The following is a 131,749-nucleotide window of genomic DNA, read 5'->3' on the forward strand; positions in this document are numbered from 1 at the left end:
ACACCCACAACGGTTCCGTTCGGTCCTGTGGGAAAACACAGACAGAACCTCGTGACCATGCCAGCACGGGATCAGGCCCATACCATTGTCCAGAAAGTACATCTTTCCACTTAACGTGCCCAAAGTACGGGGCAGAGGGCGAACAGTGCCTAGTCGCAGCAGAGCGCCCTTGGATGTCCAGATTCAAAAAATTAATAGTGAATAGAGCCAGGGAGAGGCACTCTTTTGGGGTGTGGCCAAAGCCAAAACCCCCTTTTTGTTTTACTAACATCTCTTTTAGAGTCTTATGAGCGCGCTCTACAATACACTGACCTTGTGGATTGTAGGGTAAACCATGGACAAGCTGGACACACATCTGGCTGCAAAAGGAAGAAAATTGTCGTCCAGTATATGCTGGACCATTGTCCGTCTTAATGGTCTGTGGTAATCCCCAGGCTGCCCAGGCTTCCAAGCAATTCATGACAACATTTCCAGCCTTTTCACCAGACAAAGCAGAAGCATGAATAATGCCAGAACAAGTATCTACAGACACATGGACATAGTTAAGTTTGCCAAAGTCAGGAACATGAGTGACATCCATTTGCCATATAGTTAAAGGCCGCAAACCATGAGGATTTATGCCCACAGAAAGGGGATGATGTAAAATGATACAATTAGGACAATCCAATACAATCTGCGGAGCATCAGCACGGGAGATAGCAAAGCGCTTCTGGAGTGCTCGTGCATTAATAGGAATTTTACTATGAAAGTTTCTAGCTTGATCAAAGGAGGAAATAGGGAACACCTAAGAAGGACGAGTAGCAAGATCAGCTTGGGCATTGCCAGCAGAAAGAGCACCCGGTAAACCTGTGTGGGCTCCAATATGCAAGGGGTAAAAACAAGCGGAGCGATTCCAAATCAATGTTTGAAGATGGAGAAAAAGGGAAGACATCACTCCTGATGTGTGCATGGGACCCATTGCTCCCAACACCTCCAAAGCTTGAACCACATAAACAGAATCTGAGACCAAACCAAAAGGAAATGGACATTGTTCAAATACTTTTATGACAATTTGCAGCTCCACCCATTGTGGATTGCCAGGAGCAAACTGATGTTGGATAGGAGGTTGATCATTTACCACATAGGCTCCCATACCAGTTTTAGATCCATCTGTAAAGATATTTGCAGCTCCTGGGATAGGCATAGAAGAAGTGATTTTAGGGAAATTGATAGGATGTTCCTTAACAAATGTAATAAGAGGATGTGAAGGATAGTGATTATCTATCTATCCTGGAAAAGAGCACCGTAATATAGCCCAATTATCCAGGTTAGCACACAAAACTTGAATTTGTTGACACGTATAAGGGACAATCACAGACGTTGGAGAAAAACCAAAAAATTGTATACCTTGCTGCATCCCTAACATAGCTAAGGAAGCAACTGCATCAGGATAGTACTCAAGGGATTTTCCAGGGGATATACATGGATGTATCCACAACAAAGGACCATCTTGCCACAAAACTCCAGTAGGTTGCCGTACAGTGGCGAGCACACATAATTGAAGAGGCTTATCCTCTTGAAGCCTGCAAAGGCTAGCATGTTGTATAGCCTTTTCCACTTTAAGCAACACTGACCTGGCTTCCTCAGTAAGATGTCGAGGGGAAGTAAGATCTGAATCACCTTTAAGAATTTCATACAAGGGTTTTAATTCAACATTGGGAATATGTAAGTAACCCCTAATCCAATTTATGTCACCCAATAATTTCTGAAAATCATTTAACATATGTAAATTATCAATCCTAAGAGTTATCTTTTGGGGTGTAATAGTTTCACAAGAGATACTAGCACCAAGATAATCAATAGAGTCTCCTGTCTGCACTCCACCAGGTGAAATAAGCAAACCCTTCAATTGTAGCAAATGCACCAAAACAGTGTAAGCTGCTCCACCTGAGTAAGAGTGAAAGTAGCATCTACACCATAAGTGCGAACAGATTCTGCCAAGGTTTTAATTATTTTAAAATCTAAAGGCTCATGGTATCTTCCCCATTAGCATCCTGAAAAACCGGGTACCCTAGTCCCATGTCTGTATTAACTGTTCTCCAAACTTGTGTATGAAAAGTTCTCCCGGAGCTTTGGACTCCCCTCACATATAGGGGCGATGCAACAGGCACTGCATCTTCTTCTAAATTCTCAACCTCCTCTTCAGAATTACATTTATCAAAATTAGATTTATCCCCCTTCTCACGGTAGGCTTTCATGCTCTGTGACTCCCTTTTTTCCTTTTTGTTTTTTTCTTACGTAGTTGCTGTAACAATACGTCCAGGTCCTCAGAACTCTCGGAGCCACTTGTTTCCTCAGGTTTTTTTAATTCGGTCAAGCCTGGATAGAGCCTTCTCCTATTTTTATTTTCAGGCTCTTTTGCCTTTTCACTACTCTTACTCTTAATACTCTCTGCCACTTTGCTATATGATCCCTCAGATTTTTCCTCATGTAGTTGTTCAAGAACGGCCTGACCCTCACCCACAGCTTCCTGGCATTTACCGTCTGCTATACATCCTCTAACCAATTTCCAAAGTGGTATAACGCCACCCTCCAAAGTACCTTGCTCATAAGCGAAATCCAGATCTCTCCCTAATTTGTCCCAGCTGGGAATCGTAAGACTCCCTGAAAAAACAAACCAAGGAGCCGCTATATCACCTTCTCTTAAAAACATCTGCAAAGTACTCTGCTCCACCTTAAGTCCTTTTGAACATAGCAGCCCATCCAGGGTCAAAAAAATTGGGCTTGAAGAGGTAACACCCATGACGTTTTCAAAACTATGAAGAAAGTGAAAATACAAAAGCCCCGCTCTTTCTTTGTCTACAGAGGAGCGTCCTGTTCTATTATTTTTTCCCCTGCTCTTTCTTTATTTACAGAGGAGCGTCCTATTCTATTATTTTCCCCCGCTCTCTCTTTATTTACAGAGGAGCCTCCTATTCTATTATTTTTTCCCTGCTCTCCCTTTATCTACAGAGGAGTGTCCCGCTATTTGCTTGCGGATTCCCACTTTACCTGGGAACTTACCAGTGCACCACCCTGACTGCTGAAAGTTCTGGATCCTGGGTTCCAGGAATATTCCTCCCCTTTCTGGCCACCAATTGTCGAGACCAATTGCCGGCAAGGGAAACGCGACACAGGATTCTTCTTTCAGCAGTTTAACTCAGGACCTTTGAATCCTGATGAGAAAACAGGAACAAGAGAGGAAAGAGAGCGAGCGGTCAGTCTGCCCTAGCTTAAGGACCCAGCCTCGCCAATGAACTAGCACTACGTGGAAAAGTCTAATAGGTACAGCGCAGTGGAAGCAGGCCACAGCCCAGCCCACAGTCTTACAAGGAGTTGTTTACTTCTAACAACTCTAACAGCTAAGTCATCAGAAGCAGGAAGCCAGTGCCATTTTCAGGGTGAGGTCGCTGGCTCCCAACATATATGGATATGAAAAGATTTGGTTAACTATGGGAAACAATTCTCTTAGTTCTTTGAAAACAACCCTTTTTCTCATTAGCCTCTTTCAGAGACTACACTTTTCCAAGAGTATGAACCAGTCTGTCTCTCTTAATCTTCCTATCTCCTCTTCCACCCAGTGCTCTCTTCTCAGTTGGCTTAATATACCTAAAATATTTAGCTGCAATCACAGAATTGAGAAACAACGAAAAGCCACTTAACTTGGTGGTTCAGGACTGCAAACAACACCTTTTGTGTTGTTGTGCTCACTTGTGGCATATCGGGGAATGTCTTTGAAAGTGGTTATAACAGAACCTAACCTATATTTTGGTGTGGCTACAAGTGGATAAAGTGCTTGTCAGAAAACATGGGGCCAAACTGCATTATTTTACTTCCTTTAACAGTGAGGAGGGAAAGGACATTCACATTACCACAAAGGACAGCTGGCACGCAGTAGCACTCAAGTGTTAGTTGAATCAGCTGCTCATCTTACTGGCTCATGGCTCAATAAGTCAGCTTAGTTAACAGATCTTTCAAAGTGAACATTCCCAATCACTAACACCAAAGTAAATTTATGTGTATCTTTCTTGCTTTCCAAAGTGCTGTGAAAATGAAATTTTTAAAATTGAACCAAAAAATGAAAATTGGGTTGAGGTTCAGTCACTTAGAAAGGATAATGCAAAATAAGTTTAGATGTAAGATTAAATCATCATAGACCATTTTTAAGTCTTTTGATGACTTTAACCAACAATTATGAGTTTAACCAACAGAATGACCCATCAGCCACCTTCTGACACAAGTAACTTCATCAAAAGTTCACATGAATCCACTTAAAATGAAACCTGAAAACCTAGCAATATACCTTTTTGACAGTATTTTTAAATGTCACTTTGACACAGTTCTTAAAACAGCTAATTGTTGTTGTTCACATATATACAGTTACACAAATTCTTACTTTTCATGTCATCTCTTCTGAAAAAGTTTTCCTGCCATTCAATGTTCTCAAAAAACAGTTGCTACAGTTATTAAAGAGTGTGATTCATTTTGACACCAAATCACATAATGTCTCCTACTTTTACCATCTGACATGTATATTCTTCAAAAGACAAACACCATATTTGAGGCAGTTCCCCTGCTTTTCATTTGTACTTCAACACACCTAACAAACTGCAAGAACACAATTACTGAAAACCCACAATAATTTTGTTTGTCTGGAATCCAACAATGCATCTCTTTCCTTCTTGGCACATGTATCTTGAGTTTGTGACAATACCATCAATAAACTCATTCTTTCCATTCAGATGTTACTGATCACTCCCCTTGGTTCTATCCCAAGCAGGCAATGTCCACATAACTATATAATGTGCTGCCTTAGATCACAACCTGTTCAGCCTTTTACCCAGGAGAGCCCCACTGGCAAAAGTACATCAAGTAATGTGGAATCTACTACTGTCCAAAGATGTAGTTGGCAAAAATGAAATTTCTTTGAAGTCCCATGTTTTATCTTTTGAAGTACATCATTTTGCATTCTATCCCATAATTCATTCATTCAACAATACTAGCTGCTTACTCCATGACAGGCATTACTAGAATACACTGTAATGAATATAGTTTTTATTTTTAACCTAGTAAAATTTAACTTGGCTCAAGTAGAAAAACTAAACAAAGATTTGCCCAAATCTAAGAAAAAAACAGATAATTCAAGACATGCTAATTATTGCTTCATATACCATTAGTCATGCCATTGCTCATCCTGGGAGTCTGTGTGCTCTGTTTTGAAAACCTGAATCTTGATTTAATTCTCAAAATAACACCAAGAGCAAACTGAATACCTACATGAAAGGACGTGGAAATGATATTAGGACTAACCAGGTAATATTTATTTTATCACTAGGTTTTGCCTATAGTCTGAAATGACAAAAGTGGAAAGCCATTTCAATACCTGGAGGAATTATATAAAACTGATCCTTAAAAACAACATGAAGGGGAGAGAGGAATCTTTTTTATTTTTTGGCAGTGCTAGGGATTGAATTCAGAACCTCACACGTACTAGGTAAGCACTCTACCACTGAGCTAAATCCCCAGGCCTGGGAATCATTCTTGACACCTCCAGGTCAAGTCTTCACTGAACTCAGTACTACATGGCTCCTCAATTCTATTTTAGCCTCAGACTGCTTCTTCTACGTGCTTATGCATCTTTTATTTTATTATTTTTCTTTTCCTATTTTTAACTTTAGTTTTAGTTGATATATAAAAACATGAAAGTTTTACATATTAACAGGTTAGCACATTATTTTTGGGGGGAGCGTTGTAACAGTCTTTTTTTCCTTATTATTCATTTCCTAATTTCTAATTAGCATTCTTTTTAATTATTAGTTGTTCAAAACATTACAAAGCTCTTGACATATAATATTTCGTACATTTGATTCAAGTGGATTATGAACTCCCATTTTCACCCCTTACACAGATTGCAGAATCACATAGGTTACACATCCACGTTTTTACATACTGCCATACTAGTGTCTGTTGTATTCTGCTGCCCTTCCTATCCTCTACTATCCTCCCTCCTCACTCCTCCCCTCCCATCTTCTCTCTCTACCCCATCTACTGTAATTCATTTCTCTCTCTTGTTTTTTTCCCTTTCCCCTCACTTCCTCTTATATGTAATTTTGTATAACAATGAGTGTCTCCTTCCATTTCCATGCAATTTCCCTTCTCTCTCCCTTTCCCTCCCACCTCTCATCCCTGTGTTATGGTAATCTTCTTCTCATGCTCTTCCTCCCTGCTCTGTTCTTAGTTGCCCTCCTTATATCAAAGAAGACACTTGGCATTTGTTTTTTAGGGTTTGGCTAGGTTCACTTATCATAATCTGCTCTAATGCCATACATTTCCCTGCAAATGCCATGATTTTGTCATTTTATAGTGCAGAGTAATACTCCATTGTGTATAAATGCCACATTTTTTTTTATCCATTCATCTATTCAAGGGCATCTAGGTTGGTTCCACAGTCTAGCTATTGTGAATTGTGCTGCTATGAACATCAATGTAGCTGTATCCCTATACTATGCTCTTTTAAGGTCTTTGGGGAATAGTCGGAGAAAGGGGAATAGCTGGGTCAAATGGTGGTTCCATTCCCAGCTTTCTGAGGAATCTCCATACTGCTTTCCAAATTGGCCACACCAATTTGCATTCCCACCAGCAATGAACACGTGTACCCTTTTCCCCATATCCTCACCAGCACTTGTTGTTGTGTGACTTCATAATGGCTGCCATTCAAACTGGAGTGAGATGGTATCTTAGAGTGGTTTTAATTTACATTTCTCTGACTGCTAGAGATGGTGAGCATTTTTTCGTGTACTTGTTGATTGATTGTATGTCCTCCTCTGAGAAGTGTCTGTTCAGGTCCTTGGCCCATTGGTTGATTGGGTTATTTGTTTTCTTATTGTTTAATTTTTGAGTTCTTTGTATACTCTGGATATTAGGGCTCTATCTGAAGTGTGAGGAGTAAAAATTTGTTCCCAGGATGTAGGGTCCCTATTTACCTCTCTTATTGGTTCTCTTCCTGAGAGAAAAACTTTTTAGTTTGAGTAAGTCCCATTTGTAGATTCTTGTTATTAACTCTTGTGATATGGGTGTTCTATTAAGGAATTTGGAGCCCAACCCCACAATATGTACATAGGAGCCAACTTTTTCTTCTATCAGATGCAGAGTCTCTGATTTGATATCAAGCTCCTTGATCCATTTTGAGTTAACTTTTGTGCATGGCGAGAGAAAGGGATTCAAATTCCTTTTGTTGCATATGGATTTCCAGTTTTCCCAGCAACATTTGTTGAAGATGCTATCCTTCCTCCATTGCTTGCTTTTAGCACCTTTGTCAAATATAAGATAGATGTAATTTCGTGGATTGGTCTCTGTGTCCTCTATTCTGTACCATTGGTCCACCCTTCTGTTTTGGTACCAGTACCATGCTGTTTTTGTCACCATTGCTTTGTAGTATAGTTTGAAGCCTGGTATCGCTATACCGCCTCTTTCACTCTTCCTGCTTAGAATTGCTTTTGCTATTCTAGGTCTTTTATTTTTCCAGATGAATTTCATGATTGCTTTATCTCTACAAGAAATGCCGTTGGGATTTTGATTGGCATTGCATTAAACCTATAGAGAACTTTTGGTAATATTGCCATTTTGATGATGTTAGTTCTGCCTATCCATGAACAGGGTATATTTTTCCATCTTCTAAGATCTTCTTCAATTTCTCTCTTTAGGGTTCTGTAGTTTTCATTGTATAAATCTTTCACATCTTTTGTTAGGTTTATTCCCAAGTATTTTGTTTTCTTTGAGGATATTGTGAATGGGGTAGTTGTCCTCATTTCCATTTCAGAAGATTTGTTGCTGATATACGGGAATGCCTTTGATTTAGGCATGTTGATTTTATATCCTGCACTATGCTGAATTCATTTATTAGCTCTAGAAGTTTCTTTGTAGACCCTTTGGGGTCTGCTAGGTATAGGATTGGATCAACCACAAATGGTGATAATTTAAGTTCTTATTTTCCTATCTTTATGCCTTTAATTTCTTTCATCTGTCTAATTGCTCTGGCCATTATTTCGAGAACTATGTTGAATAGAAGTGGTGATAGAGGGCATCCCTGTCTTGTTCCAGATTTTAGAGGGAATGCCTTCAATTTTTTTCCATTTAGAATGATGCTAACCTGAGGCTTATCATAGATAGCTTTTACAATGTTGAGATAAGTTCTGGTTATCCCTAGTTTTTCTAATGTTTTGAACATAAAGGGATGCTGTACTTTGTCAAATGCTTTTTTTGTGTCTATCGAGATGATCATATGGTTCTTATCTTTATGTCTATAGATGTGGTGAGTAACATTTATTTATTTCCATAAATTGAACCAGCCTTGCATCCCAGGGATGAGTCCTACTTGATCATGGTGCACAATTATTTTTGATATGTTTTTGTATCCAATTTGCCAAAATTTTATTGAGGATTTTTGCATGTATGTTCATTAGAGATATTGGTCTGTAGTTTTCTTTCTTTGAAGTGTCTTTGTCTGGTTTCGGAATCAGGGTGATGTTGGCCTGATAGAATAAATTTGGAAGAGCTCCCTCTTTTTCTTTTTCCTGAAATAACTTGAAAAGTATTGGTATTAATTCTGCTTTAAAGGTTTTGTAAAACTCTGCTGTATACCCATCCAGTCCTGGGCTTTCCTTGGTTGGTAGTCTTTTGATGGCTTCTTCTATTTTCTCCATTGATATTGGTCTGTTTAAATTGTGTATATCCTCCTGACTCAGTCTGGGCAAATCATATGACTTAAGAAATTTATTGATGTCTTCACTATCTTCTATTTTATTGGAATATAGGTTTTCAAAATAATTTATAATTATCTTCTGTATTTCTGTAGCCTCTGTAGCGATATTGCCTTTTTCATTCCATATGTTAGTAATTTGAGTTCTCTCTCTTCTTCTCTTCGTTAGCATGACTAAGGGTCTGTTGGTCTTATTTATTTTTTCGAAGAACCAACTTTTAGTTTTGTCAATTTTTTCAATAGTTACTTTTGTTTTAATTTCATTGATTTCCACTCTGATTTTAATTATTTCTTGCCTTCTGCAACATTTGCTGTTGTTTTGCTCTTCCTTTTCTAGGGTTTTGAGATGAAGTGTGAGCTCATTTATTTGTTGATTTTTTCTTTTTTGTGGAATGAATTCCAGGCAATGAATTTCCCTCTTAAAACTGCTTTCATTGTGTCCCATAGATTTCGGAATGTTGTGTCTGTATTTTCATTTATCTCTAAGAATTTTTTGTTTTCCTCCTTTATGTCTTCTGTAACCCATTGATCATTCAGTAACATATTGTTCATTTTCCAAGTGATGTAGGATTTTTCCTTCCTTCTTTTATCATTGATTTCCACTTTTATTCCATTGTGATCAGATAAAAAGCATGGTATTATCTCCACACCTTTATATTTACTAAGGGTTGCCCTATGGCATAATATATGGTCTATTTTTGAGAAGGATCCATGTGCTGCTGAGAAAAATTCATCCACTTGATGATGGTTGATATATTCTATATATGTCAGTTAAATCTAGGTTATTGATTATGTTATTGAGTTCTATAGTTTCTTTATTCAACTTTTGTTTGAAGGATCTGTCCAAAAGTGAGAGAGGTGTGTTGAAGTCACCCATAATTATTGTGTTGTGGTCGATTTGATAGCTGGACATGAGGAGAGTTTGTTTTATTAAAGTTGCAGCACCATAATTTGTTTCATAAATATTGATAATTGTTATATGCTGAATGGTTCCTTTTAACAGTATATAATGTCCTTCCTTATCCCTTTTGATTAACTCAGTCTTGAAATCGATTTTATTCGATATGAGGTTGGCCACCCCTGCTTGCTTCTGAGGACCGTGTGCGTAGTATGATTTTTCGCAACCTTTCACCTTCAGCCTGTGTATGTCTTATCCAATCAGATGTGTCTCCTGAAGGCAGCATATTCAGATTACCAACCTATATCACTTTATTGGTGAGTTTAAGTCATTAACTTTTAGGGTTACTATTGATATATGGTTTGTACTTCCAGTCATGTTTGATTATTTATCTTTTTTTTTTTTAATTTGGTTTGTTTCTCCATGATTAGCTCCCACCCCCTCGATTTACTGAGGTACTTCCCACTATTGGTTTTTGTTGTTGTTTTTCATTTCTTCCTCGTGTAGTGTTTTGCTCAAGATGCTTTGTAATGCTGGTTTCTAGCTGCGAATTCTTTTAACTTTTGTTTATCATGAAAGATTTTTATTTCGTTGTCATACTTGAAGCTTAATTTTGCTAGATACAAAATTCTTGGTTGGCATCCATTGTCTTTCAGTGTTTGAAATACGTTGTTTCAGGATCTTCTCGCTTTCAGCATCTGTGATGAAAAATCAGCGGTTAACCTTATTGTTTTACCCCTGAATGTAATCTGCCTCCTTTCTCTTGTAGTTTTTAATATTTTCTCTTTGTTCTGTTTATTGGATATCTTCATAACAATGTGTCTTGGCGTTGGTCTACTGTGATTTTGTATGTTCGGTGTCCAGTATGCTTCTACAATTTGTACATCCGTTTCCTTTTATATAACTGTGAACGGCGGCCATTCGTTCATTTGCTGGGTGTCTGATGTGAAGAGTGGGTCTGGTCTTGCTCTCCCAGGTCCTTGTCTCAATTCTGGGCCCGCTGCCTAAGAAGGCTTGGTTGGTATCACCCCAAAAGGTTCACAGAGTAACCGAAGAGTTGTTTCTCTATTCCCCGGGAGTGTCTGTAGCACTGAGTCATGGCGGTTTGGCGGCGAAACGCAGTCAATCAACCAGAAACTGTGTTTGGGAGCCTGAATTCACCCGCTCCGGGCTTGGTGTGGGTTCTGAGGGGCACAAACTCCTCGCCCCAGGTCAACTTCAGCCCAGCATTGCCAAGTGATTCTGAGCAAACAGCATTCAGTCGGTTTAAGACTCCCTTTGCCCATGCAGCTGAAGAGGTCACAGAATTGATCTCTCAGTGCCCGCCACCATGTTGGATCCCTTAAGCATGTTTTAAACAGCTTTCAGCAGGAGCTTTTAGATAAAACAAAACCTCATGTAACAATTTTTGGATCTATCCCTGCTATTCTGTTCTATTGCTCTGGCATCAAGACATACTACAATTTTCCAATGATAATTTGGCTTTTAATAACAAAAGTCCAAAAGTCAATGTGTGATTGATATAGTTTTGTTTGCAGGTATGTGGCATGGGTCTTTTTTGACTAAAGACAGCTCTTTACAACAGCACAAGTGATTTCCCACTGGATTTGGATCAATCCTCCATGGCTTCAAAGATTGGAAAATTCACATGAATCCTGGCTCTCCCATATGGTACGCCCAAGTCAATCATTTCAAATTAATACAAAGACAGTCTTACACATGTATGGAGATTGATGTGTGTTCCTCTTGCACACAGTGTATAACTCTTATAATTCAGAAAACTTCAGACTGGCTAATTAGAAAGCAGCAGGGAAACACTAAAACATACAGATGTCACAATTGCAAGACATTAGTTCAATCAGGAGTGTGCATCAGAATCACCTGTAGAATTGGTATGCAATTTCACTGTTTAAAAATGTAGACTGGGACTTACAAAAGTCTTACCTGAGAAGTGACCTAAGAATAAACATCCTTAAAAATACCACAAATTCTGACTCCAATACTACTATTATTATAATGAAATCCATTTTTTCTGCATATAATATGGGCTCTGGTTTTATTAAGACATAAATTTATTGTGTCAGAATGATGTAGGATTAATGCTCTATTTGACTCAGCCTTCTAATACAAATGACTACACTTAGAAACCAAAGAAACAACAATCACCAGCAGAGAAATTCTGAGTTATTCTGATTCCTCATGTATGAACCCTCACATGCCAAAGCCTACCCTCAAGTCTTGGTGTTATTGGAAGGATCTCTCTTCAACACAAAATACCTTTAAAAATGTTATCTTCTACTCATCAATTAGAAGACATGAACATTCTATATTTGAAATTTTAAGGTTAGTTTTATTAAGTCAGTGATGAAAGTGATCAGAAGAATAGTCTCCTGCAAATTATTTTTTTTCTTAGAAAAAAAGAAAGGAAAATCAAAACCCTCTCAGCATAGCCACAGATGCTGTGGCAGTCAACCTCTCTGCAGATGGGGACAGTCCGTTAGTCTGCCGAGTCACTCCCTGGGTCAGCAGGATTGTAGTCTGGATCATCTTCATCATCTTCCAGCTCCAAGTCATCCATTTCCTGGAACAAAGACTCATCTACCTCCACATTGTTTCCAGCTGCAAAAAGCAAAACAAAATTCCCTCTCAGCTCTATACTCAAAAATCAAACAAAAAACTCACTGGAGTACCAGACAGAAGCTTCTCAGTGTATATAGGAGGTGTCAATTACGAAATTCCAAACTACTAGTGCAAATCACATCTTTCTATGTCAGTAGAGACTCTTAACACTTTAACAGCAATTTCATTCCTCCAGGTCACAGTTCAAAAATATCTTGTTGTTATTGTTATTGTTAAGGGATTATCATAGAATACATATTTATAATGTGGCATGTTATATACTGAAGATATGTTGCCCTGGATATAGTAAGTTAACTATCAATAAGACTTATACCAGAAATCTCTCATACTTGCTAATTAATTGACAGATGGAACTTGACCTTTTTTCTCCATCAGTTCTCCTTCTAAGCAATAGACTTCTCAAGATTCCATGTGTCTGAGCCCTACAGTAAGCAATAGCCAGGCTCCCCATTAAACATATCACTCTTCACTTTGTCTGAAGTAGATAAATAAAGGATAGCATAGCTCTAGTGAATCTCCACACATTGTAAACTTCCTTCACTCTCAGATTCACTTACTGACATTCACTGCAATGAGAATATAAAGAAAACAAGTGTTGTCTCATGCCTATGAGTAGATCAGAAAGAAAAATATGAAATGCTAAGCCCTAGTCAAAGAATAACTGTCTCTGTAGGGTTTCACAGAGCAAATGAAATCTAAAATATCTTTGTGATATATTTTAATCCACCAAGAAAAAAAGGTCAGGTGAAAGTAATTGTTGGTAGAAATGTATACAAAAGCAAGAATAAGAGTAAGACCTTGAATATGTCGAACTGGAAGGCAAGATTTTCTAGGAAAAATACCAACAGATAAAACATAAGGGTCAGACTGAGGACAGCATAAGTCAACTTTTTTTCAAACTAATGGAAACCAAGAAAGAATTTCAAAAGAGAGGTTTATGATTAAATATAGGTTTTAGAAATGCCATCTCAGAGGCAGCAACAATAACACAGATAAGGACATTAGAAGGAGGAACAGATTTGGGGATACAGTTTCAGAGGCTATTACAAAAGTCCAAGTGAAAATGATAAAACCTTTAAGTAAGAGAAGGAAAGTGATGAGAAGACATTTCAGAGGCAAAATCAATAGGTATGTTTTGGTAACTTACTGGATATGAAGAGGCAGCAAGAGAGGAAATATTAGGAGTTCTATATCTGAGGTTTTTCCAAGCTCCATGAGAGACTATGGAAAATCATTCCCATAGACTTGTGATACTAAAAATTTTGGGGAAACAAGTCATCTGAGACACCTGTTTTCTTGTCACCATAAATTTCTACCTGTTCCTATCTAGAGATTGTTTAAGTTATCATAAAACGTTCAAATAGTACATTGTTGTAGAATTAAACATTCAGTTCAAATAGATTAACTGATCAAATGTTTTTGCTTCAAAATGAATTTTTTCATCAGTCTTGGGAGGAAACATTTACATTGAATTATCACTCTGATCTTTATGGTTTAAAATTAAAGACAAGATTATACACATATGGAATTCTGATATTATCTCATCATCCTCCAAGAACTGGATATCAGATGTGTCAAGATTATGATCTGTTTCAAATAGCTGTTTCCCTAAAAGATATAAGTATGATTAACTCAAGTGGCATAGTATTCATTCACCTTCCCTATGAACATTGAAAAAAATATAAAAATTCAGGAAAACAAGTCTGAAAATCTATCTTCCTACAAATTTCAATAAATTTATGAACTCAATTAGTTGCTAGGATGTATATGAAATATGTTCACATTAAAAAGGAATAAGTGATAAACCTAGTCTATATAGAGTACTAGAAAAGTGAGATTGCTTCTATATAAAATGTAAATATTCCTGTATTTAAAATTCTATTAGTTGTAATATTTGTACCAGAAATCAGACATAAAAATTCCTCATAACCAGGCACAGTGAAACATGCCTGCAATCCCAATTACTTGGGAGACTGAGGCAGAAGGATTGCAATCAAGGCAGGCCTTGTCATCCTAGTGAGACCCCATTTCAAAATAAAAAATGAAAAAGGGCTGGGGACATGGCTCAGTGATAGAAGGTCACTGGAATAAATCCTTAGTACAGGAGAAAAATGAATTATAAATTATACTCTAAAAAATAGCATCATGTTTATATATTTTCTCTTTTTGTCCTAAATGCCTACGAATATTATTGTCTTATAAGAATCTGTTCAAATGATCCTCTTGCTGCACAAGAAAGGATACCAAAATATTAGAGGGTAACAGAAAAAAAAGGTAGGGGAGTATCATACCACTTAATTTATATTTTTCTGCTTTCTCTTCTTCTTTTATGTATTTTTTCTTTTAATTTGCAGAAGTTCTACATCAAACTTTGCCTCCCAACTTAAGAAATTCTCTATTGAAACAGAAGTGCCATGGAATAATTGCTTAGAAAATAAAAATTAGTCCACCAAATCTGAAAAATAAATATTAAAAAATTCTCTTTCTCTCTCTTCTCTCTCTCTAAAAAAATAAAAATAAAAAAATAAAAATAAAAATTACATAACTCACCAGATTGACACGACAGTTTCACAAATAAAGCCTGACAATATCTTCTAGATAAATAAGTATAGCAGCTTAAAAGAGAAACCACTTATAAGAAAAATTAATGCTTGAAATTTTGAAGGATTTAATCTGATTTCTGCCTTCCCTGGCTGCTTTCATTGGTTTTGGCAACTTGCTCTGGAAAAAGCCCATTTTTATCATATTATAAAAAACAAAATAATATACAATGTATTTACTATATTTACCACTGATATTTACCATTAAGAAGAATGTTGTCGGCTTATTTATTCATTTATTTATTTATTTTAACATTTATTCTTTTAGTTATAACTGTAAACAACATCTTTATTTTATTTATTTGAGTTTTTTATTACTTTCCCAAGACAATACAATGATCTTGACGTATCATACATTTGATTCAAATAGGGTATGAATTCTCATTTTTCCACATATACAGATTGCAGGATCACATTGGTTATACATCCATGTGTAGCAGAATGAAATTCAACCCCTATCTTTTACCCTGCACAAAACTCAATTCAAAGCTCATCAAGGACCTAAATATTAGACCAGATGCACTGTGCCTATTAAAAAGGAGGCCTAACTTTCCATCATACTGGCTCAGAAACTGACTTTCTCAAGAAGAAGGACAAGAAATAAAATCAAGAATCAATAAATGGGAGCTAGGACTGTAGCTCACTGGCAGAGAGCTTACCTAGCCTATGAGAGACACTGGGTTCAATCCTCAGCACCACATAAAAAAGAATAAAATAAAGACAAACTCTCCACCTACAAGTAAAATATTTTTAAAAAATCAATAAATGGGATGGTATCAAACGAAAAAGCTTCTTCACAGCAAAGAAACAATCAAGAATGTGAAGAGAGAGCATACAGAATGGGAGAGAATTTTTGCCATGTATGCCTCAGACAGAGCATTAATCTCAAGGATATAGAAAGAATTTGAAAAACTTTACCACTAAAATAATAATAATAATAATAATAACAACCAATTAATAAATGCACAAAAGTGATCTAGTCTGTTGGTGATGCTTTCTATTGAGTTTTTTGATTTATTGTTTCCTTCATTTCAAAAATCTTAATACCAAAGAAACAAATAACCCAATCAATAAATGGGACAAGTACCTGAACAGATACTTCTCAGAGGAGAATATACAATCAGTCAACAAATATATGAAAAAATGCTCAACATCTCTAGCAATTAGAGAAATGCAAATCAATACTACTCTAGGATTTCATCTCACTGCAGTCAGAATGGCAGCTATTAAGACTACAAACAACAATAAGTGTTGGTGAGGATGTGGGGGTAAAGGCACACTCATACATTGTTGGTGAGACTGCAAATTGGTGCTGCCAATATAGAGAGCAGTGCAGAGAATCCTTGGAAAACTGGGAATGGAACCACCATTTGACATAGCTATCTCACTTCCTCGGTTTTAAAGACTTCAAACCAGCATACTACAAGGACACAGCCACATCAATGTTTATAGCAGCACAATTCACAATAGCTAAACCATGGAACCAACCTATATGCCCTTCAGTAGATGATAAAGAAAATGTGCTATATATACAATAGAATTTATTCAGCATTAAAAGAGAATAAAACCATGGCATTTGCAGATAAATGGATGGAGCTGGAGAATATAATACTAAGTGAAGTTAGATAATCCTCAAAAACAAAATGCTGAATGATTTCTCTGATTTAAGAATGCTAATTCATAATATTCTGCAGGGGCGAGGGGGATGGGAGGATTAAATGAACTCTGGAAAGGACAAAACGGAAAGGGGAAGGGAGTGGAACAGATGGGGAATAGGGGCAGGAAAGACAGTGGAATGAGATGCACATTATTACCTTAAGTACATGAATGAAGACACAAAGGATGTGAATCTACATTGTGTACAACCAGAGATATGAAAAATTGTGCTCTATATGTGTAATATGAATTGTAATGCATTCTGTTGTCATATATAAGGAATGAAACTTTTAAAAACTCAGAATAAAACAGGAAAATTTTCCTGTTGGATTTATCAATTAATTCTTAGATTTGACAATTGAAGTATAAGCAACACAAGAAAAATACAGAATAAATTGTGCTTTTTCAAAATTGAAAAAAATCAGTTATTTGTACTATTAAAATATCAGTTATTTTTAATAATATAGTGACTAATAACATTATTACTACTTAAAAAAAGAATACAAACAACAATAAGTGTTGGCAAGGATGTGGTGAAAAAGTCACACTCATACATTGCTGATGGGATTTGTTTAGCCTATATGGAAAGCAATATGGAGAATCCTTGGAAAACTGGGAATGGAACCAGCATTTGACCCAGCTAACCCAGTCCTCAGTCTATACCCAAAAGACTTAAAATCAGCATACTACAGGGACACAGCCACTTTAATGTTTATAGCAGCACAATTCACAATAGCTAAACTATGGAACAAACCTACATGCCCTTCAGTAAATGAATGGATAAAGAAATGTGGTATGTATACACATGGAATATTATTCATTAAAAGGGAAAAAAATCATGGCATTTGCAGGTAAATGGATGGAGTTAGAGAATATAATGCTAAGAGATGTTAGCCAATTCCCAAAAAACAAATGCTGAATGTTTTCTCTGATTTAAGGATGCTGATCCATAATGTGGTTGGGGAGGGGCATGGAAGAATTAGATGAACTCTAGATAGGGTAAAGGGGAGGGAGGGGGAGGGAGAAGGCCTCTAGGTAGGAAAGACAGTGGAATGAGATGGACATCATTACCCTAAGTACATGTATGAAGACATGAATGTGGTGACTCTAATTTATGTACAACCAGATAGAAAAATTGTATTCTAGAAGTGTAATATGAATTGAAATGCATTCTGCTATCATATATAACAAATGGAAATTTAAAAGAAAGAAAAAATGGGCAAAATAACTTACCAGGCACTTCACAGAAGAGATATGAATGGTCAACAAAAATATATATAAAAAAGTTCAACATCTTTAGCCATTAGAGAAATGCAAATCAGAACTATACTGAGACTCCACTGTACTCCAAGCAGAATGGCATTTATCAAGAATACAAGTAACAATAAATGTCAGCAAGGATGTGGGGAAAAGGGTTCACTCATACATTGCTGAGGGAACTGCAAATTGTTGCAGTTGTGGAGAGTGATGACTTGAACCCTAGTCTCTAATTCTCTCGTGTTTCATATGTGCTGGGAGCAGTCTATATAAAAGTGCAAGTTGAGATGCCCCAATTGCTACAAGCAAAGGCATGCTGCTCTAACAGTTAGAACCTTGGATTCAGACACCAACTCCTGGGGTAGACAATTCTGGGCACGACAAGATGACCTCAAATTCTCCCAAATTTTGCTGCATCCTTCAGGTGGCCTACTTTGCTAAAATTTTCTCACAAATAACCTTCTGATGACAAAATCTATATAATGAACATGTTGAATAAGCTCTAGTGTCAGTGAAGCCTCTCCAGGGCTTGGCTATCCACCTGGCCCCAGCTTTGTCCTCTATGTTTGTCTGTTTTCTATTGTTCATCCCCACACCAACTTTCCAGTTTCTGAATTAACTGTCATGCTGGTTGCGATATGCAATCACTCAAGAAGGCAGTGTGGAGATTCCTCAGAAAACTAAAAATAGAAACACCATCTGATCAAGTTCTGTCACTCCTTAGTTTATAACCAAAATATTTAAAATCAGCATACTACAATGATGCAGTCATATCAATTTTTATAGAACTCAATTCACAATAGCTAAGCCATGGAACTAACTAGGTGGCCCTCAACAGATAAAGGCATAAAGAAAATGCGGTATATATACTCAATGGATTATTACTCAGCCATAAAGAATAATGAAATTATGGCATTTGCTGGCAAATGAATGGATCTGGAGACTATCATGCTAAGTGAAATAAGCCACTCCCAAAACTAAAGTCCAAATATTCTCTCTGATATTTGAAAGCTAACCAACAATCAGTGGGCAGCAGGAATAGAACTTTATTGGATCAGTCAAAGATGAATAGGTAAGACAATAGAATGAATCTGACATAACTTTCCTAATGCATCTATGAATATACCTCCAGTGAACCTCCACAATATGTACAACCACAAGAATGGGATCCTAATTAGAACGTTATACTCTATGTATGTATAATATGTCAAATACCCTTTACTGTCATGTATATCTAAAAAGAACAAATGAAAAAATGAAAAAAAAATACAGAAACCAAAACCTCACCCTAATTTGACCTCTGAGTTCAAGCAGGATGAGAGCTCCAGCAGGATCTGGCTAGGTACTTTCCTTAAGGCCTTATAGGACTAAAATCAAGTTGTTTTCCTTTCTGATGGCACTGTGGAAGAAGCAGCTTCCAAGGTCATTCATGTGTTTGAATGCATTCAGTTCCTTGTGGTTATTAGACTGAGGTCTGCCTTTCCTTCACATGTTGTTCCCTCCATCATCAAATCAGCATTACCTTGTTGGATCCATCTTGGTTTTCTGATCTTCTTTTCTGCTTCATGGGCTTGTAAGTTTACACTGGTCTCTGCTGGAAAATAAAAATATTCTCCCAATATTAAGTCCACCTGATTAGTAATCTCCATTCCATGTGCAAGTCTTTTTGCAATGAGATAATGCACACTCGCAAGGAATGGTGCACAGGAGCTTCATAGAGGCAGCATAATATATCTACCACATAATTCATGTTTCACACTTAAAGCTTAACAGCTGCCAAGTGTTCATCATTTTCTAAGAGGTAATAAGATATCTTTTTTATTTATTCTCTTCTGTATTATATAAGGATGACTAGAGAAAGTAGTAGGACAAGAAGTACTCTTTCTAACTAATTTTCCATGGCTTCATTCAGAAACTGCATTACTGGTGCTATGCAGCCTGGAGGGACAGTAGGTGATATGCAGAGTACTAGTCCAAACACAGAGAGAAGAAAGTTACAAAATGAAGAGTCTTCACAGCTTAAGCATGGCATGGCCATCTTTCATCCCACTGAATCTTAAATATGGACCCTGGGTTTCTTCATGATGAAGAATATACAAAAGTAAAGCACTTAAAGAAAAAGTGGATGTAGGTCAAAAGGATGAAGCCAGCACAGGGAACATAGTGGCCATGTGTGCAGATGACCAGTTGCATTCCTCAGTATTCTGAATGCTAGAGCAGTCCTCCATAACCAATGTCACATTCCGCAATCCCACCAGAGCCTGGGCCTCTCATCCACACCTTGTCAGCTCCCACAGGAGGAACCCAGGAGTCTGCAGTTATCAGTTAAGCAAAGAAGCCTGGATAATAATGATGCAGACAACATTACAGACATCTTGTATTGTTTAATTATGAAATACAAATAGTACATAAGACTACAGAGAACACCTTCATGCTTACACTGAAGTCACATACACCCACCAATAAGTTTTAGATACAGAAAGTATCTTTCTCTGATTCCATTCCCCTCATTGTTACACCCAGCCCCTCCCACAGAGAAAAGTAAATTCTCTACTGGTGTTGCTTCACAGATGTGTTTCTTTGACTTGATATGTCAAGTTTCTCTCCAAATTGTTAATTTTTATTCTGACCAATAATAACTGAGATTCCTGTTTCTCCACATCCCCTCGGATTTACCCTGTCTGGCTTATTTTCAAGCATCCTAGTGATTGGGAAGTAGTTACAATTTGTATTTCCATGATTACTACCAAAAACAAAATTGAAGATATCTGTTCATACCCCAATCAGATTTCCTTTTGTGTGCTTATTCATTCATATTTTATTCATTTATTCCATTGGGTTGTTTTGATTTTTCTTACTAAAGTAGTTCTTTATACCTAATTAATCTGACTCTGATATTTTTAAGAAAGATTAAAAGCTATAGCCTTTATTACATTTGGCTTAAATTATTCATTTCTAAATCAGTCCCAAAAAGTCAAAGGTTGAATGTTTTCTCTGATATGCAGAAACGAATCCAAAATAACAAGGGAGGATTAATAAGAAAAATATAGAAGAAAGATCAGTGGAGCAGACAAAGGGAAATAGAGGGAGGAGGGTAGATGGGATAGGGAAAGACAGTGGAATGAATCTGACCTAACTGTCTAAGTACATATATGAATACACCATAGTGAATCTCACCATCTTGTTCATCCATAAGAAATTAATTTTAATAAATTATAAGTGAATAGCAGAAAGTTCAATAGTGTAGAGTGAAGGGAGGAGGAGGTGGAAAGATGAAAGAGTAAGGGAAGTATTGGAAACAGAATTAGAACAGATTATATTCCATGCTCATATAATTGCATTAAAATGAATCACATTGTCATGTATAACTAAAAAAGAATTGATTTTTTTTTAAAAGAAAACAATTAGAGTGCAAAATTGCCGAGTTTCTGTTCTGGAGACTAAAAGGCTCAGTGGTCACTCTAGTTAAACTGGGCTAACTGGGCTGCACGAAATAACCACACAAGAGACACAAATACCTTTTTCTTTGGGGTTGCTGTGAGGGCTCCTCTGACCTTAAGGGTCTGCAGAAAGAGAGCATGTGCTGACCCCTTTTATTGAGGAGAAGCTATTCAAATGAGGCAAGGTATCAGGTTTCAGGAGGCTGAGTCTATCTTCATGATGTCCACTGTTGACTGACACCTGGGTAGGCCACACCCAAGGCCACAGTAAGAGGAGGGGACACACACAAGGCACTTCCATGGAAGATTCTATCCTAAACAGGGCAAGGGGTTAGATTACAAAGGAACAGGTGAGCATAGCTTTACCCATGGGGCTGTAGCAAGACACACCCATTTCTGTGACTGAGCACCTCAGCACCCAGCTGGGGAGTGTAACTCAGTCACCCATAAGGTTGGCCTCCCACATATTCCCCCTTTCTTAATATAAAAAAATAATGTAACTTGGAAATTTTCTTTCAGTCACTTGGCTCTTGGTCCAAGTTCATCAAAATCTGCTATTGAAAACAAAAAGAATTAGTAGAAAACATATTATCTTCATAACAGTCAACACAATAATCTGGATTATTATTACCTTGACAAACACTCATCAGAAGATTTTTAATCTTTTCCCAATTTTATTGGTATGCATTGTGTTGGGTCCTAGTAACAGACATTTTTATTGCCATGGCACTTAGGCCTCTCCATAAACCATAGAGCAAAGGGCTCACTCACATTATTGATTACATTGTCTTCTATAACATCATTACTTAGTTCTCATCCTTCCATCAGCACTTATCTGACCATGAAGGAATTTGGATATAATTTAAGTCAAACATTAAGAAAATCCATACATTGTAAGTTTTAAGACATAGCAACAAAGGCTGAAATTGAATAAGCAAAGAATAATATTTAAAGTAGTTACTTTAGGGATTATGAGACCAGCAGTTTGTCTAGGTCAGGTTAATAGACATACACCTGTTTTAAAGCCTGAATATTAACTTCAGCATATTATAGTTCGGAAATATTAGGTGGCAATAATTAATGAGGCAATAAGTTGTATTCTCATAGACTACAGGATATTTATCATTTTTTCTCTTCACTCTCATATTTAAGGAGTTAATTAGGTCTGTCAGTAATACAAATACCCTTGGAAAGATTTATTTTAATAATCTTTCCAACAATTGTCCATAAATGTAAATGTAGTCTTAGTCACTAAAGTCCAGCATAATTGGCTGGCTTGGGTTTTTTATCTGCTGTCTAGCATAAGTTTCTGTGTGGTCAATTTGTTACTCGGCTATTTGGGTACCTCAGTCACGGGAGCTGGTGATAACTGACTAGTGACAAACCTCAAGTCAATGTCCAGTAGCTGTTGGGAGCCAGCGACCGCACCCTGAATATGGCGCTGGTCTCTGCTTCCACTTCGTTAGCCGTTAGAGTTGTTAGAAGTAAACGACTCCTTGTAAGGCTGTGGGGCTAGGCTCTGGCCTGCTTCCACTGCGCTGTACCTATTAGACTTTTCCACGTGGCGGTAGTTCATTGGCGGGGCTGGGTACTTAAGCTAGGGCAGACCGACCGCTCGCTCTCTTGTTTCTGTTTTCTTATCATGCTTCAAGGGTCCTGAATAAACTGCTGAAAGACGAATCCTGTGTCGTGTTTCCCTTGCTGGCGAGGGGTCGCGACAGTTGGTGGCCCGAACGGGGAAGAATATTCCTCAGACCCAGGATCCAGAACTTTCAGCAGTCAGGGTGGTGCACCTGTAAGTTCCCAGGTAAGTGGGAATCCGCAAGTAAATAGCGGGACACTCCTCTGTAAATAAAGAGAGAGCAGGGAAAATAATAGAACGGGATGCTCCTCTGTAGATAAAGAGAGAGCAGGGCTTTTGTATTTTCACTTTCTTTATAACTTTGAAAACATTATGGGTGCTACCTCTTCAAGCCCAATTTTGTTGGCCCTGGATGGGCTGCTATGTTCAAAAGGACTTATGGTAAAGCAAAGCACTTTGCAGATGTTTTTAAGAGAAGCTGATATAGCGGCTCCTTGGTTTGCTTTTTCAGGGAGTCTTACGATTCCCAGCTGGGACAAATTAGGGAGAGATCTGGATTTCGCTTATGAGCAAGGTACTTTAGAGGATGGCGTTATACCACTTTGGAAATTGTTTAGAGGATGTATAGCAGACGGTAAATGTCAGGAAGCTGTGGCTGAGGGTCAGGCTGTTCTTGAACAACTACATGAGGAAAAATCTGAGGGGTCATATAGCGAAGTGGCAGAGAGTATTAAGAGTAAGAGTAGTGAAAAGGCAAAAGAGCCTGAAAATAAAAATAGGAGAAGGCTCTATCCAGGCTTGACCGAATTAAAAACACCTGAGGACACAAGTGGCTCGGAGAGTTCTGAGGACCTGGACGTATTGTTACAGCAACTACGTAAGATAAAAACAAAAAGGAAAAAAAGGGAGTCACAAAGCATGAAAGCCTACCGTGAGAAGGGGGATAAATCTAATTTTGATAAATGTAATTCTGAAGAGGAGGTTGAGAATTTAGAAGAAGATGCAGTGCCTGTTGCATCACCCCCATATGTGAGGGGAGTCCAAAGCTCCAGGAGAACTTTTCATACCCAAGTTTGGAGAACAGTTAATACAGACATGGGACTAGCGTACCCGGTTTTTCAGGATGCTAATGGGGAAGATACCATGAGCCTTTAGATTTTAAAATAATTAAAACCTTGGCAGAATCTGTTCGCACTTCTGGTATAGATGCTGCTTTCACTCTTACTCAGGTAGAGGGGCTTACCAGATTTTGCATGACCCCCTCAGATTGGGCTAGTCTGGTGCGCACTTGTGTTTCTCCAGGCAAATACTTGGACTGGAGAGCATTTATGATAAAGGGCGCGGTAGAGCAGGCTGCCCAAAATCATGCGGCGGGATGCCCCGCCTGGAATAAAGATATGCTTTTGGGGCAGGGCAGGTTTGCCAATCAACAAACGGGATATCCTCCTGAAGTATATGAACAGATTAATAACATTTGTATCCGTGCATGGAAGTCACTCCCAAATAGAGGAGAAGTGTCTGTCAATCTGACTAAAATTATACAGGGCCCTACAGAACCTTTCTCAGACTTTGTTGCTAGGATATTGGATGCTGCGGGAAAAATCTTTGGTGATCCCGATAGAGCCATGCCTTTAATTAAGCAACTTTTTTTTGAGCAATGTACTAAAGAATGTAAGGCAGCTATTACTCCCTATAAAAATAAAGGCATAGAGGCTTGGATGAAAGTCTGTAGAGAAATAGGTGGGCCTGTAACTAATGCAGGCCTTGCTGCTGCAGTTCTTCAACTCTCTCGTAAGTCCAGCCCTGTTGCCGGAAAGTGTTTTAAGTGCGGTCAAGAAGGACATTTTAAATGAGACTGTCTTAATAAAAGGGGAGCATCTAAACTTGAGTCCAATTCTGTTAGCTGTCCGCCAGGCTTGTGCCCTAGATGTAAAAAGGGAAAACATTGGGCTAATGAGTGTAGGTCTGTCAGAGATATACATGGTCAGCCCTTACAAGATAGAAACATGTCAAAAAACGGTCGGGGGGGCCCCGACCCCAGGGCCCACAAATATATGGGGCAATGGAGAATGGGACAATGGAGAACGAGTCATGGCCGACCCTGTGTCATCCCAAGAATCACGGAGAGCCACTACAGGTGCCGCGGGATTGGACCTTTGTTCCACCTCCAGACTAGGATTAACACCTAAAATGGGAATCCAACTGGTGGAAACTGACTTTAAAGGACCTTTGCCACCTGGCACTGTGGGTTTGTTGATTGGGCGTGCTTCCTCTATTTTACAAGGCCTTCACATTTTCCCTGGGATTATTAATCCGGATATGGTGGGAGCCACCATTGTTCCACTCAGACAAAAGTATCCATTGATAAAGTGTATACATTATATGGATGATATATTGCTGGCAGCCAAAACCAAATGTATGTTGGAGGCAGCTTACACTGATTTAGTACATTTACTACAATCAAAGGGCTTGCTTATTTCACCAGATAAAGTACAGACAGGAGACTCTATTGATTATCTTGGTGCTAGTGTCTCTTGTAAAATTATTACACCCCAAAAAATAACTCTTAGGACTGATAATTTACATATGTTAAATGATTTTCAAAAATTATTGGGTGACATAAATTGGATTAGGGGTTACTTGCATATTCCCAATGATGAATTAAAACCCTTGTATGAAATTCTTAAAGGTGATTCAGATCTTACTTCCCCTCAATCTTACTGAGGAAGCCAGGTCAGTGTTGCTTAAAGTGGAAGAGGCTATACAACATGCTAGCCTTTGCAGGCTTCAAGAGGATAAGCCTCTTCAATTATGTGTGCTCGCCACTGTACGGCAACCTACTGGAGTTTTGTGGCAAGATGGTCCTTTGTTGTGGATACATCCACGTATATCCCCTGGAAAAATCCCTTGAGTATTATCCTGATGCAGTTGCTTCTTTAGCTATGTTAGGGATACAACAAAGTATACAATTTTTTGGTTTTCCTCCAACGTCTGTGATTGTCCCTTATACGTGTCAACAAATTCAAGTTTTGTGTGCTAACCTGGATAATTGGGCTATATTACGGTGCTCTTTTCCAGGATAGATAGATAATCACTATCCTTCACATCCTCTTATTACATTTGTTAAGGAACATCCTATCATTTTCCCTAAAATCACTTCTTCTCTGCCTATCCCAGGAGCTGCAAATATCTTTACAGATGGATCTAAAACTGGTATGGGAGCCTATGTGGTAAATGATCAACCTCCTATCCAACATCAGTTTGCTCCTGGCAATCCACAATGGGTGGAGCTGCAAATTGTCATAAAAGTATTTGAACAATGTCCGTTTCCTTTTGGTTTGGTCTCAGATTCTGTTTATGTGGTTCAAGCTTTGGAGGTGTTGGGAGCAATGGGTCCCATGCACACATTGGGAGTGATGTCTTCCCTTTTTCTCCATCTTCAAACATTGATTTGGAATCGCTCCACTTGTTTTTACCCCTTGCATATTGGAGCCCACACAGGTTTACCGGGTGCTCTTTCTGCTGGCAATGCCCAAGCTGATCTTGCTACTCGTCCTTCTTGGGTGTTCCCTATTTCCTCCTTAGATCAAGCTAGAAACTTTCATAATAAATTTCATATTAATGCAGGAGCACTCCAGAAGTGCTTTACTATCTCCCGTGCTGATGCTCCGCAGATTGTATTGGATTGTCCTAATTGTATCATTTTACATCATCCCCTTTCTGTGGGCGTAAATCCTCATGGTTTGCGGCCTTTAACTATATGGCAAATGGATGTCACTCATGTTCCCGACTTTGGCAAACTTAACTATGTCCATGTGTCTGTAGATACTTGTTCTGGCATTATCCATGCTTCTGCTTTGTCTGGTGAATAGGCTGGAAATGTTATCACACATTGCTTGGAAGCCTGGGCAGCCTGGGGATTACCACAGACCATTAAGACGGACAATGGTCCAGTGTATACTGGACGACAATTTTCTTCCTTTTGCAACCAGATGGGTATCCAGCTTGTCCATGGTTTACCCTACAATCCACAAGGTCAGGGTATTGTAGAGCACACCCATAAGACTCTAAAAGAGATGTTAATAAAACAAAAAGGGGGTTTTGGCTTAGGCCACACCCCGAAAGAGAGCCCCGAACTTTGGGCACGTTAAGTGGAAAGATGTACTTTCTGGACAATGGTATGGGCCTGATCCCGTGCTGGCATGGGCACGAGGTTCTGTCTGTGTTTTCCCATAGGATAGAACGGAACTGTTGTGGGTGCCAGAGCGCCTCGTGCGGAAAATTCCTCAAGCCCCATCAGGAAGGAAGAATGAAGATGAACAAGATGAGGTGCTTGATGCTTCTCCTGATGGTGGTGATCGGACATGAGGTCGTCTAGACTGCAGAACGACTCCTCTGGGTGGTGGTAAAGACGTGGCCATATCCATTGCCCATTACTTCTCAGGCTGGTGTACTTCCATTTTTCTTCACTGCTAATGGCTCTACTACCATGGATTGGCCAACCTTGCCTATGGATACTGTAGCAGCTATTGATAACTTTTCTACTGTTTCATTATTTGACACGTTGTGTTTCTTTTTGTACATGTTAATTACTCCTGGGTATTGTGCACTCATTTGAGCGCCTGCTCACAACTTAATGCCCTCTGATTTATTGATGGAGGTAGTGTTCAAAAATGTAACTACACTTACAATACTTCTGCTGGTAGTTTCGAAGAGCAAGTGAAAGTCAATTGCAGTGGCCTATTTAGGTTTGCACCAACACCTGTGTGTGTATGGCCCCCATTCATGTTATTGGTGTTCAGTTATTCATCTCCTTTGCTCAATTGTTCTAACCAGACGTGTAGACTTGTACAATGCTGGAATGCCTCTTTGGAGGACTCTGTTGTGGTAGTACGTGTGCCCTCCTATTTGCCTTTACCTGTGTCTGTTGACGATGATAATTTGCCTGTATTATTGCAAAGAAACAAAGGAGACTTTGGTATAACTGCAGCCATTGTGGCAGCCGTTGCAGCTTCTGCTGTTGCGGCGGCCCCTGATGCCGCGGTTCTCGCTACTATTGTGCTTACTGCTGATGCTGTGAACAAGCTTGTGGGTACTGCTGCAACAGCCATGGAGACTCAGACTATGATGAATCAACATCTACATTGTGGCATTGTGCTTCTAAACCAGCGGGTAGATCTACTACAAGACCAAGTGGACATTTTGAGTCAAGTACTCACTCATGGGTGTTTACTGCCCATGGATGGACTATGCATTACTCCCTTAGCTTTCAATAACTTGCCTAGGGCGGCTAATTTGTCTAGACAACTGGGAGCTATGCTTACAGGGGTCTGGTCAGCAGAGTTTGATAATCTGACTATGCTTTTAAGACAAGAAATTGTTAGAGTAAATAATACGGGAGTCCATATTGCTCCTATGAAAGATGTAATATCATGGTTGTCTAAGTCTTTTAGTTTCTTGAAGCAATGGACAGGCATGGGTGCACTGGCTGTGGTCCTGGTACTTGCCATTGGATTGTGCCTGTGGTGTCTGGTTCGTATGCGCAAGCGGCAGCTGGTGCAGAATCTTATGCTCATACAAGCCTTTGCCGATTTAGAGGCAGGACAGTCCCCTCAAGCATGGCTCACCATGCTCAAGTGATCGACACAGCACAGGGTGCGAGGCATGGCACTGCACTTGGGAGCTCTAGGTTTGAGTCCCAAGAAAAGCATGTCCTATTGCATGTGGGTTTGATGTCGACGACCCACCTCCATGAAAAAGGCATCGGTCGGAATGGTGACTCGCCTGGGGAGGGCCCCCTCAGGAGTGTGCCATTATTTACGGCCACTTTTGCACAATGGAGATAGGACCTCTACTTTTACCTGTTGCTTGTAAAACAGAAAGGGGGAACTGTTGGGAGCCGGTGACCTCACCCTGAATATGGCGCTGGTCTCTGCTTCCACTTCGTTAGCGGTTAGAGTTGTTAGAACAACTCCTTGTAAGGCTGTGGGGCTAGGCTCTGGCCTGCTTCCACTGCGCTGTACCTATTAGACTTTTCCACGTAGTGCTAGTTCATTGGCGGGGCTGGGTACTTAAGCTAGGGCAGACCGACCACTCGCTTTCTTGTTCCTGTTTTCTTATCATGCTTCAAGGGTCCTGAATAAACTGCTGAAAGAAGAATCCTGTGTCGTGTTTCCCTTGCTGGCGAGGGGTCGCGACATGTAGCTCAGTTTCTTTTTGGAATGTACACAACTGTTACAGGGTTTGAGTGGAGAGTGCCTGTCAATGTATATTAGCAAGATAATATCCATAAGCCAATCATCTTCTGCCTAGTGTAACCATACTGTGAGGAAACTCCATATGTTCATCGCTGTTAGTTGCAACTGAAGGCTATTCTAACATTTTCTCTTCTTGTCAAAGGATAACCCTGATGAGAAAAGAAAGGAAAAGGAAAAGCATAGAAAAAAAGGAGAACCAAGAAAGAGAAAAGCATCCAGATATGGCCCATTCCTGTAGCTGCATTTGTCTCCTGCTGTGGTGAGCAGGCAGTCACTGTTGACTAGTCTCTGTCACTAGGGTTCTGATCTGAGCTGGATGTGGGGAGCAAAGCAGCCATGGGGCAGGAGACCTCTCTCAGAAGGGGAGAAGAATTAGGCCTTTGCACCAGTGTGGGGGGGTGAGGTTCTTTGCCTCACCTCTGTTGGCCCTCAAATTTTCTCCTGATGGCCCCTCTTCGACTGTGCCTGTGTAGGTTGTCCCTCCCTTGAGGAATCTTACCCGTCACTGGCTAATGTGCCATTCTCCGGGGCCAAACATGGTGATGTGGACTGTGCATGGCATCGTCCCCAAGAGGGCTCTCTGTCTCCTAGATAGATAATGCCCCCATGGCCTCCACGCCAGCATTTACCCTAGGATCAGCAAACTCAGCACTGGGCTGGTGGGGATGTGTTCAGGAAGGAAGGAGACAGGTCATAGACAGACAAACAGTAATATAGTGACAAAGCTGAGAGAGACAGATGAAGAGAGACCCCATAGTGAGCTGCTTCCCCACAGAGAGCAGTAAGCAGCAGAGGCTAAAGTCTCTTGTCCCCAGTGGCTGAGTTACAGCCAATCTGATTCATAGGACAATCATGTAGTAAAAAGGTCCATACATACTTTCTGAGTATTGACAAAAACAATAGAAAAGAAACTTATTTCTCTCCAGGTAAACATCACATTTTCTCTCCCTTTTTCTCTCCTAGTGCAAACTTCTAGAACATAAAGGCCAAAAAAAAAAAATCTCTCTTTTTTTTTTTTATGTGATGCTGAGGATCGAACTCAGGTTCAGCCCATGCTAGGCAAGCACTCTACTGCTGAGCAACAATCCTAGCCCCCCCAAAATCTTTTATAAAGATTTATAAAAACAATTTTAAAAAATCCACAAAAGCGCGCTTTCCATGGAGAGGACTCAACAACATAGCCCATCAATCATCTTAATAACTATATTTATTTAGAGTCTCTACAATTATACCCCAATATTAAAAATTTTAACCTCACAGATTTTCCTTTTGTCTAATTCACTTACTTTCTACAATTCTGCCCACAATACTCTGCAATCCTAAGCATGCTTAACTTCTGGAGAGAACTTTCAACTTCATTAGCTTTCTTTAATATTTAAGTTGGAGTCCCCTTAGGAGCCAGAATTTGTGGCTTCTGTCCCAGCGGCTTAAAGACCTTTGGGCCCACATTGGACGCCAATTGCCGGGTTTCTGTTCTGGCAACTAAAAGGCTCAGGGGTCACTCTAGTTAAACTGGGCTAACTGGGGTGCACGAAATAACCACACAAGAGACACAAATACCTTTTTCTTTGGGGTTGCTGTGAAGGCTATTCTGACCTTAAGGGTCTGCAGAAAGAGAGAGAAAGAGAGAGAGCATCTGCTGACCCCTTTTATTGAGGAGAAGCTATTCAAATGAGGCAAGGGGTCAGGTTTCAGGGGGCTGAGTCTATCTTCACGATGTCCACTGTCAGCAGGTTGACTGACACCTGGGTAGGCCACACCCAAGGGCACAGTAAGAGGAGGGGACACACACACAAGGCACTTCCATGGAAGATTCTATCCTAAACAGGGCAAGGGGTTAGATTACAAAGGAACAGGTGAGCATAGCTACACCCATGGGGCTGTAGCAAGACACACCCATTTGTGACTGAGAGCCTCAGCACCCAGCTGGGGAGTGTAACTCAGTCACCCATAAGGTTGGTCACCCACACAAAATAGTATGCAGTTATCCTAGCTCTAGAAATACTTAAGTTTGCCTACTGATAAAGATGGGGGGCTTAATTTAAACTGATGTAAATGATGATGATAATATTCAGCAGATGCTCATTTTCTCAGGAGTTTGTGTGATTAAAAAAAGCACTCCGAAGTGCTTTTTAAAAATACTTTATTTTAATTTAATTTTTAAAATACTTCATATTTTTATATTTATTATTTTCTTTACTACAGTACATATCTATTTTTCCTTTTACATATATAAGAAATATTTGAGGCTTTGGCTCAGCGGAAAGAGTGCTTGCCTGGCATGCATGAAACACTGGGTTCAATCCTTAGCACCACATAAAAATAACATAAAGGTATTATGTACACCTACAAATAAAACTAAATGTTTAAAAATAATTTGAGACTAAAATCATATCCTTGTATTCCTATTTACTTACATGTGAATTTCCTTACAATAATGACATTATCTAAAACATAATACACTTATCAAAACCAGGAAATGCAATATTGATATGGTCCTATTATATAAACCACAAATATATATTTTAAAATGTTCAGTTGTAACAACAATGTCCTTTATAGATTTTTTTCTGTGATAGGATCAAATGTGACATCATGCATATTTATTAATTTATTTATATTTATGCTCCTGGGTATAGAACCCAGAGGCACTGTAACACAAAGGTACACTACCAGGCTGTTCTATTTTTTTTTATTTTGAGACAGTGTCTAACTAACGTACCCAAACTGCCTCAATCTTGCAATCCTCCAGCCTCAGCCTCCCAAGTCACTGAAATTACAAACATACTATACTGTGCCAGACTATGCTTTGTATTTAATTGTCATGTCTAGCTAGTTTCCTTTAATCTCAAATCATTGTCTGTGCTGCTTGCTTACTCCTTTTCGGCATTTATAAAAATAGTATATGGCATAATGGGGTTAACTTTGAGTTTATCTGATGTTTACTCATGATAGAATAAGGTTGAACATTTTGACAGGAATGCCCTGAATTCAATGTGCACTCAGTGGTCAATAGGAGAAATGTAGGTTGGCTTAATGTCAGTATTAGGGATGCTACTTTGATTAACTTGGTTAAAGTGGTGTCTATCTGGGATTTACCTAGTAAAATGACTCTTCTGCACTTTATTACTTAAAAATTAATAATTTGGTAGTACATTCTTTGAACACATGTAAATAACCTCTTCCTCATTCAAGCATTTCCTCCCATTATTTCTTCTATATTTACTTCTTGATATTTAGGTTCAAAGAGATATTTTTCCTTCTCACATATTTAATCACGCCTTCATTTTTTACCAGTATCCATCAGAGATATTTTATCTAAATATGTGAGGCAAATCTACCCCATCATCTGTTTCTGTATAGTCTGTGAAGGAGGAATGATTTTCCTTCATGAATGGAAAAGAACTAAAATATTTTTTTTCTCATAAACACTATATGAACTCTAAATTTCAGTGTAATTTCATGAAGTTTCATTTTCAAAATGTTATGATTCATTTAATATGTCTCTGATCACTTTTGTATTACATAGTCAGTTTGAGCAACAGTTGTAGTAACTACACCTGGCTGTCTACATGAACATTGCTTTGCACTGCTGCATATCGCACTACAAGTCACATTGTAACACAACAGTGCTTCATGTGGCAGGTGTTTTTTCATACCCTGGTAGTTAGTTAATGTTTTAAAATTACCAGTGCATACTCAGTGTGTAAAAGCTAGAAGAGAAAAGTGTACTATGAGTGTTTTTAAGGAAACCCAGAGTACAGATTACTTCTTATTAAGGAAGTTGGCAAAGTACAAATTTGGCTATCAAATGCTGAAGAACATAGTGTACATGAACATTATCAGATTAAGCAGTCATCACAAAATTCCCCACTCACAAGAAAGAAATGTTTAGAAACATTTAGAAGCTTAAAACCCATCAAGTTCCAAATTCTTAGTTTTGCAAATATTTCAACACAGGTTACTGCAAAGTTATTGAAAGTGTTATATTTTTGGCTCCATTTAAGCTTTTATATGTGTACACATCTGATAGGGTGGGACAAAATATTAAACATGGTTTCATAGATTCCATATCAGGAAATAGTCTGCCCTGCTTTACTATCAAATGAATCACTGAGATGTTGACTTTGATTACAGATTCATTTTCATGGTTTTGTTTTTATAAAAAAATATTTCAAATGAGATTTAATGAGGAAGGCCTTCTAAAGAGTCTAGTTTTGGAAAGAGTAACACTTTTTAAATGCATGTTTTTTACAAACAAGAAAAGGAAAAATAAAAATGATGCTGGAAACAAACTTCTCAGTATTCATTTGTGAGTCAAGCAAGGCAGGCTGTTTCCTGCTGTTGAATCAAGTAAATGGTGTTTTATTAAAGCAGCTGAAGACATGTGCCCAGAGAAAATAAAGTTGCCTAATATCATATCCCATTCCAAAATGAGTGCACTCTAATTTTAGTTCAGGTATTGACAAGAACTGTTATAAATTAGTGTTATCTTTGAATCTGTTAGTAACATTGGGAACTTTTTTTTCTTACTTGTTGACAACATCTGAATACTATTTTGTTCTTGCCACTTTTCCTGAAAGGCCTAAAACTTTTAATGTCTGTCCAAGCCAGTAAGGTTTGTCTTACCTTTATACAAACTCACATTTCCTTACTGTACTGAAAAGGTTGTGATCTACTCTATGATTATGTATTGCAAAATTCGAATTGTTCTTGAAGTGGTCAGATGTGATACCTGCAAGCTGGCTCTGGTGTCCTTTTGAGTTTGTGTATATCAAGTATTCTTTGTGTAAATCTTTACACTGTGGTACAAGGTGTCCCACATCTATTATTTCCTGCCCCACCTCTGCAATCAGCCATTGCTCTAGATTCCTCTCAGGCCGTCTTATATGCTAGATGCACATAGCATTGTGTGGTTGGGAAGAAGGGAACCAAAACGCTGCCTCTCATTCCTCACAGAAATAGAAAAAGCAATTATGAAATTCATCTGGAAAAATAAGAGACCCAGAATAGCTAAAGCAATTCTAAGCAGGAAGAGTGAAACAGGTAGTATGGCTATACCAGAACTTAAACTATACTACAGAGCAATAGTAACAAAAACAGCATGGTACTGGTACCAAAACAGGCTGGTGGACCAATGGTACAGGATAGAAGACAAAGAGACTACCCCACAAAATTACAACTACCATATATTAGACAAAGATGCTAAAAGCATGCATTGGAGAAAGGATAGCATCTTCAACAAATGGTGCTGGGAAAACTGGAAATCCATATGCAACAAAATGAAATTGAATCCCTATCTCTCACCATGCACAAAAGTTAACTCAAAATGGATCAAGGATCTAGGAAATAAACCAGAGACTTTGCATCTAATAGAAGAAAAAGTAGGCCCTAATCTCCATCATGTGGGGTTAGGCCCCAATTTCCTTAATAAGACACCTATAGCACAGGAATTAAAACCAAGAATCAACAAATGGGATGAATTCAAACTAAAAAGTTTTTTTCTAAGGAAGAGAAATAATATGTGAGGTGAATAGGGAGCCTACATCCTGGGAACAAATTTTTACCCCCATACATCAGATAGAGCTCTAATCTCTAGAGTATACAAAGAACTCAAAAAGCAATACAACAACAAAAAACAAATAACCCAATCAACAAATGGGCCAAGAATTTGAACAGACACTTCTCAGAAGAGGATATACAATCAATTAACAAATATACGAAAAAAAAATGCTCATAATCTCAAGCAATCCGAGATATACAAATTAAAACTACTCTAAGATATAATCTCATTCCAGTAATAATGGCAGCCATGATGAAGACAAACAACAAAAAGTGCTGTCGAGGATACTGGGAAAAAGGTACACTCATACACTGCTGATGGGACTAAAAATTGGTGCAGCCAATTTGAAAAGCAGTATGAGATTCTTTGGAAAGCTAGGAATGGAACCACCATTTGACCTAGCTATTCCTCTTCTCAGACTATACTCAAAGGACCTAAAAACAGTATACTACAGAGACACAGCCATATAGATGTTTATAGCAGCACAATTCACAATAGCTAGACTGTGGAGCTAACCTAGATGCTCTTTAGTGAATGAATGGATAAAAATAATGTGACATATATACACAATGGAATATTACTCCTCACTAAAAAATAATAAAATCATGGCATTTGCAGGGAAATGGATGGCATTGGAGCAGATTATGATAAATGAAGTTAGCCAATCCCCAAAAAAACAAATCCCAAATGTCTGATATAAGGGGATCACTCAAAATGGGGAAGAGAGGAAGAGCATGGGAAGAAGACTAATTCTACATAGGGAATAGAGGTGGGAGGCAAAGAGAGGGAGAAAGGGAATTGCATGGATGGTGGAAGGAGACCCTCATTGTTATACAAAATACATGTATGAAGATATGAGGGGAAAAAAAGAATAGCATTACCATAGAATAAGTAGAGAGAAGTAGAGAAAGAAGAGAAGAATGGTTGGGGAGATAGGAAGGATAGTAGAATGAAACAGGTATTATTATTACTCTGTGTATATATGTGACTGCATGATCAATGTAATTCTGCAACCTGTACACTCAGAAAAATGAGAAATTATATCCCATCTGATTTAAATGTATGATATGTCAAGGTAATTGTACTGTCATGTGTAACTAAGAAAAAAATGCTGCCTCTGCTCATGGAAGCAGCTGTCTTATTCACTTGGCTGTTATTACTGACTGGTCTAGATGTCTCAAAGCTGGTAACTATGGGGAGTCAGGAAGAAAAAGAGGGAGGAGAGGAATGCAAAAGAGTCCAAGAACCTGAAAAGACCCCCTTATACATTCGGTTCATTAAAATTTGTATAATGAAAGAAATTCTTATTGAGCTTATAATAATAATAGTCTACTCCTATTTCTACTCTTCACAGTGTGTTGATCTTCACAAAATGGACTATTTCAGAAACACAGACTTAGTTAACAAATCTTATGAGGAATAAGAGACAGGTTTAATATTTATAAACTGAAATTAGTCTCAGATTACACCTTACTTTCTAACCAAGAGGTTTGTACATTGAAAAGATTCAAGATCTCCCCTGGGATCAAATTCTGTATTTAGCGGGAACTTGAGAATGATTAGAAAATCAATATCTAAGAGCAGCTTGTATGAGCAACAAAAGACTGAGGAATGACTCAGAATTCCATGAGAGATGTGAGAACAGACCTGAGATGAATAACAGTTATGGTGGAAAACAAAAAGGTAATATCCATCATTAAAACAAACAACAGGACATTGATTAGAAAGGGTAACTCTCTGTGTACTGGAAAACAAATTTATGTTCTTAGTGAGTTCATATAACCCACTTGCAAGTTTATATAACCCACTTGGAAGTTTATATAATCCCTAGAGCCTTCTGTAGCTACCACCAGTTAAGCAACAGAAGAAACAAACTTCCTGAGATTATGCAAGAAAACACCTGAAGAATGATCACCAGCCCTGAGATGGGCTGGAAAGACAGACTTAACCATCATTCAGGTACAAGGAAGCTGTCCTTGTAGATTTCAAATGCATCCTTGTCTTTGTTTCATAATTGCTGTAATTCAGTAAATGTGCCCTCTCTTCTCCTAAAGGTTTTTAAGTATCTCCAAAGCTTTTGATCCCTTTAAAGAACCAGGCATAACCTGATATGCTTTCTCCAGTGTCAACAAAATCTTACCCAATTTATAAGAGCTGAGTTACTCAGGTTCTAGAACACTATTCACTGGCCAAAACAAACTCCATAGGGACTATTCATTCCTCAATGACAGAGCAGTTCCTGTCAGCCTAAAATTTTTGTGAGAACTGGTTTTCCTTCATCAGCTGATCTCAACAGTGAGTACTAACAGCATAGATTCTGAGCCACTGTCAATTCTCACCCACTTTTGAATGAGAGATTACTATCTGTATTTACCTCTTTTTCTCCCTAATTATCTTATGAACACCCCCACCTCTTTTCCTTGGGATTCCATAAAGGTATAAGAAGGAGACACAGACAGGCTTGCTACTTATATAATCAGCTTCTCCTACATGCATCAAAGACATGCAAACTATACTGAGGAGCCAGTGAGCACCCACCTGAATCCTCCTCACATGCAGCTTTCTCCTTTGCTTCTGTGATACCACAGGTTTTAAATTTCTTTCTCCCCTTAGACTGAAAGTTGAGTGATTAAATGTAATAAACAAGAAAATAGAAAAATTTCATCCAAAATGTTTGCAGTCACTGCCTGATGCTCTTTCTCATCACCCAGCATTTCTGGAATACTTGGTGATATTTCAGGGTGTGTGTGGTGGTGTTATGGGCTGATAGGAGGGATGTGGTAGGGATCACACTTCACTTTTGGCTTTCTCCTCAACTTATATCTCCTACTATGGGCTTCTCCATTTATCCATGTGATGCAGTATAAATTCTCCCTCACCACAATCTGAAGGCTGAATTCTCCAAGGTTTTTCCTAGGAAATGCAGGATGTCAATATCAAAATAGCTCTCCATCTACCTGTATTGAAAACAATATTTTGATGCATCATCCCAACTCTTCCCTCCCCAGAACTCAATATTTCTTGTTTCCTAGATGTCAACTTAATGAGGGGATACCGCAAGCAGCTTTGTAGGGCCTTAATTTTATCTTTAATTTGGTAGCCAAGAAACCAATCATGAAGGCATCACTCAGGGAGTCTAACATTATTTATATCTGTTCTTATTCTGGAAAAGACTAAATTCTGAATTCCTCCTATTGATCAGGTAACTTGGATTGTTTGTAAAGAACTCAATGTTATTTCTTGACATACAATTTAAACAAAGCCAAATTTGCCCCATTTTAGCAAATTCAGTTTCTTGGTATGCACATGATTTTAAAAAAATAACTGCAATCTATACTCGTTCTAAATCTACTATTATTAGAACTATGGGATTGTCTTAATCATGTAAGCTTCAAGGAAAGATTTCTCAGGAAGATCTAATAGAAATGCTTGGCTGGTCTGAATATTGTAGGTAATCTAACTGTGGAAATACACAGGAAAGCATTCCTTTTGTGAGCAAACTCAGAGCGGGTAACTGGCACTCTGTTTCCCATCCTTAGAAAGTCCTGCATTTTCTCCTAGGAACTAGTAAGATAATGAATACATGTGCTATGTCTAGCTGCTGTGGCAATGCCCCTAGAGTCTTATCAGCCTAGACCTTAATCTCAGGCACCCATATCCTGGGACAACCACAATGTTTCACTGAGCCTAAACTTCTCTACATAACAGTAACTTTATACAATGGACTTTCTTGAGACCTACACAAAGTTCCTAACATTGCACATTGCAATTTAGTATGTAACTGAAGGATAAGCTGCATAATGTTGCTAAGTCTGTAACCTGCCTAGTAATACAATGAACAGTACATATTAATGATGCCAATGACTTAAAGTAAACTATGGATATAAATAAAGCTGGCAGCTTGGCCATTCTGCCATCTTTCCTCCTTCTGCATCTTGTCTCTGTGTCTCCCTTATTATTTTCCTTACAGAATTTTAATATTTGTCTTTACATTGTTTGCTTTCTGCTTTTGTTTTAGTTTATTATTGAGATTCATACAATTTCTGATTTTAAAATCTCCTACTGTAAACTGTGATAATTTTCATGAAGTAACTTGTAACTATGAGGGCAGCGTTTCTGAAGTAAAAACTAATTTAAATAAGCAAAGCATTTTCATTTTTCACTTTCAACAGTATCTCAGATCCCTAATTCAGAAGTTTCTTTCAGAGACAATAAGTTATGTATACTCTAGAAAAACATTAGAAATAAAAGAATATCCATTAAAGAATTTCTTATTTCTACAACAATCAAAAAGATAAGGAATAAAATATAAAACACTAAGAATTTCTCAATAAAAAGTATGAATTCTCTGGCCAAATTATCCATTCTCCAATCTTTCCAGTTCAGCTAGCTGGACAAGTTTAAATAATTTAGTTGACTTCTCTAAGTTAATTTCCTCTTCTCTATGTTGAGGATCATGATATCTGTTCCTTATGCACCTTTAAGAAGAGTTGTCTCACTTTTCAGCATTTCTGCTGCCTCATCTTTAAAACACTGATGCTAGCAATACAGCAAATTTGGCTTATTGTGACGTTTTAAATCATTCATATTATGTGCTGTGGTTAGTGTCATTAGTATGTTCATACACATCAGACATTGCAATAGTGCTTGGCATGTATTGACCACTCAATAACTATTATTCATTTCTAAAATAACTTGAAAATATGTTTCCACTTGTAGGTGAAAAAATATGGACAACACAGAGGAATACTTACTTGAATTTAAAGGCTACAATTTTGAAAGGTCTTTAGTTAAAATTCATATAGTAGAAAGTGCGGATGATTTTGAAATTAGAGATGATGGTGTCTTCATAATCACCTATCCAAAATCTGGTAAGTGTAAAGAGTGGTGTCATGATAGTAGATTTTTGCCTAAGTTTGGCATATGTTTATTTGTGTGTGTGTGTGTGTGTGTGTGTGTGTGATTGTGTCTATGTGTGTGTAAATGTGCTCTTTTTCAGATATCAACAGCAGCCTGACCTACATTTATATATCCATTAAGGATCAGAAAAAAAGTCAGATGAATCTCAAATCTATACTACCAAACCTCATTTGCAATGGATACATTGTCAATTCTGTTTATATATATATATATATATATATATATATATATATATATATAAACCAAATGCTGAGCCATGAACAGGTAGTGAGTAAATGCTAACTTGTTGGCTTGGTCTGTTGGACAGACCTGAGACAGTCCAAACTCCTCTTTTCTCTAATTTGTAAATGCTTCCTGAGTTGGAAAATTTATCTTCCATAATTATTCATGTTCCTTGATGTTTCATTTTCTTGAGAAGTATTCCATGACAGCTGAGTTCCACTGAAGATTCTCAAAAAACGTTTTCAACCAGTAAGTTCTACTAGAAAAAAAAAATAAGAATGATTTTGAGATTTGTGAAGACCATCATTAAAAAGAAGTGATAAAACACAATCCTGTTGGGCTAAACAAGTACTAATAATAGTATTAGTGACTTCTACTTCAGCAGGGAGGGATACTTGGCTTGCTTTGAGTTTTTATAGTTGCCCATGTAGACTAAGGGATAAAGATGCAGTTATTAAGATTCTACATACAATGTTTTGTTTATTTATAGTGTGGTTTCCCCAGGTCATATATGATTAGGCCATACAATTAAATAAAATGTATATATATGTATATATATATCGCTTTGCTCATGTCGGGTTTTGCTATTTCCTGACATCCTTGGATGCTTAAATAGTTTACAGAAGCACCTTAAGTGGTAAAGAGAAAAGGGGGAGAAAGTGAAGTGGCTTATAATTTTGTTAATTCTAAAGGGTAAAGTTCTAAGAAAGGAATCTCAGGAAGGAGAAAGAGGTGCCCACTAAATATAGTAAAAAGAGACTCGGTAATCAATAACATATTTTAAGAAAATATAGAAGAAATAAGCCCCACGACTCCAAACAGAAAGAAATGACACAGAGAGGGAAATGCTAATTTCCCTCATGTGATCAGTACAGGGTGTATGCATGTGTGGAAATATCACACTCTACCCCATCAAAGTGTAGAATTATTATTATAAGTTAAGGAAAACGTTAAAAATACTAAAAAGGACCTAACATGGAGCAGGAAACAGAGAAAGAGAGGCAGAATTAATACAAATCATCACTATCATGGAATCAGAACAAACACAACTCTTCGAGTGATAAAGGAATTTAGAGTCTTTGATTTTATCTTTATTAACTTTAATGTTTCATAGAGACAAAAAATGATAATCGGACAAACTTGTTAGCAAACTTAGAGTGTTTAAAAGAAAAGAAAGCTCAAATAATTTTATGGTGAATGACACTATTGTTGACTTAATTTTAATGACTAATTGAGTTTGAAAACAAGATGATTTATTTTTTCAGGTGCCATCTGTACTCAGCAGATACTAAGCTTGATTTATTTTGAGGGGCATCGTAACAGAACTGAAGATATAAAAACAATGGTTAGAGCTCCCTTCTTTGAATACAATATGCACAATTTGGACTTTATCAAAATGCCTTCCCCTCGCCTCTTCGCTTCCCACCTGCCATATTATTTAGTTCCAAAAGGTCTGAAGAACAAAAAAGCTACAGTACGTCCTAGAGTTTAATCTTTTTTTTTTTTCCACAAACGAAATAACCTGCTTTAAGTAGATTCCCCAACCTCACTAAACCACAGTTTTCCAAATGTTAAAATCATTTTATGTTTAGGATATTGCCTTCTACAATAAAAATATATGAAAGTTCTAAAAACTATGACTGTGATAAGCAATTGTGGATATAATTTGCAATGTAATTCTATAGCATATAACAAAAATTCTCTCCCATTGGCCATAAAATGCCATTCTTTTTTATGGTTTCACAGAATTTTATTGTGTCTTTGCAATAATTAATGTGTATTTGATGGACAGGTAAGTTTCAGCCAATGGATGTCTTGTGTTGTAATAAACATTCTTATAAAGACTTGCACTTTAATTCTCATGACATGTTTCAATTATGTGAAGGTTTTAAATTAAAATGTCTAATATTTTAGGTATTAACAGGGATTACCTACCTGATTTTTATCATATATGAATCATACTTCATCAAATACAATGTAGGAATGCCTCTGTCCTCACATGCTTACTAATAATGGGAATTATCAAATTTGCCTAATATGCTAAGGAAGAAAGAAATTTCGTTTTTGAGGGAATTTAACTCTTTTTCAATTTTAATAAGATTATCTTTTTATATTTTTGTTGGTCTTTAAATATTTTTTTCCAGTTTGTCTTATTTACTGTTTTGTGGAAAATTTATTTGTGGCAAAATATTTCCCTTTATAAAGGAAAGACTTTTTAAAAAAATTGTTGAAAACTTTTAACCTTATGTAACCCAACTGTTAATATTTCTTTCATGACTTCTGGTTCTGGTGCTTTACTAAGAAAACACAACACTAACAACAGATTATGTAAATACCCTTCATCTTTTTTCTAACAATATATTTAACCTCTTTGTTGGTGGGGTGGGAGGGGTGGGGTGGTAACCAGGGATTGAACTCAGGGTCACTCAACCACTGAGCCACATCCAAGCCCTATTTTGTATTTTATTTAGAAACAGGGTCTTACTGAATAACTTAGCACCTCTCTTTTGCTGAGGCTGGCTCTGAACTCATGATCCTCGTGTCTCAAGTCTTCACAGCAGAGAAGATTCCTTGAAGAATTTAGTATTTTAATGATTGTGGATTTATACTTTGTTTTCCTAATTCAGATATTGAACTCCTTAGTAAAATTTAAGAATCTGAATTCTCTAAGTACTCAACATATAATTTCATTTCTAAAATGCCTTTATTAAATTATACCTGTAGTACTTCCTTATTTAGTAATTATTTCAATAAAATGTCTTGTTTGCATTATGAGTTTTGTTTTTCTTATGTATGTTTCAGAAATCAACTTTGTATTGTTGTTACAAACTAATATGTACTAGGTCTTTACTTCTGTTAGGCACTCTTAGTATTTGAATCTGTTAATTAGTTAGTCTTCAGAATAGTTCTTTGAGACAGTACTATTATTATACCCACAAGAAAGCTGAAGCTCAGAGAGGTTAGTAGTTTGTCCAAGAAAATTATTGTGATCCAAGATAGAAACACAGGTTGTCTCCAAGTCCTGTGTTTAATGTGTCCTATAGGAAAGGGACTTCCAAATTCTGGTTGAATGTCTTCTATGATTCCAAGCAAGAATGCTGCACTGGCCAACATCAACAGAAGGGAATTATCAAGAGATTATCACAAGCTCTCAGAATCCATGGTTAACTAGAGACCTGGACTGGAATCAGTCAACTGAAGGCTAACATGGTGAAATTTATAGCAGGAACAATCTGATGAGGAGCCACAGTACATTGTCTGCTAGGAATTCAGATTCTAAACAGGACTCATTTGATTGTCAGGAGACTATCTAACAGGACAGAGATCCTCAGAAGGAAATGAAGGTGGATGAGGAAATGGAAATTAAGCAGCAACAACAACAATGCAAATGTGTACCATACAATGAACAAAAATCTACCTGAATAAAGATTTATGAATTTTAGGTATTCCAGCAAAGACTGAAATTTGTGCTCTAACAATGAAATAGTATTGACAATTAGAGAATTCTGGAGCCACCCTTTCTAATTTTCTTTCCTGCAGACTAGTAACCAGTTTTGTATTTTATATCCTCTTGCAATTGTCCTGGTCCATGTCACCATTTTCTCTAACCAAGGTAATCTGATAACCTCTTACTTTCCCTGGATTCATTTTTTCATTATTTGTTTTCCAAACTGAAGCTAAAGTGTTCCAAAATACAAATGAGTTATATGACTTTCTAGTTTAATCCTCCCCATTGTTCCTAGGTAAAAATCCATCCTTTCTACCCTCTGGCCTCAGCTTACCTCTTTAAGTCCCTCTCTCACCCCTCTCAAGGCAAGTTCAATCAGAGGAAAGTCTATTGGCAAAATCCAGCTCTTTAGTCCTAGAACCCTTCCCCCACACTGATCTACCTGGTGGCTCTTAAAGGTATCTCTTAACCTGCTTAAGTCTAGAGTAAGTGCACTTTCTCGTACTTGAAGCAGTGTAACTCAGTGTAGATGAGTGATCCACAAACTTCCAGTCTATGACAAGTTAAATTTAGAAATTAAGGATTTGTTGTGATTTTTTTTAATTTTACAAACATCAGCATTAATAATGGAATTAAATTTTTAATTGGTCTTTTACCACAATTTGGGAGACACTATTCTGTGGGACCCTGTAATGGTCACATTATACTACTTGCTAAATTGCAGTCTATTCTAACTTTATATTTACCTTTTCATATTTCCACTTCAGTGAAATCCATGATTTCAGGAGTAGCACCTAGTCCTTATTTATAATTCCGGGTGACTTATACAGCTGGACTTAAAAAATCCTCCCTTTTTAATTGATTCAAAATGTTTTAGAAATGTAGGGGTAGAGAATATAAGTTTAAAATGTCTGGATCTGCCAGTTTCCCATATTTTCAAATCATTTTTTCCAAATTTAAATCATTTTGTATAGGATGAACAAGGACTACAATTGAGGAAATTGAGAAGTTCAAAAGGGGCTTGCTGAGCTTGGTAGGTAGCACATACCTACATTCCCAGAGACTTGGGGGACAGATGCAGGAGGATCACAAGTTTGAGGTTGGCTTTGGCAACTTAGATTCCATTTCAAAATTTAAAAAAAAAAGAAAAGAAAAGAAAAAAAGGCTGGGTTTGGTAATGTAGCTCAGTGGTGAAGTGTCTCTGACTTCAATCACCAGTAGCAAAAAGCTGGGGTTGGAGAGGGGCAATTTCATTAGCACTCTAATAGTCTTTTTTGTTTGTTCTTTTCAGTTATACATTGTATATAGTATTATACAGTATTTTGACATATTTATATGAACATGGAGCATATCTTATTCTAATTAGGATCCCAGTCTTGTGGATAAACCCATTATTGAGATTCATTGTGGTGTATTCATATATGTACGTAGGAAAGTTATGTCAAATTTATTTCACTGTCTTTCCTATTCCTACCACTCCTTCCCCTCATTCCCCTTTATCTAATCCACTGAACTTTTATTTTTTACCCCCTTTGTTGTGTGTTAGCATTCACATATCAGAACATTTGACCTTTGGATTTTGGGGATTGGATCATTAATTTCCAGAATTTACAAAGAACTCAAAATGTTCCAATAGTCTTTGAGCAGGTCTTGAAATTACGAACATTCCCCCTCCAAAAAGAAAACGAACATAAATGGTATTTGCACTCAATATCACAGGCTTAACCACCAGGAATTACAAATGTTTAAGAATACATGCCCTGAGTCAGTTTTTACAAAGGTTAGAAATACATGCTCAAATTTACTGATTACTAGTGCTTTTGTTCTCCTTACTCCTTGACACTCAGAAGTTTCCAAGGAGCCTTGTGGATTAGACTTCAAATGTTTATCATATTAGAAATTAAATCAGACCTTTTAAGAATAAGAATACATAAGTATATATTCTACTAGCCAAGGTTGTCAGAAGAATAAGGTGATCTCCTTATTTAGCGTCTGGAAGATCCATTGAGTATCTTTTTATAGATCCATTAATAGTTCTACACATGAAATGTCAAGTTTGCTGTTTCTAAAGAATAATATGCACATGGATAATGGCCAATTTATATATATATATGTTTGTATATATGTGCACACATGTATATAATCAGTCCCACATAAGGGGTTTGTCTATATTCATGTAACATAGGTATCAGATAATTTTATTTTTACTAATCTTCATCTTCCTCAGTTTCTTCATTTTCTTTAGCTGCAAATACAGTTGCTTCTTGTGCAGCCCTGAAAGCCTGCTCCTCTTCCACACCAGGGTCATCCATTTCTGTAATTTCTGGTCTTCTAGGGAATTCTTGATAGACTGGTGGTGGAATTGGGGGTGTGTAGTTGTCCACACTATACTTATGACCCCACCCTATGTAGAAATTCTCAAGCTTTCTGTAAGTAAAAATATATATAAATAAGTCTGTATATTCTGTTCAATAAGAACATGGCCCTTTTATAGCAATGAAGTCCTATATTTGTATCATGGTCCCATAATTTTAAAAAACAATACATTTTAAATGCTAGAAGTAAAATATCCTTCAGTAATTCTACTACAAGGAATTGTTTTGATCCAACAGCTTAAGCTGGTTAAGGAAACCCTGGGGCCAGACCCTGTCAAAATGTACACTATACCCAGACCCCAAGTAAAGGCCTTATTTAATTATTCAGAAAAACACTTAATACCCTGCATAAAGTTAAAGAAATTCAAAACATTGCTAACCCAACAAGCTCATGGCTTGTGCAAGGAGTCAGACTTGTCATTAAAAACTCATGTGTCACGTTTTTAGGCTTCACCATAGGCAATTGCAAAAGCTTCACCTGGTTGCCCTCACTGGACAACTGCCTTTCCCACAGCAGACAGGGGCTCAACCAATGTGTTGCCTTGTCTAAGGGAGTTGTGGCCAAGGACTCTGACCCCTCTGGCTGGTCTTGCTCTTCACATGTTCACATTCCTAGCCCAGGTAGCTTGTTTCTAGGATTCGAGCTGAGTCCTGAAGGCCTCCTTTTCCATCCCCTCCTAGTTCCCCCACCCCGTCTTCCATTCATATTGCAGAAGCCTTTTCTTCAGAGACTCCCTTGTCAATGAGATGATGCCAGAACCCCACATCTGTGGCACCTTCCTATCTGACTCTCCACTGGCGGCCATCACATGGGAGAAAATGGAACAGGGAGAAGACAAAACTGACTCTTCCTCATGCTAGCACAGTAATGATGAAAGGCTTAGTCAGCTCTGATGTTGGCTTGCTGCCACAAGAGCTACTCTGACACCTGGCAGCTCAGTGTTCTCCTGCTCTGTTGAGCTTTAAACACTAGGTTATTAGGAAAGAAGTGGAAGTGTGAGACAAATGGAGGTGTACATGCTGGTGAGAGATAAAAGGATTTTTAGTATCCTCTATATCTTAATTTCCTTGAGAGTGACAGTCTACATAACACATATTTAAAATTATCTTTTACTGAGATGTTCAACAAAAATGATCTGAGTTCTTAAACTAATTTAAACACTGCTTACAATTATCTCCATTAATCTAAGTGAGTGTATAAATAAATTACCTCAGTAATCATAGATGAAAAACCATATTTTAATTCAATTAATTAGATAACTAAGACGAAAAGGGCAAAAGCCTGAATTGTTCTAATATCTTTTACTATTTAATAGAGATGCTATTTGAATAAATCTTAGGCCACACGTACCTGATACGTCAAAGATGAGTTAAAGCAATAGTAGCTTAATATCCTAGTGAGAACATAATTTCCAGAGTTAAACAGTCACAACAATGAGTTTGTAAAGTGGTCAGATACTTACTTGCCATTGGAAAAGGCATATGCTCCAGGCCAGAGGTTGGATCAGAGGACTGCGATAGCATACTGTGGGATGAGATTTGAGGACAATATGCCTGTCTAAGCAGGCATATTCTGAATCTCTGGAACCCAATGAGAAATTTGAAAACCTAACTCTTAAATAGACAAGAAGATACTATATAACCAAAGTCATTTTTATAAATCTTATACACATAGATACAGGCACACTTGATAGAGAAAGAAAAGTTAAGACAGCAGCTTAACATAAAATCAGGAGAGAATTTATGAATGTTTTGGAACAATGAAATTTCAAATATATGTACATATATGCACACACATATTCATTTTTGAAACATGGGCTTTATTAATGGAGAGGGTGTTTCTGTGGTAGAGGGAGTACTATTCATAACCAAATGAAAATTCAAATTGTTACTGTGGAAGAGACTAAGGTTTGCAAGCACAAGCAAAGCAGATGAGAAAAATAAGAACATGGGACAAGAGTGATTGTAAAGACAACAGCACCGGTGTTCAAGTTTGCAGAAAGCAAGACAAAAATGAAGCACAAGACCCTGTGATCATTTCTAGCAAGAGCTACGGCCCACTGTGTTCCCTCCCTGCATCATTCTTTCAGCTTCTGTCAGAGCACATTGGCATGGACAATGTCATTCTTCTCTCTCGCCATTCTGGAACACATGAAGGGGAAGGGGAGGAAACCGTGGCTCCAGTTCAATTTTAGAGGTTTGAACTCTTATATATTTGCCACAGAATGCTCATATTATGCAGTTTATGTGATTCTGGGTTGACAGTCATATAAGTTACCTAAATCTTCAGAGATTGGTGTCAAAAGAGGGAGCCCCAGTTCCTGTTCTGTGTAGTCAGGATCTTCACCTTTTTCTTCTTTTTCCTCATCTTCTTCCTCTTCTTCTTCCTCATCTTTTTGTACAGGATTGAACAAATTACAGCGACCCTAGAAATGAACTTTGCATTATTTAATAGTCTCATGAGGACCTTAACATTTCAGGATATTTGTTCCTATTAAAGCAATTATCAGAATGAGTTTTCATTGTGTGGAACATCAGTCAATTATCCATTCATTCATTCTATAGTTATTTATCAAAGGCTATTTCCATTTAGGGCATTTCAAGAATAAAATGTATTATTTATTTCAGTAATTTGTTCACTTCTTGAAGTTGCAGAACTTGAAGGTTCATGCATGCCTTAAAACTATCAGTGAAAAGGTAATAATGTTTTTTGTTGGCTTGTTATATGTGATTTATATAAATGAAGTAAAGCTAGTATGGTATGATTATTAAACAACAAAATTTTAAGTGAGGTAATAAGGTAGGTAGGCAGTTACAATTTCTCAACTTATCTAGAGCTCTCTAAGTGTATCTCTTGTCTAGATAAAAGTATAATGAAGATTTTTCTACCCACAAACAAGGAAGTATAGCAGAGTAATTAAGAAGGGGGACTCTGGGTCTATTCTACACAGCTTCACATCTATCTGACTGTTATGTATTAGCTATATTACTTTGTCATGTTCCTAAACCCTCTGTTTCAATTTCCTCATCTATAAAATAAAGATAATAATATTCAATCTTTCTTAGAGTTTTTGTGAAGGTTAAATTATATATGTATATAAGATTATATATAGCCCCTTAATTTGCTATAATTATATATAATATTATATATAATATAATAAATATATATTTATATATATATTTTGCTTTTGGAGTGGGTACTGGGGATTGAATACAGGGTCATTCAAACCTTGAGCCACATCCCCAGCCCTATTTTGTATTTTATTTAGAGACAGGGTCTCACTGAGTTGCTTAGCCCCTTGCTGTTGCTGAGGCTGGCTTTGAACTCATGATCCTCTTGCCTCAGCCTCCCAAGCTGCTGGGATGCTGGGATCACAGGTGTGTTCCATTGCAACTTGGCAGATATATTTCTCTTAGTAGCATCTGGCACAATAGGTTCTATGTAATAGTGTCCTATATCACTGTTTGCTTCCTCCCCCCCCCCATTTTTGTTATATTCCTATAGTGTTCTTGGAATAAAGATTTAGGTTTTTTGGAGATAGAGTAAAGAACTGTTTTTAAAATGAATGCACACAGCTATATTGAGTCTGTACATCACCTGGCAAATACCCCTACCTGTGGAAGAATATGCTGTACATGATGAACCCAATTGGAGAGAGATTCCACTAGATCCATCACTTGAATGCCTTCAAAATCAGGGTTTTCCTCAGAGCTATCTCTCCCACCCTCCACTTCTTCCTCCTCCTCTCCTTCCTCTTCACCAAACTGGAAGAATCCTAGAGGGCTGACGTGAGTTCCTGCTGAAATTCTGGCAATTTGTGCTCGCGAGTAATTGCTCTCATTTCCTGGGAAAGGCGGGTAGCTTAGGATGGGAGCATCTAATCTCCCAGTGAAAAATTTCTTGATTTTTCTTGCAATCACAATTTGTGCAGGCATAACTGATGGTAACTTCACCCAAAGTCTTCCTGGTTCGTTGCAAACAAAATAGACATATTTGTTGGCACCTGTTCTATTTTCTTCTTTGGGTATAGTTGGTGGGGGCTTGTAAAACGCCTTTGGTAATTCATCTTCCTCCTTTTCATCAGCTTCAATTGCTCCATTGTCCCTTTCTTCAGCTACGTCTTCCTCCTCCACCTCCTCTTCATCTTCCACCTCATGAAATTCCACTTCAGCTACAATATAATTTCTTTCTATACCCAGGATCTTGCCCCAGAAACGGCATCTTTGGATTGGGTAGGTTTCAGTAAGTTGTTTGAGGGCAAGAAAGATGTGGTAAGTCTCATCAGTGCCCAGACCAACTCTGGCTTGTTCAAAATAAAAAGCTGACTCCATTACATTTGGAAGAGAGCTTTCTGCCTAGGAAACAAATGCTGTGGTTAAAATTTAATCCATAAGGGAATGTTCACTTCTTCTCTTTCCTCCTTATATATCTTGATATTAGTGCTACTTTATGTCTCCACCACTTCAACATTTCTTCAAATACTTAGCTCAAACTATGATAATTCTGAATTTAAATTCTTTTCTCCTTACTTGTAAGTGTAATGTCTTACATTCATTGTGTCTTATACTCACTAATATATTACAGTGGCCCTGTTTTGGGTGTGCTTTTAGGCAGAAAAAATTAATAACTACTATCAATGATAAAAATTCAACACCCTTGTTTTATAAAAACTATTTAGGCAACTCTTACCACCCTAAAATAAGATATATATAAATTATTTGCCCATGTGTTTAGAAAGAACATAGTTGTATATATACATATACATACATATATGCTTATATTGCCATAAAATACTTGTTAAATACATGGTTTTAAGTGTTTGTGTATTAAATAAAAATCAATATATTAACATATTTAGGGTAATAATCAGGATAAATAAAAAGAACACATCGTAAGTGCTCAGACATTGACTATACTCGAAGACATAATATAGTCATATGCTTGCTCCTACTCATGACACATACTTTTGGACTTAAGTAATGAAGAGAACATAAGTAAATACATCTATAATAGAAATACAGAAAAATGAACAAGCAGAATCTCAAGTATACTATAGTATAACTTTTGTGAAAATTTAGGAAAGTTAGAGCATTTTCTGAAGTCAATATAACTTGTAACACAAAATGTTGACTCAGAGAAATTGAGAGCACTTGCTGTTATTACCAATGATCTTCTTTCATTTGTATTATTACTCTGTGTCAAAATATAATTTCCTCTTAGCCTATTGCCATGGTTCCCATTTTCTTAATTGAGCCCTACATGTTATTATTCTCAAAATCTTCTTTTAGTCATTTTGTCACTCATTGCCTTTTGCTTGCAGGAGTTTGCCCATCTAACTCAAGTGATATGTGGCTGTTTGAAATGTGCTTAATGTTTTAGTCAGCTTCTCATTGCTGTGATCAAAATACTGGACAAGAACAGATTAGAGGAGGAAAAGTTTATTTGGGCTTATGGTTTCGTAGGGGGTTTATGTTTGGTTGATTCCAAAGCTCTGGGCTCCAGGAGAGACTGAAAGGTGTAACAGGAAAGCTGTTCAGGACATGACAGCCAGGAAACAGAGAGAGAACTCCACTTGTCAGGAACAGAACATAACCCCAAAGACACGGTCCCAGTGATCTACTTCCTGTCACACTCAACCTGCATACAGTTACCACCCTGTACAGTAGTTCTTTCAAATTATTAATACATCAAGGGGATTAATCCATTGATTAGGCTATAGGTATATAATCTAATCATATAACCTCTGAACATTTCTGCATTGTCTCATACATGAGCTTTTTAGAGACACTGCATATCCAATCCATAACAAATACTCTTTCCTGAGTTTACTATTGTCTCTTTTTCCCTCAGAATTTTATTTCTTTTGGTCTTCGCTTTGGTGATCTTCTACTTATCCTTTATGTTACAAATGAAATATCACCTGCGCTACAAAGTCTTGCCTAATTTCCAACACCAGAGTTAGATGTTCCATTCTGTCTGATCCTGTAGCTTGCTGTCAAAACAATACAAATAATAACTGCTATAATACATTTCTAGTATATGCCAAACTTTATACCTATTTTATACCTTTTAACTACCTCTACTGCTGAGTGATTATCCCTGACACTTAGAAGTTTAGTTATTTGCCCAAAGTCACACAACTACGAAGTGAATGATATAGCATTGCTACCCAGATGGAACTCCAAAGCCCAAGTTTTTCCATCATATTAAACTATCTACTGCACTCATCTAGTTTTTGTTTTCTCCTTCACTAAACTTTAAGCAACTCAAAATCAGAAGTCTTTTTCACATGTATATCTCTGGACCTGGAAGGCAATAGACAGTCACAGAGTTGGTAAGTGAATTGGTGAATGAACAAATCAAAGTTGAGAACTAAGAACAGGAATCATGGTGTGGTCCCAAACAGGAATAAAACCATGAGCACTGTAACATTTATGTGGGACAGAGTTGCTCAGATTTCATTGCTTCAGACACTTTCCTCCCAGAGTCTTTCCACTCTAAGATGGAGCTTTTCATCTTCACCTGATGATTCAACTCTTGCAGGTTCTAAAACTAATCCTACCTCAGGGTCTCAGGCTTATTTGTGTTTCTCCCCAACCCCTATAATGAGATTATCCATCTCATTATAATTTTAAAGGACCACTGTGATATATGTAGCCTGTTATTTTCTGAAATGTCATTACCTGGTGCATAACTCTATCTGAAACAGATTATTATTCAACAAATATTTAATAAGAAACATCAACTTGGAGAACGAAAAATAGGAGGACACTATTTTATACTCTGTTATCCAGAAACATATCCCTCAAACATTTAGCAAAATGTGAGGATTGAAAAGCACTAAAATGTGATGTGAAATTGTAAAAAATGACTAAGTTAAGAAGTACATGGTGAGAAGTGGGGTTGATTGGAGAAAGCTTGAGAAGATTTAAGAAAAAATAATATGTGAATACTATAAAATATATGATTAGTAAAAAAAAAACAAAACCTTAAAACCATACCGCACTCAACCCAAATAAGTATCAAAAGTTATAATAGTAGGAAGGATAGTAGAATGAATCAGACATTGTTTATATATATATATATATATATATATATATATATATATATATATCTCCAGAGGGATTCTACATCATGTACAACCAGAAGAATGAGAAATTATACTCCATATGTGAATGATGTATCAAAGGGCATTCTACTGTCATGTATAACTAATTAGAACAAGTTTTTAAAAAATTATAATAGTGACTCACTGTTTCATCTTCTAATTCCTGATCAGCTCCTTCTAAATTCTCCTGGAGAAAAACAGTCTTCTGCATCTCAGCTATTTCATACATTGGAAGCAGCTCATTCTCATTTTGGACTGTATCTAATTTTTTACTAAAATGAGCCATTTTCACATCTTGGCTAATATTTTCAGTGATGTGAACAGCATTTTCAGGATGCTCATCTAATATCTTGGTCAGCGCGTTAGAAAGATGATCGTATCTGCCCAAAGAGAAAAGATTCCAAATTGCACACACTTACACACACACATCAAGAGCATTTAAACAAGCATTTAAACAAACATGCAGTCTCAGTAGCATTTTAGGGAACTTCAACAACTTGAAGTCTTCAAAGATTTTTCAGTGAAAATAATTTATACCATGAAAGAACCTATCCTACAACTTTCTTAGAAAATGCTTCTTGTATGATTTGGATGCTTAAGTTATTAAAGAAAAACATTGTATCAAGATACATATTCTATATCAGGTACATTTTTAACATTTCATTTCTGAAACTGAAATCTCTTTTGTTTCATACTTTGAAGTGATAAACATTTTTCACTGATTTACCTTAAATTCTTTTCCATGCCCCCTTCCTCTGCCCTCACCAAATCCAATTTTTAAATCCTATTGATTCTACCTTGTTTTTAAAGCCAATTATGTACTTCAGTGTTTTCAGACCTACAAGAAATGTATTTCGTATTGCAATCTCCATTCAGACACAACTAAAAGACAACTGTCATCAAATATTACCCCTTAATTCAAAAGTGACATACCTAATATCTTGTTGTATCAAAAACCCTGCTTTTTATTTCACAACCAAATTAATGAAGCTATCCCTACCTGCCGCAGTCTGGCTGAGCACAATTTAGGAGCCACTTGTCAAAGGAAATGAACTTTATTTTTAGAACACACACACCGCATCACACAGCTCTTCAGGAAAAACCTCAGAGCCCAACTGCCACCACCAGCTTCCCACAAGCCTCTCAACCTCCCCCACTCCTCCTTGGCTGGGTCGAGTGGACAGAGCCAAAAAAAAGTCCCCCAATGAGCAGCTCTGTGGTCTGTCCCCGCCCAATGAGCATCACCGCAGAGGAGCCAATCAGTTGGCAGCTAGAATTGCTGGGGCCGCTGTGAGCCAATCATCAGCTGGCAGCTGGAAGTTTGCTGGCAGGTGGAAGTTTGCTGGGGCCCCTTAGGCTGTGGCTCTCAACACCTACCCTCTCAGGAATTCTTTGCATTTTATTCATACTGTTAGGGTATGATTTTCCAACAGCAGATTTGCAATGTGGATTTATCTTTTAGGAAGACAAAAACTGATCAAAACTGCTTTCATATTGGAAAGAAACTTTCCTGTTCAATGTGGAAAGGTGCATAAATTGCCTCTCTGCTGGATGTATCTCTCAAATTTTGTTTCTAATTACTTGACCCTCTGTCCAGTGAGCTAAATCTAACAGAAATCTCTTTCATCTGTGATTAAGTCCCAGCTGAGAGCGTTTGTTTATCCCCAGTACATCATTCCTCTTAAAAAATAATATAAAATCCCCTTCATGCTCAAGTACACACCACTTTAAGACATTTCCCCAAACAATACTGAGCCCTTTATGAGAATGCTGGCATGCTGCTATGAAATACTGTACATTATATATTTCCTTTCTAGAAACTGCATTAGGTTTTTCTTTGGCCGAGAATGGAATTTTATTTTTTTATTTATTTCTTCCCTTGCTAGAAAGAAACACAATAAATCGATAAGTGTATAGTTCCTATTAATTGATATATTATTTTTGAGTTTTCTTTGTTAATTTATTTATCTTAGACCTTAAGAATGTCACAAGAAAACATGTAGATTCTATGCACAACCAATGTGAAAGGCCATTCACAAATATTATGTTTGGAGAATATGTTATTCTGTGCCCAAATATTGCTGTTCTTGTAAGTGAACAAGTTTATTATGACTAGGAGTTTCTTTAAAACTTCATCAAGCTTGCCTAATTTCCATTTAGTGTTGAAATTCGTGGAGAATTTTCTAGACTAAAAAGATGGTTGTTACTGGGCAATAGCAGGGTTTTTAACTAGAGTGTTTTATTTGCTCCAGTAGGGGCTAAGGAAATCAGAATCCAAGTCAAAATTTTCGTAAATAATGTTTTAAGTTTTAACATAATGTCCATAAGTGTTTTATTCATATTTACCCGGTCAGGTATTACAAAAAAAATTTAAGTACATATCTGATGTACTTTTATTAGATTTTCTTTTTTGTACCAAGGATTGAACCCAAGAGTTCTTAACCACTGAGCCACATGCATGAACCCAGGGGCACTAATCACTGAGCTTTTTTCATGTTTTATTTTGAGAGGATCTCTTCCTAAGTTACTGAAAAGAATAGATTAATATAACAAAGTTCTATGGAAGCTGAATTCTGAAGGATCAGAGTCTGCCAGGAAGACTAAGGGAAGGAAACTGCTGTGCAGAGAGAACAACATGAAAATCACCAGGCTGTGTGCCTGGAACATAGTGATGGAGAGGTAGATATGAGAGATGTGAGCCAGTGGAAATGAGAAAATTCTATTCTCTCATAGTCATTTCCTCCACTTAAAAACAAATGAGTTTATTTGATGTTTTCTAAACTCATTTCTAGCCATAAAATTCAACTATTATTCTGTATCACTGGAGGCCAGATCCTCTACAGAGCTTTACTGTCATGAATTCGGAAATTCAAACTACAGTGGGATTACCAGAACTTATTTGCCCATCATTTTTTAAGAGAAAAGTGGATAAATAGCATGTGCCCTAAAGGCCTCCTATGGTGATCAATTTTCCTAGTTGGCCCAGGATTGAGCAGTTTCTTAGGATGAAGAACATTCAGTGTTCAAATCAGGACAGTCCCAGGAAAACTGTGATGGGAAGGAACTCAAAGCCAAATCATGCAATAACTAGAATGCTTAGATTGCAGACATGTACCCTCTGTATCTCTGTAGACACTTATTTATTACAATAATCTTGGAAAGATGCTTAGACTTCACTATATTGCTTTTTTGTTTGTTTGTTCGTTTGTTTCTGACAAAGCCCATGAACAACAATCCTACATTTTATTTCTGTGTGCTTAGGTACTTCAAAGAAATTTTAAGAATCCTGACAGGTGACCTGTTCTGAGTCCTGTGATACAAAGCTATGTCACTAACTCCCTTTTAGTATAAAATCTTCTCAAGTATATTTCCATTCACTCACAGAAACACACTCTCACACAGAGATACTCACACCCCCTTTTGCTTTGACAAACTTTTTTTTTCCTCTTGGAAACTTACAGATTGAGGCCCGACTTGCTACTGGTCCTCAGTAGGTAAGCCTTAGCATTCTGAATGGCAATCTCAAGCATGCTGGGGGCCTCTTCTGAGGCCCCAGGCTCCAGCTGCAGAAGATCACAATTACTGTTTGAATCTTCTTCCTGAAAAATGTCAAATCTTAGCTCTTTTTGTTTAGAGGTATCATAGCTTGGGTCCTTTGGCCCATGCAGGTCAGATTTGGATTGCTGAGACTGTGGAAAGGTGTTTTCCTCCAAAGTCTTGTGTGATGAAAAGTTGATTCTCTCTTGTCAGATGGTTGTTCCAAAGGATCAGACAGAAGTGTCCCAGCATTAGGAATTATACTACTGGTCCTGTCTGACTGCAGTGGAGCTCCAAGATCCTGCTCCCCCAGAGTCAAGGGAGGAGTGAAAGAAGGCTGCTGAGGAGGGGAATGGGGAGGTGATGCCCCTGGTTCTGTGAGGTCTCCCAGAACCATGCTGGCTCTGGACCGGGGGCTCCAAGGAGGGCTTTTGCTGGGCTGGGGTCCAGTTTCTGGAACCTGCTCTGCCTCCAAAGGCTCAGATGACTGAGGGTCAGGGTCTTGGGGAGAAGCTGCTGTCTTTTCTTCCCATGGCCCCTCTACTTCCTTCAATTCATCATTATCTTTTTCTTGCTTCAGGGAAGTCGAGTCTTCCATGGAAGGAGTCAAGAGAAAAAAAGTTCTGAGTGGAATGGATGTGAAGGTATGGAAGAAGACAATGCAAGGCTGGTGTTTGCTGAGGTCTCTTATGTGATCTCTGGGTCACAGTTATTGCTTCTTAAGTTGCAGCATCCTGTCTCCATAGCAACCCCAGGCAGGGTTCCTTAAGAAAAACAATACAAGTCAGTTGCCAGGATTCTAGGCAAAATCATGAAAATCCTAAGTTTGTGATTTGATGGAGTCCCTGCCCCTCTATGTAGCTCAGCCAATCTGACCTGGACTCTGTTTGGAAACCCGAGAACTCCAGCTTCTGTGTCTTGATCACTTATTGAAAGGATTGAAGGTGCCCTGCAGGAAGGAGGGTTTTAATGTCTGATAGTTCCATAGCTGTGAGGAGTTAACAGGCTTTAGCTGAGGGACCTTGTATTTAGTCTGTGTGGAGGGATGCACGATAGAGACTGAGAACTGGAAGAAAGGAAGGAAATTAGGAGGGAAGAGAAGGAGGAGGAGGGAAGGGAAAGGTGGGAGGGTGTTTGGGAATCCTGTAGGTGCAATTGTCAATGACACCCTGCGGTGTAGAGGAGGGATTCTAAGATGCAAACTGCAAGGATGTCTCATCCATGGATGACTCACACTTACCAACATATAGAAGATGACTCATTGTGCCAACGAAGCAACTCTGGAGACTTTTGGAGAATAAAAAAAGAAGGCTTGAGCTTTGCTCTTTTGTTTTTTTAGGAATTTGCCTGTGAGTTCACAGAATGCTATCTTCAAGGAGAAGGCAGTGCAAAAAATCACCCTATATAATACAGTTCATGGATTACCTATTACCTAATAATTGAAATGAAAATTAACCCTAAAATCTGTCAACATAATAAATCTTTACTTGATAATATAAATACCAACTCATAATTTTGCAAATGATTTTAGATCATGATTATGACTATTTGTATATAGCCTTCAACATGAAGAAGGTGTACAAGATTGGACCATATCTTGTACTGTCCTGTCTTGACTATTAACCATACATTAATTTAATAGTTTTAATTCTACATTGCTCTTTATAATAAACCAAACAGTACTTGGTGTTTAATGTTTTATAATGACATTACTTGTATTTCACAATGATGATAAATTCTACCTTCATGTAAGAACATAATATTTACTCCTCCACCCCCAGTTTAGAGGGGAATCAAAAATGTTTCAATAACTTGATATATCTGTGGATCTTTTCCCCTGTGGATCTTCACTGCCTTTAAAATACACAATAAAGCACACTTAAAAAATGTTCCATATAATTCCTGCTGATTCAGGGACTCCTTAAAGTTAGATACTCTAGATTTAGAACATTTAGAATCTTGAAAATGAAACCAAAGGTTAAGATTAATTAGAACTATAAACTGGTTTCTATGTAATCGGTGCAAGGTTTGGAGTAAGTCTTTTGCTCCTATATGGGTCTTTTTTCTTCTCCCTTAGATCTGACAAGATATGATGAAGGCTTTTTTCTTTGAAAAACAAGACAGAGCAGGATGGTAAATTCAGGAGAAAGGAAACCTGAAGGAACACTTAGATCTTGCTTATCATTCCACTTGAGAAGAAAAGAGCAAATGAAAGGAACAATCTAAGAAAATGTCCATTATTATTCTTGCTTCAACCCCAAATTCTATCTAGACTTTGAATCTAAATAATCCCAAAGTTGTTTCCTCATCATTCTTAGAATAAAGTTCAAAGTTCTTAGCCCGCTTACCTTCCCAACTTCATCTTGCACAATTCACACAGATTCTGGACTTGTAAAATGAATGGAGAACCATGCCCTCCCATTCTCTGAAGTGGATTGTGTAGGGGCACCATTTCTTTAAATGTTTAATAAAATTTATAGGGAAACTCTGTGTTTGGAGATTTCTATTGCAGATGGATTTCTTTATTTCATTTTTTTTTTTTTGGTACCAGGAATTGAACTCAGAAGCACTCAACCACTGAGCCACATCCCCAGCCCTTTTTTGTATTTTATTAAGAGACAAGGTCTCACTGATTTTCTTAGTGCCTCAATTTTACTGAGGCTGGTTTTGAACTCGTAATCTGCCTGCCTCAGCCTCCCCACCTACTGCAATTACAGGTGTGGACCACAAGGCCCAGTGTACTTCAGAAGGTTTTAAATTGCAAATTAAATTTCTTTTATAGTATATTTATAGGACTGTTCAAATATCACTTTTATCTTAGATGTATATTGGTAGTTTGGAAATTTAAAAGATATCCCCAGCTCTTTTTATTTTATTTTTTTTGACAAGTTCTTGCTAAGTTGATGAGGCTAGCTTTGACCTTCTGATCCTTCTGTTTCAGGCTCCAGAGCAGCTGAGTTTATGGGCATGCACCACTATGCAGGTTATTTTGTGTTCTTTGTAGTGCTCTCTTCTTATTCTTTTAAACTTTGTTAAGTCTGCAGTACTGTTTCCTTTTTCATTCTTGATAATGACAATTTCTCTACTTTTTTCTTGGACTATTGGAAGTTTATCAACTTTACTGCATATTTTATAAACTAGCCTTGTGTTTTATTATTTTCTATTTTTTTGTTTTCTTTTTTTTTATTAGTTGCTCATGACAATACAATTGATTCCTGTTCTTAGTTGTTTCTTTTCTTCTTCTTACTTTGGGTTTATTAGGCGCTCCTTTTGATAGTATCTTGAGATGGAAGATTGGATCATTGGTTCATATATCATTTTTTTGTTGTTTTCTATTAGCAACATTGTTTTCTCTGTATTTCCATGAATCACTCCATTAGCTGATTTACACAGATTTTGATATATCCTATTTCCTATTGGTTCAGTTAAATATATATCCTTGAATTTCTTTTGATATTTTCTCTTTAATCCATAAATTATTAATGAATCTGCTATATTAGAACTTAAATTTCCCCCAAAGGCCCATGTATTGGTTCCCAGGGAGGTGGTGTTGGTAGATGGTGAAATCTTTAAGAGGTAGGACTTAGTGGCAGGTCTTTATGCCACTGGGTTAGTGCCCTCAAAAGGGATTGTGGTACATGAATCCCTTCCTCTTTCTTACATTTCTTGGTCATGAGGTGAATGGTTTTGCTCTACTGTGCACTCTTGACATGATATGCTGACTCACCATAAACCCAAAAGCAACAGGCCCAACTGATAATGGACTAAAGTCTCCTTTACAGATTGATTACCTCAGTTATTTATTATGGTGACAGAATACTAACAGAAAATTAGTACCAAGAAATGGAACTAGCTTTGCCATTATTGTACACCTGTTGATATGCAAAGAACCTTTGGGATTTGCTTAAGGGAGAAGTTTGGAAATGTTTGGAGAACCGGGATAGAAACAGTCTAAAATACATATGCAGAACTTAATAGATAATTCTGGTGAGGGCTCAGAAGACAAGAATGTGGATACTAAAGGCTATGTTGATGAGGTTTCAGATGGAAATGAGAATTCCATTCAAAATTTGGACTAAAAGGCACTCTTGTTATATGATGGTTTAAAAAAATCTGGAAACAGTTTGTCCATGTCTTTGTGAGAGACTTTGTGGGAGGTTGAGCTTAAAGATGATGGACTGGTTCACCTGGGAGAGGAAATTTCAAGGCAGCACAGCATTCAGGCTACACCATGGGTATTCTAGGCTGATTTTAGCTCATGAGAATGAGGAGAAAAAAAGGAGCAAAGCAAAAAATAAAATTGAAAAATTTGTAACTTGGCCAGAAAAGAAAGAGCACACAGAAAGTTTCGACCAAGAAGGGTATAGATGTTAGCACAACCAAAAAGAAGGAAAATGATTTGCTCTTAGATGCCTCAAGAATTTCATAAATTGGCATGACTATAGCTGTCATGTGCTCTGAGAAGTGAAAATGCAAAATTATTTGGAAAACATTCAAGAGAAGAATCATATGAGAAAAGATTCCTAGGAACACTGTTTTTCCTTGACTGCCAAGGGAATCATTTTCCCATGTTAAGCTGGCATGTTACTCAGAGGCTGCCACACCTCTGGTTGAAGCAAGCCCAGAGACAGCTTCATCCCAGAGGAAAACTTTGGCATTATCCACATGGTGCTGGGTTGGCAAGCACACGGAATGCAAGATGTATAGGATCATGGTGGTTTCCACTGATATATCAGAAGAAGTACTGGATGTATTAAAGTGTGCAGCAGGATTGGAATCCTTGCTAGCAGCTCCCAAAGGGGCAATGCACGAAGCTGTAGAAATTAGGCGGGAAATGCAGTAGAGACTCAAGGAAGATAAAGATATCAGCAACCCCCAATATTCATTAGAGAAAGCTATACGAAGCAGGCAGAACTAGCCTGAGAGAATGTCCATGTTCACTACAAACAGTAAGGCTATAGGGAGGGGCAGGGCTCTACAATCCCATGGGGGCCTGTATTCTACCACAAGTTGCCCCAGATGTTGGACATGGAAATTTAGTAGTTAGTGTTTCTTCTTCTGGGATATGGTCTTGCTTTGGGTTGATTCCTTTTCATATCCCTTTTCCTCCCCTTTAGAATAAAATGTTTACTCTCATTATGCCCTACCAATGTATCTTAGAAATATATAGGGTTTTTCTTTTTTCTTTTTTAAGTTATATATATTTTTTTCAGGTAAAATTTGCCTTGAGTCTTGAAATAGACATTGGATTTAGACTTTCAAGCAATGTTGGAACAGTTAGGATTTGGAGACTCTGATGACTGAATGAATGCATTTTGCCTTCATTTAATGGAATGCGAATTTTGTAACCCAGAGGTGGAAAACCCCTAAATAGTATCATGTTAAAGGGTTGGTCCTGAGGAAGTGCTATTGGGAGGTAGTAGAATTTTTAAGAGGTAGAGCCTAGTGGCAGGTCTTTTAGTCATAGGGGGTATTCTATTGAAGGGGATTTTGGGACCCAGTTTCCTTTCTTTCTTTTATTTCTTAGCAATTTTCTCTGTCACACTCTTCAGTCAAGAAGTGGTGCCTCATAACAGGCCCCCAAAGAGCAGGACCAAACAATGTAAAACTTCTAAAATTGTGAGGAGAAAAAAAACACCCTGTGAGCTATTGTTATGTTACTATTAAATTTTAGGTTTTTGAGGATTCATTCATTTAAGAAACATACAGCTTCTGAAATCTGTATGTTTATGCTTTTCAAACATTTGAGAACTTTTCAGCTATTATTTCTTTAAAAACTTTTTTCCCCCAACCTGCACTCATTCTCTTTTTTCGACTACTACAAATGTTACATCTCTTAGTATTGTTCCACATATCCTGGAGTTTCTAGTAATTTTCTTTTTCTGGACTATTTTCCTTATATTGTTCAATTATACACCATCTGATATACCTCAATATAATTGTTAATTTCTTCTGTTGTTTCCATTGTGCATTAGCCTATCCAGTGGGTTTTTATTTTATTTATTATATTTTCATTTCTAAAATTTCCATTCTGTTCATTTGACATAATTATTTCTTTGCTGAAGATTTCTATTTTTCTTTAATTTTCAGGGGTGTTATCAATTGCTACTTAAAAGCATTTGCATGGTGACTTCTTTAAAATTCTTGTCAGAAAATTCTAACACTGTGCCATCATGTTGTTTGAATCCATTGTCTTTTTGTCATTCAAATTGGGGATTCCTAGTTCTTGAAATGACTAATAATTTTGGATTATATCCTACAATATGTTTATATTTTGAGACTCTGGTTCCTATAATAAACTTCTACTTTGGAAGTGAATAAGCCTTATTTTTTCTTTTTTTCAATATCTTTATTTTATTTTTATGTGGTGTTGAGGATCAAATACAGTGCCTCACATATGGTACCTTTGAGCCATGACCACTGCCTTCAATAAGCCTTCTTAAATTCATAACATATGTATAGATCTGATATGGAAACTCTAGTTTCAAAGTCAACTTATTTTTCAAAACCTATGAGTAAAATTCTGGTATGCCTTCTATGTTCTCTGAAGAGGTCTATGTAAACTGTGATCAGTATTCACTTAATTCATTCATCACAATTTGGTTTTGTTTTTATTAATCTTAAACATGGGTACTTGGGTTTTGCTTAGAAACTAATAAAAAATTGAATGAATCCTCCCCCATTTTAAGACTCCTTTCCATATTCCCCCCTATTCTACAATTGGAAGGGGTCAGATGCCACTCTTTTGTCACTGTTCCCTTAATGCTGGTTTAACATAGTTGACAAAGTTCCACTCTCCTCCTTGCAGTGTTGACAGGAGAGGAGGGAAAGAGGTATTGCCTCCGCTCCTATTAATGTAAGGTGGGGATGATTGACAGAACTCTACCTTGCAGTTTCTGCAAATGCAGCACTCAATAGGGCTGGGAATAGATTCCACCTCTGCTTATGCTCATGGGGAAGTTCTAGTTAAGTAGGCTGAAACCCACTGACTCTGCAGAACCCAGTGTGGAGGAGGTAAGTGGATTTTCCTTAATATTTGCCTGGAGAGATTGGGAAAGGGTGAAAAAGGATTCTGGTCTGCAAGATCTCTTTACTGCCATCCACTTGTTGAGAGAGCAGACCTATCTCAGAAAAAAAAAATTATTATTATTATTTTTTTTTGTACTAGGGAATGAACTCATGGGCACTCAGTCACTGAGCTACATCTCCAGCTCCATTTTGTATTTTATTAAGAGACAGGGTCTTACTGAATTGCTTAGTGCCTTGCTGTTGCTGAGGCTGGCTTTGAATTCATGATCCTCCTGGCTCAGCCTCCTGAGCTGATGGGATTACAGACGTGTGCCACTGTGCCAGGCTCAGAAATTTTTAAGGTATGTGCCCATTGAAATTTCTGGGTATATATTGTCCTTGTACCCAGGCTTGGTTATGTAGAAGGGGGAACAGATAGAACTTAACACTGGGTAGCTACTGAAGTCCTTAATCTCTGGGAAATCATCTTTTTTTTCTCCATCTTTCAACATCATCTGATAGTTGCTTTGATCAGTTTCTAGTTGTAAATAATAGGAATAACAATTCAGTTATCAAGGAGGTGGAATCGTCAATGAATGAGAGAATTGAATCAAGTTGGTTGATCTCTATAGTAAGAATGGATAATGGTGATATGTGGACATAATGTGACATTCAACACTGGGTTGAGTCTTTCATGAAGGACAATGGGCTAATTATATGAAGTTAGCAATAAAAAAGAAGGACTGTCAAACACCACTCATGAGACAGAAAATGGCCACAATTGGGAAAAAAAATACTACAAGGGGAGCATTATTTTCATAGGGAAGAGAAATGTTTCCTATAATAAAAAGTTGAAGGACAGGTTCCCAGAAGGTTGCTGATGTTAAAGAGTATTTGGTTGATAGTTGCCCATGATTTCAAAAGGGATAAGAGATAGGGCTTCAGAAGCAGGGGAAGTGTAGAAATTTGGCCAAGTTAGAGCAAATATGTGAAGGACAGGTTCCCAGAGGACATAGATATTATACAATATTTGGTTGATAATTGACTATGGATTTCAAAGGGATAAGAGATAGGATTTCAGAAGCTGGGAAAAGGTGGACTGTTGACTCAGAACAAAAAGGTAAATGGTATGTTTCAAAAGCATACAGAGTTTCAGAGTATTTGATTGATAATTAACAGGGACTTCAAAGGGCACAAAAGTTAGGTCTTTAGGAGACAGGGACAGGTAGAATATGCACTCAGGAAAGGTAATTTCCAAAGCTCTGTAGAGCAAAAAAGGAGTGAAGACTTCTGAGAATCTAGGTATCTTCAGGTAACCAACAGAAATGGGATCAAATGTGAAGTAGAGGAGAGTGGAGCTGCTGTGAGAACTGAATGAGGAAGGGACTGTGGGAATCTTTCTTGGATCCTATAGCATCCTGGGTTCCCACTGGGGTCCTACCCATTAATGCATATTTGCCTGAAAAAAAAAACATGGTTATTCTGAGTATAGAGAAATAACAACATCTTATATCGATTTTTCTGGTCCTAAATTGAGAGAGACCTGCTGGTGAATGGTCTCAATTAAAATGTGCAACTTTTAAGTTTTTACATGTAAGAATGGGAGCAATGAACATTTTTCTGAAGAAGCTAGAAAATGGGAAAAGAGGATGATGTTGACAAAGATAAGAACTAAAAGTAATATTTTGAAAATGATCTAACAATTGGAATGACAATAAATACAAGTGTTCCACATTCTTCTGTTTTTTTTTTTCTGAAAATATGAAGAACAAAACCTGGTAAGCTCAATAAAATGAAAAAACACAAACAGGAAATAGTATGCTATATGACCACAGTTACAGAGATGATTAAATGAGACTACTTTTTGTTAATACCTGTTTACTGAGCTATAATATACTGATGACATGAACCTTTATTTCTGAGCAAATATGAATGGCCAAAATGGAAGTAAGGATAGAAAAGTAGCAGGAAGTGATTAAAAGCCATGAAAAATATTGAAAATATTTTATCAAAAATATTATTTTCCTTAGATTTCTGTAGCTTAGTACCACAAAACGAGTGGCTTAAAACAGTAGAAATTGGGCTGGGATACAGCTCAGTGGCAAAGCACTTGCCTCACATTCTCAAAGCCCTGGGTTTGATCCCCAGTTCCAAAACAGACAAGAAAAAAAACAGTGACAATTTATCCTTTATACATTTAGAGGCTACAAGTTGAAATTTAGACATAGACATGTGGTGCCATGTTCACTCTGCCACTTCTAGGGGAGAATTCTGCTGTGGTTTGGATATGGATTTTTTCCTCAAAAGTTCATATGCTGACATCTTGATCCTCAGTATGATGGTATTAGGCTTAGTCCCATTTGTTTAAGAGATAGAGCCTAGTAGAAGGTGTGTTAGTCAGTTTTCTATTGCTATGACAACATACCCAAGAAAAACAATTTAAAAGGAGGAAAGTTTGTGTTGGCTCATGATTTCAGAGGATTTAGTCCATGTTGCTTTGGGTCTGTGACACAACATGCATCATGGTAGGAATGCATGTTAGAGGAGGCCTGTTCACATCACGGTGATGACAAAGAAACAGAGAGAGAGAGAAAGAGAGAGAGAGAGAGGCCAGGGTCTCAATAACTCCTTCAAGAGCATGCCCCAAATCATGTTTTTTCCATTAGGCCTCATCTTCAGAAGATTCACCCTCTCCCAATAGAACCACAGACTGGAGACCAAGTCTTGAATACATGAACCTCCCAGTGGTCATTCAAGATCCAAACTACAAAGTCATGGGAGTCCACCATTCATGAATGGACTGATGCTGCCTCAGGAGGGATGGTTGTCATAAGGTGAGGCCAGTCCTTGAGTTGGCCCTTTCTATACACACCTAGGTCCATTTCCCCACTGTTATGACTCTGCCATAGTACCCTCACCAGGATGTTGATGACATGATGCTTGCACCGTACATTTGCTGTAATTGTGGAAGAAACCAAGTATGAGATTCTGCTTTCAAAGATACTTTAGTAAAGTTCCTTTTAATGAAGTTTTAAATTACTCACATATTCAAAAAGAAATCATAATTTCTTTTCATATGTAGTGAATATATGTCAATAAACTACATGTCCAACTTGCAGCTTTAGCTAATGCTGAACTTAGATATTTATAGCTTTAAAAAATGTTCATTTAAAAAAAGTAAAAAGTCTTATAGTAAATGAGTTAAACATCTAATTTTTTTAAAAAATTAGAGGAATAACAGAATAAAACCAGAGAAATTAGATGAAATAAAAAAGAGCAACAATTGATAACATAGATAACAAATATTTAAAATAATCAGAAGTTCCATTTCTGAAAGATTGAAATAAATTCCTAAAAATTATATGTGACAAAACTGAACAATAAAAAGTTTAAAAGACTCAAGTACATAATACTATGAATAAAAAGGAACCTTCAACTACAGATATAGTAGAAACTAGAACAAAAGATGTTATTGAAAACTTATTTTTAATATGTTTTAAATTTAGTTAAAATTGTTAAATTACTAGGAAAGATTATATTACAAAACTGATTCAAGAAAAAGTAGTAAAAAAATCTAAGATACTATGGATTGCCAGCTTTAGATTGTCACAAGACCTTTAAAGAAAAAAGAATGCCAAAACTCTTCAAGTTATTCCATAAAATATAAAAAAATAAAATTTATTCTATATAGCTAGTATCATCCTAATACCAGAACCAGGTAAGTACATACAAAAGAAAGAAAACTCATAGAGCAAAATCACTGATTAAATTATATTTAAAAATCTGCAATAAAATATTAGCAAATCATATTCAACAATGCATTGAGAAGATTAGATATCTTGGCCAAGTTGATTTCAACCCAAGGTTACAAGGATGGTTTAACATTTGCAGATCAATTAAATGTAATTCACTTCATAAATAGGATTAAGGATATAAATCACAAAATCATCTCCATAGATGTACACAAATCTTCAACAATGTTCAACTCTCTTTCATGATAAAAACACTAAAGGAATGAGGGGTAGGAGGAACTTACCATAACATCCTATAGACTATATATGACAAACCCAAAGCGTTATAGTGAAAGGGGAAAAGCCAAAAACATTTTCTTTAAAATCCAATATAAGTTAAGGATATCCACTCCTACCACTCCTATTCTATATAGAATTAGAAATTCTAGCCAGAACAAAATGGCAAGAGAGGGAAATACAATGGATAACAGGAAAGGAAAATATAAATTTCCACTGTTTGCAGATCATGTTGATCCTATACTTAGAAGAACAAAAAGAAAAGAAAAAAAAAAAGAAAAGAAAACAGAAAGCTCCACCAGAAGACTTCTGGAGCTAATAAACAAATTCTGCAAATAATAGGTCACAAAATATCAACAGATTTCCTATTCATCAATAATGAATATGCTGAGAGAGATATTGGGAAAACAATGCCACCCACAACACACACACACAAAAACATAAAGGAAAAGGCAAAAGAAATCTAGGAATAAATCTAACCAAGGAGGTAAAAGACCTCTACAATGAAAAATATAGAACAATAAAGAAAAAAACTACAGAAGATACTGGAAGGTGGACGGAACTTTCATGGGCAGAATTATTGTTAACATTGCCATATTATCAAAAACAATATACAGATTCAATGAAATTCCCATCAAAATACCAAGGACATTCTTCACAGAATTGCAAAAATAGTCCTAAATTTATTTTGAGAAATAAATGATCCCAAATAGCCCAAGCGGTAGTAATTCAAAAAGCAGCTCTGGATGTATCACATCACCTAATTTCAAATTAAACACTATAAAGCTCTAGTAACAAAAAACACATAATACTGGCATAAAAACAGACATATAAGCCAATCATAAAGATAGATGACACAGTGACAAGCCCACACATTTACAGTCTTCTGATCCTTGACAAAACATACATTGAAGGCACCAAAAACATACATTGGAGAAAAGATAACCCCTTCAACAAATGGTACTGGGAAAACTGAAATCCATATGTGACAAAATGAAATTAAACCCCTATCTTTCACCATGCAACTCAATCAAAGTGGATCAAGGACCTAGGAATTAAACCAGAGACCCTGCATCTAATAGAAGAAAAAGTAGGCCCAAACCTCCATCATATTGGATTAGGCTCCTATTTCCTTAATAAGACTCCTATAGTGCAATAATTAAAATCAAGAATTAATATGTGGGATGTATTCAAACTAAGAAACTTCTTCTTAGCAAAGGAAACAATCAGTGAGGTGAATAGAGAGCCTACAGCTGGGGAGCAAATTTTTACAACTTGCATATCAGATAGAGATATCTCTAGGGTATATAAAGAACTCAAAAAGATAAACACCAAAAAAAAACCCAAATAACCCAATCAATTAATGGGACAAGGAACTGCTCTCAGAAGAGGATATACAATCAATCAACAAATATATGGAAAAATATGTTCAACATCTCTAGCAATTAGAGAAATGCAAATCAAAACTTCTCTAAGATTTCATCTCACTCTAATCAGAATAGCAGCTATTAAGAATAGAAACAACAGGGGATTCTAAGATGGCAGCGAAGGGAGTGCATCACCCCAGGGCGCCGCGTCACTAAGTGGGAGAAAGACGATGCAAGACAGCTGAAGGCTATCTTTGGGAAGTTCCAGTGAAATTGAGGTGCTCCAGAATCTAGTGGACAGATTTCCATCGTGCGAAGTTCGGCTCTGAGAGCTCCATTTCTCCGCACAGAGGGTCGCATAGCCTGACAGGCGATTGCGATTGCCCCGCGGCTGGAGTCTGTGGCGCGCGCCGGGGAGCCGCAGGGTGCCGGAGCGGGGGAACAGTGATAGGGATCCGGGGGGGCTCCCACCAGTGGTACATCGGAGCCCTTAGTTCTGAGTTCCGGCTTTGAAACAGAGGAGAGAAGCGGCCCAGTTTGGTTCCAGACACCGGTCGGACCACAGTGGAGGACAGCAGCCGCCATTTTGGAGAGATGATGTAATCATCCCCGTGTTCTACTGATCTCAGCCCATTCAACTACAGAACAGGTGATTTCAGGCTGGTATTTGCCTGCGTCTAGCAGACAGATTTCTTGCTCAGGCTCGGGACTGGGGTTCCTGTGGAGAATACTCCTAGAGGCACGTGCCGGGCAAGGCATGCGCTGGGCACTGAGCAGCTGGATTCTGGTTCCCGGGGCTAACCTGGCCCAGGTCTGAGGAAACTGTGGAGACTGCCTGTGGAGGCCAGCTCCAAGTAGAGCGTGCGCTGAGCTTGGGGCGACTGGGTTCTGACTCCCGGAACAGTTTTGGCCTGGGGCTGGGGAACCCGTGGGGGTTGCTCGCTGGAGCCATCTCCCAGCAGAGAGTGTATCGGGAACGGAGAGGCGGGGTTCTGGCTACCTAAGCTGCTTTGGCCCAAGGCTAGGGAACCGGCGGTGACTGCTTCTCAATCAGGGTCCGGCGGGGTGCTGTAGGGGCAGAGTGGAGCTTTCACCTGTGCCCAGAGCAGGCCAAGTGACCCGCTGGCGTGGTACCATGACACCCCAAATGCAGCTGGGGCTGAAGAGAGTAGCGGCCCACGCCTAGAATAGGACCAGCGATTCCGCGGCGCGGTAGCCAAGTAACCTCATTTGGAGTAGGGGCTGTGCAGAACTGCCATCTGAGCAAGTAGGGCAGGCAGACCTGCCGCCAACTGGCAAGACAGGCCAGGTAGCTTGCCATCGTGGTGGACACATAACACTGAGGCAGTCGCGTCACACTGGTTAGAGTGTGGGTGGAGCAGGGTCGCCGCCCGGGTCCGGAGGGGGCTCAGCGACCCATTGGAGAGGTAGTCAGGTACCCCCATTGGGAGTGGGGGCTGTGCAGAACTGCGACCCACCGGCCTAGAGGTCTGCCAGCACGGTAGACTCGTCACACCAATTGGAGTGGGGGCCCAGCAGAGCCGCCACCCACATCCAGATCAGGACCAACGACCCCAGGGCGTGGTAGATACGTTACCACAATTGGAGTGGGGGCAGAGTAAAGCCGCCACCCGTGCCCGCAGTGGGGGCAGACCTGCGACCGATCAGCGGGGTAGACAAACCAGCATAATTAGAAGAGGAGCACAGCCAATACCCGCCCTGCAAGGGAGACTTCCCAACTATACAAGAGCAACATAAATAAATAGGGGGTAAATTTCAAAAACACAACAGTTGCACCAAGCAGAAAGAAAAGCGAGCAGTATGAAAAGACAAGGAAAGAAAGGACCACAAGCAATGCAGGTCAACTCAACTTTAGAAGAGGTAATAGCAGCAACAGATGGAATGTCAGATAAAGAGTTCAGGATTTATATGCTTCAGATGATCTGGAGTCTCAAGGAAGACATGAGACAGCAAAATCAGACAATGAAAGATCACATTGACAAACAAATCCAGGAAGTAAAAGATCAATTTCACAGGGAGATAGAGGTAATAAAAAACAAACAAATAGAAATTCTAGAAATGCAGGAAATAATAAACCAACTTAAAAACTCAATTGAGAATACTACCAGCAGAGTAGATCACTTAGAAGAGAGAACATCAGACAATGAAGACAGAGTATTTCAACTGGAAAAGAACATAGACAGCTCAGCAAGTCTGCTAAGAAACCATGAGGAGAACATCCAAGAATTATGGGACAATATCAAAAGACCAAATTTAAGAGTCATTGGGATACAGGAAGGCACAGAGCTCCAAACCAAAGGAATAAAAAGTCTATTCAGTGAAATAATACGAGAAAACTTCCCAGACTTGAAGAATGAGACAGAATCCCAAATCCTAGAAGCCTACAGGACGCCGAATGTGCAAAACAATAAGAGATCCACACCTAGACACATTATAATGAAAATGTCCAACATACAGAATAAGGAGAGAATTTTAAAAGCTGCAAGAGAAAGAAAGCAGATTACATTTAGGGGTAAACCAATCAGGATAACAGCTGATCTCTCAACACAGACTCTGAAAGCTAGAAGATCTTGGAATAACATATTTCAAACACTGAAAGAAAATGGGTTCCAACCAAGAATCGTGTATCCGGCGAAATTAAGCTTCAGGTTAGAAGATGAAATTAAAACCTTCCATGATAAACAAAAGTTAAAAGAATTCACAGCTAGAAAACCATCTCTTCAAAAAATCCTTGGCAAAACATTAGAGGAAGAGGAAATGGAAAATAACATTGAAAACCAACAATGGGAGATAGGACAGTAAAGGGGGGAAAGTAGTCAAAGAGGATAACAAATCAGGTTTAGTAACATCAATAAACAAATATGGATAGAAGAACAAACCATATCTCAATAATAACCCTAAATGTTAATGGCTTAAACTCACCAATTAAGAGACACAGGCTAGTAGAATGGATCACAAAACAAGACCCAACAATATGCTGTCTACAGGAGCGCATCTGATAGGAAAAGATCTTCATAGACTGAAGGTGAAAGGCTGGGAAAAATCATACCACTCATATGGACTGCGGAAACAAGCAGGAGTGTCCATACTCATATCTAATAAAATAGATTTCAAGCCAAATTTAATCAAAAGGGACAAAGAAGGACACTTCATAGTGCTCAAGGGAACCACACACCAACAAGATATAACAATCATAAATATATATGCCCCAAATAATGGTGCAGCTGTGTTCATCAAGCAAACTCTTCTCAAGTTCAAGAGTCTAATAGACCACCATACAATAATCATGGGAGACTTCAACACACCTCTCTCACCACTGGACAGATCTTCCAAACAAAAGTTAAATAAGGAAACTATAGAACTCAATAACACAATTAACAACCTAGACTTAATTGACATATATAGACTATACCACCCAACATCAAGTAGTTACACTTTTTTCTCAGCAGCACATGGAACCTTCTCAAAAATAGAACATATATTATGTCACAGGGCAACTCTTAGACAATATAAAGGGATAGAGATAATACCATGCATCTTATCTGATCATAATGGAATGAAACTGAAAATCAATGATAAAAGAAGGAAGGAAAAATCAAGCATCACTTGGAGAATGAATAATATGTTGCTGAGTGATCAATGGGTTTTAGAAGACATTAAGGAGGAAATTAAAAACTTCCTAGAGTTAAATGAAAACACAGACACAACATATCGGAATCTATGGAACACATTGAAAGCAGTTCTAAGAGGAAAATTCATTGCTTGGAGTTCATTCCTCAAAAAAAGAAAAAACCAACAAATAAATGATCTCATACTTCATATCAAAATCCTAGAAAAAGAAGAGCAAAACAACAGCAAAAGAAGTAGAAGGCAAGAAATAATTAAAATCAGAGCTGAAATTAATGAAATTGAAACAAAAGAAACAATTGAAAAAATTGACAAAACTAAAAGCTGGTTCTTTGAAAAAATAAATAAAATTGACAGACCCTTAGCCATGCTAACTAAGAGAAGAAGAGAGAGAACCCAAATTACTAGCATACGGGATGAAAAAGGAAATATCACAACAGACACTTCAGAAATACAGAAGATAATCAGAAATTATTTTGAATCCTTATACTCCAATAAAATAGAAGATAGTGAAGGCATAGATAAATTCCTTAAGTCTTATGATCTGCCCAGATTGAGTCAGGAGGATATTGACAACCTAAACAGACCAATAACAATAGAGGAAATAGAAGAAACCATCAAAAGACTACCAACTAAGAAAAGCCCAGGACCGGATGGGTATACAGCAGAGTTTTACAAAACCTTTAAAGAGGAACTAACACCAATACTTTTCAAGCTATTTCAGGAAATAGAAAAAGAGGGAGAACATCCAAATTCATTCTACGAGTCCAACATCACCCTGATTCTGAAACCAGACAAAGACACTTCAAAGAAAGAAAACTACAGACCAATATCTCTAATGAACCTTGACGCAAAAATCCTCAATAAAATTCTGGCGAATCGGATTCAAATACATATCAAAAAAATTATACACCATGATCAAGTAGGATTCATCCCTGGGATGCAAGGCTGGTTCAATATACGGAAATCAATAAATGTTATTCACCACATCAATAGACTTAAAAATAAAAACCATATGATCATCTCGATAGATGCAGAAAGAGCATTCGACAAAGTACAGCATCCCTTTATGTTCAAAACTCTAGAAAAATTAGGGATAACAGGATCATACCTCAACAATGTAAAAGCAATCTATGATAAGCCACAGGCCAGCATCATTCTGAATGGAGAAAAATTGAAGGCATTCCCTCTAAGATCTGGTACAATACAGGGATGCCCTCTCTCACCACTTCTGTTCAACATAGTCCTCGAAACACTGGCCAGAGCAATTAGACAGACAAAAGAAATTAAAGGCATAAAAATAGGAAAAGAAGAACTTACATTATCACTATTTGCAGATGATATGATTCTATACCTAGCAGACCCAAAAGGGTCTACAAAGAAGCTATTAGAGCTAATAAATGAATTCAGCAAAGTGGCCGGATATAATATCAACACGCATAAATCAAAGGCATTCCTGTATATTAGCGACAAATCCTCTGAAACGGAAATTCACAATATCCCCCCCAAAAATAAAATACTTGGGAATCAACCTAACAAAAGAGGTAAAAGATTTATGAAATGAAAACTACAGAACCCTAAAGAGAGAAATTGAAGAAGATCTTAGAAGATGGAAAAATATACCTTGCTCATGGATAGGCAGAACCAACATCATCAAAATGGCGATATTACCAAAAGTTCTCTATAAGTTCAATGCAATGCCAATCAAAATCCCAACAGCATTTCTTGTAGAAATAGATAAAAGAATCATGAAATTCATATGGAATAATAAAAGACCCAGAATAGCAAAAACAATGCTAAGCAGGAAGTGTGAATCAGGCGGTATAGCGATACCAGACTTCAAACTATACTACAGAGCAATAGTTACAAAAACAGCATGGTACTGGTACCAAAACAGGCGGGTGGACCAATGGTACAGAATAGAGGACACAGTAACCAATCCACAAAACTACAACTATCTTATATTTGATAAAGGGGCTAAAAGCATGCAATGGAGGAAGGATAGCATCTTCAACAAATGGTGCTGGGAAAACTGGAAATCCATTTGCATCAAAAAGAAGCTGAATCCCTATCTCTCGCCATGCACAAAAGTTAACTCAAAATGGATCAAGGAGCTTGATATTAAATCAGAGACACGGCATCTGATAGAAAAAAAAGTTGGTTATGATCTACATACTGTGGGGTCGGGCTCCAAATTCCTCAATAGGACACCCATAGCACAAGAGTTAACAACTAGAATCAACAAATGCGACTCACTCAGACTAAAAAGTTTTTTTCTCAGCAAAAGAAACAATAAGAGAGGTAAATAGGGAGCCTACATCCTGGGAACAAATCTTTACTCCACACACTTCAGATAGAGCCCTAATAACCAGAATATACAAAGAACTCAAAAAATTAGATGATAAGATTACAAATAACCCAATCAATAAATGGGCCAAGGACCTGAACAGACACTTCTCAGAGGAGGACATGCAATCAATCAATAAGTACATGAAAAAATGCTCACCATCGCTAGCAGTCAGAGAAATGCAAATCAAAACTACCCTAAGATACCATCTCACTCCAGTAAGATTGGCAGCCATTAGGAAGTCAAACAACAATAAGTGCTGGAGAGGATGCGGGGAAAAGGGCACTCTTGTTCATTGCTGGTGGGACTGCAAATTGGTGCAGCCAATTTGGAAAGCAGTATGGAGATTTCTTGGAAAGCTGGGAATGGAACCATCATTTGACCCAGCTATCCCCCTTCTCGGTCTATTCCCTAAAGACCTAATAAGAGCATGCTACAGGGACACTGCTACATCGATGTTCATAGCAGCACAATTCACGATAGCAAGATTGTGGAATCAGCCTAGATGCCCTTCAATAGATGAATGGATAAAAAAATGTGGCATTTGTACACAATGGAGTATTACTCTGCATTAAAAAATGACAAAATCATAGAATTTGGAGGGAAATGGATGGCATTAGAGCAGATTATGCTAAGTGAAGATAGTCAATCTTTAAAAAACAAATACCAAATGACCCCTTTGATATAAGGGGAGTAAACAAGGACAGGGTAGGGATGAATAGCTTGAAAAGAAAATTTACATTAAACAGGGATGAGAGGTGGGAGGGAAAGGGAGTGAGAAGGGAAATTGCACGGAAATGGAAGGCGTTCCTCAGGGTTATACATAATGACATATAAGAGGAAATGAGGGGTAAGACAAGATAATACAAATTGAAGAAATGATTTACAGTAGAAGGGGTAGAGAGAGAAAAGGGGAGGGGAGGGGAGGGGAGGGGAGGGGATGGGGGATAGTAGAGAATAGGACAGACAGCAGAATACATCAGACACTAGAAAGGCAATTTGTCAATCAATGGAAGGGTAACTGATGTGATACAGCAATCTGTATAAGGGGTAAAATTGGGAGTTCATAACCCACTTGAATCAAATTGTGAAATATGATGTATTAAGAACTATGTAATGTTTTGAAGGACCAACATTAAAAAAAAAAAGAATAGGAACAACAATAAGTTTTGGTGAGGATGTGGGGGAAAAGGCACACTCATACATTTCTGGTGGGACTGCAAAATGGTGCAGCCAATATAAGAAGCAGTATGGAGATTCCTTGGAAAACTTGGAATGGAACCACATTTGACCCAGCTATCCTACTCCTCAGTCTATACCCAGAGGACTTAAAAACATCATTCTACAGTGACACAGCCACATCAATGTTTATTGCAATACAATTCACAATAGCTAAACTGTGGAACCAACCAAGATGCCCCTTAGTAGATCAATGGACAAGGAAAATGTGATATCTATACACAATGGAATATTACTCAGCAATAAAAGAGAATAAAATCATGGCATTTGCAGGTAAATGGATACAATTGGAGAATGTAACTCTAGGTGAAGTTAGCCAATCCCCAAAAAAACAAATGCTGATTGTTTTTTCTGATTTTAAGGAGGCTAATTCATAGTAGGGTTGGGAAGGGGAGCAAGGAAGAATTGTAGATAAGGCGAAGGGATGGGAGGGAAAGGGAGAGGGCATGGGGATAGAAAAGGTGGTGGAATGAGATGGACACCATTACCCTAAGTACATGTATAAAGACATGAATGGTGTGAATATACTTTGTATACAACCAGAGATATAAAATATTGTGCTCTATATGTATAATATGAACTGTAATGAATTCTGCTTTCATAGATAACAAATTAGAATAAAAATACATTGAATAAAAGATACCCTTTTAAACAAATTGTACTGAGAAAACTGGTAATTCATATGTAGAAGAATAGGACTAGATCCTCATCTCCAATCCTTCACACAAGTGAACCCAAAATGTAATAAAGACCTAAGAATTGACCAGGAACAATGCAACTCATAGATGAAAACATAGGTTCACTGTTCCAACATATAGGTTCAGGCAACAATTTCTTAAATAGAACTCCTAAAGCTCAAGAAATAATACCAAGGGGCTGGGTTTGTGGCCCAGTGGTAGAGCGCTTGCCTAGCACACGTGAGGCACTGGGTTCAAAACTCAGCACCACATAAAAATGAAATAAAGATATTGTGCCCACCTACAACTAAAAAAATAAATATTAAAAAGAAATAATACCAAGAATTAATAAATGGGATTGCATTGAATAAAAAGCTTCTGCATGGCCACAGAAGTAATCACAAATGTGAAGATAGAATGTACATAATGGGAGAACATCTTTGCTAGCTACTCTTCTGACAGAGGATTAATATCCAGAATATATAAAGAACTTAAAAATCTGAACACAACCACCCACTGAAAACCAAATAACCCAATTAATAAATGGACAAAAATGAACAAAACAGACGTTTCTCAAATGAAAGAAGTAGTTGAAATGACCAACAAATACATGAAAAAATGTTAACATTTTTAGCAACTGGGGAACTGCAAATCAAAGGCAGACCGAGATTTCATCTCTTGTTAGAATGGCAGCCAGAAAGAATACAAGCGATAATAAATGCTTGTGAGAATGTATAGGAAAAGGAACATTTTTACATTGTTGTTTGTATAGTATATTAGTATGATCACTATGGAAATTGGTATGGAGTTTCCTCAAACGTCTAGGAATGGAACCACCATATGACCCAGCTATACCACCACTTAGTATTTACCCTAAATCATTAACGTCTTCATACTATAGTTATACATGCATATCCATGTTTATAGTAGCACAATTCACAATAATCAAACTGTAGAACCAGCCTAAATATCCATCAATGAATGAATGGATAAGGAAAATGTGGTATATATCCCAAATTGAGTTTTATTCAATCCAAAAAAAAAGTGAAATTATGTCATTTTTAGGAAAATGGATGGAACTTGAGAACATTATGTTAAGTGAAATATGCCAAACTCAGACAGCCAAGGGCCATATGTTTTGTCTCAGATGTGTAAACTAGAGAGGAAGAGGCAAAAGAAAACATAGTGGAGATTTTATGAAAATAGAAGGGAGGCCACTAAGAAGAGAAAAGGGACCAGAGGGAGGGAGAAAGGGAGGGAGAGGGTAAACGGAAATGATATTGAAACAAGTGAATTGTTATATCATGTGCATGTAAAAATATATAATGAAAAATCCCTTTATTATGTATAATTATAATGTAAGAATAAAAAACAGGAAAGAAAGAAAAAGTGGAATACTTAGATAGTTTGATATTTATAAGCTATTTAAGGCCTTTCCAAACAGAGTTACTGGGAGTTATATTTTACATGTGCTATGAGGGAAATAAGAAACCTAAGAGATATTTACATTGAGTTCTGAGTTAGGTTAGAGAGAAAGAACCACACACCTATCTAGGAGAATACCACTTCAAGCAGAGGGAACACCTACTGCCAAAGACATGGATGAAAAATAGCATGGGACACCTGAAGAGAATTAAGTACTAGTATAGCCCGTGTGTGGTGAATTTGAAGACAAGTCGGGTAAGACACAGGAGTGTCAGGCAGAGCTTTACTTGCCGTAGTTTACACCAGGATAATGTGGTTTTATTCTGCATGCAGTAAAAAATTCTTCAGAGTGTATTAAGAAAATAAATGATGCAGTTTGACCTATGTTCAGAACACCAGTACCATAGTTTATTTTTTGTATAATCATATATTCTTAATAAAATGGCATTTCTTCTTTCAAGAGCTAATTTTCACTGGAAATTATGGTTACTAAGGATTAAAAATTATATCTGTAATTTAAAGTACTAAGATTATAAGAGAAACAACCATTTATACCAAGGAAAACACATGTATTTTCATGTATTTACAAGAAGAGTTATACGTTATGATGATGTGTTTTTGTTAAGGGGAAAAGAGAGCAATTAATTCGTTTTGTTTTGCATTTTTTATTTGTGGCTTTTAGTTATACATGACAGTAGGGTGTATTTTGACATATTGTACATACATAGGTTGCAACCCATTACAATTTTCATCCCATTCTTGTGGTTGAATAGGATGTGGATTTACACTGGTCGTGTATCCATATATGAGTATAGGAAAGTTATGTCTGATTCATTCTACTGTTTTTCCTAGTCCCATCTCTTGTCCCTTCCCTTCATTCCCCTTTATCCAATGAACTTCTATACTTCCCATCATTACCCTCCCTTGTGATGGATTAGCATCCACATATCAAAGAGAACAATTGAACTTTGTTTTTTGGGGACTGGCTTATTTCACTCAGCATGATATTCTCCAGTTCCATCCATTTACCTGCACATACCATAATTTCATTCTTCTTTTATTCCATTGTGTAGACATACCACATTTCTTTACCCATTCATCTATTGAAGGGCATCTAGGTCAGTTCCACAATTTGGCTATTGTAAATTGTGCTGCAATAAACATTGATGTGGCTGTGTCACTGTGGTATGCTGTTTTTAAGTCCTTTGGGTATAAGCTGAGGAGTGGGATAGCTGGGTCAAATAGTGGTTCCATTCCAAGTTTTCCAAGGAATCTCCATACTTCTTTCCATTTTGGCTGCATCAATTTGCATTCCCACCAGCAGTGTATGTGTGACCCTTTTTCCTCACATCCTCGCCAACATTTATTGTTACTTGTTTTCTTGATAATTGCAATTGTGACTGCAGTGAGATGCAACCTTTGTATTTTTAATATGCATTTCTTTAATTGTTAGAGATGTGGAGTATTTTTTCATATATTTGTTGACTGATCATATTTCTTTTTCTGTGAACTGCCTGTACAGTTTCTTTGCCCATTTATTGATTGGGTTTGTTTTTGATTGATTGATTTATTGATTCGTTTTCTTGGTGTTAAGTTTTTTGAGTTATTTGTATATCCAGGAGATTAATGCTCTATCTGAGACACAGGTGGTAAAGATTTTCTGCCCTTCTATAGGCTCTCTTTTCATGTTATTGTTTCTTTCCTTTGCTGTGTAAAGCTTTTTAGTTTGATATCATCCTATTTATTGATTCTTCATTCTACTTCTTGTGCTTTAGGAGTCTTACTGGGGAAGTTTGTTCCTGAACCTATATGATGGAGAGTTGGGCCTACTTTTTCTTCTAGTATGCGCAAAGTCGCTGTTCTAATGCCAAGGTCCTTGATATACTTTGAGTTGAGTTTGTGCAGACTGAGATATAAGGGTTAAATTTTAATCTACTATATATGGATTTCCAATTATACCAACACCAATTGTTGAAGAGGCACCTCATATAGAGCATTAAAATGGACCTGGAAGAGAATAAACGATGTATCAAGAGAGAGTCCAATTAATCAAAAATTATCTAAAATCAGAAATCTGATAAAACAAAACGTTTCCAGACACTGGAATTGGTTAATAGCATGCAGTAAGTGGAATACCTATCATATATGGATTCCTATTTCTTCTTGCTAATGTATTTTAAGTAGAGGTCTTTCTTTCTGAGATTTCAATTTTAGTGTATCTTAACCATAAGAAAGTTTATGTGACCAGATATAATGCTGTTTGTTTCTTCTCAGTTCTGACTCAAACCTGCCAAGCTTTTTAAGAGAGTAGGTATGCTAGGATCCACCCTCTCCTTGACTGGCAGCTCAGGTAGTGGAGTATTGTCTTCTTCAAAGGAGACTTATCCCTCAGAAAGCTTTGTTATTGTGTCTGTGGTTGGAAGTGCAACTCTGGCAAGGATGCTTGATGGGCCTCTCACCGACTCCACTTGTAGAAAATCTTGTTTTGTTTTTTTTTCACACATCTTATTTCAAAAGCCTCAGTCCATGTGCTGGGGAGATTGTGTAGGATGCATCAGTGTATGCATGAGACCCTTCTGCCTTCAGGGAGGTTATGCAGGGATCAGTGGTTTCCATCTGGTGCTTATAGTGCCAATTCCCAGATAAGTGTTCCTTATCCCAGATCACAGACTGCCAATTTCAAATGAAAATGCTCTTCACTCTTCCCTGCTCTTCAGACTGCTAGAACAATAGTTACAGCTCCTTTCACCTTCCTCATCATCTCCCAAAACTGTGTCACAAACCGACTCCTGCGCCCATCCTGTCCCAGCATGAACACTCAGACAATCCATTGAAAATTTAAGCCTGTGTCTATTTTTTTTGAGTATTCAAAAAACTGGTGTCTTAAAAACAAGCCAAATTAAAAAAAAAAAAAAAGAAAAAGAATAGAAAGAGGGTGGGGGAGGTGAGAAATAAAGTTATGTATGAAAAATGAGAACCTGCAGAGTGGCAGAGCTGCCCCACGCGCCTGCAGAGTAGGCGGACCTGCGACCCACCAGCAAAACAGGTCCAGCAGCCTGCTGAGGGGCAGAGCCGCCCTCTCCCCCCTGCCTGCAAGGTAGGCAAAATTGTGACCACCGGCAGATTAGGCCCAGCAGCCTGCTGTGGGGCAGAGCCGCCCCCTCCCCCCGCACCTGCAAGGTAGGTGGACCTGCGACCCACCAGCAAAACAGGTCCAGCAGCCTGCTGAGGGGCAGAGTCGCCCCCTCCCACACTGCCTGCAGTGTAGGAGAAACTGTGACCACCGGCAGATCAGGCCCAACGGCCTGCTGAGGGGCAGAGATGCCCCCTCCCCCCCACCTGCAAGGTAGGCGGACCTGCAACCCACCAGCAGGTAAGGCCCAGCAACCTGCGGAGTGGCAGAGCTGCCCCATGCGCCTGCAGGGTAGGCGGACCTGAGACCCACCTGCAGAACAGATCACCCCAATTGGAGGAGGAGCACAGACACTAACCGCCCTGCAAGGGAGATTTTTCAACTATACAAGAGCAATATAAATAAATAGAATGAAAATTTCAAAAACACAAGAGCTTCACCAAGCAGAAAGAAACACGAGCAGTATTAAAAGACAAGGAAAGAAAGAACCACAAGCAATGCAGGTCAACTCAACTCTAGAAGAGGTAATAGCAGCAACAGATGGAATGTCAGATAAAGAATTCAGGATATACATGATTCAGATGATCTGGAGTCTCAAGAAAGACATGAGACAGCAAAATCAGACAATGAAAGATCACTTTGACAATGAATTACATAAACAAATCCAAGAAGCAAAAGATCAATTACACAGGGAGGTAGAGGTAATAAAAAACAAACAAATAGAAATCCTAGAAATGCAGGAAACAATAAATCAACTTAAAAACTCAATTGAGAATACTACCATCAGAGTAGAACACTTAGAAGATAGAACATCAGACAATGAAGACAAAATATTTCAACTTGAAAAGAACATAGACAGCTCAGCAAGACTGTTAAGAAACAATGAACCATGAGCAGAACATCCAGGAAATATGGGATAACATAAAGAGAACAAACTTAAGAGTCATTGGGATACAGGAAGGCATAGAGGTCCAAACCAAAGGAATAAACAATCTATTCAATTAAATAATATGAGAAAACTTCCCAGACTTGAAGAATGAGACAGAATCCCAAATCCTAGAAGCCTACAGGATGCCAAATGTGCAAAACAATAAGAGATCCACACCTAGACACATTATAATGAAGATGCCCAACATACAGAATAAGGAGAGAATTTTAAAAGCTACAAGAGAAAGGAAGCAGATTACATTTAGACATAAACCAATCAGGATAACAGATGATCTCTCAACACAGATTCTGAAAGCTAGAAGATCCTGGAATAACATATTTCAAACACTGAAAGAAAATGGGTTCCAACCAAGAATCGTGTATCCGGCGAAATTAAGCTTCAGGATGGAAGATGAAATTAAAACCTTCCATGAAAAACAAAATTTAAAAGAATTTGCAGCTAGAAAACCATCTCTTCAAAAAATCCTTGGCAAAACATTACAAAAAGAGGAAATGGAAAATAACAATGAAAACCAACAGTGGGAGGTATGAGAGTAAAGGGGGGGAAATAATCAAAGAGGAAAACAAATCAGGTTTAGTAACATTAATAAACAAATATGGCTGGAAGAAAAAACCATATCACAATAATAACCCTAAATGTTAATGGCTTAAACTCACCAATTAAGAGACACAGGCTAGTTGAATGGATCACAAAACAAGACCCAACAATATGCTGCCTACAGGAGACGCATTTGATAGGAAAAGATACACATAGACTGAAGGTGAAAGGTTGGGAAAAATCATATCACTTATATGGACTGCGGAAACAAGCAGGAGTGTCCATACTCATATCAAATAAAATAGATTACAAGAAAAGTTAATCAAAAGGGATAAAGTGGGACACTACATACTGCTCAAGGTAACCATACACCAACAAGACATAACAACCATAAATATATATGCCCCTGGTATGCAAGGCTGGTTCAATATATGGAAATCAATAAGTGTTATTCACCACATCAATAGACTTAAAAATAAGAATCATATGATCATCTCCATAGATGCAGAAAAAGCATTCGACAAAGTACAGCATCCCTTTATGTTCAAAACTCTAGAAAAACTAGGGATAACAGGAACATAACTCAACATTGTAAAAGCAATCTATGCTAAGCCTCAGGCTAGCATCATTCTGAATGGAGAAAAATTGAAGGCATTCCCTCTAAAATCTGGAACAAGACAGGGATGCCCTCTATCACCACTTCTATTCAACATAGTTCTCGAAATACTGGCCAGAGCAATTAGACAGATGAAAGAAATTAAAGGCATAAAAATAGGAAAAGAAGAACTTAAATTATCACTCTTTGCAGTTGACATGATTCTATACCTAGCAGACCCAAAGGGTCTACAAAGAAACTATTAGAGCTAATAAATGAATTCAGCAAAGTGGCAGGATATAAAATCAACACGCATAAATCAAAGGCATTCCTGTATATCAGTGACAAATCCTCTGAAATGGAAATGAGGACAACCACTCCATTCACAATATCATCAAAAATAATAAAATACTTGGGAATCAACCTAAAAAAAGAGGTGAAAGACTTATACAATGAAAACTACAGAACCCTAAAGAGAGAAATTGAAGAAGATCTTAGAAGATGGAAAAATATACCCTGTTTATGGAATGGCAGAACTAACATCATCAAAATGGCGATATTACCAAAAGTTCTCTATAGATTTAATCCAATGCCAATCAAAATCCCAACGGCATTTCTTGTAGAAATAGAGAAAGCAATCATGAAATTCATATGGAAAAATAAAAGACCCAGAATAGCAAAAACAATGCTAAGCAGGAAGTGTTAATCAGGTGGTATAGGGATACCAGACTTCAAACTATACTACAGAGCAATTGTAACAAAAACAGCATGGTACTGGTACCAAAACAGTCAGGTGGACCAATGGTATAGAATAGAGGACACAGAGACTAATCCACAAAGTTAAAACTTTCTTATATTTGATAAAGGGGCTAAAAGCAAGCAATGGAGGAAGGATAGCATCTTCAACAAATGGTGCTGGGAAAACTGGAAATCCATATGCAACAAAATGAAACTGAATCCCTTTCTATCGCCATGCACAAAAGTTAACTCAAAATGGATCAAGGAGCTTGATATCAAATCAGAGACAAGGCATCTGATAGAAGATAAAGTAGGTTATGACCTACATACTGTGGGGTTTGGCTCCAAATTCCTCAACAGGACACGCATAGCACAAGAGTTAACATCTAGAATCAACAAATGGGACCTACTCAAACTAAAAAGTTTTTTCTCAGCAAAAGAAACAATAAGAGAGGTAAATAGGGAGCCTACATCCTGGGAACAAATCTTTACTCCTCACACTTCAGATCGAGCCCTAATATCCAGAGCATATAAAGAACTCAAAAAATTAGACAATAAGATTACAAATAACCCAATCAACAAATGGGCCAAGGACCTGAACAGACACTTCTCAGAGGAGGACATACAATCAATCAACAAGTACATGGAAAAATGCTCACCATCTCTAGCACTCAGAGAAATGCAAATCAAAACCACCCTAAGATACCATCTCACCCCAGTAAGATTGTCAGCCATTATGAAGTCAAACAACAACAAGTGCTGGCGAGGATGTGGGGAAAAGTGTACACTTGCACATTGTTAGTGGGACTGCAAATTGGTGCAGCCAATTTGGAAAGCAGTATGGAGATTTCTTGGAAAGCTGGGAATGGAACCACCATTTGACCCAGCTATCCCCCTTCTCGGTCTATTCCCTAAAGACCTAAAAAGAGCATGCTACAGGGACACTGCTGCATCGATGTTCATAGCAGCACAATTCACAATAGCAAGACCGTGGAAGCAACCTAGATGCCCTTCAATAGACGAATGGATAAAAAAATGTGGCATTTATACACAATGGAGTCTTACTCTGCATTAAAAAATGACAAAATCATAGAATTTGGAGGGAAATGGATGGCATTAGAGCAGATTATGCTAAGTGAAGCTAGCCAAATGTCTTCTTTGATATAAGGAGAGTAACTTAGAGCAGATTAGGGAAGAAGAGCACGAGAAGAAGACTAACATTAAACAAGGATGAGAGGTGGGAGGGAAAGGGAGAGAGAAGGGAAATTGCATGGAAATGGAAGGAGATCCACAGGGTTATACAATATTACATACAAGAGGAAGTGAGGGGAAAGGGAAAAATAATACAAGGGAGAGAAATGAATTACATTAGAGGGGGTAGAGAGAGAAGAGGGGAGGGGAGGGGAGGGGGCACAGTAGAGGATAGGAAAGGCAGCAGAATACAACAGACTTGAGCATGTCAATATGTAAATCAATGGAAGTGTAACTGATGTGAATCTGCAATCTGTATATGGGGTAAAAATGGGAGTTCATAACCCACTTGAATCAAAGTGTGAAATATGATATATCAAGAACTATGTAATGTTTTGAACAACCAACAATAAAAAAATAAAAAAGAAAAATGAAAGTAAGTTATAGGAATTCCTAATTCATTAGAAGAATCCAAAAATGTGTCATTTAAAGCTGTCTTTACTTTCTACTTCAAGTGCCTCTGATGGAGGGTGCCAGGGTTTTTTCCCTCTGCTATTTCATCTCTCTGCTTGTGACTCCATTTTCTGCTCAGATTGCAAATTTACTGGACAATGGCATTTGTTTTTCATAATCTCAGTGGGAGAATTTCTTTTGTCTTATAGGGGACCTTCCGATCCACATTGAGCCATCACATGCTGGATGCAGCTGCCACCTGATGCTGTCACTAATTCTCTATGATAGAAACTGATATTTTTGGTATTCACCTGGGTGCTAGCTCTGTGGGTTGCCTACAGGCATTTTCAAGAAGCACTCTAACTAATTCTCCATGTCTTCATTCAGAAACTGCATTACTGGTGCTATGCAACCTGGAGGGACAGTAGATGATCTGCGGAGTACTAGTCCTAACACAGAGAGAAGAAGGCTACAAAATGAAGACTCTTCACAGCTGAAGCATGGCATGGCCATCTTTCAGCCCACTGAATCTTAAATATGGACTCTGTGTCTCTTCATGATGAAGAATATAGAAAAGTAAAGCACTTAAAGAAAAAGTGGATGTAGGTCAGAAGCCAGCACAGGGAACATAGTGGACATGTGTGCAGATGACCAGTCGCATTCCTCAGTATTCTGGATGCCAGAGCAGCCCATAACCAATGTCACATTCTGAAATCCCACCAGAGCCTGGGCCTCTCATCCACACCTTGTCAGCTCCCACAGGAGGAACCCAGGAGTCCGCAGTTATCAGTTAAGCAAAGAAGCCTGGATAATAATGATGCAGACAACATTACAGACATCTTGTATTGCTTAATTATGAAATGCAAATAGTAGACAAGGCTACAGAGAACAACTTCACGCTTACACTGAAGTCACATACACCCACCAATCAGTTTTATATACAGAAAGTATCTTTCTCTGATTGCATTCCCCTCTTTGCTACACCCTCCCACAGAGAAAAGTAAATACCTACTGATGTTGCTTCACAGATGTGTTTCTTTAACTTGATATATCAAGTTGTTCTCCAAATTGTGTTAATTTTTATTCTGACCAGTAATACCTGAGGTTCCTCTTTCTCCACATCCCCTTGAACTTACCCTGTCTGGCTTATTTTCAAGTATCCTAGTGATTGGGAAGTAGTTTCAATTTGTATTTCCATGATTACTACCAATACCAAAATTGAAGATATCTGTTCATACCCCAATCAGATTTCCTTTTGTGTGCTTATTAATTCATATTTTATTCATTTATTCCATTGGGTTGTTTTGATTTTTCTTACTAAATCAGTTCTTAATACCTAATTAATCTGACTCTGATATTTTTATGAAAGATTAAAAGCTATAGCCTTTATTACATTTGGTTTAAATTATTCATTTCTATGTCAGTCACAAAAAGTCAAAGGTTGAATGTTTTCTCTGATATGCAGAAGCTAATACAAAATAACAAGGGAGGATTAATAAGAAAAATATAGAAGAAAGATCAGTGGAGCAGACAAAGGGAAATAAAGGGAGGAGGGTAGATGGGATAGGGAAAGACAGTGGAATGAATCTGACCTAACTGCCTAAGTACATATATGAATATGCCATAGTGAATCTGACTATCTTGTTCATCTATAAGAAATTAGGTCAGCCATTCTGATCCTACAGAGGTAAATGCCAACCAAGCCTTCATAGGTAGTGGCCAGAGGTTTGAAACGTGGCTTGGAGAGACACTAAGGACCCACCGTTGCATTGGTCTCCTGGCAAAGGGAAATGAACTGTCGCCATTTGCAAGAGATACCACCATGGCAGAGAACTGACATCACCAGACTGCGGAGGAGGAGATAACTTCATTGAAACCTGCCCATACAGCATCAAATAAATTTATAAGAGTAAACAGTAAATCAGCAGTCAAACAGAACAAGAAGTAACATGAGCAGCATAAAAAAGCAAGGAAGAAAAGGAGTACAAACAATGAAGGACAGTCTAAATATTCAGGAGGACCTAGAGTCATCAGAAAAATGGTCATATAAAGAACTCAAGGAATACCTTAGACAGATGGAATGGAACCTTAAAGAGGATATGAGACAGCAAATCCAAATAGTGAAAGAACACATTGAAAATGAATTACATAAACAGATAAACGAAGAAGTTAAGCATCTTTATCAGGAGATAGATTATTAAAAAATCAAACAATAATTCTAGAAACGAAGGAAACGATAAACCAAATTGAAAACTCAATTGAGAGTATCGCTAACAGAGTTCAACAAGTAGAAGCCAGAATGTCAGATAATGAAGACAAAATATATCATCTTGAAAAGAGTCTAGCCAACTCAGAAAGGCTGGTAAAAAATCACGAGAAAAACATCCAAGAGATATGGGATAACATAAAAAAAACCAAACGTATGAACATCGGGATAGAGGAAGGTACAGAGATTCAAACCAAGGGAATGAGTAACCTGCTGAATGAAATAATTACAGAAAACTTTCCAGAAATAAAAAAGGAAATGTATATACAAATTGTAGATGCATACAGGCCACTAAGCACACAAAATCACAGTAGACCAACGCCAAGACACATTGTTATGAAGATAGTCAATATACAGAACAAAGAGAAAATATTAAAAGCTACAAGAGAAAGGAGGCAGATTACATTCAGGGGTAAACCAATAAGGTCAACAACGGATTTTTCATAACAGACACTGAAAGCAAGAAGGTCATGGAACAATGTATTTCAAACACTGAAAGACAATGAATTACAGTAGATGGGGTACAGAGAGAGATGTGAGGGAAGGGGAGGGGGGTTAGGAAAGGTAGCATAATACAACAGTTACTAATAGGGCATTATGTAAAATTGTGGATGTGTGCATTTGGGGTAAAAATTGGGAGTTCATAACCCACTTCAAACTAATGTATGAAATATGATATGTCAAGAGCTTTGTAATGTTGTGAACAACCAATAAAAAAATTTTTTAAAAATCCCTTAAAAATTTGAAGAAAAAAAAATAAAAAATAAAGTTTACATGGACAATATAAAATAAATAAATAAATAAATATATGAGGCAAATCCACCCCATCATCTGTTTCTGTATAGTCTGTGAAGGAAGAATGATTTTCCATCATGAATGGAAAAGAATTAAGAGAATTTTTTTCTCATAAACATTATATGAACTCTAAATTTCAGTGTAATTTCATGAAGTTTCATTTTCAAAATGTTCTGATTCATTTAATATGTCTATGTTCACTTTTGTATTACATAGTCAGTTTGAGCAATAGTTGCAGAAACTACACCTGGCTGTCTATATGAATATTGCTTTGCACTCTTGCCTATCTCACTACAAGTCACAATGATGTCATTATTACACAACAGTGCTTCATGTGGCATGTGTTTTTTCATACCCTGGTAGTTAGTTAATGTTTTAAAATTACCAGTGCATACTCAGTGTGTAAAAGCTAGAAGAGAAAAGTGTACTATGAGTGTTTTTAAGGAAACCCAGAGTGTGAATTACTTCTTATTAAGGAAGTTGACAAAGTACCCATTTGGCTATCAAATGCTGAAGAACATAGTGTACATGAACATTATCAGATTAAGCAGTCATCACAATATTCCCAACTCACAAGAAAGAAATGTTTAGAAACATTTAGAAGCTTAAAACCCATCAAGTTCCAAATTTTTAGTTTTGCAAATATTTCCACACAGGTTAATGCAAAGTTATTGAAAGTGTTATATTTTTTGCTCCATTTAAGCTTTTATATGTATTCCACATTTAATAGGATGGGACAAAATATTAAACATGGTTTCATAGATTCCATATAAAGGAAATAGTCTGCCCTGCTTGACTAGCAAATGAATCACTGAGATGTTGACTTTGATTACAGATTCATTTTCATGGTTTTGTTTTTATAAAAAAAATATTTCAAATGAGATTTAATGACTGATGCCTTCTAAACAGTCTAGTCTTTGGAAAGAGTAATACTTTTTAAATGCATGTTTTTTTTTACAAAAAAGAAAAGGAAAAATGAATATGATGCTGGAAACAAACTTCTCAGTATTCATTTGTGAGTCAAGCAAGGCAGGCTGTTTCCTGCTGTTCAGTCAAGTAAATGATCTTTGATTAAAGCAGCTGAAGACATGTGCCCAGAGAAAATAAAGTTGCCTAATATCATATCCCATTCCAAAATGAGTGCACTCTAATTTTAGTTCAGGTATAGACAAGAGCTATTAAAAATTAGTGTTATCTTTGAATCTATTAGTAATATTAGGTACTTTTTTTTCTTACTTGCTGTCAACACCTGAATATTATTTCATTCTTGCCACTTTTCCTGAAAGGCCTAAAACTTTTAATGTCTGTTCCAGCCAGTAAGGTTTGCCTTACCTTTATATATACTCATATTTTCTCATTGTACTGAAATGGTTGTAATCTACTCTATGATTATGTATTTCAAAATTCTAATTGTTCCTGAAGTGGTCAGATGTGATACTTGCAAGCTGGCTCTGTTGTCCTTTTGAGTTTGTCATTATTCTTTGTGTAAATCTTTACACTGTGGTACAAGATGTCCCACATCTATCCTTTCCTGCCCCACCTCTGCACTCAGCCATTGCTCTGGATCCTCTCAGCTGCTTGCTAGATGCACATAACATTGTGTGGTTGGGAAGAAGGGAATCAAAATGCTGCCTCTCATTCCTCACAGAAATAGAAAAAGCAATTATGAAATTCATCTAGAAAAACAAGAGACACAGAATAGCTAAAGCAATTCTAAGCAGGAAGAGTGAAACAGGTGGTATGCTATACCAGACCTTAAACTATACTACAGAGCAATAATAACAAAAACAGCATGGTACTGGCACCAAAACAGGCTGATAGGCCAATGGTACAGGATAGAAGACAGAGAGATTAACCTTCAAATATACAGCTACCTTATATTAGACAAAGGTGCTAAAAGCATGCACTGGAAAAGAATAGCATTTTCAACAAATGCTGTTGGGAAAACTGGAAATACATATGCAACAAAATGAAATTGAATCCCTATCTCTCACCATGCACAAAAGTTAACTCAAAATGGATCAAGGATCTAGGAATTAAACTAGAGACTCTACATCTAATAGAAGAAAAAGTAGGCCCCAATCTCCATCATGTGGGGTTAGACCCCAATTTCCTTAATAAGACACATATGGCACTAGAATTAAAGCAAGAATCAACAAATGGGATGAATTCAATCTAAAAAGTTTTTTCTTAGCAAGAGAAATAATATGTGAGGTGAATAGGGAGCCTACATCCTGGGAACAAATTTTTACTCCTCAAACATCAGATAGAGCTCTAATCTCTAGGGTATTCAAAGAACTCAGAAAGCTATACAAAACAAATAAAGAAGCAAATAACCCAATCAACAAATGGGCCAAGGACTTGAACAGACACTTCTCAGAAGAGGATATACAATCAATCAACAAATATACAAAAAAAATGCTCAACATCTCAGCAATCAGAGAAATGCAAATAAAAACTACTCTAAGATATCATCTCTTTTTTTTATTGGTTGTTCACAACATTACAAAGCTCTTGACATATCATATTTCATACAGTAGATTGAAGTGGGTTATCATCTCACTCCAGTAAAAATGGCAACATTGATGAAGACAGACAACAACAAGTGCTGGTGAGGATGTGGGTAAAAAAGGTACACTCATACACTGTTGATGGTACTGCAAATTGGTGCATCCAATTTGGAAATCAGTATGAGATTCCTTGGAAAGCTGGGAATGGAACCACCATTTGACCAGCTATTCCTCTTCTCAGACTATACCCAAAGGACCTAAAAACAGTGTACTACATAGACACAGCAATATGGATGTTTATAGCAACACAATTCACAATAGCTAGACTGTGGAGCCAACTTAGATGTCCTTCAATGGATGAATGGATAAAAAAAATGTGACATATGTACACAATGGAATATTACACAGCACTAAAAAATAATAAGATCATGGCATTTGCAGCCAAATAGATGGCATTAGAGCAGATTATGATAAGTGAAGTTAGCCAATCCCCCCAAATAAAATCCCAAATGTCTTCTTTGATATAAGGGGGTGACTCAAAATGGAGAAAAGAGGAATAGCAAGGGAGAAGATTACCTCTACATAGGGAAGAGGCATGGGAGGGAAAGGGAGGGAGAAAGGGAATTGCATGTTTGGTGGAAGGAGACATGTATGAAGATGTGATTAAAAAAGAATAGTGTTACCCTAGATTAAGTAGATAGAAGAAGAGAAAGCAGAGGGGAGGGGTTGTGGAGATAGGAAGGATAGTAGAATGAAACAGACATTATTATTACTGTGTGTATATATGTGACTGATGACCAATGTGATTCTGCAACCTGTGTACTCAGAAAAATGAGAAATTATATCCCATCTGATTCAAATGTATGATATGTCAAGATCATTATACTGTCATGTGTAACTAAGTAAAAAAAACGTAAGCACTGCCTCTGCTCATGGAAGCAGCTGTCTTATTCACTTGGCTGTTATTACTGACTGGTCTAAATGTCTCACAGCTGGTAACTATTGGGAATCAGGGAGAAAAAGAGGGAAGAGTGGAAGGCAAAAGAGTCCAAGAACCTGAAAAGACCCCCTTATGCATTTGGTTCATTAAAATTTGTATAATGAAAGAAATTCTTATTGAATTTGTAATAATAATAGTCTACTCCTACTTCTACTCTTCACAATGTGTTGATCTTCACAAAATGGACTATTTCAGAAACACAGACTTAGTTGACAAATCTCATGAGGGATAAGAGACAGGTTTAATATTTATAAACTGAAATTAGTCTCAGATTACACCTTACTTTCTAAACAAGAGGATTTGTACATTGAAAAGATTCAAGATCTCCCCTGGGATCAAATTCTGTATTTAGCGTGAACTTGAGAATCATTAGAGAATCATTATCTAAGAGCAGCTTGTATGAGCAACAAAAGACTGAGGAATGACTCAAAATTCCATGAGAGATGTTAGAACAGACCTGAGATGAATAACAGTTATGGTGGAAAACAAAAAGGTAATATCCACCATTAAAACAAACAACAGGACATTAATTAGAAAGGGCAACTCTATGTGTAGTGGAAAACAAATTTATGTTCTTAGTGAGTTCATATAACCCACTTGCAAGTTTATATAACCCACTTGCAAGTTTATATAACCACTTACAAGTTTATATAACCCCTAGAGTATTCTGTAGCTACTGTCAGTTACGCAACAGAAGGCACAAACTTCCTGAGATTATGTAAGAAAGGACCTGAAGAATGATCACCAGCCCTGAGATGGGCTGGAAAGACAGACTTAACCATCATTCAGGTACAAGGAATCTGCCCTTGGAGATTTCAAATGCATCCTTGTCTTTGTTTCATAATTGCTACAATTCAGTAAATGTGCCCTCTCTACTCTTAAAGCTTTTTAAGTATCTCCAAAGATTTTGATCCCTTTAAAGAACCAGGGATAACCTGAAATGCTCTCTCCAGTGTCAACAAAATCTTACCCAATTTATAAGAGCTGAGTAACTCAGGTTCTAGAACACTACTCACTGGCCAAAACAAACTCCATAGGGACTATTTATTCCTCAATGACAGACCAGTTCCTGTCAGCCTAAAATTTTTGTGAGAGCTGGTTTTCCTTCATCAGCTGATCTCAACAGTGAGTACTAACAGAATAGATTCTGAGCCACTGTCAATTCTCACCACTTTGGAATGAGAGATTACCATCTGTATTTACCTCTTTTTCTCCTTAATTATCTATGAACATCCCCTACCCCTTTTCTTTGGGACTTATATGATGGAATAAGAAAGAGACACAGACAGGCTTCTTACTTACACAATTGCCTTCTCCTCCATGCATCAAAGACATGCAAACTATACTGAGTAGCCAGAGGGTACCTACCTGAATCCTTCTTACAGCAGCTTTCTCCTTTGCTTCTGTGATACCACAGGTTTTAAATTTCTTTCTCCCTTTAGACTGAAAGTTGAGTGATTAAATTTAACAAAACAAGAAAATAGAAAAATTTCATCCAAAATGTTTGTAGACACTGCCTGATGCTCTTTCTCATCACCCAGCATTTCTCGAACCCTTGGTGATATTTCAGGGTTGTATGGTGGTGTTATGGTCTGATAGGAGGGATGTGGTAGGGATCACACTTCACTTTTGGCTTTCTCCTCAACTTATATCTCCTACTATGGGCTTCTCCATTTATCCATGTGATGCAGTATAAATTCTCCCTCACCACAATCTGAAGGCTGAATTCTCCAAGGTTTTTCCTAGGAAATGCAGGATGTCAATATCAAAATAGCTCTCCATCTGCCTGTATTGAAAACAATCTTTTGATGCATCAGCCTAGCTCCTCTGTCCCCAGTATTCAAAATTTTATGTTTCCTAAATGTCAACTTAATGAGGGGAGACCTCTAGCAGCTTAGTAGGGCCTTCATTTTATCTTTCATTTGGTAGCAAAGAAACTAATCATGAAGGCATCACTCAGGTGAGTCTAATATTAATCATTTTCTGTTCTTATTCTGTAAAAGACTAAACTCTGAAATCCTCCTATTGATCAGGTAACTTGGATTGTTTGTAAAGAACTCAATGTTATTTCTTGATATACAATTTAAACAAAGCCAAATTTACAGCTTTTTAGCAAATTCATTTTCTTGGTATGCACAGAATCTTTAAAAAATAACTGAAATCTATACTGGTTCTAAATCTACTATTATTAGAACTTATGGGATTGTCTCAATCTTGTAACCTTCAAGGAAAGATTTCTCAGGAAGATCTAATAGAAATGCTTGGCTGGTCTGAATATAGTAGTTAATCTAAGTGTGGAAATACATAGGGAAGCATTCCTTTTGTGAGCAAACTCATAGGGGGTAACTGGTATTCTCTTTCCCATCCTTAGAAAGCCCTGAAGTTTCTCCTAGGAACTAGTAAGATAATGAATACATGTGCTATGTCTAGCTGCTGTGGCAATGCCCCTAGAGTCTTATCAGTCTCAACCTTGATTTCAGGCACACAGGTCCTGGGACAACCACAATGTTTCACTGAGCTTAAACCTCTCCACATAACAGTAACTTTATATATAAATGGAGGCCCAATGGAGGGCTGGGTATGTGGCTCAAGGGGTAGTGTGCTCACCTGTCATGCACATACAAACAAAGATGTTGTGTCTGCAAAAACTAAAAAAAAAATAAATAAATAATCTCTCTCTCTCTCTCTCTCTCTCTCTCTCTCTCTCTCTCTCTCTAAAAAAGAAAAATAAACTTTATACCATGGACTTTCTTGAGACCTACAAAATGTTCCTAACATTGCACATTGCAATTTAGTCTGTAACTGAGGGATAAGCTGCATAATGTTGCTAAGTCTGTAACCTGCCTAGTAATACAATGAACAGTACATACTAATGATGCCAATGACTTAAAGTAACCTATGGATATAAATAAAGCTGGCAGCTTGGCCATTCTGCCATCTTTCCTCCTTCTGCATCTTGTCTCTGTGTCTCCCTTATTATTTTCCTTACAGAATTTTAATATTTGTCTTTACATTGTTTGCTTTCTGCTTTTGTTTTAGTTTATTATTGAGATTCATACAATTTATGATTTTAAAATCTCCTACTGTAAACTATGATAATTTTCATGAAGTAACTTGTAACTATGAGGGCAGATTTCTGAAGTAAAAACTAATTTAAATAAGCAAAGCATTTTCATTTTTCACTTTCAACAGTATCTCAGATCCCTAATTAAGAAGTTTCTTTCAGAGACAATGTTATGTATACTCTAGAAAAACATTAGAAATAAAGAATTGAAGAAGTTCTTATTTCTACAACAATCAAAAATATAAGGAATAAAATATAAAACACTAAGAATTTCTGGATAAAAAGTATAAATTCTCTGGCCAAATTATCCCTTCTCCAATCTTTCCAGGTCAGCTAGCTGGACAAGTTTAAATGATTTGGTGGACTTCTCTGAGTTAATTTCCTCTTCTCTATGTTGAGGATCATGATATCTGTTCCTCATGGACCTTTAAGAAGAGTTGTCTCACTTTTCAGCATTTCTGCTGCCTCATCTTTAAAACACTGATACTAGCAATACAGCAATGTTGGCTTATTGTGACGTTTTAAATCATTCATATATGTGCTGTGGTTAGTGTCATTAGTATGTTCATACACATCAGACATTGCAATAGTGCTAGGCATATATTGACCACTCAATAACTATTATTCACTTCTAAAATAACTTGAAATTATATGTTTGCACTTGTAGGTGAAAAAATATGGACAACACAGAGGAATACTTACTTGAATTTAAAGGCTACAATTTTGAAAGGTCTTTTGTTAAAATGCATATAGTAGAAAGTGTGGATGATTTTGAAATTAGAGATGATGATGTCTTCGTAATCACCTATCCAAAATCTGGTGAGTGTAAAGAGTGGCCTCATGACAGTAGATTTTTCCTAAGTTTGGTATATGTGTGTGTGTGTGTGTGTGTGTGTGTGTGTAAATGTGCTGTTTTTCAGACATCAACAGCAGCCTGACCTACATTTATATATCCATTAAGAATCAGACAAAAGTTAGATGAATCTCAAATCTATACTACCAAAGCTCATTTGCAATGGATATATTGTCAATTCTGTTAATATATATATATATATATATATATATATATATATATATATATATATATATATATATATATAAAGAAACCAAATGCTGAGCCATGAGCAGGTACTGGGTAAATGCTGACCTGTTGGCTTGGTCCCTTGGACAGACCTGAGACAGTCCAAACTCCTCTTTTCTCTAATTTGGAAATGCTTCCTGAGTTGGAATATTTATCTTCCATAATTATTCATGTTCCAAGATGTTTCATTTTCTTGAGAAGTGTTCCATGACAGCTGCTTCCACTGAATATTCTCAAAATGTTTCAACCAGTAAGGTCTACTAGAAAATAAAATAAAAATGATTTTGAGATTTGTGAAGACCATCATTACAAAGAAGTGGTAAAACACAATCCTAAACAGGTACTCATGAGCCTTATGTAATAGTGACTTCTACTTCAGCAGGGCAGGATACTTGGCTTGGTTTGAGTTTTTACAGTTGCCCATGCAGACTAAGAGATAAAGTGTAGTCATTAAGATTCTATATAAAATGTTTTGCTTATTTATAGTGTGGTTTCCCCAGAACACCACAAAGAAGTTGGTCATACATGATTAGGCCATACAATTAAATAAAATGTGATATATATATATATATATATATATATATATATATATATATATATATATATATATCTTTGCTCATGTCAGGTCCTGCTATTCCTGACATCCTTGAATGCTTAAATAGTTTACAGAAGCACCTTAAGTGGTAAAGAGAAAAGGGGGAGAAAGTGAACTCGCTAATAATTTTGTTAATTCTAAAGGGTAAAGTTCTAAGAAAGTAATCTCAGGAAGGAGAACAAGGAGCCCACAAAATATAGTAAAAGAGACTCAGGAACCAATAACATATTTTAAGAAAATATAGAAGAAATAAGCCCCACGACACCAAACAGAAAGAAACGACACAGATAGGGAAATACTAATTTCCCTCATGTGATAAGTACAGGGTCTATGTATGTGTGGAAATATCACACTCTACCCCATCAAAATGTAGAATTATTACTATAAGTTAAGGAAAACATTAAAGATACTAAAAAGGACCTAACATGGAGCAGGAAACAGAGAAGGAGAGGCAGAATTAATCCAAATCATCAGTATCATGGAATCAGAACAAACATAGCTCTTCAAGTGATAAAGGAATTTAGAGTCTTTGATTTTATCTTTATTAACTTTAATGTTTCATAGAGACAAAAAAATGAAAATTGGACAAACTTGTTAGCATACTTAGAGTGTCTAAAAGAAAAGAAAGCTTAAATGATTTTATAGTGAATTACACTATTGTTGACTTAATTTTTAATGACTAATTGAGTTTGAAAACAAGATGATTTATTTTTTCAGGTACCATCTGGACTCAGCAGATACTAAGCTTGATTTATTTTGAGGGGCATCGTAACAAAACTGAAGATATCAAAACAATGGATAGAGCTCCCTTCTTTGAATACAATATGCACAATTTGGACTTTATCAAAATGCCATCCCCTCGCCTCTTCGCTTCCCACCTGCCATATTATTTAGTTCCAAAAGGTCTGAAGAACAAAAAAGCTAAAGTACGTCCTAGAGCTTAATCTTTTTTTTTTTTTTTTTGCACAAACGAAATAATGTGCTTTAAGTAGATTCCCCAACCTCACTAATCCACAGTTTTCCAAATGTTACAATCATTGTATGTTTAGGACATGGCCTTCCTCAATAAAAGTATATGAAAGTCCTAAAAACTATGCCTGTAATAAGCAACTGTGGATATAATTTGCAATATCATTTTATAGCATATAACAAATATTCTTTCACATTGGCCATAAAATGCCATTCTTTTATGGTTTCATAGATTTTATTGTGTGGCTTTGCAACAATTAATGTGTATTTGATGGACAGGTAAGTTGCAGCCAATGGATGTCTTGTGCTGTAATAAACATTCCTATAAAGGCTTGCACTTTAATTCTCATGCCGTGTTTCAATTAATGTGAAGTTTTCAAATTAAAATGTCTAATATTTTAAGTGTTGACAGGGATTACCTACCTTTTTATAATATATGAATTATACTTCATCAAATAACCGTGTAGGAATGCCTCTGTCCTCACACGCTTACTAATAATGGGAATTATCAAATTTGCCTAATATGCTAAGTAAGAAAGTAATCTCTCTTTGAGGGAATTTAACTCTTTTTGAATTTTAATAAGATTATCTTTTTATTTTTTTATTGGTCTTTAAATATTTTTTCCAGGTTGTCTTATTTACTGTTTTGTGGGAAATTTATTTGTGGCAAAATCTTTCCCTTTATAAAGGAAAGACTTTTTTAATAAATTGTTGAAAACTTTTAACCTTATGTAACCCAACTGTAAATACTTCTTTCATGACTTCTGGTTCTGGTGCTTTACTAAGAAAACACAACAGCAACAGCAAAGATTATGTAAATGCCCTTCATCTTTTTTCTATTTAACAGTATATTCAACCTCTTTGTTGGTGGGGTGGGAGTGGTGGGGTGGTAACCAGGGACTGAACTCAGGGTCACTCAACCACTGAGCCACATACCCAGCCCTATTTTGTATTTTATTTAGAAACAGGGCTATACTGAATAACTTAGCACCACTCTTTTGCCGAGGCTGGCTCTGAACTCATGATAGGATTGCTGGCGAGGGACATGGAGCCTGGCTATTTTTAAATTTCTTATGGTTATAAATTACATCTGATACTGCTTATAAGACATGAACATTGCCTTATACTTGTCTAAGGAGTTTGCTGATTGGCCCAAAACAATTTATTAAAGCATTCACTTGAGTACCTCTACTGTTTTGAAGCCTATATATTGGTATGTAAATTTTCATAGTTGGACATGAATTTATTTTACTTATTTATTTTTATGTGGTGCTGAAGATTGAACTCAGAGCCTCACCACTGAGCCACAGCATGAGCCCAGATAAGGCAAATTTTTCTATCAATTTTTACAATATAGTTTAGTTCCACAATGATTGACAAATGTGGGTTTTAATTTAAGAGAGATTTGTTCTGAGAAAACAAACAATGCAATATTCTGAGGTTCCTCGAGTTTCATTCTATGTATCAGGTCTACTTTAATGCCATCTATATGTACCTTTTATTGTTCTCAGTGTGCTTTTTACCCACTTATAGATATTTAACATTGAAAAAAAGTATAAAATTTTAATGATCTTGTCAATTTACTCCAATTTTGTGGTTATATATTTGCATTCAGGCTGCAGTGATAAAAATGTTATATTCTCTTATTTTTAGAGTTTTTGGGATATAAGGAGTTTTCTATTTTACTAGGTTTTTACTCTCTGAGGAACTAGCCTTTTTTAAAGCATAATTCAAGTTTCTTTTGTTTTTCATGTATACTTTCATTTTAATTATTGTTTCATTTTAGTATATATCTTCTATCTTCTTTAATTAAATGTCCAGTACATCTATTTCCAGTGTTTATTTTTGTCAATATTAACATTTTAAAATGAATACCATTTTTAGTGTACCTATGGGTGTAATTTTGTTAATGTTTAAATACTTTGTCATTTCAGTTTTACCTTATTAATTGGTTTCAGCTCTTTTGAGGTTTTTTTTAGTTTTTAAAGTGTTTGTATAGTTTTCTATCATGGGCAATGGTGTTTACATATTCTAATATTGGGAATTTATTTAAAAGTTAATTGTCAATTGCATGATCAGTTTTCAAACATGAAATATGTTTCATACATGAGAAAAGAAGATAAATTTTCTGTGTTGGGTACTTATGCAAATTTTAAAAACTAAATAAAATGAAATTTTATTAATCAATTTAATAAATTTATTTTTCCTTTTATTGTTTTGTTAAAGACAATTCTCTGTAAGTGTTCTACTATGATTGTGGCTAAATCAAAATACTTACAGATTTACTGGAAATTTTCCATTGAAGTTTTTTTATTATGATCATCAGTGTACAAATGCTCCTTTTCTGTTGGTCTTTGAAAACAAATTATGGGTATCCCGTTAAATTATTTGGCCTGCAATTTTACTTAATTTCATTTTATTCCTTATTCTCTAATTCTCTGGGACTTTGCCACATGCTCTTGTTTTCCTTGATTTGAAATGCCATTTTCACTGCTGCATAACTTTACAACTTGAAAGTAGTTTAATCAGATCCATTCTTTTTCTTCATAGAAAAATTAGAATATTCCAGCATTTGAATATCATTACATGCTGCTATAAGTGTTCTTGAGAATGCCCTTTGGGCACATATGCAGGAGTTTCCCTGGAATACACATCCAAAAAGAGACTACAAAGCCAAAAGTACAAGGATGTACAGTTCTATGGGATGGGGGCTATATTTTCTTAAGAAAGCAGGTGTATCAATTCTTGCTGAAATTGGTAATGGACATGTTTTTATTTCCCCCCCAGTAAAGATACATATCAGACATTTAAATTTTTTCAATGTGTTATTTATGAAGAAGTATTTTAAAGTGATCTTAACCTACATGCCCAATACTCAGTAATGAGAATAAAACTGTTTTAACAGGTTATTGACCATAATTATTGTGTATTCTGTGAAAGGATTTTGTCCCAATTTTTCATTAGTGGTATTTTTCATATTAACTTTCTTTATACAGTTTGTCTCCTATATATAAAAGTATTTATTTCAACATTTTTTGTAATAGAGAAAAAATTGGGGGAACACCTAATTTTCCATGGTTAGTAGAATGGATTAAAATAATTATGATTCATTCAGCTAATGAATATGATGCAACTGTTAAAAACTTGAAATAATATACTAGAATTGTTAATATTATTTCTAATTCTCCTGCAGATTCTTTATATCTACAGAAATCCTAAAGATGTTTTGGTTTCCTTTTTTCATTTTACAAATTGGGTGGCTCGATTCAAGCCTTCTGATACTTTTGAGAATTTTATGGAAATGTTTCTAGATGGACAAGGTAACTATGAATTTATTTATCAAGGAATTTAGGGACTATATTTCGAGAGATGGAAAAGGGCAATTGTACAATGGATGCTCTTGAGTAGTTACTATGACACATCAACTTAGTCTGCCACCCAGTGGCTTTTCCTTCCTTGCCAGGACCATGTGGGTCTTGTCAAATTTGCAAAGGCATGTTGTTTAGAACATTTTGACCAGTCCATAAGAGGCTTACACGTATTCTATCAAATTAAACTAGCTACAAATATAATTAAAATAATACATTCCAGAATCACTAATGATCAGGGTGTTTGTGTACTCTCTCATGGATCTGTGCTAAGCCTTCTAGGGCCATGGTGGAGTTTATCACTCCACTACTGATGAGGATTGACTGTTGCAAGGGACTTGTAGTGAGAAGTATCAGGATCTCACTTATTTAAAGATTACATTCAGGTTCTGTCTCATTGTAGACAGGTAGCTTTGCTATCCAGAAATCTTAGAGAATGAGAAGAAAAATGGACATGTGTGTTTTCTGGTGGACATAGGAAAGCGGAGGAACTTGCTTTAAAGAATTCTGATTTAAACTTAGACCCAGGGGCTTTCTCATTTCTTTATTGCTGCCTTCCTGCATCCATAAGGTCACTTTTCATGTTCACTTCTCTATGAAAACCATGATTGTTCCCCTAAGCAGTAATCATTTCAAAACAGTAATATAGATGTCCAGTGGTTGGGGCCTTTATTTTTGTTTTTGTGACTATAAGGAGGAAAAGACAGAATACTTTGCTATTCAATAAGTACAACATCTTCACCTTTTTACTAATTATTTTTTGTACAGTGATGGGAAGTCGTTGGTTTGATCACATAAAAGGCTGGTATGAACACAGACATGACTTCAATATTCAGTTCATGAGCTATGAAGATATGAAAAAGGTAAAATAAGAAGTATTTTTTAAAATTCTATTTTTAAACCTTTTTTCTCCTGGTTTCAGGAAAACTCATCCTCCTAGTCATTTTCATACATATTTCATAGGCTTTTGGGGGATAAGTGGGGGTTCTAATTTCCTGCTTATCCATTAATTATTACTGGTTTTCCTCAAGGGTTTGTTCTCACTACACGTAGTCACCTAGGTTATCATTTAAAAACTGTAGCAATAAAGCAACCTCAAGTATCTAGGATACCAATCTTGTAAATCATTTTTATTAATATTAATTACGTATTTACGGGTTTTGGTGTCTGATTTCTATATGACCATGCAACATGCACTGATCATATCCAATCTCCCTTCTTCCACTCTTACCTCCCCTTCCCCCTGGACTCTTCACAGACCCTAGTATTCACGATTCTACTTTCAGTCCATATTTGTTGTTCTCACCTGTGTCTCTTGCACTACTTGCCTTTGTATGTCTGGCTTATTTTATTTAACATGATCTCCTCCAGTTCATGAATTTTGCTGGAAGATTTCACTTTTTATATCTGAATAATAGTCCAGTGTGTGTGTGTGTGTGTGTGTGTGTGTGTGTTTGCACAATATTTTCTTTATCTGTTCATCTTTGATAGACACCTAGGCTGAATCCTTATCTATTGTGAATAGTGATACAATAAACATGAACATGTGAGTTGTCTCTTCTAGGGTGACTCTATTTCTTTTATATATATATACCCAGGAATGTAACAGTTGGATTATACAGTAGTTCTGTTTTTAGTTTAGTGTTTTTTGTTTTTTTTTTTTTTTTTTTGAGGATACACCATACAACAAACTTTTTTTCCATGGTAGTTGTACTTAAGAAAGTTCATCAAGGAACACCATGACACTGCGGGAAGAAGCCACTTCAAAGACAGGATAATTGTTGCTATAGATGAGGGTGAGCCCTATGAGGCATGTTCTTCCTGTTTTTTAAAGAGAATCTTAAAACTAGTTCTCATGTGAAGTCATAGGATGCTTATATGCTGGTGAAAGTTTCAAAACTGCCTGAAAACTTTGTGTAATTCAAACACAAGATAGTTGAAGTTTATTGTTCTGTGGACTCTGGTTGGTACGTGGATTCATTAATACATCATACATTCAGTTACTGAAACAATCACTGAATGATTGCTCTGTGACTGGCACTGAATAGTGAGTAATAGATGACTGAATTTTTATAGACAGAACTCATAATCTATCAGGGAAAACAGGTACTCACCAAGCTAGTATATGTAGTTCAAAAGTAATAAGTGAAATTATTAAGGAAAAGTCTAACTACAATGTCAATGTGCATATGTTCTGAGTATCTGGTATAGTTGAAAGTGATGGTCTTTTTTTATTCCTGAAATAAATAAATAAGAGCTAACAGAAAGAAATGAAATGGGAGAGACTAATAAGAAAAAAGGAAAATACATGAGACCTTTGAAGACCTAAGGGAAGAACTGGAACAATGTGGGAGAGATGAAATATTAATATAGAGGGGTTTTGTAGGAGCCAGATTTCATAAGATCTGTAGGCTATGTTAATGAGAGTGATTTATTTAAAGTTAAAAGCAGTCAAGAGCCTCTTAAAGAATTATTAAGAGGGGTAGCCATAGAATACAATTTATGTTTTGGAATGTTATTTCCATTCATGAATTAAAAAGAAAACATAGTGAGCATAAGGAATCCAGTGCAGACACAGACCAATGTGTTAATCAACTGAACATCAGTGCTTCCTTGGATTGGAGTAATGTCATTATGAATGAAGAGAATACAGAGTTTTCAGGCACAGCTAAGATGTAAAAAGAAAAGGGATTGTACAAAGGACAAATGACAAAGACAGAGGTATCAAGGATGCTTCCTTTATTTCCAGTTGGTGCATCTGTGCAGATAGTGGTCTCATTGGTGAAGGTGTTTAGGGCACTCTGAGGCAGGGTTCAGTTAGAGGGGGATCAGAGGAGCTTGAATATGATGTTGTTTTTGACCTATGAAGATTAAAGTGATTTAGAAGAAATCAAATGAATAGAGTGAGAAACAAATGAAAAATACAAATCAAAAGATCAAAAAATATTTCTGCCTTTAGATATTAATGCCATTAATTTGAACATCATCACTATAAAGAATATACTGGCAGCAGCTTGGGAGGCTGAAGCAGGAGGGTTGAGAGTTCAAAGGTAGCTTCAGCAATTTAGTGAGGCTCTAAGCAACTCAATGAGACCCTATTTTAAAATAGAATATAAAAAGGAATAGGGATATGGTTCAGTGGTTAAGTGGCCCTGGATTCAATTCCCAATAACAAAAATAAAAAAGAATGTATGAGAAGAATGAATGTGATTAAAATTGATTGTGGTAGGGTGAAGTAAGAGTCTAAAGGAGAGAAGGAATATAGACCTTGGTCAACTCAAGTTTTCAGCTTTAGAGCTCTTTCTAGAGAAACCTCACAATGATGTCAAAAATTAGATATTCAGGGCTGGGGTTGTGGCTTAGTGGTAGAGTGCTTGCCTAGCATGTGTCAGGCACTGGGTTCTATTCTCAGCACCTTATGTAAATAAATGAACAAAATAAAAGTCCATAAACATGCAAACAATTTTTTTTTAAAAAATTAGGTATTCATCAAAGTTGGAAAACATTTTGGAGTCTTCCTTTGTTTGCTGCTTCCCTTGGAAATGTCTTGGTAGTTTTATGAAACACTGCCCATGCCTGCTTCTCCAGTGATAAACCCAGCAAGATGTATAAACTCAGGGCAGTTTTTCTCAGAGGATTTTTCACATTTCTCACTTAATTAGTAGTGGTAGCCCTGGAACCTTAATGACTATGCAGGATAATTTTCTACTTTCCTGTCACAAGTACAGTCCAGTGGTATATAATTGAACTAGAAGCAATTATAACTATAATGTTTAAAGATTCATATTTAGGTGGGTAAAGTCAAGTTAAAAGACCAATAGTTCATTATCATTTAATGAGGATGGAGGTTACCATTGGGGGAAGAACAAGGTTTAAAATGAGGAAAGGGTGTTTATTGAGGGGTTCTGGAATGTGTGTCATTTTCATATGTGTATTTTAAAATGTAAAAATTGTAGACTGCCCCTTTGGGGGCAGTCTTATATGAAATATTTAATCATTCCCATCCTGTTATCTCTTCCTTCAATATATTGGAACTGGCTGATGCCTCTAGGAAAGAAAGGCATACATACCTGAAGGGTGTGGTGCCCATGTCTTTGGAGACCCCACAAATACAGTGGTAAAGATAGAGCTGCCCGTTGTGTTACATGAAAAACCATTTTGTGAAATATGGCTAGAATATTGGACAGTAATAGGTAGTAGAATTAGGGAATGGCTTGTGTGCTGAAGAACTGGCTGAAGTACAAGACTGTAGCAAGACCTAGAGAAGAATCTCTGAATCTATGTTATGGTTTAGATATGATCTGTCCCCCAAAAGTTCATATGTGAGACTATGAAAGAAAAGTTTAGGGATGATGTATGATAGGATGATAAATGCCCTGATCTAATCAAGTCATTAATCCCCTGAGTGGTAATTGGAGGAGGTAGGTCATCAGGGATATTCCTTTGTCATGAGCTGATTGGAGCTCTCTCGGCTTCCTGGTATGATGTCTTGAGTTGCTTTTCTCCATCACATTCTTTCACCATGATGTTGTGACTCACTTCAGGCCCTGTGGAATGGAGCTGGCTGTCTATGGACTGAGACCTCTGTAACTGTGAGCCATCAAACAAACTTTGCCTCCTCTAAGTTTATTCTTGTCAGGTTTTTTGGTCACAGCAATGAAAAACCTGACTAAAACAATCTGTGTTTCATCTTCCATTAAAATTATTCACTAAAGTCTACATTTTGATTAACAAGCTGAGGGTTTATCTGATACTTTGGTTAATAATAGTTAGCTTTTGAGGAAAGATTTTAATTTTATCTCTTATTTCTTTGTATGTGACAAGCATAGCTGTTTTGAAATTCTTTTAGATAATTTCTGCATTTGTAACATGTATAGTTCTATTTTTATTGTCTTTTTTATGCTAGAGCTTGTTCACATTTTCTTATCCCTTTGTATTCATTTATATCCTGATTTTATTATTTTTTTTCGGCACCCAAGTTTGGTGTAGAAATAAGTTAATAACTGTGGTTTGGGAGACCAACCTTGCTTGTGACTGAGTCACACTCCTCGGCTGGGTGCTGAGGTGCTCAATCACAGAAATGTGGCAGAGCTTTTCCCACCCTTCTTGGGTTCAAGGGTTGGTGTCTCATGCATGGGTGTGTCTTGCTACAGCCCCATGGGTGGAGCAATGCTCACCTGTTATTTTGTAATATTACCCCTTGCCCTGTTTAGGATAGAATCTTCCATGGAAGTGCCTTGTGTGTGTCCCTTTCTCTTACTGTGCCTTTGGATGTGGCCTATCAAGATGTCAGTCAACCTGCTGACAGTGGACATCATGCACACAGATTCAGCCCCCCAAAACCTGACCCCTTGCCTCATTTGAAGAGCTTCTCCTCAATAAAAGGGGTCAGGGCATGTGCACTCTCTCTCTTCCTGTGGACCCTTAAAGTCAGAGGAGCTATCACATGACCCCAAAGAAAAAGGTATTTGTGTCCCTTGTGTGGTTATTTTTCACAGCCCAATCAGCCCAGTTCAACTGGAGTAACCTCTTTGAGATACAGTTTTTCCAGTTAAGTACTATTGCCTATAGTAATTCTGTTTAGGTTTTATCCTCCCACTGAAATTTTTACTTGTGATAAAATATCCATGACATAAAATAGACCACTTTAACCACTTTGAGGCTGCTATCAGGCATTGAACTCAGGGGCACTCGACCACTGAGCCACATCCCTAGCCCTATTTTGTATTTTATTAGAAACAGGGTCTCACAGAGTTTCTTAGCCCTTGCTAAGTTTTGAGGCTGGCTTTGAACTCGCCATCCTTCTGCCTCTGCCTCCTGAGTCCCTGAGATTACAGGCATGAGCCACCGTTCCCAGCCTGCTTTAACCATTCTTTAAGGGAACAGTTATGTGTCATGAAGTATGTTCATATTCTTGTGCCAACATCACCACTATCCGACTCTAAAATGAATTCATATTGCAAAACTGAAACTCTATATTCACAAGGCTATAATCCCTCATTCTCCACTCTCAACACCTTGTAGGTCTTGTAAAAACATTCTACTTTTTTTGTTTATGAAGTTGATTAGTCTTAGTATATCATATCAGTGGAATCATACAGTATTTTTTGACTGGCTCATTTAACTGAACTTACCATAATGTCTTCAGGGTTCATGCATTTGTAGCATAATTCCTTCCTTCTAAGGCTGAATAATATTCCAATGTACACATCTACTACATTTTATTTGTGTATCTTATACATATACATACATACACATCACTTTTATATTCTGCATTGTGAATAATGATGTATGAACATGGTTTACAAATCTCTCTCTGAGAGTTTACTTTCAATTTTGGGGGTACATACACAGAAGTGGATTTGTTGGGTCATATTGTAATGCTGTTTTTAGGTTCATACTATTTCCATTGCATTTGCAGCATTTTTACATTTTTACCAACATGCATAAATCTTAATTTTTCTGTGTCATTGGTCTTAGTCTTTTCTGTTGTGGTTTATATTCAATAGTGAAAATATTGAAATAAAAATAAATAAAATATTGAAAATTTAAAATAATAATAGCCTTCCTAATGGGTGTGAAGTGGTACCTTACTGTAGTTGATTTGCATTTCCCTAATGATTAGTGATGCTGAGCATCTTTTCATGTACTTATTGGACATGTGTATATCTATTTTGAAGAAATCTCTATTTAAATCCTTTGCCAATTTTTAATTGGACTGATTTTGTTATTCTTGTTGATTTGTAAGAATTCTTTATGTATTCTGGGTAGTAGAACTTTTCAGATATTTGGTTTCTTATTCTACAACTTAAATGTCTTTGTTCTAATGTTTTTTTTTTTTGTTTTGTTTTGGGTTTTTTTGTTTGTTTGTTTTGGTGTGTGGTGTGAGTACTTTTCTTGGGGTTTATAATGTATAAGATATTCTTATGGGCTAACAGGGATCATTTCATTATCTTTATTTTCTATTTCAATACCTTTTTTTCTTTTTTATTGCTTAGTTGCTCCAGCTAGTATTTCTAGTATCATAATAAACAGAAGTGGAAACACTGAATTGGACTTACTCCACATCTCAGATGAAAATCTTCCTCTCTCAGTTCAGTTTGCTGTTAGCTACAGGTATTCCATATAAGACCTTTTTCATGTTGAGGTAGTTTCATTCCATTGCAGATTTATTGAGCATTTCATCATACAAAGATGTTGGGGTTTTTTAAAGCTAAAATTTTATTGTCTGAGTAGATATCAGTAAGTATTTTTTAACAGTTAATTTTTTTTTCATTTTTTCTTTTAATTATTAACACATAACAGTACAATGACCTTGACATATTATACATTTGAATCAGATGGGATATAATTTCTCATTTTTCTGAGTATACAGATTGCAGAATCACATTGGTCATACATTTGCATATATACACACAGTAATAATAATATCTGTTTCATTCTACTATCCTTCCTATCTCCCCAACCCCTTCCCTCTCTACCTAATCTAGGGTAATGCTATTCTTTTTATTTTTCTTTCTCTTATCTTCTTACATGTATTTTGTATAACAATGAGGGTCTCCTTCCACCATCCATGCAATTCCCTTTCTCCCTCCCTTTCCTTCCCATCCCTCTTCCCTATGTAGAGGTAATATTCTTCCCATGCTCAAAGATGTTGGGTTTTGTTAAATGTTTTTTGAGCATCAATTGAGATAATCATGTCAGTTTGTTTGCCCTTTCTCTTCTCATAACAAACTGCATGGTTCATATGATATGATGACACTTCTTTGCATTCCAGGAATCAATTTCACTAGAATATGAAAATGTTGTGTGTTTAGCTGTAACTCATGCATACTCATGACTCTTTCAGGACCTCAGAAGTGCAGTGCTGAAAATCTGTAGATTTCTTGAGAAAGAACTTAGTGAAGAAGTTGTGGATACCGTTGTGAAACAGGCTACCTTTCAGAACATGAAGACTAATCCACAAGCAAATTATAATGATATTGCAAAATATGAAATTGGAACGAGAAGTGATAAAGGACATTTTCTGCGCAAAGGTACTATTCAGTAGTTTATAGTAGCAAGATGTAAGCTGTCATTCAAGTCCTTGGTACCTAGGAGAAATAATAAGTGCTTCCAATATGTTTCTCCAAGTAACGGTGACATTTGGTACCTAGAGAAATTAAGCACCTATTTGAGAGTAGGTCTGAAGAGTTTTTCAAGAAACCTAAGTATTTTAGTACACAATCTGACACATTAACTTGCTTAATTAATATTGCCTTATATCTAAGCCACATGAGCCTGTTTAGGTATATCAAATGAGAGGAACACTAATCCTTGTTTTCCCTTTTTTCTTCTAAACAATCTAGGAAGTAAACTTAATGTGTATTTTGCTCTGCTGGGAGGAGTTTTGGATTACTGGGTTCCCATGTGTCAGATTGCAACATCACAAAGAGTGTTATCTTATTAGTGCTATCTGCTATGAAATCAGATACTTCAAAAAGATATTGAAATCATTTTCACTGCGATCTTATTACATGCCTGAATTAGTTGTCAAGAATGAAAATTATTTCTCTTGTAACTGATACCTTTTAAATTCAAATTATTACTACTACTACTACTACTACTACTACTACTACCAGGGATTGAACTTAGGGGCACTCAAGCACTAAGCCACATTTCCAGCTGCTATTTTGTATTTTATTTAGAAACAGGATCTCACTGTGTTGCTTAGAGGCTCACATTGCTGAGGCTGGGTTTGAACTCAACAACCTCCTGCCTCAGCCTCTTGAGCTGCTGGGATTACAAGCATACACCACCACACCTGGCTTCAAATTGTTAATTTTTAATTTAATCATTTAGTGTATAAACATTCTAAACACTTCACTTCTACTTTATTCACATTTTATGTCATAATTGGCTCATAATTTACCAATAGGATGTTTGATACTAATTTATGAACAATTATATAAACATCTTATGGACATTGCCCTAGATATTGATATATTTTAAAATTCTTATTTTTTTGTGACATTTATTATCAATTCTCCCTTTTCATTCCTCAGCTACAGCAGATAAAAAGTAATTCTCATACCCCTAAGAGCTTGTTATCTACTCCAAAGGCCAATAATAATGTCTACACAAATGAACCTGATAACTGGAAATGCCAAGTTAGTTTTCACTTAAGAATGGTGTGGTGTAATCCCTGCAGCTCACAAGGCTGAGGCAGGAAGAATTCAAGTTCAAAGCCAGCCTCAGCAAAAACAAGGTGCTAAGCAACTAAATAAATAAAGTACAAAGTAGGGCTGGTCGAGTACCCATGAGTTCAATCTACAATGCACCCTTCCCCCAAAAAAGAATGGCATAATGATGGTTTAATTTTGTATAAAATAAAGATGCAGAAAGGGAAGCTCTGGTGCTATATATGACTTTAATTTGTTAGTTGAAAATATTTGAGTCTCTTTTTTTCAAATTTAAAAAGAAAGAAATACTTATCTTGGAGGGTTTTAGTAAGAACTATATTACAGTTGATAAATGTGGTTCACTTAGTGTGAGGATCACTTAGTATATATAAAAGAGTATATATACTAAAACATACCTGTAAAATTCTAATATAGTCATATCCTGTATAGTTTTTTCCTCTTAAGGATCTCATAGTGGGAAAGGCTAACATACAGGGAAGTGAATTTTAAATCTATTTACTGCATTATTGTGTTCCTAGATTCTTTATTCAATCATTCCTGTGTAAGAAAAGATGAGGTCTCCAATCCTGTGGACACGAACAAATATTTAGCTTGGTTGAAAAGAGATTAACACATTAATATCCAATTTTTTAATTCTATGAGCACGATAATATTCACATATTATTACAAAGTTGCCACAAGAGGTATATTGGTTGCTCCATTTAAATTTGACAGGTGTTCCACATCTGGGACAATGGGACACATGGGTTCAAATGGTTCAGGCAGTCTTTAACATAAAGTGTTCTTTATTCACCAAAGTGCCATTTTGTTCTTATCCCATTAGGTACCATTGGAGATTGGAAACATCATTTTACTGTGGAGCAGAATGAAAGATTTGAAAAGATATTCCAAAGGGAAATGAAAGACTTTCCCCTGAAGTTCATCTGGGATATAAATGAGGAGTAGAATTCTAATCAAACTATAAAAGAATCATAGGAACTCTAATCAAAAGCTATACCTTAATGTACATAATAATAATAACATACATAATGCCTATTACTAATTATAAAACTTAACTAACAAAGTAAATAAACTATGCTTAGATTAGTTGCCATGAATTCTTTAAAATTAAAAAAAAGAGATTAGTTTTACTTTAAAATTAAAATTACAAATCAGAAATTAAATTGCTTTTGATGCTTTGGTATCCTGCATGAAAATGGCAAAACAGAAAGCATAAAACGTGACTTGCAAATGTCTTCAGAGACGATTCTGTATTGTGCATTTTCCTTTACTCACAATTAAACTCAGGATCAATTAAACATTAAAAATGATTTTATTCTTGTACTTAAATTCTAATTCTTTGCTTTCAAAATCAATGTGGATATTCAAATGTGATGCAGAATAAATGGAGATATCCTACATAAACAGGTACTTATTTTAATAATTTTACGGATCACAGTTTGCACTAGTTTTTTTCTGACTAATCAGGATGGCATGCACCTGTAACCTCAGGACTCAGGAAGCTGAGGCAAGAGGATAACAAGTTCTAGCCAGCCTCAGCTCCATACGGAGATCCTGTCTCAAAAGTTTTAGAAAAGAAAAGGGAGCTTGGGGATATACTTCAGTAGTAGAACTCCCCTGTGGTTATTCCCCAGTACTGAAACACCACTGCCACCACAATAAAAGTTCTATCCATAATGTATCACTCAGTAAAACTACATCACAGAAATTTAACAGTTGAATATTTAATAAAAGTTTAGTAGATTTATAAGCCTTTAAGGGTAGCACCATACAAAGTCACCAAATGGAAACAACCTGTGTTACTTGTCCTTCCATTATTATAACAAAATACCTGAGATAATAAATTCATAAGATAGGAAAAGTCCATTTTGGATCATTGTTTCAGAGGTTTCAGACACAGTCACTTGACTCAGTGGATTATGGGCTGTAGTGAAACATTATTTCATGATGGGCAGTGTGTAGTGGAGTGAAGCTGCTCCCTTCAAGGCATCTGGGAAGGAAAAAGAAAGAAAGAAGAAAAGTCCGGGGCCCTAATATTCCCCAAATGAATGGCCCTGATGACTTAACTTCCTCCATCTAGACCCCACATGTTGCTCTGCTTCCCAAGAGCACTAGGGGGTAGGAATGGAGCTTTCAACAGAGGAGTCTTTTGGAGCACACTTACCCAAACCATAGCACAAACCAATTTCCATGTGCATCCAAATAAATAAGTAAATTGTGGCATATCACATAATGAAACAAATTATCTATAAAGAAGCATGAATTACAACTCTGAAAAATACACAAGTTTAGAAATATAATATTCAGTGGAAAAAAGCCAGAAACTTATTGGATGTTTTCTAATATGATTCAAAATCAGGTGCAACTAATGATGGTTTTAGAAGGTGTTCACCTTCAAGGAATAATGTGGTAACTTAACAGGTAAATGAAAGCACTTCTGGGTTGTTAGGATCATTTTTTTCCCTTGATCTCAGTTCTGTTCATTTGGGGAATATTTGTGTGTCAGTGTACATAGGATTTGTACATTTTTCTGATTTTTACCATACATTTATGAGATTTACAAAATAAATAAGAAAACATTTTCAAAGAGCAGAAAAAAATCTTGCAGTAACTAAATGGACAAACATTAATTCATAATTAGCAAAAGTTTAAAAACTAGGGAATACTCAATGTTGTGCCCAGACACAAAATTCCCAGAGGAAGAAAGAAAGAGAATAAAGCATTGGGCCCTTAGAAAACCACTGACAATAAGGACTGATTAGATTTTAAATGTTAATTTTAATGTTTCCTCCTCTGAAATGGGCAGAAGTCTGCTATCCTTGAGAATGGAAGGATCAAGTATGCCCCCTACAACTGAATTGGATGGATGTCATTACAAGGATTAAAGAATATCTTCCCTGTAACTGTTTAGGAAATTGGGTATATAGTGTCTTTTAAGCCAAATATCTCTATAGAACCTGAAATACACAGGACCCTTAAAGATCTAGAAAAGGGATATGAATTTTCATTTACATGGATTTTATTGTATCATAAAAATAAGTACACTGGTTTACATTTATCTGGGAAAGTCTCAACCTCTCAGGTCATCCTTTAATAAAGTCAACGATGTGGGCTGGGGTTGTATGTAGCTCAGTGGAACAGCACATATCTAGCATGTGTGAAGCACTAGATTCAATTCTCAGCACCACATATAAATTAATTTAAAAGATTAAAAGTCCATTGACAAGTAAAAAAATATTTAAAAAAAAGTGAAGTCAAGGGTCTATCTATTTCTCTCCTTTCAATGGTGTTGATGGATAAAATAAGGAATCCCTCACCTCTAGAATCTTGGATAAATGGAGATGAAGATGAAGTTTAAATTCAATATCACTGTAACCTGGAAAAATCAGGAATTCTAGGAAAGTAGGGAATTCAAGAAAATAAAGGTTCCAAGGGAAAATTATAGGTGCCAATTGTGGGAAAAAAATGTACCATACAGGAGAGAAACCCACCTAAGAGACCAGGGTTTTGTCTCAAATAAATCCAGCGTACAAGATGTTAAAGCTCCATGTGGTTATTCAAAGATTCATACAGTACTACAACCCAAACCGTGCCATTCAATTTCCCATACCATTATGACAACTTAACCCCCTTTGAGACCATCTGCCAAACATCTATAAATTCTAGGCAAATAACAAAAATACACGTAGCTGAAGATACAGAAAAGTAAGCAAAGGCAGGAAGATTGTGGAGGGGAAACAAAACTCAAAGAAGAATCTAGAATGGGGAGGGTAAAGTTTTCCTTTTTTTTTTTTTTTTTATTTTTGTGTCCCGTTGCTCCCAGGAGCCATCAACAGATAATAATACTGGCAACTAGAACACCATATATACTTCAACCAGGAAATGGTGCTCATGAACACTGCCCTTTCAAGACAATTTACTCTATTTGGTTGAAGACTGCAATAGTGTCTTTTGTAGGATCAAAAGAGGCATTTAAATTTACCATTAATTATATATTCATGGTACATTTATTATGCATACATTTAACACTTAGAAAAATGTACAAAAATATTTCTTATTTAATGATAATGTATTGGCCTCATATGATAATTGAGAATGAATGTCACATTAGTCTCATTTCTCTCATTCACAACCATGAGAAACTTAAGATGTGCTTATTTCGGGCCAAGGATCTGAACAGATGCTTCTCAGAAGAGGATATACAATCAATCAACAAATACATGAAAAAATGCTTACCATCTCTAGCAATCAGAGAAATGCAAATTAAAACTACTCTAAGATACCATCTCACTCCAGTAAGAATGGCAGTCATTATGAAGTCAAACAACAACAAGTGCTGGTGAGGATGTGGGGAAAAGGGTACTCTTGTACATTGCTGGTGGGACTGCAAATTGGTGAAACCAATTTGGAAAGCATTATGGAGATGCCTTGGAAAGCTGGGAATGGAAGCACGATTTGACCCAGCTATTCCTCTTCTCAGACTATACTCAAAAGACCTAAAAATGGCATACTACAGGGACACAGCCACATCAATGTTTATAGCAGCACAATTCACAATAGCTAGACTGTGGAGCCAACCTAGATGTCCTTCAATGGATGAGTGGATTAGAAAAACCTGGCACTTATACACAATGGAATATTACTCAGCATTAAAAAATAATATGATCATGGCATTTGCAGGAAAATGGATGGCATGAGAGCAGATTTTGCTAAGTGAGGTTAGACATTCCCAATAAAAACAAATGCCGGATGTCTTCTCTGATATAAGGGAGGTGACTCAAAATGGGGTAGGGAGGAAGAGCATGAGAAGAAAATCACCTCTAGATAAGGAAGAGAGGTGGAAGGGAAAGGGAGGGAGAAGGGGAATTGCACGGAAGATGGAAGGAGACCCTCATCATTATACAGAATACATGTATGATGATGTGAGGGAAAAAAAGAAGTGTGTCACATTAGATTGGGTAGAGAGAAGTGATGGGAGGGGATGGGAGGGAGAGGGGGAGATAGGAAGGACAGCAGAATAAAATAGACACTACTATTGCAGTATATATATATATATATATATATATATATATATATATATATATAATTGACTGTACGACCAATTTGATTCAGCAAACTGTACACTGAGAAAAAGGAGTAATTATACCCCATTTGATTCAAATGTATGATATGTCAAGATCATTGTACTATCATGTGTAACTAATTAAAACAAAAAAAAAGATGGAATAAAAAGATGTGCTTTTTTTTCATCATAAACAGTATCAAAAAATTTTTTTAAAAAGTAAATTCATTGCATTTACTTCAACACAAGTCCTGTCTTTGATAAATGATGAACATTGAAGTGTAACTGCAGGACCTACAAGATTTCCATGTTCACAGGACTCTTCAATAGTGCTGTGCTCTGCTCACTCACTAGCTGAGTGATTTGCTCCCAAGGAGGCACCTTCCAGCACTGATACAAATTAAGTCCAGGACTTTAATTATGCATCCTCATAACCTCCAAAATTAAAAGTAAAATATAAAGAAGCATGTTTGATATCTCTCATCAATAGAACATTATTTAGTAACACAACTATAGAGAAAAGTCAGGTTATTTAACTTAGAACTAACTTAAATTTAGTACTGTAACATAGAAACCTGTGGAATTAAATTTTATCTGAAAAAGATATCTTTCGTTAGCATTCACAGGCAGGCATTTTTAAAAATACAGGCTCTGAGCAGCTCCCATAGGAATCTGAAACACAGTAGTACAGTTTAGTGGCTGGAAGGTGGGACTAGAAGTCCTGTCTGAGTGACTGTGGAAGAACCAATTGGAAGCCTGCAAAAGTGTGGGAGGTGGGACCAGGAAGCTGCTCTTTGGCCAGGCATCCCATGGTTACCATAGTGATGCAAACAACATGGAGTCCGCTGCCCATTTTCGGGGCAAAAGTTCCCCAAGTTTTCCTAGCCAATTGCATTTTGTTTGATTTTGTCTGCATTCCCCCCCCACCTGGGCAAGATCTTACTGCGGTAGCAGCTTGTTCTGTCTCTGCGACCTGCGGTTGCAGCTGGTGTACATCCTGCACTTTTTTCTGTGGAACGTGGGTGCTCCAAAGGTTTTTTAGCAGTGAACGCTGGCATTACCATCAGATCTTAAGTTAGTCTGTGTTTGGCATTTAGGTCAAGTAATTCAAGGGTTAAAAGCACTGCAGGCAGCATGGGCTAGGACCCCACCGTGAGCTGCTTCCCCACAGTGAGCAGCAAGCAGCAGAGGCTAAAGTCTCTTGTCCCCAGTGGCTGAGTTACAGCCAATCTGATTCATAGGACAATCATGTAGTAAAAAGGTCCATACATACTTTCTGAGTATTGACAAAAACAATAGAAAAGAAACTTATTTCTCTCCAGGTAAACATCACATTTTCTCTCCCTTTTTCTCACTCTCCTAGCGCAAACTTCTAGAACATAAAGGCCAAAAAAATCTCTCTTTTTTTTTATGTGATGCTGAGGATCGAACTCAGGTTCCGCCCATACTAGGCAAGCACTCTACCCCTGAGCAATAATCCTAGCCCCCAAAAAATCTTTTAAAGATTTATAAAAACAATTTTAAAAAATCCACAAGAGCGTGCTTTCCATGGAGAGGACTCAACAACATAGCCCATCAATCATCTTAATAACTATATTTATTTAGAGTCTCTACAATTATACCCCAATATTAAAAATTTTAACCTCACAGATTTTCCTTTTGTCTAATTCACTTACTTTCTACAATTCTGCCCACAATACTCTGCAATCCTAAGCATGCTTAACTTCTGGAGAGAACTTTCAACTTCATTAGCTTTCTTTAATATTTAAATTGGAGTCCCCTTAGGAGCCAGAATTTGTGGCTTCTGTCCCAGCGGCTTAAAGACCTTTGGGCCCACATTGGACGCCAATTGCCGGGTTTCTGTTCTGGCAACTAAAAGGCTCAGGGGTCACTCTAGTTAAACTGGGCTAACTGGGCTGCATGAAATAACCACACAAGAGACACAAATACCTTTTTCTTTGGGGTTGCTGTCATGGCTCCTCTGACCTTAAGGGTCTGCAGAAAGAGAGAGAGAGAGAGAGAGAGAGAGAGAGAGAGAGAGAGAGAGAGCGAGAGAGCATGTGCTCACCCCTTTTATTGAGGAGAAGCTATTCAAATGAGGCAAGGGGTCAGGTTTCAGGGGGCTGAGTCAATCTTCATGATGTCCACTGTCAGGAGGTTGACTGACACCTGGGTAGGCCACACCCAAGGGCACAGTAAGAGGAGGGGACACACACACAAGGCACTTCCATGAAAGATTCTATCCTAAACAGGGGAAGGGGTTAGATTACAAAGGAACAGGTGAGCATAGCTTCACCCATGGGGCTGTAGCAAGACACACCCATTTCTGTGACTGAGCGCCTCAGCACCCAGCTGGGGAGTGTAACTCAGTCACCCATAAGTTTGGCCTCCCACACAAAATAGTATGCAGCTATCCTAGCTCTAGAAATACTTAAGCTTGCCTACTGATAAAGATGGGGGGCTTAATTTAAACTGATGTAAATGATGATGATAATATTCAGCGGATGCTCATTTTCTCAGGAGTTTGTGTATTAAAAAAAGCACTCCGAAGTGCTTTATTAAAATACTTTATTTTAATTTAATTTTTAAAATACTTTATATTTTTTATATTTATTATTTTCTTTACTACAGTACATATCTCTTTTTCCTTTTACATATATAAGAAATATTTGAGGCTTTGGCTCAGAGGAAAGAGCACATGCCTGGCATGCATGAAACACTGGGTTCAATCATTAGCACCACATAAAAATAACATAAAGGTATTATGTACACCTACAAATAAAACTAAATGTTTAAAAATAATTTGAGACTAAAATCATATCCTTGTATTCCTATTTACTTACATGTGAATTTCCTTACAATAATGACATTATCTAAAACATAATACACTTATCAAAACCAGGAAATGCAATATTGATATGGTCCTATTATATAAACCACAAATATATATTTTAAAATGTTCAGTTGTAACAACAATGTCCTTTATAGATTTTTTCTGTGATAGGATCAAATGCGACATCATGCATATTTATTTATTTATATTTGTGCTCCTGGGTATAGAACCCAGAGGCACTGTAACACAAAGGTACACTACCAGGCTCTTCTATTTTTTTATTTTGAGACAGTGTCTAACTAACGTTCCCAAACTGCCTCAATCTTGCAATCCTCCAGCCTCAGCCTCCCAAGTCACTGAAATTACAAACATACAATACTGTGCCAGACTATGCTTTGTATTTAATTGTCATGTCTAGCTAGTTTCCTTTAATCTCAAATTATTGTCTTTCCTGCTTGTTTACTCCTTTTCGGCATTTATAAAAATAGTATATGGCATAATGGGGTTAACTTTGAGTTTATCTGATGTTTACTCATGATAGAATAAGGTTGAACTTTTTGACAGGAATGCCCTGAATTCAATGTGCTCTCAGTGGTCAATAGTAGAAATGTAGGTTGGCTTAATGTCAGTATTAGGGATGCTACTTTGATTAATTTGGTTAAAGTGGTGTCTATCTGGGTTTTACCTAGTAAAATGACTCTTCTGCACTTTATTACTTAAAAATTAATTATTTGGCAGTACATTCTTTGAATACATGTAAATAACCCCTTCCTCATTCAAGCATTCCCTCCCATTATTTCTTCTATATTTACTTCTTGATATTTAGGTCCAAAGAGATATTTTTCCTTCTCACATATTTAATCACACCTTCATTTTTTACCAGTATCCATCAGAGATATTTTATCTAAATATGTGAGGCAAATCCACCCCATCATCTGTTTCTGTATAGTCTGTGAAGGAAGAATGATTTTCCTTCATGAATGGAAAAGAACTAAAAGAATTTTTTTCTCATAAACATTATCTGAACTCTAAATTTCAGTATAATTTCATGAAGTTTCATTTTCAAAATGTTATGATTCATTTAATATGTCTCTGATCACTTTTGTATTACATAGTTAGTTTGAGAGACAGTTGTAGTAACTACACCTGGCTGTCTACATGAACATTGCTTTGCACTGCTGCCTATCGCACTACAAGTCACATTGTAACAAAACGGTGCTTCATGTGGCAGGTGTTTTTTCATACCCTGGTAGTTAGTTAATGTTTTCAAATTACCAGTGCATACTCAGTGTGTAAAAGCTAGAAGAGAAAAGTGTACTATGAGTGTTTTTAAGGAAACCCAGAGTACAGATTACTTCTTATTAAGGAAGTTGACAAAGTACCCATTTGGCTATCAAATGCTGAAGAACATAGTGTACATGAACATTATCAGATTAAGCAGTCATCACAATATTCCCAACTCACAAGAAAGGAATGTTTAGAAACATTTAGAAGCTTAAAATCCATCAAGTTCCAAATTCTTAGTTTTGCAAATATTTCAACACAGGTTAATGCAAAGTTATTGAAAGTGTTATATTTTTGGCTTCACTTAAGCTTTTATAGGTGTTCCACATCTGATAGGGTGGGAGAAAATATTAAACATGGTTTCATAGATTCCATATAAAGGAAATAGTCTGCCCTGCTTTACTATCAAATGAATCACTGAGATGTTGACTTTGATTACAGATTCATTTTCATGGTTTTGTTTTTATAAAAAATATTTCAAATGAGATTTAATGAGTGAGGCCTTCTAAAGAGTCTAGTTTTGGAAAGAGTAACACTTTTTAAATGCATGTTTTTTACAAACAAGAAAAGGAAAAATGAAAATGATGCTGGAAACAAACTTCTCAGTATTCATTTGTGAATCAAGCAAGGCAGGCTGTTTCCTGCTGTTGAATCAAGTAAATGATGTTTGATTAAAGCAGCTGAAGACATGTGCCTAGAGAAAATAAAGTTGCCTAATATCATATCCCATTCCAAAATGAGTGCACTCTAATTTTAGTTCAGGTATTTACAAGAGCTATTATAAATTAGTGTTATCTTTGAATCTGTTAGTAACATTAAGAACTTTTTTTTTTACTTGTTGACAACATCTGAATACTATTTTGTTCTTGCCACTTGTCCAGAAAGGCCTAAAACTTTTAATGTCTGTCCCAGCCAGTAAGGTTTGTCTTACCTTTATATAAACTCACATTTCCTTACTGTACTGAAAAGGTTGTGATCTACTCTATGATTATGTATTGCAAAATTCGAATTGTTCTTGTAGTGGTCAGGTGTGATATTTACAAGCTGGCTCTGGTGTCCTTTTGAGTTTGTGTATTTCAAGTATTCTTTGTGTAAATCTTTACACTGTGGTACAAGATATCCCACATCTATCCTTTCCTGTCCCACCTCTGCAATCAGCCATTGCTCTAGATTCCTCTCAGGCTGTCTTATATGCTAGATGCACATAGCATTGTGTGGTTAGGAAGAAGGGAACCATTACACTGCCTCTCATTCCTCACAGAAATAGAAAAAGCAATTATGAAATTTATCTGGAAAAATAAGAGACCCAGAATAGCTAAAGCAATTCTAAGCAGGAAGAGTGAAACAGGTTGTATGGCTATACCAGAACTTAAACTATAATACAGAGCAATAGTAACAAAAACAGCATGGTACTGGTACCAAAACAGGCTGGTGGACCAATGGTACAGGATAGAAGAAAAAGAGACTAACCCACAAAATTACAACTACCATGTATAGACAAAGATGCTAAAAGCATGCATTGGAGAAAGGATAGCATCTTCAACAAATGGTGCTGGGAAAACTGGAAATCCATATGCAAAAAAATGAAATTGAATCCCTATCTCTCACCATGAACAAAAGTTAACTCAAAATGGATCAAGGATCTAGGAATTAAACCAGAGACTCTGCATCTAATAGAAGAAAAAGTAGGCCCTAATCTCCATCATGTGGGGTTATGCCCCAATTTCCTTAATAAGACACCTATAGCATAAGAATTAAAACCAAGAATCAACAAATGGGATGAATTCAAACTAAAAAGTTTTTTCTAAGCAAGAGAAATAATATGTGAGGTGAATAGGGAGCCGACATCGTGGGAACAAATTTTTACCCCTCACACATCAGATAGAGCTCTAATCTCTAGAGTATACAAAGAACTCAAAAAGCAATACAACAACAAAAACCAAATAACCCAATCAACAAATGGGCCAAGAACTTGAACAGACACTTCTCAGAAGAGGTTATACAATCAATTAACAAATATACGAAAAAAATGCTCATAATCTTAAGCAATCCGAGATATACAAATTAAAACTACTCTAAGATATAATCTCATTCCAGTAATAATAGCAGCCATGATGAAGACAAACAACAAAAAGTGCTGTCGAGGATGCCGGGAAAAAGATACACTCATACACTGCTGATGGGACTGCAAATTGGTGCAGCCAATTTGAAAAGCAGTATGAGATTCTTTGGAAAGCTAGGAATGGACCCACCATTTGACCTAGCTATTCCTCTTCTCAGAGTATACTCAAAGGACCTAAAAAGAGTATACTACAGAGACACAGCCATATTGATGTTTATAGCAGCACAATTCACAATAGCTAGACTGTGGAGCTAACCTAGATGACCTTCAGTGAATGAATGGATAAAAATAATGTGACATATATACACAATGGAATATTACTCTGCACTAAAAAATAAGAAAATCATGGCATTTGCAGGGAAATGGATGGCATTAGAGCAGATTATGATAAGTGAAGTTAGCCAATCCCCAAAAAAACAATTCCCAAATGTCTGATATAAGGGGATGACTCAAAATGGGGAAGAGAGGAAGAGCATGGGAAGATTACCTCTACATAGGGAATAGAGGTGGGAGGGAAAGAGAGGGAGAAAGGGAATTGCATGGATGGTGGAAGGAGACCCTCATTGTTATACAAAATACATGTATGAAGATATGAGGGAAAAAAAAGAATAGCACTACCCTAGATTAAGTAGAGAGAAGTAGAGAAAGGAGAGGAGAAGGGTTGGGGAGATAGGAAGGATAGTAGAATGAAACAGGTATTATTATTACTGTGTGTATATATGTGACTGCATGATCAATGTAATTCTGCAACCTGTACACTCAGAAAAATGAGAAATTATATCCCACCTATTTTAAATGTATGATATGTCAAGGTCATTGTACTGTCATGTGTAACTAAGTAAAAAAAAAAATGCTGCCTCTGCTGATGGAAGCAGCTGTCTTATTCACTTGGCTGTTATTACTGACTGGTCTAGATGTCTCAAAGCTGGTAACTATGGGGAGTCAGGAAGAAAAAGAGGGAGGAGAGGAATGCAAAAGAGTCCAAGAACCTGAAAAGACCCCCTTATACATTCGGTTCATTAAAATTTGTATAATGAAAGAAATTCTTATTGAGCTTATAATAATAATAGTCTACTCGTATTTCTACTCTTCACAGTGTGTTGATCTTCACAAAAGGGACTATTTCAGAAACACAGACTTAGTTGACAAATCTCATGAGGAATAAGAGACAGGTTTAATATTTATAAACTGAAATTAGCCTCAGATTACACCTTACTGTCTAACCAAGAGGATTTGTACATTGAAAAGATTCAAGATCTCCCCTGGGATCAAATTCTGTATTTAGCAGGATCTTGAGAATGATTAGAGAATCATTATCTAAGAGCAGCTTGTATGAGCAACAAAAGACTGAGGAATGACTCAAAATTCCATGAGAGATGTGAGAACAGACCTGAGATGAATAACAGTTATGGTGGAAAACAAAAAGGTAATATCCACCATTAAAACAAACAACAGGACATCGATTAGAAAGGGCAACTCTATGTGTACTGGAAAACAAATTTATGTTCTTAGTGAGTTCATATAACCCACTTTCAAGTTTATATAACCCACTTGGAAGTTTATATAATCCCTAAAGCCTTCTGTAGCTACCACCAGTTAAGCAACAGAAGAAACAAACTTCCTGAGATTATGCAAGAAAACACATGAAGAATGGTCACCAGCCCTGAGATGGGCTGGAAAGACAGACTTAACCATCATTCAGGTACAAGGAAGCTGCCCTTGGAGATTTCAAATGCATCCTTGTCTTTGTTTCATAATTGCTGTAATTCAGTGAATGTGCCCTCTCTTCTCTTAAAGGTTTTTAAGTATCTCCAAAGATTTTGATCCCTTTAAAGAACCAGGGATAACCTGATATGCTCTCTCCAGGGTCAACAAAATCTTACTCAATTTATAAGAGCTGAGTTACTCAGGTTCTAGAACACTACTCATTGGCCAAAACAAACTCCATAGGGACTGTTTATTCCTCAATGACAGAGCAGTTCCTGTCAGCCTAAAATTTTTGTGAGAGCTGGTTTTCCTTCATCAGCTGATCTCAACAGTGAGTACTAACAGCATAGATTCTGAGCCACTGTCAATCCTCACCCACTTTTGAATGAGAGATTACTATCTATATTTAACTCTTTTTCTCCCTAATTATCTTATGAACACCCCCACCTCTTTTTTTTTGCGACTTCCATAAAGGTATAAGAAGGAGACACAGACAGGCTTGCTACTTATATAATCAGTTTCTCCTACATGCATCAAAGACATGCAAACTATACTGAGGAGCCAGTGAGCACCCACCTGAATCCTCCTCACATGTAGCTTTCTCCTTTGCTTCTGTGATACCACAGGTTTTAAATTTCTTTCTCCATTTAGACTGAAAGTTGAGTGATTAAATTTAATAAACAAGAAAATAGAAAAATTTCATCCAAAATGTTTGCAGTCACTGCCTGATGCTCTTTCTCATCACCCAGCATTTCTGGAATACTTGGTGATATTTCAGGGTGTGTGTGGTGGTGTTATGGGCTGATAGGAGGGATGTGGTAGGGATCACACTTCACTTTTGGCTTTCTCCCCAACTTATATCTCCTACTATGGGCTTCTCCATTTATCCATGTGATGCAGTATAAATTCTCCCTCACCACAATCTGAAGGCTGAATTCTCCAAGGTTTTTCCTAGGAAATGCAGGATGTCAATATCAAAATAGCTCTCCATCTGCCTGTATTGAAAACAATCTTTTGATGCATCAGCCTAGCTCTTCTGTCCCCAGTATTCAAAATTTCATGTTTCCTAGATGTCAACTTATAGAGGGGAAACCTCTAGCAGCTTAGTAGGGCCTTAATTTTATCTTTAATTTGGTAGCCAAGAAACCAATCATGAAGGCATCACTCAGGTGAGTCTAACATTATTTATTTCTATTCTTATTCTGGAAAAGACTAAATTCTGAATTCCTCCTATTGATCAGGTAACTTGGATTGTTTGTAAAGAACTCAATGTTATTTCTTGACATACAATTTAAACAAAGCCAAATTTGCCCCATTTTAGCAAATTCAGTTTCCTGGTATGCACATGATTTTTAAAAAATAACTGCAATCTATACTCATTCTAAATCTACTATTATTAGAACTATGGGATTGTCTCAATCATGTAAGCTTCAAGGAAAGATTTCTCAGGAAGATATAATGTAAATGCTTGGCTGGTCTGAATATTGTAGGTAATCTAATGTGGAAATACACAGGGAAGCATTCCTTTTGTGAGCAAACTCAGAGGGGGTAACTGGCACTCTATTTCCCATCCTTAGAAAGTTCTGCAGATTCTCCTAGGAACTAGTAAGATAATGAATGCATGTGCTATGTCTAGCTGCTGTGGCAATGCCCCTAGAGTCTTATCAGCCTAGACCTTAATCTCAGGCACCCATATCCTGGGACAACCACAATGTTTCACTGAGCCTAAACCTCTCCACATAACAGTAACTTTATACAATGGACTTTCTTGAGACCTACACAAAGTTCCTAACATTGCACATTGCAATTTAGCATGTAACTGAGGGATAAGCTGCATAATGTTGCTAAGCCTGTAACCTGCCTAGTAATACAATGAACAGTACATACTAATGATGCCAATGACTTAAAGTAAACTATGGATATAAATAAAGCTGGCAGCTTGGCCATTCTGCCATCTTTCCTACTTCTGCATCTTGTCTCTGTGTCTCCCTTATTTTTTTCCTTACAAAATTTTAATATTTGTCTTTACATTGTTTGCTTTCTGTTTTGTTTTAGTTTATTATTGAGATTCATACAATTTCTGATTTTAAAATCTCCTACTGTAAACTATGATAATTTTCATGAAGTAACTTGTAACTATGAGGGCAGCGTTTCTGAAGTAAAAACTAATTTAAATAAGCAAAGCATTTTAATTTTTCACTTTCAACACTATATCAGATCCCTAATTCACAAGTTTCTTTCAGAGACAATAAGTTATGTATACTCTAGAAAAACATTAGAAATAAAAGAATATCCATTGAAGAATTTCTTATTTCTACAACAATCAAAAATATAAGGAATAAAATATAAAACACTAAGAATTTCTCGATAAAAAGTATGAATTCTCTGGCCAAATTATCCCTTCTCCAACCTTTCCAGTTCAGCTAGCTGGACAAGTTTAAATAATTTAGTTGACTTCTCTAAGTTAATTTCCTCTTCTCTATGTTGAGGATCATGATATCTGTTCCTTATGCACCTTTAAGAAGAGTTGTCTCACTTTTCAGCATTTCTGCTGCCTCATCCTTAAAACACTGATGCTAGCAATACAGCAAATTTGGCTTATTGTGACGTTTTAAATCATTCATATTATGTGCTGTGGTTAGTGTCATTAGTATGTTCATACACATCAGACATTGCAATAGTGCTTGGCATGTATTGACCACTCAATAACTATTATTCATTTCTAAAATAACTTGAAAATATGTTTCCACTTGTAGGTGAAAAAATATGGACAACACAGAGGAATACTTACTTGAATTTAAAGGCTACAATTTTTAAAGGTCTTTAGTTAAAATTCATATAGTAGAAAGTTCAGATGATTTTGAAAGTAGAGATGATGATGTCTTCATAATCACCTATCCAAAATCTGGTAAGTGTAAGAGTGGTCTCATGATAGTAGATTTTTGCCTAAGTTTGGCATATGTTTGTGTGTGTGTGTGTGTGTGTGTGTGTGTGTGTGTGATTGTGTCTGTGTGTGTGTAAATGTGCTCTTTTTCAGATATCAACAGCAGCCTGACCTACATTTATATATCTATTAAGGATCAGAAAAAAAGTCAGATGTATCTCAAATCTATACTACCAAAGCTCATTTGCAATGGATACATTGTCAATTCTGTTAATATATACACATACATATAAACCAAATGCTGAGTCATGAGCAGGTACTGGGTAAATGCTAAACTGTTGGCTTGGGCTGTTGCACAGACCTGAGACAGTCCAAACTCCTCTTTTCTCTAATTTGTAAATGCTTCCTGAGTTAGAAGATTTATCTTCCATAATTATTCATGTTCCAAGATGTTTCATTTTCTTGAGAAGTATTCCATGACAGCTGAGTTCCACTGATGATTCTCAAAAACGTTTTCAACCAGTAAGTTCTACTAGAAAATAAAATAAGAATGATTTTGAGATTTGTGAAGACCATCATTACAAAGAAGTGGTAAAACACAATCCTAAACAGGTACTAATGAGCCTTATGTAATAGTGACTTCTACTTCAGCAGGGCAGGATACTTGGCTTGGTTTGAGTTTTTACAGTTGCCCATGCAGACTAAGAGATAAAGTGTAGTCATTAAGATTCTATATACAATGTTTTGCTTATTTATAGTGTGGTTTCCCCAGGTAATACATGATTAGGCCATACAATTAAATAAAATGTTTATATATATCTCGCTTTGCTCATGTCAGGTTTTGCTATTTCCTGACATCCTTGGATGCTTAAATAGTTTACAGAAGCACCTTAAGTGGTAAAGAGAAAAGGGGGAGAAAGTGAACTGGCTTATAATTTTGTTAATTCTAAAGGGTAAAGTTCTAAGAAAGGAATCTCAGGAAGGAGAAAGAGGTGCCCACTAAATATAGTAAAAAGAGACTCGGTAATCAATAACATATTTTAAGAAAATATAGAAGAAATAAGCCGTACGACTCCAAACAGAAAGAAATGACACAGAGAGGGAAATGCTAATTTCCCTCATGTGATAAGTACAGGGTGTATGCATGTGTGGAAATATCACACTCTACCCCATCAAAATGTAGAATTATTATTATAAGTTAAGTAAAACGTTAAAAATACTAAAAAGGACCTAACATGGAGCAGGAAACAGAGAAGGAGAGGCAGAATTAATCCAAATCATCAGTATCATGGAATCAGAACAAACATAGCTCTTCAAGTGATAAAGGAATTTAGAGTCTTTGATTTTATCTTTATTAACTTTAATGTTTCATAGAGACAAAAAAATGAAAATTGGACAAACTTGTTAGCAAACTTAGAGTGTTTAAAAGAAAAGAAAGCTCAAATAATTATATGGTGAATGACACTATTGTTGACTTAATTTTTAATGACTAATTGAGTTTGAAAACAAGATGGTTTATTTTTTCAGGTACCATCTGGACTCAGCAGATACTAAGCTTGATTTATTTTGAGGGGCATCATAACAGAACTGAAGATATCAAAACAATGGATAGAGCTCCCTTCTTTGAATACAATATGCACAATTTGGACTTTATCAAAATGCCATCCCTCACCTCTTCGCTTCCCACCTCCCATATCATTTAGTTCCAAAAGGTCTGAAGAACAAAAAAGCTAAAGTAAGTCCTAGAGCTTAATCTTTTTTTTTGCACAAATGAAATAACGTGCTTTAAGTAGATTCCCCAACCTCACTAAACCACAGTTTTCCAAATGTTAAAATCATTTTATGTTTAGGATATTGCCTTCTACAATAAAAATATATGAAAGTCCTAAAAACTATGCCTGTGATTAGCAATTGTGGATATAATTTGCAATGTAATTCTATAGCATATAACAAAAATTCTTTCCCATTGGCCATAAAATGCCATTCTTTTTTATGGTTTCATAGAATTTTATTGTGTCTTTGCAATAATTAATGTGTATTTGATGGACAGGTAAGTTTCAGCCAATGGATGTCTTGTGTTGTAATAAACATTCCTATTAAGACTTGCACTTTAATTCTCATGACATGTTTCAATTAATGTGAAGGTTTTAAATTAAAATATCTAATATTTTAGGTGTTAACAGGAATTACCTACCTGGTTTTTATCATAAATGAATCATACTTCATCAAATACCATGTAGGAATGCCTCTGTCCTCACATGCTTACTAATAATGGGAATTATCAAATTTGCCTAATATGCTAAGGAAGAAAGAAATCTCGTTTTTGAGGGAATTTAACTCTTTTTCAATTTTAATAAGATTATCTTTTTATATTTTTGTTGGTCTTTAAATATTTTTTTCCAGGTTGTCTTATTTACTGTTTTGTGGAAAATTTATTTGTGGCAAAATATTTCCCTTTATAAAGGAAAGACTTTCTAAAAAAATTGTTGATAACTTTTAACCTTATGTAACCCAACTGTTAAAACTTCTTTCATGACTTCTGGTTCTGGTGCTTTACTAAGAAAACACAACACTAACAACAGATTATGTAAATGCCCTTCATCTTTTTTCTAACTAACAATATATTTAACCTCTTTGTTGTTGGTGTGGGAGGGGTGGGGTGGTAACCAGGGATTGAACTCAGGGTCACTCAACACTGAGCCACATCCCAGCCCTATTTTGTATTTTATTTAGAAACAGGGTCTTACTGAACAACTTAGCACCACTCTTTTGCTGAGGCTGGCTCTGAACTCATGATCCTCGTGTCTCAAGTCTTCACAGCAGAGAAGATTCCTTGAAGAATTTAGTATTTTAATGATTGTGGAATTATACTTTGTTTTCCTAATTCAGATATTGAATTCCTTAATAAAATTTAAGAATCTGAATTCTCTAAGTACTCAACATATAATTTCATTTCTAAAATGCCTTTATTAAATTATACCTGTAGTATTTCCTTATTTAGTAATTATTTCAGTAAAATGTCTTGTTTGCATTATGAGTTTTGTTTTTCTTATGTATGTTTCAGAAATCAACTTTGTATTGTTGTTACAAACTAATATGTACTAGGTCTTTACTTCTGTTAGGCACTCTTAGTATTTGAATCTGTTAATTAGTTAGTCTTCAGAATAGTTCTTTGAGACAGTACTGTTATTATGCCCACAAGAAAGCTGAAGCTCAGAGAGGTTAGTAGTTTGTCCAAGAAAATTATTGTGATCCAAGATAGAAACACAGGTTGTCTCCAAGTCCTGTGTTTAATGTGTCCTATAGGAAAGGGACTTCCAAATTCTGGTTGAATGTCTTCTATGATTCCAAGCAAGAATGCTGCACTGGCCAACATCAACAGAAGGGAATTATCAAGAGATTATCACAAGCTCTCAGAATCCATGGTTAACTAGAGACCTGGACTGGAATCAGTCAATTGAAGGCTAACATGGTGAAATTTATAGCAGGAACAATCTGATGAGGAGCCACAGTACATTGTCTGCTTGGAATTCAGATTCTAAACAGGACTCATTTGATTGTCAGGAGACTATCTAACAGGACAGAGATCCTCAGAAGGAAATGAAGGTGGGTGAGGAAATGGAAATTAAGCAGCAACAACAACAATGCAAATGTGTACCATACAATGAACAAAAATCTATCTGAATAAAGATTTATGAATTTTAGGTATTCCAGCAAAGACTGAAATTTGTGCTCTAACAATGAAATAGTATTGACAATTAGAGAATTCTGGAGCCACCCTTTCTAATTTTCTGTCCTGCAGACTAGTAACCAGTTTTGTATTTTATATCCTCTTGCAATTGTCCTGGTCCATGTCACCATTTTCTCTAACCAAGGTAATCTGATAACCTCTTACTTTCCCTGGATTCATTTTTTCATTATTTGTTTTCCAAACTGAAGCTAAAGTGTTCCAAAATACAAATGAGTTATATGACTTTCTAGTTTAATCCTCCCCATTGTTCCTAGGTAAAAATCCATCCTTTCTACCCTCTGGCCTCAGCTTACCTCTCTAAGTTCCGCTCTCACCCCTCTCAAGGCAAGTTCAATCAGACTCAAGTCTATTGCCAAAATCCAGCTCTTTCTTCCTAGAACCCTTCCCCCACACTGATTTACCTGGTGGCTCTTAAAGGTACTTCTTAACCTGCTTAAGTCTAGAGTAAGTGCACTTTCTCGTACTCGAAGCAGTGTAACTCAGTGTAGATGAGTGATCCACAAACTTCCAGTCTATGACAAGTTAAATTTAGAAATTAAGGATTTGCTGTGATTTTTTTTAATTTTACAAACATCAGCATTAATAATGGAATTAAATTTTTAATTGGTCTTTTACCACAATTTGGGAGACACTATTCTGTGGGACCCTGTAATGGTCACATTATACTACTTGCTAAATTGCAGTCTATTCTAACTTTATATTTACCTTTTCATATTTCCACTTCAGTGAAATCCATGATTTCAGGAGTAGCACCTAGTCCTTATTTATAATTCAGGGTGACTTATACAGCTGGACTTAAAAAATCCTCCCTTTTTAATTGATTCAAAATGTTTTAGAAATGTAGGGGTAGAGAATGTTAGTTTAAAATGTCTGGATCTGCCAGTTTCCCATATTTTCAAATCATTTTTTCCAAATTTAAATCAATTTGTATAGGATGAACAAGGACTACAATTGAGGAAATTGAGAAGTTCAAAAGGGGCTTGCTGAGCTTGGTAGTACATACCTACATTCCCAGAGACTTGGGGGACTGATGCAGGAGGATCACAAGTTTGAGGTTGGCTTTGGCAACTTAGACTCCATTTCAAAATTTAAAAAAAAGAAAAGAAAAGAAAAAAAGGCTGGGTTTGGTAATGTAGCTCAGTGGTGAAGTGTCTATGAGTTCAATCACCAGTAGCAAAAAGCTGGGGTTGGAGAGGGGCAATTTCATGAGCACTCTAATAGTCTTTCTTGTTTGTTTTTTTCAGATATACATTGTATATAGTATTATACAGTATTTTGACATATTTATATGAACATGGAGCATATCTTATTCTAATTAGGATCCCAGTCTTGTGGATAAACCCATTATTGAGATTCATTGTGGTGTATTCATATATGTACATAGCAAAGTTATGTCAAATTTATTTCACTGTCTTTCCTATTCCTACCACTCCTTCCCTTCATTCCCCTTTATCTAATCCACTGAACTTTTATTTTTCACCCCCTTTGTTGTGTGTTAGCATTCACATATCAGAACATTTGACCTTTGGATTTTGGGGATTAGATCATTAATTTCCAGAATTTACAAAGAACTCAAAATGTTCCAATAGTCTTTGAGCAGGTCTTGAAATTACGAACATTCCCCCTCCAAAAAGAAAATGAACATAAATGGTATTTGCACT

General features: G+C 36.8%; 2 protein-coding genes and 1 long non-coding RNA gene across 4 annotated transcripts; 2 read left to right on the forward strand and 1 right to left on the reverse strand.

The window, feature by feature from the left end:
- The first annotated feature begins 36,905 nt into the window (after nt 1-36,905).
- On the forward strand, nt 36,906-111,751 carry LOC144256615 (amine sulfotransferase-like). 2 transcript variants are annotated; one of them, XM_077801950.1, is made up of 7 exons: nt 36,906-36,964; nt 39,389-39,540; nt 97,644-97,852; nt 101,089-101,215; nt 102,032-102,126; nt 109,113-109,299; nt 111,269-111,751. In XM_077801950.1, the coding sequence occupies exons 2-7, from the start codon at nt 39,399-39,401 to the stop codon at nt 111,388-111,390; spliced, it is 882 nt and encodes a 293-aa protein (XP_077658076.1). In that variant the 5' UTR covers nt 36,906-36,964; nt 39,389-39,398; the 3' UTR covers nt 111,391-111,751. The 2 variants fall into 2 exon arrangements, with proteins under 2 accessions (XP_077658076.1, XP_077658075.1); XM_077801949.1 differs by lacking the exons at nt 36,906-36,964; nt 39,389-39,540 and adding exons at nt 93,216-93,311; nt 95,918-96,069.
- On the reverse strand, nt 45,467-56,878 carry LOC144256668 (radial spoke head protein 4 homolog A-like). Its single transcript, XM_077802041.1, is given in 7 exon segments — nt 45,467-45,686; nt 47,098-47,215; nt 47,913-48,060; nt 49,250-49,990; nt 52,889-53,123; nt 56,203-56,458; nt 56,461-56,878. Coding segments are annotated over 7 exon segments (2,136 nt in total).
- Nucleotides 63,152-86,076, forward strand: LOC144256571 (uncharacterized). Its single transcript, XR_013344146.1, has 3 exons — nt 63,152-63,294; nt 65,955-66,122; nt 86,003-86,076. It is a non-coding gene; the product is annotated as an uncharacterized LOC144256571 (long non-coding RNA).
- Nucleotides 111,752-131,749: the final 19,998 nt, after the last annotated feature.

Source organism: Urocitellus parryii, chromosome 8, assembly GCF_045843805.1.
Source record: "Urocitellus parryii isolate mUroPar1 chromosome 8, mUroPar1.hap1, whole genome shotgun sequence".
NCBI classification, from domain to species: Eukaryota; Metazoa; Chordata; class Mammalia; order Rodentia; family Sciuridae; genus Urocitellus; species Urocitellus parryii.

What these genes read in the sequence shown, in the direction of transcription:
- LOC144256615 (XM_077801950.1), top strand. Translation starts at nt 39,399, where the DNA reads ATGGACAACACAGAGGAATACTTACTTGAATTTAAAGGCTACAATTTT. An exon ending in AATCACCTATCCAAAATCTG is followed by an intron (nt 39,541 to 97,643) that starts GTAAGTGTAAAG and finishes TTATTTTTTCAG; the next exon opens with GTACCATCTGGACTCAGCAG. An exon ending in GCTATGAAGATATGAAAAAG is followed by an intron (nt 102,127 to 109,112) that starts GTAAAATAAGAA and finishes TGACTCTTTCAG; the next exon opens with GACCTCAGAAGTGCAGTGCT.